The sequence below is a fragment of the Pteronotus mesoamericanus genome, unplaced genomic scaffold, assembly GCF_021234165.1.
Source record: "Pteronotus mesoamericanus isolate MK-2021 breed Mesoamerican mustached bat unplaced genomic scaffold, CSHL_Meso_final contig_24, whole genome shotgun sequence".
NCBI classification, from domain to species: Eukaryota; Metazoa; Chordata; class Mammalia; order Chiroptera; family Mormoopidae; genus Pteronotus; species Pteronotus mesoamericanus.
The window spans coordinates 210410-337611 of NW_026555100.1; the positions used below are offsets into that span (position 1 = coordinate 210410).

The 127202-nt window shown below is 49.0% G+C and overlaps 2 protein-coding genes across 2 annotated transcripts; one reads left to right on the forward strand and one right to left on the reverse strand.

Annotated features, from left to right (window-relative positions):
• Window positions 1-13017: 13017 nt before the first annotated feature.
• ZCCHC24 (zinc finger CCHC-type containing 24) lies at window positions 13018-71807 on the forward strand. Its single transcript, XM_054572483.1, has 4 exons — window positions 13018-13378; window positions 24852-25052; window positions 59724-59888; window positions 67660-71807. Exons 1-4 carry the CDS (start codon window positions 13133-13135, stop codon window positions 67771-67773), a joined length of 726 nt encoding a protein of 241 aa, XP_054428458.1. The 5' UTR covers window positions 13018-13132; the 3' UTR covers window positions 67774-71807.
• Window positions 71808-94020: 22213 nt separating this feature from the next.
• On the reverse strand, window positions 94021-101118 carry PPIF (peptidylprolyl isomerase F). Its single transcript, XM_054572485.1, has 6 exons — window positions 100848-101118; window positions 99482-99512; window positions 98853-98941; window positions 97065-97161; window positions 96470-96545; window positions 94021-95040 (listed from the first exon to the last, which is right to left on the reverse strand). Exons 1-6 carry the CDS (start codon window positions 101019-101021, stop codon window positions 94905-94907), a joined length of 603 nt encoding a protein of 200 aa, XP_054428460.1. The 5' UTR covers window positions 101022-101118; the 3' UTR covers window positions 94021-94904.
• Between the last annotated feature and the right edge of the window lie 26084 nt (window positions 101119-127202).

Here is a 127202-nt window from a genome sequence, read left to right on the forward strand (position 1 = left end):
ATGTGGCCAGGGGAAGTGTGAGGACTAGAGCACTAGTGGAAGGGATGATCCCTGGAACTTAGGCTGTCCAGGAACAGAGAGGGCAGGTGATGATGAACTATCCTATCATTTCTTGTCCACTCTGGAAGTGAAAGGAGACATCGTTAATTTATAATCTGCACAGGAATAACTGGCATAAGCCTAGACTGTCCTGAGCAAACTGAGACGTGTAGTCATCCTGATACTTAGCCACTCGGGCTGATGGCATGCAGGCCTCAGGATGGGAAAAAGACAGTGCCCTGGTATGATGTCATCAAAGACTGAAGGGGTGTGCAGGCAGTTGAGCACAGAGTGGGGAAAGATGGCATGGCCAAGAAGCTCACCAAGTGGGAGAAGCCCAGGTGGGGGTTATTAAGCTAGACAATGAGATCTGTGCAACCTCATACACAAGTCACACTTTTTTTGACTTTTCCAAACTTTTTTTTCATCCTCATAACTTTTCTGAGAGTTATCTACTATGCTTCCCATTTTCAGAAAGTGAAACCAACACAGAGTGTGATTTTGGCCACTGATCCAAGGCAAATTGAGGAAGCCCCTGAAGTAGGGTTGCCTCATAAGATACAGGCCACCCAGTTAAATATGAATTTTGGATTAAGAACAAATAGTATTTTAGTATCAATATGTCCTAAATATTGCATGAGACATACTAATATTAAAAAATATTCATTGTTTATCTGAAATTCAAGTTTATCTGGGCAACTTTGCTTTTGTTGGTTAGTTTTTGTTTTGTTTTTGCTGAATCTGGCAACCCAGAGGGAAGGGTAGTAGGCCAGAGTGGCATTGTGAAGCAGAGAGTCTTGTTAGTGGCCCAGGAGGCTAGGAGAACAGGGCCAGATCTGAATATGGCTGAGAGAAGAATGTCTGAGTCAGAGGAGGGTAGTTAATGTGGGAAAGGGACTCTAAACTGGCAGTCAGCTTGTGAACACGAGGGCCAATGAGGTGAATATGAATGGCTTTCTGCACACTCACTCATGATCAGGTAGAGCCCTGGGGCCCACAAAGGGTGCTCATGTCTGTTATTTTAATTGGATGCTCCAGTTCTGGGAAGTAGGCACAGCACAGATCTCTCTGCTTAATGTGCTGACCAGGACACTGAGGTTCAGGGGGATTTTGTTAAGGTTCCAGAGTTGGAAAGGAAGGGGTCTTGGGAAAGGGCACCAGCTAATGCAGAAACCATGGCAAACACTGAAACAGGCCTTGGGGAATATGGTCCCACTAAGGGGGCAGGTAGGGTGCAGGGGGAGGGGCTCAGCTTGAGAGCCAGCAAGAAGGGGGAGGGAGAGACTGGGAGAAGACAAATAACCAAAGCTCAGGATCCTCTGGTAAATCATTAGCCTTCACAGAACACAGAGACTGTGGGCTGTTATAAATGAATGAAATGAAATACAGAAAAAAAGGAAATACAATAAAACAAAATAAAATAGCAAAACTAAAAAGAATAAGGGCGTCAAGCCCTCTGATAAAGGTTCAGAAGAGCCTGAACTCCCTCAGGGCCTGAGGTGGGCTTGGGGACAAAGCCTTTGGCTACAGACTGCGAAGCCAAGGGGCAGCAAGAGACAGTAGTGTCAGGCAGCTGAAGCTCTCAGTAACGTTATGGCATCTTTAATCTCTTTGGCCCTCACTTTCCTCTGCCATAAAGTCCAGGGGTGAGCTGAACAGCAATTCACAGCGTGGGTTCTTCAGAGGAGCTCAAGAAACCTTCAAGCTAGTTTCCAATTATGAAAAGACAGTGAGTATTTCCCCAGGTGCTGAGGTCAGTACATTCATTCACCAGCATGAACCGATGCCCTACTGTGTGCCAGGCAGCTTGCCACGTGCTGGGCTAGGTCTCTGCCTTCATGGGAACTACATCCTGGGGTGTGTTTGCGGGGAGTGGGGAAGACAGGCAATAAATAAATGAACAAATAAACAAGCAGGAAGGCAACGTTTGAATTGAAGCCTGATTGATCTGCGCAGCCAGGCAAATATTTGGGCCTGAGTAATCCATGGCCAGTACAAAGATCTATAGGGCCAACCAAGCTGAGGGTGTTAGAAGAACAGAAAGAAGGACAGTGACTAGAAAGAAAGGGAATGAAGTGAGAGGGAGGGGCAGGTTCTGCAGGACCGTGCCCAAGCTAAGGATTCTGGGCTTTATTGAAAGTGTGGTGGAAGTTACTTGAGGGGTTTGAACTGCTGTCCAATAGCATCTGATAAATGTTTTAAAAGGTGGCTTAAGAAGTACATGTTGATCCCTGGCCAGTGTGGCTCAGTTGGTTCCATAAACCAAAAGGTCGCAGGTTCGATTCCCCGTCAAGGCACATGCCTGTTGCAGGTTTGATGCCCAGTTGAGGCATATGCAAGAGGCAACTGATTGATGTTTCTCTCTCACGTTGATGTTTCTCTCCTTTTTTCTCTCCCTCCCTTCCCCTCTCTCGAAAACCAACAAGCATGTCCTTATTGAGGACACTGTGCCAAACCAGACTCAGAAGTACAAATACTGCATGATACCACTTACATGAGAAATCCAACAAAGTTAAACTCTGAGAAGCAGACAGTGGAACCACGATTGCCAGAGCTGGGAGGAGGAAAAGATGGTCGAGGTATTAGTTGAAGGGTACAAATTTTCAGGTACACAAGATAACTGAAGAGCTATTATACAACAAAGTGCCTATAGTTAGCAATATTGTATTGTATACTTAAAAATACACTAAAAATGTGAATCTTAGGTTAAGTTGTTCTCTCTTTCTCCCTCCCTCCTATATACACACACACAAGGAAAAAAGAAAAAGAAAGAAATGTTATATCATGACCAGGAACACCAGGGATGTATACAAGTGAATGTTTTTTTAATAAATGAAACAAAAGTATCACAAAATAATATTTTGTGCAATGTATCCTGATAGTCTTAATTCTTCTATTTCAATAAAATACAAATCAAGTCACAACCCATTAAATTGATTTCACATCTCACTCATTGATTGTAACTTACATGTTGCACTGCTTTTAGAATGTCACTCTGGCCCTCAGGTATAAAATGTATTGTGGGAGAGTGCAGCGGGGCAAGAGGAGCAGTAGGAAAAAAAGCGAGGAGGATGGTACACAAATCTAGGCACGAGAGGGTAGAGGGCTGGACCTAGGCATTTGGAGATGAGGACAGAAGCAGGTGGGTAGACGTGGACTATACACTGCAGAAGCAGCAGGGATGGGACTTATTAGTGAGTTAGAAGCAAAGAGAGAGAGAATAGAAGGAATTAATAATGACTTCATTTTTGGCTTGGGTTTCTGGGGAACAGTAGTACGGATTACTGACATGGGTTATCCTGGGGAAGGAACAGATTGCAGGTAACCAAGAGCTCTGTTTGGACCATGTCAATTTCAGTGCATTTTTATTCCTCTTCATTCTGTTCTACACTTAGAGTCAGCTCCAGAGAAACTGCACAACATGTAGAAAGGAACCCCACAGTGAAATGTTAAGGCAAAACGAAAAACTTTGTTAATATCTACTCCAGGCTTACTCTGTGCTAGGCAGTGTTAATAGCATTACACATATCCATTCAAGTCTCAAGATAATGCTATGAATTATGTGCTATCATTATCTTCTTTTTACAGAAGAGACACAGAGAAGTTACTTTCCTTGTACTTAGTCACACAGCAAATACATGTCAGAGCTGAGGTTTGAACTAGGTCTGCCTGATTGCAAAATGAAAGATGTATTCAGTCTCTGGAGAAGGAGAAACTTTCACTCAGAAAGATAACCTCATTATACTGCAGAGTTGAAAAACAAAACCATGATTCAGATCATAAACAGTGCATGCAATTTTTGATCTGCTTTTACGGTAAAAATTATGTATGTATTTATGTGCAGATAAGAGACTACAATCATGCATATAACAAAGACAACACTGGTTATCACTAACCAGTGGGATTATAGGTGGTTTAAATTTTTGACAATGATAATATACAGCCATTGTAAAAAAAATTTCTTTTAAAAATAGGGGAAAAAAATTGAGACAGTGTTCTGTGATCTAGTGCATGGGATACAGACAGATACACGGACAAGTGAGGTACATCCTGTGTGGAGTCCTCAGAAAACCTGGACTCTCATCTCAGTACTACCTGTGATGCACTGTGTGGCCTTGGTCAAATCTCAAACCCTCTCTGGACCACAGATTCCTCAGAGGAGGATCTTAAGAAAAGTGCCCAGGAGTAGTGATGCCCTGGTTAATGTTTAGCAACCAGCTCTCAAAAAAAAGAAAAAGAAAATTCTTGATTTGTAGCATTTGCTGATTTCCAGGATACAAATACTCTCAGGTGTTTCACATTCGTACCTGTGACAAGCAGAGAGTGGGAAGGATCCTCGGCAGCACACCATTATCTAGCCTTTCTACCAGGAATATACAGTAGTGCATCAACCACCTCAACGGCATAGATAATAGCAAAACATAATCCAATAATTAGGATGTGATGAGTTGTATTTATTACTTTTGTTTTTAATATAATTTAATTGTAATCTTAGGTGTTCTAATTTTTAATAATGACTATGTTTAACAGTTGGCTGACAAAAATCCTTAAAAATTTAGCAGTCAGCTGTTATGTATCCAGCACACTACTGTCTAGGAGTCTTTTGGGTTCAGACAGGCTGAAGGCCCAAGATTAGAAGGAGTTATGAGCCCACTGAGGCCACTGAAGGTGGGAACTGAGCCCAGCCCCTGCTCCTTGGCCCCACAGGCGTCTTGGCCTGAAACACAGTCTTTGGAAGGAGAGAAAGGAAAGGGCACAGGAGAGAAGGACTACAAGCAGGAAGACAAGCTGCAGGAAGGGCTGGCAGCATCACTGTAATTGTGGGAGCTGTTTTGTTCTGTCTTATCAATGGCAGAGGCCGAGAAAACAATACTCCTGGCTTAATATCACTTCATGAGCCAAGAGGAAACCCCCAAGTGTGGGTTTGTGATGAGCTGGCCAATCTGGGTGGGCCTGGAGTCCTCTCCCAGGTCTGAGCTGTCACATTCTGCCCGCCTCTGCTTTCTGTCTCCCAGCATGTTGATTGCACAGCTCTGAGTCTCAGCTGCCCCTTCTCTGAGCTGGCCTAATGTGCCAGGTCCTGGAGGCATTTGAGGAAGTAGCTGTCTGTCCTTCACTGTGAAAACCATAGCAGAAGCAAGGCCAGCTTTCTGATTTTTTGGCTTCAGGTGTCCTGCATGGATGTCATCTGTTGTCCATGTCATCTTCAGTTCAGGAGCTGTGTAGGTGCTGAACATATCACCTTCCTTTAGGAGATTTGGAAACAAGTCCAGGGAGGTCAGGGAACCTGCCATATTGTTAACAGGAGTACCTGTGTGTGAATGAATTTCATTTGGCAAAATAAGAAGTCTGAAATCAAGTGCTGGGGAAGGAGTGGGCCCACAGGACCTCTTGTGCTAGAAATCATTTAGGTATATCTTGTAAAAGTGAACCATTACATATCCTACAATGCAGCAAATGCATACACTTAAAGGATATTCTGACAAATGCATGTCAGGAAGAGTCCTAGCTGCACTACTGCAGAGCCATCAAGACGAGAGTGGTTGAAATAAACTGTGCTAGAGTCACACAATGGAAGAGAATACAGCTATCTAAATGAATGAATTATAGTGCCATACCTTAATATGACTAAAATTTAGCAGTAATTCCTTGGCCAAGTGGCTCAATTGGTTGGAGTATTGTCTCATCTGCCAAAAGGTTGTGGTTTTAATCCCTGGTCAGGGTGCATACAGGAGGCAGCTGATGAATATTTTGCTCTCACATCAATGTTTCTCCCACCCCCCTCACTTCCTCTCTAAAAAAAAAAAAAAAATCAATATGCCCTGGCCAGTGTGACTCAGTTGGTTGGAGCATTGTCCTGGAACTGAAAAGTTGCAGGTTCAATTCCCACTCAAGGTGTTTATGGGAGGCAACCAATCAATGCTTCTCTCTTGTACCCATGTTTCTCTTTCTCCCTAACTCTCTCCTTAAAAGAAATGAAGAAATGTCCTTGGGTGAGGATAAAATAATAATAAAAATAAAATCAATAAACATATCCTCAGGTGAGGACTAAAATTTAGCAGTACTATATGAAGTGGAATAAGTGAGTCACAATGATGTTAAACATCATGATACTCTTAATAAAGTTAAACAACTCAAAGATGTATACCATATTTTGCCATGTATAATGCACAACCATATTTTCGGCCCAAACTTTCAGGAAAAACATCTTTTGTTTTAATTATTTAATTCAGTTTTTAAAATTTGTATTTAGATACTTTTTTATATTATAAAAGAATTTTAGCATTTATTTTTGAACATGTTATGCTACAAGAAATTTTATATAATAAATAATTACAAAACACAAGAACAAATGAAAGTATTTCAGGCACTACCCATGTATAATAGGCATCCTTATTTTTCCCTCAAAAATTTAGGCAAAAAAAGTGCTCATTATACATGGCAAAATACAGTACTTTTAGAATACATACATGTAAGACAAAACTATATAAATAGGAAAGAGAATGATTCTGCATGCTGATTATCTCTTGTGGGAGAAGCCTGGGGAATTGGCTAGTGGCAGACCTCATAGGTAGATATGCCATTGCCAAGGTCTGAGTTTTTATGTTGGTTGGTTTGTTCACAGGGACTTACATATTAATAAACAAACAATTAAATCAATAAATATAGTACCAAGCAGGGATTATGGCTAATGTTCTTCTCTGAGCCTGTGCTGAGGGAGAGGGAGAAGGTTGGCACTGGAAATCAGAAGACTTGACAGCTACCACCAAGTAGTTTTCAAAAGGACAACTCAAAATCACAGAACCAGAAGCCATGTAACTTTCCTCTTCTGAGAATCGGTTTTCAGACAGGTAAAATGATTTTTTGGGGCCAAATCATCTTTGGACCCCTCTACTATCAGAGCTAGAGCAGGCTCTGCTGCTGTAACAAATAAGCCCCAACCTCAGTGACTGACCACCAGAAAGTTTGTTTCTAGCTCACCCAGGAGAGGTCCTCCTGGCAGCCCTCCTATAATGCTGACTTAGGGTTCTGGCCTCTGTCTTCTTGAAGTCTTTCACTCCCTCCACTTCAGAGTGGGAGAGTGAAAATGTGGAGGACTCACAGCTGCTCTTGTTGTCTAACTAGAGATGCAGTGTTTCTACTACCATCCCCTGGTCAAGAATGAATCCCATGGTCCCAGCCCAGCTGCAAGGGAGGCAGGGAAACAGGGCAAATGCCACAGTCCCACAGTCGCTGCCACAGTCCCCCGCCACAGTCCCACAGTCGCTGCCACAGTCCCCCGCATTTCTATAACCCTCAGAGTCCCTGAGACCAGATTTAACAATTTTCTGTCCCTGAGACTACAAACCACAATGGTTTTCTGAGTTTAATTCATTTATTAAGTAAACAGAGGGCCTGCTCTGATCCAGCACTGGGTTAGGCACAGAAGCTCACAGTCCAGTGGTGGTGCTGGGATGGAAGGGTGTGAGAAGGGATGACTGACCATTTTATAAATATCATAGTACCATATGAACACCCTATAGGTGAAAATAAAAGAGAGACTATCTAGTGGGTGTGTATGAGAGTGGATGTCAGAGTTGTGATGACAAAAGTCTTCTTTGAGAAAATAATTTTTTTTTTTGCTGCGTCTAAAGTTTGAAGGGTGAGGGGAGACTGCCAGGAAAACTAAAAAACAAAACAAAACAAAACAAAAAAAAAACAATACAACTTCCTGGCAGGGAACAGCATGTGCAAAGGCATGGAGGCAAGGAAGGCCTTGCTTGAGTGGGGTTTCATTAGAGGGTAGGTTATCGAGGTGGTATTGGGGTTGAAGGGTAAGTTGTACCTGCAGTTAGTGCAGAAAGGTGGTCAGGAGTCAGAGGACAAAAGGGCATGAGTGTCATGTTTAGTAGGTGGTTGGACTTAATCCAATTGGCAGCCATAAAAAGATTCTATGTAGGCAAGGGAGACCAAGGAGGAACTTGAGGGAAGTTTCAACTCCTTCCAAAGTTTCCATTAACCAGCTTACCTTCCATTCTTTGGTGTGGGTAAGACTTTTCCCAACGTAGGGAGCTCTGCACACTTAACTTTAGGGTATCTTATCCTCATTTTCCAAACAGATGTTTCATAAACCTAAATACATACATATTTCAAAGCCACTCTTCCTTGTTCCCTGCAAGAGGACATGTTCACTTTTGACCACTGGTTCTGAGTGTGCAGGCATCTTTCCAGCCCTGAAGGTCTGGGGTTCCTCCACAGGTTGAGACTATTGATAAGATGTGTGTGTGTGTGTGTGTGTGTGTGTAGATATAAAATATATACTTGTGTGTATATATATACATATAAAAAATATATATTTTTAAGAAAAATGGGTATAAAATTGGAAGGAAAGGAGAACAGTCATTCTTGCTTATAGCTTCAATGCAAGAAAAGTCCCATCTGTGCTCCATCACTTTTCTGAGGGCTGTTCCTTGGGTAATGGGGGTCGGAGTGGGGCTGCCAGGCCTATTCCTGTGGCTCCTAGGAATCAGAGATCAAGGGGCTTCAGAGTATGCAGTACCCTCCTGTGTCCTGGGATTCAAGCAACAGTGGGAAAACTTTATACATGGGGAAACTGTCCAGCAGAGGATATTCAGCTTGCCAGTGTCACACAGCTAGGGAGGGGACAGTGATCAAAAGCCCAGCACTTTCCCCAACTCAGAACCATTATGGAGTGGCTGGCTGAGTTTAATGTTCATGGGTCTCTACACCTTTTGTAATTCTCTTATGATCAAGAGTCTAGGGGTGGGGCTGGAGTGGTCAGGCTGTCCCTAAGGTTTTGTCACCCGGGGTTCGTGGTACTGAAATCAAGCTAGCATCCACGAAGTTGTATGCTCGGCAATAAGGGGGTCACGTCCATGAGAGGAGGAGGTACCTTTTGTGTGTATGTACAAGGCAATGGGCATACAAAGGGGATTTCTATACAAGATTTGAGCCCACTGGCATTGAGGGGATCCTGTTTTCTAATCTGTACAAAATCATCATATAGGTTAGAAAGTGTCCTGGGAGGGTGGATATTAAGTCAGGGATCGTAAGTTGTTTTCATCTTCTGGGTCAACTCCACCCTTAGTGGCAATGCAGATGGCTGTGTTGAGAAGGAATCTGAACTCATGTCTCGGAAGGGGCTCTGTACTCAGCGCACTCAATTTCTGTCCTGGGTAAGGGATGGGCAGTGGCGCTTGCACAGAGATTATTTACCATTTTGCTATCACTGCTGTAAACTGACACCTTCTGTGTTAACACACAGCCTGAAGGAACTCAATGCCCAGTCCTGGCCCAGAGGAGAGGGGAGCCTCAGCTTTTGCTGTTTATTCCTGAGACATGGAGTATGGGCAAGTTCAAGGGGGTTAGGGATTCCTTTGTATCATAAATCACTATGAGGTGTGTTTTGGAGAAATAAGCAGCATCGATTTGCACAGGATTGTGAAGCCTCATCTTCTTCTGCTCATCTTTGCTTGCCTTTCAAGCCCAATTTGAAAGCTGATCTCTTTATGAAGACCTACTTGCTCTTCTTTCTAAAGATTTTCCTGCTTCTCTGAGCTCAAAGCTGTTGAAACTCCACCAAACACCTATCAGACCTGTTGCCTGGGCAACTTTAGGGGCAGACACTTCTCTACATATACCCTCCTCCTCCCAAGCACCACTCTAGATAAATTGAATATTACTCTTACTAAAACCATTAATGCCATGCATCCCTGCAACATGATTGCTTGTTCACAGCTACAAATCACCTTCCTGTTCATATCCTTATCTGACCCCATCAGTGACTAACTGAGAAAACTGAGGTTTACAGATAGGACAGAGACTTCTCTAAGGCCACTCAGCCAGATTTCTTTTCTCCAAATCCTATCTTCTCTCCATTGTCCCATTCTGGAGACCACTGGATAGACAGAGTCGCCACGAAGAGAAGGGGGCAGGAACCTAACTCCTACCTGGGAGTTCCCTTCTATCCGCAGTTCTGAGGACAGTGCTGCTATACCAGGAGACTGCCAGACCAGGACCAGTGAAGGGAGAGTTAGGATGGGGAGTGGATTAGGAGCAGGTGACTAAGACATCAGGCTTCCTGTGTGACCCTGGATGAGTCTCCTTCCTTCTCTGGCCATGGTGCCTCCTCTTCTATGAAGTAATGGCTTTGGCTAGAACCTCTGACATTTAAATGCTAGGGCTCTTAACGTGTATGTGATGGAATGGGGAGGCACAGAGTTTAGCTATGGCCCAGTCTTTTGGGCCTAGTACCCAGGCCTCTGACGCCCATCAGCTCACCCCTAGCAATCACCCTGCCCCCATCCTACAGGAGGTGCTGTCTCAGGGAATCCTGAGAGGTCAGCTGAGGAGTTGACCTGAGGTCAGTCAGCTGCTGTCTAGGCAAACTGCCTGTCAGTTGCTCAAATTTATTGATCACCCACTGGGTACAGAGCCCACGTGTTAAGCGGGCAAGGGGAGAGAGAAAAATACAAACCAAAGCACCATTCAGTCTTCAAAGGGGAGAATAATCTGGCCATCCCTTCCATCCTGCTATTTAACGATTGACTTAGCAAACAGTTTTGGATCATCTACAGCCTATGTATGCACCATGCCCTGTGTAAGGAGTGGAGGTGGTGGGTGTTGTGAAAGGAACAAAGGCCATCGATGTGGTCACCAGGTGTGACAAGCACCCTCACAGCATCAAGTCACTCTGCAGGACAGGGAACCCAAACTACATGTCAGACTCACGATCTTAGTTGGAGAACCATGACAGAAGGGTTTTTTGTGGCTAGCAGTTTAGTTCACGTGCTTCCTCACTGTGTATTTATTGCATTATACCTGGTGGTATCTGTCTGACCCATAAAGCAATTTGAATTTGCAACTCATACTAGGACTACCTTCAAACTAATAGGACTGCTCTTGCTCAGAAGACTGTGAAGCAGAGACAGAGAGTCCTAGCTGGAGGTGAGTGTTTCAGGGTCTTCTCTGGGCTCCCCAGCTGCCTGCTTGTGCAATTAGAAGATGTCGCCTCTCTGAACAGTGTTCTCTATAAAATCTAGGGAAAGTCTAGATCAGTGGTCCCAAATGCTACCCACTATCATGCACCCCCACCCCCGGAACCTCAAAGATAGTAGCAGAGTTCCAGAGATGACCCCAAATATTCTCAAGAGTAAAATGGTTATCACACATATTCCTAATGGTGTGTGTGTACCTTTTCTTTAAACGAATAGATTTAACACTGTTTTAAAATATAAAGGGTACTGTAGAGATGTTTCTCTGATAAATAAAATATTAAGATATGATTGGTAAATGAGCTATGGTTTGTATCAATAATTACAAATCATTTGATAGATAAAATCTTTAAAAACATGATCAAATGAGACAGAAAAAATTGAAGGGGTTCTTGCTTAGTGACATGATGGGAAAGAGCTTCACTGGTCTTCAATGAAGTCCTTTCAGGTCCAAGTACCCGCAGATGAGGGCAGATGAGGGCAGATGCAGATCAGGGGAGAAATCTTTGTGACGGGGAGGGGCAGAGAGCTGACCTTTATGGGATATCTTCTGATTATGAAGCTCAAACTGGTAAATTCACAAACAACCCAGAGATTGGATGGTGACCGTTCCCATTTTACATTTCACTCTCAGAGCTTAGGTGCCACATACAGGTGAAAGGTGGCAGAGCTGGCACTTGAACGTTGGTGGAATGGCACCAAAACCAGGTTTAATGTAAAAGGTGATTCTACATTACCTCTTGTCGCTAGAGGTAATGTAGACGCTAGGAGCCTTGACGCTAGGTTCCTGGTGCTGGTGCAGCGCAGGCAGCGGGCGACCATCTCAGAGTGAGAGGGCCCTCGGGCTTTGGGGTGAGTCAGGTGGGGGCGGGGGCCTACTCTAAGCCTACTTGGACTAGCTGGGTTGTCCTGGGAGGCGTGCGGGGGATGGCAGTCGTTTTCCAAGCTCCCTCGGACCCATCTGGTGGTGTCTTGGCGACTCTCAGGGCACCGCGGATCTGGGGGGAAGAAAAGGACGAGAAGCGAGGCTGGCCCAGAGCAGAAACAGGAGGGAGAGGGGGTGGGAGAAGGCGAGGGAAGGGGGCGGGGAGTCCTTCCTGGGGCAGGAACCCGGGCCCCCTTTGGCAGAGCCGGCTCGCAAAGCGATTCTGCAGATGGAAGGAATTAAGTGGGAGGGGGAGGGTCCTACAGTGATAGCGAGAGAAAGGAGGGAGAAGCGTGTGTGTGTGTGTGTGTGTGTGTGTGTGTGTGTGTGTATCTGGAGGGGCGGGGGAGACAGAAAGACAAATCAGACTAGACGGAAATGGAAAGGACGGAGAGACGCAGAGAAACAGAGCCACAGAAAAAGACGGGTAGAGAGACGAGGGAAACGGGAGATGTCAGTCTGAGAGACAAGACAGAGGGTGAGAAAGGCGGGGAAATACAAACGAAAACCGAGTGAAAAGGTAATTGGAGAGGATTTGGGAAGAAAGAGAGACAGAGGAGAGCCAAGCAGCACAAGACGAGTTTCATCAGTTTGCTGCGGTACTGAGTTCCCGGAGACTCTGGAGCGAGACTAGAAGCGCCGGGGAAGGGGTAGGGCCTGGAAAGGGGCCGCCCAGGGGCAACACAAAGTTGAGCTACATATTTAAATGAGCTCTAGTTCCCTGTTAGCCCCGCCCCACTACTTTATATTCAAGAAGACAGCCAATGGAGGGCTAGGACGGTGCTAGAAGGGGTGCGGCCCCCGTGGGCTCCACCCCGAGAGCTGTCGCCGAGGGGGTCAGCATTGAGGCAGATAGCGGACCGCCGCGCGGGGCGGGGCGGGCAGAACGAAGTGGGCGGGCCCAAAAGTTTCCTGCCCAACTTTCGCTGCCTCCTTCCTCCGCCCGCGCGCGCTGCAGCCGCAGTCCGGAGAGGCGGCGGCGGCGGCGGCGGCGGCGGCGGCGGCGGCGGCGGCGGCGGAGGGCAAGGCGCGGGGCTCAGGGCGCGGGGCGCGGGCGATCGCCGTCGGGGCGCGGGCGGCAGGCAGTGGGCGCAGGCTCCCCGGTGCCCGCCCCTCCGCTGGAGGTGGGGGCGCGAGCGGGCTGCCGGGGAGGGGCCGGCACCGCAGCCGCAAAATGAGCCTGCTGTCGGCCATCGACACGAGCGCCGCCTCGGTTTACCAGCCGGCCCAGCTGCTCAACTGGGTCTACCTGTCGCTGCAGGACACGCACCAGGCGAGCGCCTTCGATGCCTTCCGGCCCGAGCCGCCCCCGGGCGCTGCGCCTCCAGAGCTGGCTTTCGGCAAGGGCCGCCCAGAGCAGCTGGGCTCGCCCCTGCACTCCAGCTATCTCAACAGCTTCTTCCAGCTGCAGCGCGGAGAGGTGGGTGCCCCTGCGCGCCCCCGCTCTCCGTCGACGGCACGGGGCCTTTTCCTATCTGCCCTGCTCTTCCTGGCCTGGCCTGGCCTGGCTCCGTATTGCCCGGCCCTGCTTGGCTTGGCTTTTCTCAGCTCTGCCAAACTCGCTGCCCGAAGTCCTCGGGGCGCCGGGAGCGCGTCACCTCCCGGCTGAGCCCAGCCGGGAGCAGCTCAGGCGCGGGCGGGGCTCTCCCGCCCCCTCTCCTAGCCTGGGGCGCCCAGCTCGAAGGATTCAGGGGCGGGCCGGCTGGTTGGGGGGCTCCGGATTCTCTCTAGACAGCCGGGGCGCGGCCAGGGCGGGGAGCCCCTTCCAAGTGTCCTTCCCACACCCAACCCCATCCCCCTCTTGGCCACCGCTAGCTGGGACCGACAGAGCAGATTCTGCTCCGATCTCCTCTGGAGGGGCCTAAAATCTTTTCTCCTTCGACCTCGGTGGTTTCCGACCCGAGGTGCACCCTGGAGAGCAGTGACTTGCCCAGAGGGCTTTTCCTGCTGTTCGCACACTGGGACCCCCAGATACATCCTCCAGCTGCTCGCCCTCCCCCAGCCACATAGGAAGTGGTTTTTGAGGGCTTGACCCCACAGACTACGCTGTCCCCCGCCCTCCCAGCCTGGAAGGAAATGAAAGGGAAATCCTCTTGAGCTCTTGGGAGGGGGGCTAGTAGGGGGAAAGGTTCCAGCTGCCCAGTGCGTTCTCCAGAAACCTGGGCCGGCTGCTTGCAAAGTCTGCTGTTGGGTGGATTCAGTTACAAAGTCGAAGGGGCAGTGCATCTTCCCCAGCTAGATAAACACGCAGATTGCCAGGAACTCGCAGCCCCTTCCGAGGGTATTCAGTCTTCCAATGTACCACTCCTCTCTCTCTTCAGCTGGACTCCCCCTGCCCCCCCCCCCCGCCCCCACTCCCACTTACTCCTGCTTCATTTGTGAACTGCAGACACCCTTCTGTGGCTTTCACTCACTCCCCTTTCTGGCAGCTCTCTCTGTAGAAGTTCAGGGGGAAGGGGTGAGGGAGAGGACACACATGAGGGTCATTTTCCTTCTAGACGTGAGCACACTAGTTAGTTTTAGGAGAGTCAGAGGCCTGAACATTTGAAGGAGAAGACCTGTGTAGGCACCCGTATGCTGGGGACGAAGGGTGAGACAGAGGGTCACCCTTTCTGGCCCCATCATGTGTTCAACTTTGCCACTATTGACTAGGGGAGACGTGGACATATAAAATGCTGGCCTCGGGGCTAGAGGTGGTCCAACACCAGGCGAGCAGAGAGGACTGGTTGACCTGTGCTGGGCTGGCTGGGTACAGTTGAAGGAAAGGAGCATGGAGAGGCAGGCTTTGGTGCCAGGAGAAAGAATTTGTATGCCAAAGCTCTTTGTAAACTGTAAAGCACTCTCCACACGAGGAATTGTTCTTGGCTGGGAATCTTTCTTTCTTGTAAGAGACTTTGCTGCCTCTTCAGGGAACTGGCTTCAGGGATCAGTGACTTTGGAGGACAGTTTGTGTGGTGTTTCTTCAGCGAGTGGGTCTTTTCAGTTGTTTGTTCTGTTTATCAAAAACTTATTGAGCTCCAAGTGGGCCCCTGGGGATTTAGTCATGGGCTCGTGGGGCCCAGATTAGAAGACAGACAGGACGATACTGTGTGAATGGTTGGGTGATTTCATAGAGGTTCTATGGAAGCTCTAAGAGAGAAGGGTGACTGTGACCCACAGGCCAAGTAGGGGTCCCTAATCACCCCTACTAGCCTTCCTCTGCCCCCATCCTATGGTGGCCTTTTCCCCCACAGATGGGTCTCTGCTGAGAGGGCCTGGGAGTTTTTGGTCATCAGGAGTCCCCTGGGAGGAGGATGATGGGCCTCTTCTTGGAAATTTCTGGCATCCCGAATCCCAGCTAGGTCTGCCTCCTGATCTGCCTTACAGCTGCTTGCCTCAGTTTCCCCATGAATAGGCGCATTCCTTCGCTGGGTCCAGTGTAGAAGGAGCTAGCCAAGGTTATCTATGGCAGTGGTGGAAAAAAAGTCTCTCATGACCTGACTTTGGGGGAACCCCCCTGTCTCTGGGCCATAATTCACCTATCTGTTAAATGTAGTCTCTGCTGTTAAATGTAGCCTCAGGGTGATGTGTATGGGATTTGAGAGCTGTACAAATAGGAGGGGATGTGTCTACAGACAGGCTGTGTGAGGGGAAGTAACAAAGACTTCTCCTATGCTCCTAGGCCAGTGGCTTCCTTGGAGGGGCTGGAGGGCTGTGCTTGCTGACTTTTAGAAGGCTCTCCTGGCTTCAGTCTCACTCACTCTCACCTATCAGCCCCTTCACCTCCTAAACCCTCTTGGAGCCCCAGCTGTGCTCTTGGGGACAGGCTCCCCCTCCATCTAGGACTGAGTAACCTAATGTGGATCCAAAATAGCCACTGGCTGAGAAGGTAAGAGAAGTACCCCACACCTGAATGCTACCATGGGGCCAGTTGAAAAGGAAGCAGGTCGTGTGTGGACTGGAGGGGACTCTACAAAGGAACTCAGGGACACAGGACTGTCGCCATTCTGTGCGAGGCCTGGCAGGCCTGGTGGCAGTGCCTGCGAATGTGACTTGCATGCTGACTGCTGACCACAGCCTGTCTGCACCAGTGCCTGTGCCAAGAGCCCACCCCCTCCTGCACCACCCCCAGGCTGCTCCCACCACAATAGCAGAGCACCATGAATGCAGCTGGGATTTGGGCGGAGAGGGGGGTGCTGAGGACATGGGGGCACAGAAGCCCATTGTGCCCCTGGAACCTCAGCTCTGGAAGCTGAAGATAAGCCAAGGGTTCTGAGAGTAACACTGGCCCTGGAAGCAGAGAGAAAGATGGCAGAGTTCATGTGCAAGTGCAGGAGCAAGCATGAGGAGGTGACTTGGATGCTTGTGGTGAGGGCACACAGGTACTTTTTGCACTTTTTAAAAAAGGCATCTAAGTCTAGAAACTGGGCCCTGATCTTTCAACCAATGATCTGTGGTAACAACTATATGCCTGGAGAGAGACTTCTGAGGCCCTTGGCTAAACACTTTTTCCAGGTACTCAAGGAAGGCAGCTCTTAGAGGGAGGGGGGCTGGAGGGCATGGGGTCTTTCCTGCCAAGTTTTGTTTGGAATTTAAATTCACAGCTGTGTGTGTACTGTGGGACCCCACTTCCAGAAAAATAGAGTTACCACCTTGTATAGCTTTAGTTCTTGTGCCCCTCAGACAGATGCCCAGATATCCTCCTGGGTAGTCCCTGTACCCTCTCAAGGGGAGAGGTGGCTGTGCTGCCCTAGGTCAGATTAGGGAAGCCCCTTTCTTTCCCTCTTCCTCCAGGGACAGGTGTGTTTTGCAGATGTGGCCTTATGGTCAAGTAATGTTTTATGGGGTTTAGGGGAAGGGCTTTGAGGTCAAATGCTTTTGGAAAGCATAGCACAGTGTCCCTCCCTTAGAGACACACAATACCCTCTAGCACAGTACAGGCTCTGAGAAGACCTGCAGCCCAAAACCCATCAACCTTTGTTCCACCCAACATTTTCCATACCTATTTGACTGGAGCACATTTTTGGAACAGAACACCTATTAGTGTTCTTTGGAACATCTCAGACCCAGGGAACCCTCCACTGAGGCAGACCTCTCCCTTGTTGGATAGTTTCAACCCTTAGGAGGCTCCTCCTGGAGCTGTGAACCCAAGGGCCCTTCCCAGGCGCTAGCTCTGTCTTCTACAGCACTGAAGGACCCCACCCCCTCTGCCCTTTACCACTCTGGCCGGCCTTTAGGATATTTGATTAAAGCAGCAAAGGTGTCACAAGATTTAACAGATAGGGCTTCAGCAATTCTGCATAGACAGGGCTCTTAGAGCCCTAGGAGGAATGACTGTGGGGCCCTGCTTTAAAAGGGGCCCAGGTCTTGACAGTCTTCTGAAGGTTTTGATGTGTCATCTCTGCCCTCCACAGGGACAGATGAGACAAGGGGTCACATTACCAGTGTGGATGTGTAGAATAAAGCCACCTACCTGTGTGAGGATGGGAGTTTGCCTCACTGGGGCTGAGTGGGCTTTAGGAGCTGAATTTGTTCTCAGCAGCCTTTGTAGTCTGTGTGGAGCAGGGTGGGGGTACAGACCCAGGTCCTGGGAGGCATGATCACTGTAGCCCAGACAGGAGGTTAAGAGGATGCCAAGCTCCCTTCAGCCACCCCCAGGAAGCTGAGCTCTGACTCAAAAAAGGAGGACTATCATTCGAGGTCCTATTGGCTGAGGTGGCTTGACCCACCCTCCATCAAATGAAGTTAACTGGGTGGGCCTAGCCTCAGAGAGGAGACCACACCTCAGAGAACTTATGAGTCAGGTGGTAGTGAGGAAAGTAAGCAGCATTAGTAATTACTAATTAGCAGCAACAGAGAACCAGGCGTTGTCAGCACCAAGAAGAGGACCCAGAAGAGAAGATGGCCTTTGAGAAGCAGTCCCCTACTCTTCGGTGGTGCTTTAATCTTGGTCTCTCTTTCTTCATAGCCTCCATTTACAGAAGAGAAAACAGAGGTCTGGCTGGTCAGCCAGCAAGTCAGTGGCAGAGTCAGATCGAGAACCCTTCTGTAGTCCAATTGTGGTAGTCTCAGTGGCTCATCCTTCTGGTCTCCAGGTTGGCTCTTCCTGGGTCATCCTTATGGGTGCCAGTGCAGGGCAGGCTGTGACCAGGAGCATTCTGTCAAGCCTCAGTGCCTCTGACATTTTGTTCCTGATCCCAGACCTTTTGAGGAGTGGTAGCATTGGTCATGGGTACTGGGTTCCTGCTGTACCACTGCTCCAGCCACTCCCCAGAAACTCGGCACGGGGCTCCGTGGGATGTGAGTCAAAGGGTAGCCTGGCTTGGGAGAGGCAGAGGAGATGGACACTGAGCACTTCCTATACTTTTGTCTCATATCATAGCCTGTGTGTAGCATCCCCATCGTCTGGATGAGGAAACTAAGGTTCTTCAAGAGGAGGGTGAAACAGTCAGGAAATCAATGGTAGACCAGGGCTCCAGCCTAGGTCTCAGGATGATTGAACTGTCCTCTGTGTGTGTATGTGTGTTTGTAGTCCTAGCATCTGATGCTTAGCCAGTGGCCAGGACATACTAGGTGCTCAGTTAATGTTTACTAGGTGGATGGGTAGGAGGATGACTTGAATTGAACCTTCTCTTGTCCTCCCCCAGACTTGTGATTATGTGAATGCTCTCCTTAGTCTCTTAACCTCTTGTTTTACCTCACAGAAGGAATGTTTAATGAAATCTTAATTAATTGGAAAGGGAACTTGGGAGATGGTGACAACTTGCCTCTAGAGGAGTCCCATCAGAAACTTAGTTGTGCTAATCATTCTTGACCTTCTTTGAGAATCTGAAGATGACTAGAGCTTCTCTCTTTACCACAATGCACAGAGCACTGCACACATGCACATGCAGGTACACATGGTTGTACATGGTCTCAAGGGGATCAATATCACCCTCATGTCAACTGCGGAGTCCTAATCAAGGTCTTCTGCTATTGAGGCTGCAGGCCTCAGCGGTACCCCAGACTGACTAATATTAGTGTCCTGACTAGTCCTCAGATTCTGATTCATGCTTTCTGTTTTCATTCAACGAATGCATTCTAGAAGGAGAGGCAGTCTGATCCCCAGTGCCTGTGCTGTAGCTGGGCAGAGGGCATATCATTGTGAACCATGGGCAGCTGTGACGTGATTGGTGACTTGGGCAGGGGCAGAAGGAATCGAGTGGGAAGGAGGTTCTCCCCTGTGTCCTCTATGCCTTGTCCTGCTGCTGCTGCTCCTCCATCTCCTGGTCCTTTTCTCATTTCAGCCTCCCCTCTCCTCCCCTACCAAAAAGAACATGGACTGCTTATTTAAAGTAGAATGTTTCATTGAGCACTGGCTGTGTTTGGGAAATTGTGTTTTGCATGTCCTGGGTGAATGGGCCTCTAGGAGGCCATGGTGCCCTTCGTGGTCCCGGGCAAGAGATTGCCTGGGTGAAGGTGCTGGCTCTGCCAGCTTCCTGACCTACAGGTCAGCTTTGGACCGTGGAAACAAACAGGAGCAGAACTGGAGTCTGGCTGCAGCTGGGGAAACCTTCCCTTCAGGTGTGGCTTCATTTTCCCATTGGCCAACTCCTTGCCTCGGCAACCGGTTGTCTCTTCCTCTCTCTGAACCTAGCCTCTGCTTGTGTATGTAGGGTATGTGCCTACATGTGTGCACTTGACTCTGGGGCCAAAGCCCCAGATAGACCCTAGGGGTAGAAGTGCAGATCCCTTGGAGAAGGGGTGGAGTCATTTGTGAAGTGAGTGTTTTCTTGTCTTAAAGAGAGAAGTGTGGGTGTGTATGTATGTGCAAGTGCATGTATGTGTGCATGTACGTCTGTGTGTGGGGCTACAGGGGAGACTTTTGGGATGAGAAAGCAGTTGTGTTCAACTGATGAGAGAATCCCCACATAGCTGGGGACTAGGTTCAGGGAGTTTCCCCTCTGGGGTCACCTCAGGCCTGGGGGGTAGGGCTCATCATTTGCTTCATCCCGGCCTCCTCAGACGCTGCCCTTCTCATTGCCTCACCCAGTTCCATGTCCTTCCCTGTGGGTGCTGCTCTGTGTCTGCCTGCAGTCCCTGCCTCTCCACTCTGCACTGGTCTCTTCTCCCTCTAGGCTTGTCTCAGAAGCTTCTGTCCACCTGCCCTAATTCTGGCATGCCCCCCACCTACTGTGCCCGCTTACTGTCTTGGTGTTGGGGTGGGGGAGGGGGAGAAAAAGAACAGCTTTGCAGGCTGAGTCAGCCCTGGAAATCTCTGCCTCTGTACCCCAAATCCCTCAACAGAACCACCAACCCCAGGGCCCAGATCCCTCACATAGCCCAGAAAGGCCAGTGCCTCATCTTGCCAGTGCTGAGGGGCTTGGCAATATGATGTCACAAGGCCTCTCTGCCAAGAAGTGTGGTTCACACCTGGCGTTTCCCTCTGGCTCCCCATCCTGGAGGGGAAGCCAAACCTTGGAGGCCGTGTTGCGTGCTGGAATATAACAGGCCAGTAGATATGGGTGAGTGTGAATCTCCTCTCAGCCACACACTTGGGCAACTTACTCAGCCTCTCTGAGCCTCAGTTTCTAGTTCTATAAAATAGTGCCAAGGGCTAAGAAAGGGAAAGGACCTAGTCAAGTATTGACACAACTAGTATCAGGGTAAACTTGAATGTCTTCCCATCTAACTTTCCCCAGCTGCCAAGCCAGAACCTTGGAGAAGTTCCAGCAATGGACAGGAGTCTGACACTCTGTCCCCCAGATGTCTTGTAAGGATCCCACACTTCCTGCTAGTTGCTTGGGTCACTGACCTAGGGAGGAAGGACAGATGATTTTTTCCCCCCAGGCTGGTGATTTGGGCCTTGATGGCCCAGACACTTCTGTCCATTACACTAGTGGGCTGCTCTCAACCAGTCCCAGAGCAGCTTAATCTGGGGTGAGACCACCCTCTGATTTGGTCCATAGGAACTTGGAGACCTCGACTTAACTCCTTCAAGGTATTAAGTCATCTGTTCCTTCTTCTGCCAAGTGGGGCTCCCAGGCCCTTCCTTGCCTGGGGATTATCTGTGCCCAGGACCGCCACAAGTGTGAGGGGAGGCTCTGGAGTGACAAGGGTGGCAGAATCTTTGCCTTTAGGGATGTCCAGCCTTGTGGAGACAAGAGGAAGCATCACCTGGCAAAGAGATTAGAGAGAGACTTCAGAGTTCCTTCAGGCAAGGACAGAGGAGCTGTGGGGTGGGTCCCACTCCCACCTATAGCACTTAGGGGCAGGGCTATGGCAGGAAGGTCCAGGAGACCCCTGGAGGAAGCTGGGACCTATGCGGCTGGCAAGACCTCAGGAGCACCCAGATCGGTGAGGTTACACTGTCTTGTGGAGCCTGAGGCCTGAGTAAGAGGAAGGGGTGGTTTCGAGGCCCCACCACTAAAGTTAGAACTAGACCAGGAGCCAGGGCCTGGAGAAGGTTGGAAGGGACACAGAGAGGGTCTCTTGGAGGTGGACAGCAAGTGTAGGACTGGAGGCTGAAAAGCAGTTGTTCCATGGGACACAGAGAGGAACGGCTTGGCTGTTGCAGAGTTAGGGGCTGACTGATGAAGAGATCTTCTGCCCAATCTTGCCCTCGGCTACAGGTGGCAGGACCTGGAACAGATGGCGCCCTTGTGGATTAAGTGCAGTCTGCATGCTGGACTCTGGGGCTGTCTTTCCGTATCTGGGTGCTAGACTTTAAGAAAGTAGGGCTGCAGGAATCATCAAGTTTATGCACCTTCCCTATTCCGTTTTATATTTTGCACCTGGGAAACCCAAGTGGTCAGGCCTCTGCTCTGCAGCCAGAAGGGAAGAAGCTCTGTATGTCCCAGCTTCTGCCATGTCCAGTTGCTGCAGTCCACAGAAACATCTGAGAGGCCGACTCACCTTTCACCTCCATGGCCCAAGCTCCTCCTTGGACTTCTTCAGAGAGGAAACAGCTTGCTGCCCCACCCACCCTTGCAACACTGTCAGACAGGACTCCTGGCCCTTAGGCCTGGCTGTGTGCCTTGGTCTGTGCCCCCGGCCTTCTCTGGGTCTCAGTTTCTTCATTGGTGAGACTGCGGTTGCATCAGCTCACCACTCTCTGTCCTTTCAACTCTAAGGTGGCATCCTCTTGAATTGGGGCTGGAGCAGCCTGGGGGGCAGGCCAGAGGACTCTGGAGAGGGGAGCAGCAGTGAGGAGAGAAGCTCTGGCCTCACCTCTTTGACCAGGAGCTCCCTATGTGACAGGGACAAACCTGGGAGCCTTGCAAGGTGTTGAGCTGCCAGGGAGAGGGCAGCCTACTCAGGAGCCTCAGGCTGCCCAGGAATACCAGCAGGGCTGCCCGTGGGCAGGAAAGTGTGGCTGAAAGACGAGGGAAAGGCTTTTCAGGGTGTAATTAGTGCACTTTCTGGCACCCACCAAACTTCCCCTTCCTCTAGACAATTTGCTGCCAAAACAGTCCTGATTCCTGTGGACTTGCTTCTATCTCATCCAGAAAAGAAAAAGGAAAGGAAAGAAAGAAAAAGGGGGAAAAAGAGGGTTGTTATTTGCGAAATTGCATTTCCCAGCCATGAGGGTGAGTCACGCATTTGGAGCTTCAACTTTCGTGTTTGGATGAACTTTTCTCTGAGAGGCTGGGGCTATGCTGCCCTCCCTTAGGCCAGTGGGGTTATAAGAAGCCTAGAGTCCATCTGAGGAGAGACCTTGACAGTTGGAAAGTCCAGGGGCTCTGCCAGGTGGTTGTACCTGAACTGTCTGGGAGAGCTTTAAAAATGTGGATTTGAACTTGGGGTGCGGGCAGGGGGTTAGTGTTTAATGGGAACAGAGCTTCAGTTTGGGATGATGAAAAATTTCTGGAGTTGGAAGGTAGTGATGGCCACAGAACAATGTGAATGTGCTCAATGCCACTGAACTGTGCACTAAAAAATTGTTAAAATGGTAGATTTTATGCATGTGTAGTTTACCACAATAAAAAGTGCAGATTCCAGGTCCTCAGTCCCAGGTGGCTGCTTTGGTAGGTCTGAAGTGGGGTCCAGAAAACTATTTGTTGAAAGTTTTACAGGCCATTCAATGTATGTTGGAACATACTCGTTTCATCTGTCCAATGGGGACAATGACTCATAGGGTTATAAGCATCAATCATATCAATATGTGTAAAGGTTTCAGGGCTTAGTACATAGTAGGTGCTCAGTTATCACCTAATCTCATTTCCATCAGAACCCTCCCATACCCCTTAAGGTTGTTCAGTATTTGCTCCCACACATTCAGGGATGGGGACTCTCTGCCTCTCAGGCTGGACCACCCCATTTTGGGCCACCTGAGAGTTGGAGAGTTGCCCTCGGACTGAATGCAGCTTTGTGTAATGTCTTCCACTGGCCCTGGGCTTCACAGTAGCACTGGTCAGTGGTAGAGCAGAGATGGTCACTAGGAGCCTTTGAGTTTTGTGCCCAGTTGCTGGAGGCTGGCTGTGTGTTGGGCCTGGGCTGCCCTGGAGATGCTATCTGTGGCTTTATTTCCAGACCCTAGGCTCCGATCCAAATCAGCACGAGAGGGAACAGAGGCCCAGAGAGGGAAAGAGCTGGCCCAGGGTCTCATAGCAGGGTGTCCAGGGAGCCAAGGAGAGTGTTGGCACCCAGATGATGAGGACTGTGTTGTCTAGAAGGGGACTGCCAAATCCCCAGAGATGGAACAAGTAGGGAGGCTGAGGTATTCTTGTGAGAGGGGTGGGATCTATCATGGTCGTGGGGAGTGCCTGGTCACCTTCATCCCCTTCTCACACTGATGGAACACAGAAGGGACTGTCCCCACCTTGGGCCCCTGTCTGCCCCATCTTTGTAAAGGAGACTAAGGCAACTTTCTCTCAGGCTCTCCTCACACATCAGCCTGGGTCTTTTAAGAAAAAGGCAAGGCCTGTAGTTCACTCCTGGAGTTCTTGGGCACCTGAGCTGGGGTCAGGGAATGCCCAAGCCCATGCCCAGGTTTGTCATTGACCCTCCTGAGGAGGCTACCTCTTTCCTGCTTTGGCCCTGCCCCAGGAAAGGGGGCCATGGCCTCACCGCAGGCCCGCCTTCACTAAATTCCAGTGTGCCTGGCCGCGGAGCCTGTGACTCCTATAAATAGAGGGTGTATACACCAGGAGGGGGCCTGGGCTGCATCTGCTTTGAAGCCAGGCGAGACATCTGGTTCCTGTCAACTGGAGGTGGGAGAGGTGGGAGAGGTGGGAGAGGTGGGCGACTTCCTCGCTGGGTTCCCTGAGCACTGCTTGGATCGGCTGAAGGCTCCCCAAACGCAGTCTGCACAGGCCTTGTGCTGCAGGAGACCAGGCAAAGCACTGACTTGCAGTCTACTCTCTGGTACAGTGGAAACTGTGCTGCGTCTGACACTCCTCTTCCTTACAAGCTGAGGAAGCTGAGTCAGCTCAGAGATAGATGACTTGTCTACCTACAGTCACTCCACCAGTAAGCAGCAGAGCCCCAAACCTACCAGGTTTTTTTTCTGTTATACATGCTTATCTCCTGGCAGTGTGTAAAGAATTAATGATAATAATTGTCATTACCATCACTACTTACTGAGTGGTTCCTAAGTGCCAGGCAGGAGATAACTGCTATATGTTTGTGACTTCATGTCAGTCTTATTGAAACCCTAGGAGGGAGTTATCATTCCTGTTTTCCAGATGGGGGCTGCTGTGGCCTGGAGTGGTTAACTGGCTTGCCCATGGGCACACAACTGGAGTTGTATTAGAACTCAGGCTCGAGGAGGCTAGAGCCCATGGGCGGCTGCAGGGTCATTGTGAATTCACGTGTGTGTGTGTGTGTGTGCATGCGTGTGTGCATGAGCACGCCCATGGAAATTTCCCTGAGGTCATGGCTGCAAACGAGTGTGTCCAGACCTTCCAGAGCCCTCACAGCCTCTGTCCCCACAGGCACTGAGCAGCAGCATGTACAAGAGTGCCTCGCCCTACGGCTCCCTCAACAACATTGCCGATGGCCTCAGCTCCCTCACTGAGCACTTCTCTGACCTGACCCTCACCTCTGAGACCCGAAAGCCCAGCAAGAGGCCCCCACCCAACTACCTGTGCCACCTGTGCTTCAACAAAGGACACTACATCAAAGACTGCCCCCAGGTAAGGCAGCCTGGCCCAGGCAGGGCTCGTGGGTTCCCTACTGACCTGTGTAGCAGTTTCTGTGGGTAGATGTGAAGGACAGGTGGGGCTGCTCTCCACCTGTCCCCCTCCCCTTCCATGAGCAAGTGACTTTGTGGCTCTCTCTGGTCTCCATGTTTTTTTTTCCTTCTGGTATTTCTGAGGTAAGTGTGGCTGGTATGAATGGGACAGAGGCCCAGCTTGGACCTGTAGTGATTAGGCAGCAATCTGGGTCCCCAGAATGAGGTTCTGGGCCTTCAAATCCCTTCCAGTCTTCCTGCCAGGGTAGGTTCTATTACAGTGAAGCGGGATGGGGGCCAGCAGCCTCCTCACGTAGCTCTCTCCAGAGACCCCATCTCCTCACACTCACAGGGAAGGAATGCAGGCTCTGGGCCAGGAATCCAGATGTGCATCCCCTCCCCCAGACCCCACCGCTACCTCCTCTGCAGTAGGCTTCCTTCTCAACCTGCTGCCTGTGAAGATGGAGGGGAGCCTGCCCTGACTCTGTGCCCCTACGATGGGTCTGGGTGAAGGCACTGTGGGGCTGGGGAGGAAAGGGGACCAAGGGTGTGGGGATCAACCCCTCTCTCTCTCCCCAAATGCTCCGCCATTACTGGGCAGGGCTTCTGGGACAGACCCCACTCATGAGGTGACCCCTGGCTCTCTGACAGACATGGCTTTGGAATCCTGGGGAGAGAGGTTAACAGTTGTTTTAAATATGGTATGAGATTATCAGTGATTTTTCTCTACTATTTTTTCATACTTTCCTATGTTTTTATGATGTGGTACTACATTATTCTATATATGTAATGGAAACGGAATCCTGTAAACTCAGAAAATCCATGTTGTCTCACCCTCCAGATGTGGGAAGCCGAGGGCCCAGTTGGGTGGGGCTGGGTCTCACCAGGACCAGCAGGAGGCTGAGATGTGCTTCTTGCCCACCATTCCCCTCACAAATGGCCATGACATGTTTTTTGTCCTTGCTGCTGAAAGTACAGCCAGGCATAGCTGAATCCGTGTTGCCTGGGAGCTTGTCAGAAATACTGAATCTCAGGCCCACCCCAGAGCTGTACTTTAGTAAGACCTGCCCACCTGGTGACTCATGTATACCAGTGATCTTGGCCTCCCCCTACCCCAGGGCAAGAGAGGCCCTCTCTGGTTCCTGAGTAATGGAAGCTAACTCACTGGTGGCTGTTGTCCAGATGCACATTCCAGTGGGCCCTGACTGCACCTCAGAATGGAGTGAGCAGGGGCCCTGGGCACAACAGGATCTCAGCAGAAGGTGAGGCCCTACCCACAGGGGGTGTCTGAATAGGACAAGGGACAAACAAGCAACAAGGACCCAGTTGGTCTTCAGAGTTGTGTCCATGGCCCACCCAGTCAGCACCCCGCTGTGCCCTCCCCAGCTGAGCCCCCTGCAGAGGGACTCTGCTCTCAGCCATTCACAATAACACCTCAAAAACTTCCCTCCACCCCCGCCTGCCCACAGTCTGTGAGGTGGGCAGAGCAGGCTTTAGGCCCACTGAATGACACAGGCACTGTGGTAAGTGCTCTCAAAGCATTATTTCATTCATTACACAACTACCATAAGTGTAAAGTGCTCTTGTTAACCTCATGTCACACGATGCTTTGTGTGAGTCAAGAACTACACAGGATCATTGTGCTGGTCCATGGAGGAGCTGGGATTTTACACCCTCCCTGCCCTCCCCGCAGGCAGGTGACACTCAGACATCATCAGGGGCTCTCAGGGCTCCGAGGAGGTATGCTCACTCTGGACTCTCAGCCTGGGAAGGCTTTGAGAAGGAGGGCTTGAGTGGGGCTGGTGGGTTGAAGGGAGAAGGGTGGCTGTGCCTCCCACAGTGTGACCAGTATCCAAAGGCAACAAATGGTGAGCCAGAGATGGCTTGCCAGTGAAGGAGTGTGTGAGTGTGTGCGCACACACTGCCCTCTCACCAGACAGGGCCAGAGCTCTTCTAAATGTGGCACAGAGGGTCCTGCACCCTCAGTGCCTCCCACTTTCCAGCACAGGGCTAACCCTGGTTCTTTCTTCATGTGGACTATACAACATGTTCACTTACCTTGTAAAAGCCCTGAACATGCAGGGCTTTTAACTCTCTGGAGAAACAGGAGTCATAGCCCCATTTTACAGTTGAAGAAACAGAGTCTCAGGGAGGCGGAGTGCTGCGGAGAGGGCAGATGCACACGAGCACCCCGGCCGTGGGGCCTCCATGCGCTTTGCCTCCTGGAGCATCCGTGCCACTCCGAGTGAGGCACCCGTGGTCTGTGGAGCCTCAGTTTCTCCCTTGAGTCGGTAGAGGCCCTCTTCTGGTCCCATCACAAACCTGAGTCTATCTGGGACTCCTGCAGGCCCAAGCATCTCCCTACCATTCACAAGAGGTGGGAAGGCAAGAGCTCGAAATGTCAATTTCATCCTCACTGTCTGTCCCCCATGCCAGCTCAAGGAACCACACACAGCGTGTGCTCAGTGCAAGCCTTCCTGAATGAAGGAATGTGTGAACAAGGCTTTTGTAAGGCATAGAAAACTTTCCTTCAAATAAAATATTAGAAAGCGCTCAGAGTATATAATATTTAAAAGTGGAGCATTTATTTTGGTAATAGCTTTAATGAGATATAATTTACATAGCATATAATTTACCCATTTAAAATGTACAATTCAATGATTTTTAGTATATGCACAGAGTTGTGTAACTATCACTACAACAGTTATAGAACATTTTTATCACCTCAAAAGGAAAGCTCACATTCTTTAGTTGTCACCCCCTATTCCTCAGCCCCTAGGCAACCACTACTTTATTTTCTATCCCTGTAAATTTGCCTATTCTAGGCATTTCATGCAAATAGAATCATATAATACATGGTCTTTTGTGCCTAGATTCTATTGCTTAATATATTGTTTTCACATTTCATTCGTGTAACATCATTTATCAGTTCTATGGTTTGGGAAGTGTCCCGTCTGGTTCTATTTTCTGGAAGATTTTGTGAAGAATTAATATTATTTCTTTTTTAAATGTTTGCTAAAAATCATCTGCAAAACCATTTGAGCTTGAGCTTTTGTGCATAGATTTTTAAAATTACTGGTTTAATCTCTTGTTATAGATCTATTCAGATTTTCTACTTCCTTTGTGTTAGTTTGTGTAGTGGGGTCTTTCCAGGAAATTGTCCATTTCATCTGTTATCTAATTTGTTGGCATACAGTTGTTTATAATATTATATTGTAATTGTATTTATCTCTGTAAGCTTACTATAATGTTCCCCTCTTTCATTTCTGCTTCTTATAATTTGAGTCTTTTCTCTTTTTTCCCCTAGTTTACCAAAAGTTTTGTCAATTTTGTTGAACTTTTCAAAGAACCAACCTAGGATTTAGTTAATTTCCTCTATAATTTTACTGTTTTATATCTCATTACTTAACATTCTAATCTATTAATAAATTATGGCAAAATACATATAACATACAATTAAGCCTCTTAACCATTTTTAAGTGTATAGCTCAATAACATTAAGTACATTCACGTTGTTGTACCACCGTCACTGCCATCCATCCACAGAACTTTTTTTATCTTGCAAAATGGAAATTCTATTCCATTAAGCAATAACACCCTCTCTTTTTCTCCTCTAGACCCTAGCAACTACCATTGTACTTTCTGTCTCTATGAATTTCACTACTCTAGGAACCTCTTATAAATGGAATCATACAGTATTTGTCCTTTTATAACTGGCTTATTTCACTTAAAATGTCCCCAAGGTTCATTCAGGTTGTAGCATGTGACAGGATTTCCTTCCTTTTTTAAGGCTGAATAATATTCGTGTGTGTGTGTGTGTGATTATCACATTTTGTTTATGCATTTATTCATCAATGGACAACTGGACTGCTACCACCTTTTGGATATTGTGAATAATGCTTTAATGAACATGGGTGTACAAATATTTTTCTGAGTCTTTGCTTTCAATTCTTTACCCTAATCTTTATTATTTCCTTCCTTTAGCTTACTTTGAGTTTAGTTTTCTTTTTCTAGTTTCTTTTCATATATACAGCACATCATCGGTGAATGTCACTTCGTTATAACATTGATGAGATACCATTGGAAGTTAACTACTATTTATATCAATTATCCTATGGTAAAATTGGTTTTGTTATTTATTGTTTCACTTAAAGTCACAGAATCTATCAACAATGTTAAGTGAGGACTTACGGTAGATGTTTACAACTATACATTTTCCTCTGAGCTGCATCCCCTAAGTTTTGTTATGTTATTATCTTCATTTTAACTTATCACAGGGCATTTTGTGATATCCCTTTTTCTTATTTGACCCACTTGTTTTGTAGAAGTATGTTGTTTAGTACCTACGTATGTATGAGTTTCCCAGATATCTTTTTAAAATGACTTTTAATTTTATTCTATTGGGGTCACAGAACATACTTTATATTATTTCAATGCTTCTAATTTTATTGTGGATTGTTTTATATTCTAGCATGTGGGCTATCCTAGAGAATGGTTCATGTGCACTTGAGAAGAATAATCTGCTGATGTTGGGTGGTGTGTTCTAATGTCTCTTAGATCTATTTGGTTTATAGTGTTGTTTATGTCTTCTGAATCCTTGTTGATGTTCTCTGCCTAGTTCTTCTGTTCATTATAGTAAGTAGGGTTATTGAAATCTCTATAATTGTTTAATTGTCTATTTTTCTTCAGTTCTGTTAGTTTTTGCTGTATGCATTATGATGCTTTGTTATTAGGTACATCTATATTCATAATTATATTTCCCTGTTGCTTGATTGGTTTTTTTAAAGTGATTGCTGGAGAGAGAGAGAGAGTGAGAGAGAGAGCTGTTTACTCTTTCACCCACTCATGTATTTATTGTTTGCCTCTTGCATGTTTCCTGACTAGAGATTGAACCTGCAACCCTGGTGCATTGGAGCAATGCTCCAACCAACTGAACTTTCTGGCCAGGGCCATCCTTTTTATTACAATAAAAATGCCTTCTTTGATAACATTTTTTGTTTTAAAGTCTATTTTTTAGCATAGCCAGCTTTTTTTTTTTATGGATGCTGTTTACGTGATAGATCTTTCTCCTTTTTTTTTTTTTTTTTTTTTTACTTTCAATCTGTTCAAATCTTTGAACCTAAAGTGCATCTCCTGTAGATAACATACACTTGGATCTTGGTTTACTTTTTACTCAATCTGACAATCTCTGCCTTTTGTTTGGATTGTGTGATCCTTTCATATTATTGATAATGCTATTATTAATGCTATTTTGATATATGCTATTATTGATATGGTCTGCCATTTTACTTTTTGTTTTATAAATTACTCATGTTTTTTCTCCTAGTCTTCCTTTACTGTTTCCTTATGCATGAAATGATGATTTTTAATGTAACATTTTAATTTCTTTCATTTTTTTTTACTATTTTTAAAGTTATTTCCTTAGTTTTTGCTCCAGGGCTTATCTTATATATCTTAATTTATCAGAATCTGCTTCAGATTTATGTAACTTAACTCCAGTGACTGTTACTCTTACATAGTTCTAGTCTTTTTTCCTTGTTTTCATGGCATTTTTGTTGATACATTTTACATCTATATATGTTACAAATTCAACACTTGTTATAACTATTACTTTATATAATTTTAGGTGTTTTAAAGAAGCCAAGAAAAGAAAGGAAAGCAATTATATATCTATTGAGAGAGAGGGAGAACAAGTGAGGGCACTGGAACTTTCTTTCAGATTAGCCTTATTTCCCATTTCTGGCTCTCTTCATTTGTTGCTGTAGATTCAAGTTACTTACCACCTGGAGTCATTTTCTTAGCCCAAGACAGATTTGCACCTATCTGTCTCCTTTATGCTGTTATTGGTAAATACATTACATTTATATATGTTATAGGACAAATAGTATAATTTTATGCGTACTGTTTTATACAATTGCTTTTTACATCAGCTAAGAGAAGGAACAAAAAGAAATATTTATTTGTACTGTCTTTCACATTACATAATCCCCTTATCAGTGCTCCTTGTTTTTTTTTTTTCATGTGTATTTGCATTCCTGTTTGGGTCACTTGCTTTCAGCCTGTAGAACTTCCTTTAGTATTCTTGAAAGGTTGGGGTGCTAACAATGAAACCTCTGGTTTTATTTACCTGGTATCTCAGTTTCACTTTTTTAAAAGATAACTTTGCTTGGTATAGAATTCTTGGCAGACAGGTTTTATTTTTCTTTGAGTCCATTGAATATGTTATCCTATTTCCCTTGACCTCCATTGTTTCTGATGAGAAGTCAGTTGTTAATATTGGGACTTCATTGTAAATGATGTGTCATTTTTCTGTTGTTGCTTTCAAGATTTCCTCTTTGTTTTAGCTTTTAACAGTTTTACTATAATGTGTTAATTTGTGGGTCCCTTCATTTTTATTTTACTTGGAGTCTCTTGAGCTGCTTGGATGTATTGATTAAAGTTTTCTTTTATCAGATTTGGGAAGTTTTCAGTCATTATTTCTTTGAATATTTTTTCTGCTCCTTTCTCCTCTCCTGTGAAATGATTTTTAAATGGTCTAAATGCCTTTAAAATCTTAAAAATTGCCTAACTGGAAGTGGAATGTGCAGAACCCTAAGCTAGCCCTTCCAAGCTCTTGAGGTTATTCATGCAGCCCCAGGGCTCTGAGAAAGGCAGCAGTGAGTGCTGTTAAGCAGTCACTGCCAATGCCCCAGGTGGCATAACACAGAATCAGGGGATGGAAACCTGTGTTTTTCCATTCTTACGTTTGGGATAGAGGTATCCAGAGCTTAGCTCATCAGACCAATGAGGCTCCTCATAGATCCCTGGGGCAGTGTCAGGGGACTGGGTTCTGCAGGAAGATTGAGAGACCCAGAAGCAGAGATGGAAGGTGCTGGAGACCAGTTTCCAATTTTGCTGAAGGGCAACCCCACTAGTGGGGTGAGGCTGTGCCTGGTCTAGGGTCCATCTCCAGCCAATGTCAGGACTGGCTCAAGAAGTCTAGAGAGTCAAAAATGTCTACAATTCTATTCTTGAAAAGCCTGCTTCTATTGTTGTGCCAGGCCTCTAATTAAAGGGTAATAATAACATTAACAACAATAATAATAGTTGCTAAGCATTGAGTTTACCATTGAGTTTAGCATGTAATATGCATGAGCTCATTTAATTGTTTAAAAAGCTCTATCAATCAATTGCCAGATGATAAAACTGAGGCCCAGAGAAGTTAAGTGACTTGCCTAAGGTTACACAGCTAATGAACAGCAAAGCTGGAATTGGAACTTGGGTCTTCCTGATTCCAGAGCCTATGCTTTTCAAATTAGATTCTACTATCTGCCTTGGCATCCAAACTTTGATCGCAACTATAGTTCTCAGAAAGTCAGAGTTTTTAAAAAAGATGGGCTGCTGGAAATAAAGAGGGACAAGGACAATGTGGGCAGAAGATATACTAGGCTTGGTCTGGCCCACTGGATGTGTCCAGTAGATTCCACCAGTGGGCCAGCCCCAGGGTGTCTGCTATTCCAGTGCAGTCCAGGAGGCCAGGGGTGGGTTGGGGCCGCCCCCTGTAGTGGCTACAGAAATCCCAGGTGACTGTAGGAGAGTCACAGTTGCTATCTACCTGCCTGGGCATCTCATGTTGGCCTCTGCACACATTGTGGCAGGACCGCGAAGACCTGAGCAGCAGCTGTTCTGAGCCAGCTGTATTTGCCCGCATAGGTATGTGGGTTTGTGGTGGGGACCTGGTGTCACGTCAGTGCCCTGGACACACAGTCTGTCTAGGAGAGCCAGGCCCAGGACTCGCTATAGTCCCCCAACCCTTCCTGAGCTCCTACTGTGTGCCAGGCCTATGCTAGCTAAGGCCCTACCCCTGTCCTCTGTGGGACAGACAGAAACACTATTGGCCATTCAGGGCCTCATCTGAGGTTTGCAGTGAGAAACCAGCTCTGCTGGGCTTCACGGGAGGCCTCAGAGAGGAGTCCAGGCCTGGGCTAGGGAAGGCTTCCAAGCAATTGTGTATATAACGAGAGTTTGCTTTCCGAGAATTGCAGGCCCTTGGTGACAGCTGGCACTCTGGGTGCCTAAGGGGAGGAGCAGGAGGTGTGGCTGCAGCAGGTGGTGAAAGGCCTGTGTACCAGGCTGCACAAACTTGGACTTTATCTGGAGGGAAAGGAAAAGCCATGCAAGTGTTTTAGGTGACGTGCTCAGATTGGCATTTTGAAAGATCATGCTAGTGTCAGGTTAGAGGCTGGGCTGTAGGAGGCAAGACTGCAGGCAAAACCAGTCCAGGAACGTGCATAGAGGATAAAACCAGATATAGGGCAAAGGTGAGCAAAGGTTGGAAGGAGGGGACAAATTCTGGGCACCATGAGAATGTAGCATCTGTGGAGCATGGTGACCATGAGGGTGAGGGGAGGGGGGATAAGGTGTCAAGGCAGGCTACCATCTTTCTGAGGCCATCACTTGGGCAAGTGAGGTGCTACTAACTGGGATGCAAATTGACCTGCCTGAAAAGATAGGCTCTCCTTCCTTTATTCATTTGGCAAGTATTTATGGAACACCTATTATGGGCCAAGCATTTATGGATGCCACAATGAACAAACCAGAAAAAGGTTTCTGCTATCTTGGAATTTACCTTCTAGTTGGTGAAGTTAGACAGTAAGCATAAGTTAATAAGATAAGGAGATATCAAATAGCAAGAAATGTCCTGAAGAATCTGAGTGCTTTGACAGAGAACTCCAGGCTGACTTCTCCAGGACAAAGGGCAGGCCCATGATTCCTTAAGGGCCCACAAAAAATGTTTTAATGTTTATTTATTTTAAAGCCAGAAAAAAAAGAATAAATGTAATAGTAATGAATCCAGCCTTGGCCAGTGTGGCTCAGTTGGTTGGAGCGTTGTCCCCTAACTGAAAGGTTGCAGGTTTGATTCCCAGTCAGGGCACATACCGTGGTTGCAGGTTCAATCCCTTGCTCAGGCACATACAGCCCCCAGTCTGGGCACATACAGTAGGAGGCAGCCAATGGAAGCTTCTCTCTCACATTCTCTGTCCCCCTTTCTCTTCCTCTAAAAGCAGTGGGAAAAAAGTCCTGAGGTGAGGATAAAAATATGTATATATATAGAAAAATAATAATGATAATAAATCTAGCCTGCATAATATTTATCTTTATACCAATGCAGTCATAAAATAACATTCTTAAACAACTTTTTATGGAGGAACAGGCCCACAAAAGTCATGCTGTAGCCCGGAAGAAGATCCGCGGCTACTTTAGGTTGGGTGGCCACCGTGGGCCTCTCTGGTAACAGGATGGGGAAACTCCAGATATTACTTTCTATCTAAAGGTCAGATAGGGTTCAGGGTCCAAAAGCTGACAGAAGGACCCTGATCTTAGTGAAGGAATGTCTTGTTGAGGGCAAAGAACATAGCTTCAAATTTGTAACCCAAAGACCAGAGTTCAAGTTCCAGCTCTGCTATTTACCTCCTGTGCAACCTTGAACAACCCATTTAAACTCTCCTCGTTTCCAAAATGTATCTGTAACTTGGGGCCACCTTTCCTCATTTCCAAAATGTATTTGTAATTTGGGATCAGTGCAGGACTTCCTGCCCTGATAGTCCACCTCTGTAGGAATAAAGACTGGGGTGCAGATAAGGATAGTATATCCAGGACCTGGTGTCCTTTCTCTAAGCCCTCTGTCCACCCTTCATAGTGGTCAGGCCCAGCCGCACCCAGCCTGGCAACCATCCATTAGGCGCTGAGCTGAAAGCAGAAATCCTCTGAGTCCTCAGCCTCCACCACTCCCAACACATCCTTGGGGGGCAGGTTACTCCTTTGAGGGAGGCTTGAGAGGTGTTGTCACCTGTGCCTCCTGAGTCCAGCTGAGGATGGGGCACTGTGAGGGGTCTGGGGAGGGCCTGAGCCTAGGGGAGCGGCCATTCCTGAGTCAGCATGCCCAGGGCTGCTAACGAAATCCAGATGTCAGACAGAAAACAATCATCACCCCCACCCATCTGGCAGCTCGGGTTTCTTGGAGATTGCAAAAGAAGAAAAATAGAGCAGGGAAAGAATCGAATCCTAGAAGAGCTGAAACCCTAGAGGAGGGGTGTAAATAGTTTCAGGGTCCTGCTGGGGGGAGGGACAGGAGGCAAGAGGAAAGCAGGGACTGGTCCAGACCCCCTTTTCCCTGACCCTGGTCTTTGTAGCACTCGGGACCCCACTCCTTGCACCTCTCCCCAGGGCAGAGCAGGCTGGTCCCTACAGGGTGTCCTAGGGAGGCAGGGCGGGCCTAGGCCATCAGCCTGTGTCTGACGCCCCCCAGCCGCCCTGGCGCACCTCCCTCCCCACCAAGGTTTCCAATCCCCCATTCAGGTGCTGACCTCACTGCAGGGCTGGGTTTCATTGGGCTTGAGTGGCTGAATCCTGGGGCGGTAACAGGCAGAGGGACTGAGGCTGTGTGAGGTTTTCCCTGCAGAATCTGAGGCCCAAGCCTATTGATTAGCTCAGACCCATCAGTGTACCAGTTGGGGAAATAGGTTTTCTCACAGTACAGAGCAAGGACTACATGTTATGAAAGATCAATAGAGGGAGGAAGGGAACAAGTGGGGAAGGAAGGAAGGAAGGGGGCGAGGGAGGAAGGAACAGGGGAGAGAAGAAGGAAGAGAGAGAAGTCAAACAGCGTCATGACATGACTGCACTGAGGAAGACCTCGGCGCAGGGCCTGTGACCTGCCTGTGGACATGGCAGGCATCACTGCAAGGGCCTTCCTCAGGAACCGGGGCTGGCGCACTGGCTGAGGGGCCTGGGCTCTGATGTTCTGGCACTTGGCACAGAACCTGGAATATCGCGAGTGCTCAGAGTTAGCTGGAATGGTTGTTGCTGGGGATGGTGTAGCGACTGCTGACACTGGTGAAGTCCCTAAACCAAGGCCCTCTCCTTGCGATTTGGTGAGGTGAGCATAGCCCCAGAAGCCAGCCCACCTGGGTCCAATCCCCTTCTCTGCTTCGGACTAGCTGGGGGCCTTTGAGAAAATTAAATGTCTCTAGGTCTCAGTTTTCTCCTCTGTAAGATGAAGGTAATAAAAACCTTCCCTACAGGAGTTGTGAGGATAAGTGAGTTATTTTATACAAAATGCTTAACAGAGATCCTGACACCTCATATGCACCCTGGCACTGTCATATGCCTTGTGACTGTGTTAGTGACCGTCATTATTATTATGCCTCAGCTCAGCTGCTTGGAGACGCTCCAGAGGTGCTTCAGGGCTGTGGGGGTCATCAGAAGGGGCTCTGGTCCTTCATCCCACTCTCATCCCACAGAGGGGGCTACCATGGGGCTGGGCTGCAGGGAGGCCATGTGACAAGGCTGTGCTTTCTCAGGAGCCTTGGGATGGGGGCAGGGGCAGGCTCTGATGACTTTGGGTTACTCAGGTTGGCTGGAAGGGCAAATAGGCAGAGACTGGGTCCTGCCTGCTCTGCTTGGTGCAGCGTGGGTGCTCCAGGAGGAGGGGTGGTAGGGCATGGCTGGAAGGTGCCCAGTACCACCTGTGGGCTGTCAGCTCCCCTCTGGCCAGGCAGAGGAATGGACCTGCCAAGTGTTCACCCTGGCACAGACAAGTGAGGGCAGCTGCAGAGGGGATGGAGGGGCGGGGCACAGGGCATGGGGGCTCACAGGGTAGTCACTTGTACATCCTTCCTGCTGCCTCAGACTAGCAGGAAAGAGTCCCGAGGGCCAGTTTCACATCCTCATTGCTAGTTCTCCTTTTAAATGGACCGCAGCTGGTGCCTCGGGGCTCCTGTGTCCCCATACTTATTGGAGACCCCAGGAATCTTGCCGTATCAGTTGGCCTCACCTTCTTAATCCTCTGCCCCTGGACCCCGAGGGCAGTGGTGTTAGCAGAGCCTGGGAGCTAGAACCTGTCCTTGGTCCTTGAACCACCTGCAAGGCCTAGCAGATGGAGACCTGGAGGGGAGGACTTGCATCCTTGGGCTGAATAGCTGCCTGGTGTCACCGTCTCCTGGCAGCCTCCTCTGATTTCACCTGTCCTCAAGCTCAAAAGGATTGCCCTCTGAACACCAGAAGGACCCCATTCACTCACTCACTTATTAACAACCCCTGCCCATGGCCTTCTATAGGCCACACTCCTGACCTGAATCTCTCATGTGGCTTGTTTTTCTCTTGGAGTAGATTGGGGAGGTTCTGCAGGGACTGTGGAAGGTTCTGATGGAGTCATTTTCTGCTCCCCTCAACCTCGGTGAGGACATGAGGGTGCAGGGCAACTAAGTCTTCTTGAGGTGTCCTCAGGCTTCATATTTGCCCCGTCGCACCTATGTCCTGAGTACATTGCACAATTTCACCTAGGCATCTGTGAAATGGGCTCACTGCCTTGAAGGGTGTTTGTGTGAAATGCGTGGGCAAAGCAGCTGATTCAGTGCTTGTGGGCCAACAGCATTCAGTAAGTGGCAGCTCTCTTGTTAATATATCAGCACTTGTCAGGTTGCTGGGTCCTTGAGCCTTATCTGCCCTCTTTGTAAAGTGAGAATCTTGAGCTTGGCTTTGTGGGGTTGGTGTGAGGTAGATGAGAATCAGCCTGAGACACATGTCACCAAAGTCTCCCCTTTCCTTTTCCTTGCCCCATCCCAGCCAGGTAGCTTTCCCATGCACACAGATGCACACACCTGCATGCACACATGTGCACATACCTGCATGCACACATGCACACCTAGGGCCTTCCAGCCTCCGTGCCTTTGCTCATGCCATCCCCCCGGCCTGCAGTGCCTTTTCCTAATCTTTTCCCTCCTTACCCACCTTCAGAGCCCAGCTTGCACCCCACCCCACCCCCACCTTCAAGGTACCTTCCCCAGCCATCCCAGGCCCATGGACTCTCCTCTCTGAATCCCACTTTCATGACCAGCTCCTTGACCTAGGACCTGGTTCTAAGGTCTTTACTGGCTTCTCACCTCTCTTGCCTTCCCATCGAAAACCTGAAGGAAAGGAGTTCCCCACTTATTGCGTGATCTCTGCTCTGCACTGCCCTGGTGCTGGAGTGTGGCCCCAGCCTGGGCGCCACGAGCTGGTCCCAGCTGTTTGCCATTCTAGCTCTGCCGAGCGTTCTCGTACCCTACAACTTTGCTTGTGCTGTGCCCTCAGCCAGTAATTCAGACTCATTTTCTGCATCTCCTCCAAGCCCAGCCCAAATGCACCCTCTCCTGTGGAGTGTCCCCTATGCTCCTAAACTGTCTTGCTGAGCCCTGCCTCGCCCAGGACTGATCCTGGCACAACCTTTTCTCCTACTTCCTGTGGTCCCATCTCAGGTAGAGTCTGTGTCCACCTGACTGGCAGAGGGGGCGTGGGCTTTGGAGTTAGAAGACCCGAGATGTTGTCCAGGGTCTGCTCCTCAGTAGCTGATTAAGCTTGGCCAAGTAGACCTTGCCCTTGAGCCCCATGTCCCCTAGTGTGTGAGGTAGGGTCACCCATGAAGCCTATCTGTCAGGGCCTCTGTGATATCCAGAGGCGATCGGGCAAGCAAACATGCTTTGAAAACTATAGTTGTACTGTGTGCCTCACTGTCCAGTGAACAGCCAAGCTTAGGCCTGCATACGGCAGGTGCTCACAAAATGGTTGCTGAAATGACTAGAGGGGAGCAAGTGAAGGTTTATGGGCTTCTTGGGTGGGTGTGAGCCAGGGGCTGCCATGGTTCCTGCCCTTGTCTGCTGGGGGTCTCAGAAGCATACTTGTGATGGTGGTGGTTTAGAGAAACTACTCACAGTGCTGGGATGTCCCCCTTCCCGGGATGGGGCTGGAGCCTGCACTAAGCCCCTCTTGCGTCTTGTGGCGCTGTCTGGGGCAGGAGGTGGCCCGGCCTCTGGGTTTGAAAACTTAGCACCACCAACCTGCCCTGCCTTTAAGAGCTGGGGTTCCTTCTCCTATTCTAAGATTTAGGCTGCAGAGAAATCAGGCCACAGACACAGGGAAGGGGTTCCCTTGGTGCGGGGAGACCAGAGAATTGAAACCTCCCTCATGCATGGCCTGTGAAGCAGCTCCATCTCATGCCCACTTTCTATTCATCTCTCCCTCCCTTTCTTCTTTTTTTTATTGTGCAACAAAGTAGCACAGAGAGGTTAAGTATCTTGCCCATGATCCCACAGCTGGTAATATAAGGCCAAGTCTGACCCCACCCAGGGCCCAGGATTTCCCACCGCCCCTCTCTGCCCACAAGGGCAGGTCCATCCACCAGGACACGCTGCAACTGCTGTGCTCGGGCCCAGGCAGAAATCAGGCCTGGGAAGAAAGTGTGCCCCGACTTTCCTCCTGGCCTTGCATCCTGGTGCGTCCTTGGCTTTGGCTAGGGAGGGAGGGAAGCTTTGTGCAAGAACAGAGTGTCTCTCATTTCACGGGTTCGGGAAATGGTGAGGAGGGGGCTGTCCCCAAGGCAGTGAGCATGATGACAAGGGGTAAAAGCTGAGAGGAGGCCAAGCTCCTCCACTTCTTGCTTGGGAACATGAGGCTCAAACAGAGGTGCACATCCCCTCTTCCCACAGGCCTTCTGAGCTCTCCCCATCCATCAGTCTCTCTGTGTTCCCAAAAGAAACTCACACAACCAGCTTAGCATTTGGTATTTTTCTTTGACTATGATCTTGGGGCAGGGTCGGGGTAGGGCCAGGAAGTCCGCAAAATCACTAGCACGGTGCCTGGCGCATACTGAGTGCTCAGCAGATGTGAGCAATTGCTGCTGCTTCGATACTGTAGTCCCACTGTCTGCCATGGCACCTGCTGCAGAGCTGGGGCCATCATATGGGGAAGGTATTAACAACGCAGTAGCTAACCCTCTCAGGGAGCATTGGCCATATTCCAGGCACTGCTCTGAGCATTTTATACTTACTGACTCATCCAATCTTCACAACAGCCCCCTTTGCACTATTATCCCCGCTGCACAGAGGAGGAAACTGAGGCACAGAGAGGGTAAGTGACTTGCCCTGAGTCACACAGCTCAAATATAATTCCTGTCAGTCTTGCTTCAGAGGCCATGCTATCATAAATATTGAACATGTCAGACAGGAAGAAAAAAATGTGGGGAAGGAAAGGAAGACAGGGGCTGACATTGGCTGAGTGCCCTGTGTGCCAGGGACCATGCTGAGTCCTTGAACATCATTGATGTTCTCAGAGACATCAAGGAATTCCCCCCGAGTCACATAGGAGCCAAGAGCACAGCTGGGATTTAAGCCCAATGAGCCTGGCTGATTCTACCTACTCAGCCCACTGGGAGCCAGGGCAGTAGCCAGCACAGTTCAGCAAGGGTTCCCTGGAGAGCCCCGGGAGGCCTCAGGGCAGCAGAGCTGGCCGCTACCTCCAGGCCTGCGTAGTTCATTGGGAGGCAGGACAGGGAGTTGCTGGCTGAGGTAAGTCATTGCCAAGGTGTATGGCTCTAACCAGCCACAGGGGAGTAGTTCAGAGAAGGGAGCATAAGCCAGGAGGGTAACCTTGAACAAGCCCCTTGCCCTTGCTACACCTCTGTTTTCCTTTCTGTTCCGTGGACCCTGCAATGTGCATTTCATCTGACCCTCAGGGTTGCTGTGTGGATCTCATGATCTAATAGAGCTGGAAATGACTTGCAGGCCAAGCTGAACAAAAGTAAGTGTTCTTAGGGATAAGTAGATTGTTATTTATGAACATCTAAAGGCTTGCCTCAAAAGTGTGGTCCGTGGGCCAGCAGCTGCATTACCAGGAGCTTGTCAGAAATGCAGAGCCCCGGGCCCCACCCCAGACCTGCTGAATCAGAATCAGCACTTTCACAAGGTTGCAGGTGGACTCGTGGGCACATTAAAATTTGGGAAACACTGGTCTAAGGACTATCTGGGCTCCTACTTCTCCATTCCTGAGGCTACCTCTTGGGCCTTCTTTCAGCCCAAAGTTCTTGCCTGGGAATTCCCATCTCTCTGGAGGAAAACACTCCAGCCCAGCAGGACCACTGCCCTGGTTAGCTGCTTAGGAGCTGTGAGAACAGCAGATGAAAACTGGGATCAGGCATGGCTCTGACAGCCTCCATCACTGTGGTGGCCCCTGATGAGGTCCAGCCCCACTTGTTTGGAAGTGAAGCTCCTACTGGAGTCAGCAAGGCCAACCAGACCTGTAACGGGCAAGAGAGAGGGGCACCCTCCCTCAGCCAGGGTGCAGAAGCTGGGGATTTCCTCTGAGCAAGTGAAGGGCATCTGTGCCCGGATAGTTTCCATCTTTATGCAGGAAGGCCAAGGGCTGAAACTACAGCTGGAATGTTTCCAATTAGACTTAAGGAGGAACTTCCTAAGTGATCGGGAATAAGCCAGCAAAGGATGCTGAGGGCCCCCACTAACTTAAATGTGTGGCCCTGCTGTGTGAAGTCAAGAGACAGAGCCGGAAGGGATTCTCAGAGGCTCTCTGCCCAGCCTCCGCCTGAAGACCATCTAGACCTAGAGAGATTGAGTGATTTGTCTAAGGCTGCACAGAAAGCTAGCGACAGCTGGCTTATGACTCCCCAGACCTTGGCTCTGCCTTCATTACAGGCCTCACTAGAGGCGGGGGATTGACTCTGATGACATTCATAATGCCTCTTCAGCCCCCCTTTGAAACAACCTGAAGGGCTTTGAGCATGCGGGTGGGGAAAGGCGGGGCTGGCTTTGTGAGCCTAGGAGTCTCCAGGTGTCTCACTCTTTTCCTGGCCCACATGGTGCCGAAGGACCACGGGGAACACCCCTGGAGCAGGGGGTTTCAGAGGCAGATGCAGTGAGTTGGAGAATGGGCCCCTGGAGCCAAAGGAGTCCAAGCAGAGAAAACAAGGAGAGAAAGGTCTGAGGGCCTGACTTTGGCCCAGAAGCTGGGGACCACCGCTGCGTGTCCTTGGGCCAGACCATGCATTCTCTGTTTCTTCATCTGTATCATGGAAGAGAGGTTCATCAGATCAGTGATCCCCACCTGGGGCTTCACATTAGACTCACCCGGGGAATTATTTTTCCCTTAGCTTGGTGCTAGAAATTCTGATTCAGTAGATCCAAGGTAGGCCTAGCCATGAGCAATTTTTTTTTTTTAAGCTCTCTAGGTGATTCTCATACATCTTTGTCCATGTCTGAAGGGTGCGGAGCTCAGGCAGGTGTGGAGAGAGCCCCTGCCGGTGCGCAAACCATCGTCCTTCCGAGGGCCTGGGGATGCAAGATTACAGGTTCCATGAAACTCGAAAGTCAATGTTCCAGGGCATCCTGCTCCTGACACTAATCGATATTCAATCCAAGATTTCTTAGATCGTGTGATTACAATGTTTTATTTTTATGAGAAACTAGATTTCTCACACTGGACAGCTCTGACAGTTGGTTGTTCTGAGTTTTTTGAGTCTGAGGTTCTATAATCATTCCATATCTAAATTCTGTGATTCTGAATTCTCCCACATATTTCTATTTCAACATGATTTATTCTTTGAAGTGAAGATTCTCCACATCTATGATTCTAACATATTATTGTTATGGATTTTAGAGATTCTCTGAATCTAAGCTATTATGGTGCTAACATTTTAAAAAATTCTAAATACAGCAACTCTATGAACTGTCATTCCATCCGGGCAGTTGGCCGCCAAGGCCTGGAGCCCTGCCTTTGTCTCCCCGAGACAAGGTGGCAATTGTGTAAGCTTGGACGTGTGCCCCCTCCCCTGCTTGGCCTGGACAGCCTCTCCTGGGCGGCAGAGAGTGGATGGGGAGAGCAGAGACCCCACAGCGCTCTATCTGCTCCGGCTCCTGCTCCATCACTGCCGCTAGAGGAGTGGAAGGCAGAACGAGCGTGAGGGGTGCAGCAGGAAGGCCAGCAGCTCAGACATGGAGCAGCATCTCTTACGCACTCAGTTCATTCGCCCCGTCTCACAGCAGAGCTGCCAGTTCCCAGAGTGTCAGTTCTGGCTCAGACATTAGAGTCTATTGCATCCAAAGCATCTCCCCTAAACACACACACCCCAATTCCAGAGGGGAAAACAGGCCCAGAAGGAGAGAGCAATGTGCCTGATAGAGCTGGTGCCCAAACCCAGGACTCCTAAGTGTCCAGCTACGCCATGGTGTCTTCCAGATAGTCCTTCTCAGGCTTCACTTTTTGCACAGAACCATCCACCTTTTGTAGGACCTAGTTGATTTTTAGGTCTCCCTGGGGTGACAGGGATCAGCCCTGTGGCTCAGGATTACAGAAGCTTGTAACCTGGTGGATTTCACCAAGCCAAGGAGCAGCTCTCCCTGCCCCATGTGACCTCCACGGGCCGTTTCCTGCTTGCAACACCATAGTCTCACGTTTCACTCCCCCAGGACTGGTGCCCGCAGGCGCCAGGGCACATCAGGCTCAGAGACCTGGAGGCAGAGGGTGAGCTGGGAACAGTCTCAGGTGTGGGGCGAAGCCCCACCACTTACTGGGAGACCTTGACAAAGTCCCTTCTCCTTGCTGGGCCTTTTTCTTGTAGGGGCTGGTGGAGAGTAACTCCCAGCTACTGTGAGAGTTAACTGAGACCCTATATGGGAAAATCTGACAAGCTGGGAGGGGACTGAGGCCGGCCTCCTCGCCTGCCAGCTTCTCACACCAGCACAGAGCCCAGCTCTGACCAGCACCTCGTGTTTATTGAAGGAGACTCGGTGGGCTTGTTCATATTTGTTGAGAGGGTGAGATTTTGGATTCTAGAGACTTTCTTGGGTTTTCAGAAGGTTGACAAGATAGGGAAGAAAGAGTATAAAAAGAAAGGCCTCGGAAATCTGAGATCTTAGGCCAGTGTCCATATACTGACGATGAGGGTTGAGGTCTGCCGTTTACTGAGTGACAACCATGTGCCAGGCGCTTTGCATTTATAAGCTTATTAAATCTTCTCAATTCCCCACCCAAGAGATAATATTATCCCAACATAAGAGGTGGGAAACCGATGTTCAGAGAGGTTCAGGGACTACCCCTAAGCTCTTGCTGCTGGTAATGGCAGAGTCAGGAGTCGACCCCAGGTCCCAGAGCTGCACACCACAGCTCTCTTTCACTTTGCTCTCAGCTGGCTGAGAGGATGCAAGGTCATGAGACAGACAGCAGTCACTGCCACATCCAGCCAGGGGATAGAAAGACATTTTCCAGAAGAGATAAGTGTGATTGCATTTTTCTTCCCTTCAACGTGATTCTCCTAATTTTTCATTCAATTGTTTTTAATCATTTTGAAAATTCCAGAGCTGCCAACCCTGGACCTACCCCTAATCTACTGAAGCTTGTGGAGGTGGGTGTATTGCGGGCAGGCTCTGCACAGCTGTGCCCACAGCACCTGTACATGGAGCTCCAAGTGTGCGTGCTGGCGTGCACACCCCTCACCGATGTGTGGGTGCACACACGCAGAGCCCCAGCCGCTGCACAATACTGCCCAGCCCCAGGGAGCCACGAAGCTCAGCCAACACACCCCTGTTAGGGTCACGGAACAGGTTTAAGGAGGAGTCTCTGCTGCCTTCGTAACCACTTCTTTCCCTGTTGGTTGACTTAAAATAGAGCTGGCAGGTCATCTTAAAGTGTGTACCCATGAAAAATAGCTGTGCGTGTCATTCCTTGTGGGCCCCGCCAGACCAGTGTGTGTCTGCAGCCATGTGCCCACCCAGGCCCAGTTAAGAGTGCAGGCTCAATACCCCTTTGTGAGCAGAGAAGAGACTTTGCTCTGGGGCCTCCACAAGCCCAGGTCGCCCAAGTAGTTCCTTCTGCTCCTGCTGTTCTGGCCTTCTGGGCTGCTGGGAGCGAGGCAAGGATGGGAGAGATGGTCAGGGACCAGTAAGGAGCACGTGTGGATGGGTTCCAGGGCCCGGGAATGGTGGGCTTCCAGGCGGCTTGCCTTGGGTCCCTATACCAAGTGCTGCCCTGGCGTCACCCCTGGGGAGGTAGAGGTGCCCTCCTGATGACACGTGTCAGGTTGAATAGCCCTCTCCTGTGGCAAGGCATCCCTCTGGGGTTGAGAGACCCTCTCAGGGAGCATGGCAGGATCCCCGGGCTGAGGAGGTGGCTCCAGAAAGCACAGGGAGAGTTGTCTGGAAGTGGGCCACCCTTCCTTCCTTCCTCTCTGCATCTGCTTCAGACTGTCCCCAAGCATTGGACTTGGCTCCAGGAGGTCTGAGCTCTGTCCTGCCCTGCACAGGCTGTGTGATGCTGGAGGTCACCTCCTGGAGCCCCTGGTAATCAATTGCCTGCCGTGTGAACGTCGGGCTGAGGACGGGGTTGGGGCATGTAGATCCATGTTTGAATGTGTTACTTTCTTTATCTGCTCAATTTTTTAAAAGACTTTATTTATTTTATTTTTAGAGGGGGGAAGGAAGGGAGAAAGAAAAGGAGAGAAACATCAATGTGTGGTTGTCTCTTGAGGGTCTGCTACTGGGGACCTGGCCCACAACCCAGGCGTGTGTCCTGACTGGGAATCGAACTGGCAACCCTTTGGTTTGCAGGCCAGCACTCATTGCACTGAGCCACACCGGCCAGGGCTTTATCTGCTCATTTAGCATGTATTTATTGAGCACGTACTAAGTGCCAGGTACTGTTCTGGGCACTGGAGACATACCATAGTGAACATGAAAGAGGAGAATTCGGCTCACTTTCTGTTGGCTGACAGACAGCAAAGAAATAAAAATAGATATGCTGTGGTATTAGGTCACGTTCAGACAGAGTCGCCAGGCAAGCCTCTCTGAGGAAATGCAACTTGAACAGAGACACATGAAGTGGGAACAGGTGATGTGGAGATCTGGGGGAAAGACATTCCTGGCCGAGGGAACAGCAAGAGCAAGGGCCCTAAGGTGAGGCAGGGATGCGCTTCGCCTGCCCCAGGAAGAGCAAGAGGGCCAGAGTGACTCTCCTGACGGCTCCGGCTCAGAGGGAAAGCTGGTTGGGAGAGAGGGCTTGAGGCTCAGGGCTGAGCACGTCTTCAGCACTGCTGTCCCTTCTGCCTCATCGCCCAGCTGGGCAGCCCTCCTCTGGGGGACATAGATGGGTGCTTGTCTTGAGAGCCCCCCTCCCCTCCCCTGCCTCTCGGAACACTTGAACACTAGCAGTGGGGACAGGAAGTGTCGGCCCTTGCTTCCCAGCTGCCTGGGTGGGACGCCACCAAGCTGGACTGGCCTGCCCGAGGAGGGACAGAGGGCCTATTGAGCCTGCTCTCTGGACCAGCAGGGACAATAGCCACACTGAAGACCAGGAACATGGGCTGGCATGCTTGTCCAGGAAGTCACCAGGCTGCTGCCTGCACCCCTCCCCATGCCACCCCAACTCCATCTGACCTTCTCCCCTAGCTACTTATTTCATGCTGATAGTAATGTCCAAAATGGCCACTTTGTCATTCACCTCCTCCCCAGAGGCCCCCTGTTCTGTGCCAGACCCATTCTGGGTCTGGGGCTCACAGGGGAGTCCCGCATGGTCTCTGTTCCTGGAAAGTGGCCCAGGGAGGAGGCAAAACACACACAAACTGAGTGGGGCATCCTGAGTGCTTTCTGCAGAGACACACAAAGTGCAGGGAACCCACAGGGACTGGGGAATGTCAGTGGGAGGACTGGGAGGGAAGGCTTCCTGGAGGCAGTGTCAGGATTCTAAAGTGCTTCTGCAGTTAGGATCATGTTTTGAAGGCACAACAGCCATGTGACACAGGCATGGCAAGATTTAGCATCTGTGACAGGCCCAGAGGTGTTGGAAGCAATGGCCCCTCTCTCATGGCAAGCCAGGGCCCACTCCAGGACTTGAACTCTGCTTCTCCAGCCTATGTGCTGTCTTGTCTACTTCGGGGGCATTTGCACCAGATGGATCTTTAGGAATCAGCTAGGCAGGAATGTTAACATAGGTCATGGGTGCCTGTCACCCCTGCCCATGGCCATGAGGAGGCGGACATCATGAAAATCACACCATTTTGACCTATTGAGCTAGGATACAGCTACAGAAATCTTCTCAACACAGTGCTCTGATAGCAAGTAATTGGTGTGGACACACAAGATGAAGTATTTGCCTTTCCTGGTTCTATTCCCCATGTCTCTCATTGACACATGGGGAAACTGTGGTCCAGGCAGGGAAAGGACTTGTCCCAGGCCACGGTGTATTGCGGCTGGGAGTAGGGAGTGGCGGGGGGAAGTTCAGAAACACCCACCTTAAAGCAGTTTAAGTTGTGAAACTTCAGAGGTTGGGACAGAACCTTCAGTGTGGCTGCCCTCTATGAAGATAGGGTCCCCATTAATGTCTACTGCCCCACCCCGTTCCTTCATAGCCCTCATCACAACTTTATTTGAATAAAATACTTGTTTTTTCTTTCCCACCTGACTGTAAGTTCTTGGGGGCTGGGGTTCCATCCCTCTTGTTAATTACCGTGCTCCAGTGCCTTGTGGATGGTAGGCATTCAGTAATGTGTGTTGAGGGCCTGAATTGGGGACCTGGTGGCAGGCAGGGTAAGTGCACATGGTGACTATCCCTTAGTCCCTTTCTTGCTCCTTGGCTGGTTGTTTGTGCCGCCCCACCTCCTCCACTGGCCTTCAAAGGACAGTGGGACCCCTGGGGGCAACATGGGCCCAGGCAGCAAGCTGGTCAGATACATGCCAGTACATGGTCAGCAGCCAGCTCAGGCAGGGTGGCACCTGAGCTTCCTTTGGGGAAAGCAAGGCCCCGGGAGGCACAATAATCAGCCTAGAGTCTCGCAGGGTGAGCAGGAAGCTAAGCCGGCTGGGATCTTCTGACTTCTGGCCAGGCTTCTGGGCACCCAACCTGGCCACCAGCCCCCACTGTAGCTCAGGGGCTGACTTTTCCTGACAGTTGGCCCCTTGGGGCCTGTACACCTGCCCAGTGCCAAGGCAAACAGTGGTGGTGGAGAGAGGGGTATGAGATGCCTCAGGCCGCGGGTTCCTTTGCTCTCCCGAACAGACAAGGCGAGAGCCCCGAGCCCCAAGCAACCAGGCTCCCTGCTCCCTTCATTGTTCCCCATGATAGTTTCCAGATGCCGAGGAGTCACAGGTTTGGGGCTGGTCCAGGAGAGCCAGCCCAGCCCTCCCCCAGCACCCTGCCACCACCTCCGCCAGCCCTGCTTTTAAAGAAACGACCCTTCCTTCCACCACAGGCTGTTGCCCGACCCAAGCCTAGCAGCCTACCTGTCCTGCATCCAGCCCACTCCTGCAGTGAGGAGCCCTGGGCTCCATTTCCGTCTTTGACCCTAACTCTACAGCTTGGACTAGGCCCCTTGCCTTCTCTGTGCCTTTGTTTCCTGGGCTATAGAATGAGCGTTTGGGGAGTGGGCAGTGTAGAGAAGATAGTCTCTGACTGACACTCCTACTTGAACAGTATCATCTAGAGCAGTGGTTCCCGAAGTGGGGCCAGCAGAATCACCCAGGAACTTGTTAGAATGCAGCTTCTCAGGTCTACTCTAGACCTAGGGATTCAGACACTTGAGGTCAGGCCCCTGCAGCCTGTGTTATAAGGAGCCCCCAGATGGTTCGATGCCTGCTCCAGGGCGAGGAACAGCCTGGGCTGTAGAACTAAGAGCCTTGGCATCTGGAGTCAGAAAAATGGAATGCAGACTTTGCATCTGTGTGGCTTTGGAAATGAGCCTTAGTTTTCTGGTAAGGAAAATGGATTGGTATTGCTACCACTGTGTGTGGTAGGGTAACTGTGCTGAGTAAATGGACAGTTAGCACGAGCCCAGTCAGCCTGGCTCCCATGCCAGAGCTTTTCTGGGACAGACGCTCTGTGAGGGCAGGTCCCATGTCTGTCTGGCTCTGGCCACCATGTCAGCACTTTGAAGGGCCTGGCTCAGAACCCTGGCGGAAGCACTGTGTGCAAGGTTGCAGGGCACACACACACTACTTTCCCTCCGCAGGTGTGTAGGGTCCAGGTGCTGCCTGAGGGGCCTGTGACACAGAGAGTGACAAGATGAGCCCAGTGGGAAGCAGAGACCCAAGGGGTCCCTGAAGGCAGGAGCAGTCAAGGAAAACTTCCAGGGGAAAGCGTGGCTTTCACTTTGAGGGTCTAGCATCTGCCAGATAGTGGGGTTGGCATGGGCAGAGGTTGGTGTGAGAATGACCACCACCAGCCAGCCCCCTCTTCTGCCGTAGTCACACACTCCTTGTCCCCCCTTCTCAGGGCACCAGCAGAGTTATGGTCATGTGGGGCTGCCCACAGACAAGGGCAAGGGCACCTGAGAAGATTGGAGCTGCAGGCCACATGGAAGGCACGCGATCCTGGGAGAGTCAGCCAGGCCTGGATTTGGATCCCAGCTCTTCTACTTTCTGCCTGTGTGACCTCAGGCAAATCCACACCTCTCTGTGCCTCGGATTCCTCATCTGTAGGAGTTACATTGAGAATGGATGTAATGCCGCACATAGCAGCAGCTGTGAGGGTTTTACAGCTGGGAAACACGGGGCCCAGGGAAGGGAATGGAGCATCTGGGCACCCAACAAGGCTCCATCACCCTGCCTGCTGCAGAGCCACGCTGGGCACCCTTGGCCTTCGGAACAGTATGGAAAGAACAGTTCTGCAGGCTTTTTCAGTCCCTGGGTGAAGAAGCAAGGTCAGCTGCAGCCTGGGCTGTGGGGGTGGGAAGTGTCAGGTTTGCTTACTCCCTGCGACCCCCTGAAAAGTCACATCAGAACAGCTCTTACACTGCAGAACAACCTCCCACTCCACCCCCCGCCCCACCCCGCCACCCCCCGGCAAGAGGAAGAATATGGGGAGGTTCGGCTGCCTCTAAATCCCTGCTGTGACCATGAGAGGCATGCATGCGCGCGCACACGCACAAATACACCTGCATGCTCACGCACACACCCTCCTCCCTGTGACTCATTCTCTGATTTCCAGCACTGGTAACACTGTGGCAAAAGCTGGCAGATGCCTGGGCTGGTCCTGGAAACCTCTTAACCCCTGCCCCATTACAGTTGCCACAGATGACCTTGAAACCAATCCACAGCCTTCTGGACCTCACTCAGCAATGAAGGTATCAGAAAGCAGCCAGAAAGCCCAGGGTTCAAACCCTGACACTTACCTGCTTTGTGACCTTGGACAGGTGACTTAACCTCTCTGGGCCTCTGTTTTCTCATCTGGAAATGAAATCACAAGGAAGCTCCCTACAAATCAGGTGTGTGGCACACAGTGTCATGTCTGTGTCTCCAACACTCACCTGCTAAAAGTTCTCCGAAATAGACAGCTTGCTTCTCCTGCTCCCTTACTGGCCAGATGAGGAACTCGAGGCCCAAGAGAGGAGAGATTGATGTGAGAACAGAGCCCCAAGCTGGAATCAGGCCTGCAGCCTCCCCGCCCCAGCCCCTAGCTCCTGCCAGAGTGGCCCCAAACTGCTGACTTCAGTGTTTTACCGGCCAGGGCAGATCAGATTTCTTTTCTGGCACTCAGCCATTCTCCACACCCTTCCCCCATTGCTATTTTGAGCTGAGTTCCCCTGTCCCCTCTCCCTGGGGCTGTGGCCCTCACACCCAAGGCCTCACCCCAGGTTGAGGCCTTTCTTTCTCCTAACCCACTACCTCCTTGCCACCAGCCCTGCCCTCAGGATTTGGGCAGAGCCTCTCTCCAGCCAGGTAGGGTCGAGCTGGTCATGGCTGCATCTAGCCAGGTTGTGTCTGACCAGGTCTCTCCCGGGATGGCTTCAGGTGCCGAGCCAGGGACCAGCCTACCTGTGCAAATGGCACTCTGAAAATACTGGCCTGAGGTGGCCCTCCAGAGTGGTCAGCACAGCCTAGGAGGGATGTCATTATCACCTCCTGCGTGTATGTCCTTGGCCCTGGCCTGCGCACCTCACCCATCATGGGCACTGTCACATCTATGTCTCCTACGGCTACTGATGTGCTCTGAGGCCCACTTAGGGTGCTTCAAGGGAAGCAGGGGATATGGAGGGCCTCGTATGGCCACAGCACGCTTAGGCACTAATGGGAAACAGGACAGCAGAAACAGCAGTTTGTGGGAGTCTTTAAATTTGGGATGAAATCCCTGGCATGCAGAGGCAGGGTCAGAGCAGGACATGACCCGCAGCCAAGTGAGCGGTGCACACCACAAAGTCCCCTAGGAGTTTGGGGAGCCAGGGCTTTCTCTGGGGAGGCAGCAGGAGCAGAAGGGTTCACAGCTAGTGCATGAGGCTGGGACTCAGAAGGTGAGATGAGCGCCTAAAGAGGAGCAGTTAATCCTGACTGAGATGTGGGAGGCCAGAGGGGTGCCCTTTGAGCTTGGCCTTGAAGGCTGCATAGACATTCACTGGCTGGAAAAATGTTTGGGGGCATAGGGAATAGCAACAGCAAAAGGGGGAGGGTGGTGGGATGCATCTCTTCTAGGAATTAATTTTGTTGTTGCTTGAGTATAAGTTTTGTAGGAGGGAATAGCAGCAACTGTTAGAAGATCAGCTGGGCCAGCCGGGGAAGCGGCGCCAAAGCCTGGAGTGTTTGTCTCAGTCCTGTAGATGGTAGGGGCCCTGAAGCCCTTAGTGGCCACCAAAGTACTGGGGGAGACTCTCCTTGGCTGCATGGGGTCGTGGCTGTAGCAGGACAGGGACCACAGTCAGAAGAATGGGCTAACTGAACTAATGGGCCCCCTAACAGGGACCTGGAATCCCACTCAGGACAACAAATGGTATTTAGACTCCGGGTAGCATCCAGCTGTCTGCCCACCTCAGGATGGTTGCAAGTCTTACATCCATCCCCTAGGGCAGCAACAGCAGTCACAGGAGGAGAGGAAAACCCAGGCCTTTTGCAATCACTATGATTCGGATGTTTTCCACCCCTTTGGACTGGCCCCTCTTTCCCTCCCCGCCCCTAAGCTCTGATCTGTGCGGTTTGCTAATGGAGGAAAGCCAGAAGCAGGAAACAGATAACTTAGGGAGTGGCTGCTCATGTGATTAAAAAGCCTTTGCTTTCCAAAAAGTTTTGCCTGAGAGAACTTCAAATTGTTTGGCCTCGGGGCAGGGTTTGGAGAGGGGTTCCTTTTGACCTCTGGGCCAGGGTTCCTCAGGGCCATGGACAGCATGCTGTAAGGCATGTGGGGGTACTGAGGTCCCTACATCCCTCTGGGTCCTGGAAGGGCTTCCGTGGCCTCTGTGGTTTCACCCTGTGCTTGTTTCCTCTTCCCTTCGGTTCATTGCCCACCTTCTCTCTCACCTCCGTCGCCCTTGTGGTGTCCAGTCTCCCTGCACTGTCCTCAGTCTTGCTCACACCCTTGGCGCTCACCTCCCCTCCCCCCCTGCCCCTTATTCCTGATGTCCTCTGCCTCTCTATCCTGCCTCTCTGTCTCCCCTTGTTTTCTCCTCTCTAACTGGCCCTTTTCCTCCTCTTCACACCCCCACTCTGTGCCCCCTCCCCAGGGTTTTCCTGAGACCTTTTCCTGGCACTGTGAAAGCTTCCATTGTTCCCTGCACTTTGACAAACCCCAGTGTTGTGGAATCAGGATGGCATTTCTGTGGTGGCTTTGGCCTGGGAACCGGGTGGGAGGGGTGCCGAGGAGGCTGGGCCTTCTGGACCCATGCTGGGCTGCGGCAGGAACCCAGAAGAGGGGAGGGGGTCTGGGGCAGGCGACGAGGATGCCTGTGCTCAGACAAGGGGGCCCTTGAGGCTCCAGAGGAAGCCCAGGGTGGCCTCTTGCAGCGTCCTTCCTCCCTCCCAGCAGCCTGCAGGCCTCCAGGCCCAGCCCACCTGTCCTCTGATCGCCTGCTTCCTCTGGGACCTCCTTGGAGTCTGCAGCTGCCTGGGCCAGGCTACAGAGGCAGAGGCAGCCCTGCCGCCTGCCTTCCAAGGCCACGTCTGTGGACACTTGAGTGTGGGAGACTGTGGAGTGTCCCTAACTCAGTGTCACAGATGACACAAGAAGAAAAAGCGTGGGTTTTGGCACTGGACAGACTTGAGCTCAGAAACTGGCCTTGCTGCTTACTAGTTCCGTGAATTAAGACAAGTGATTGCCTCTATCCCAAGCCTCAATTTCCTCATCTGCCGTTAGCGTTAAGAATGCTCATTTCATGGGGCTGTTGCATGAATTAGAGATCATTATATGTGTCACACATTGGTCCCATGCCTCTCACCCAGGAGGACTGGGTGAAGAGTGGCCTCTGCCTAAGGAAGTGGATCCTAGTGTTTCTGCAGATGTGAGTCTGATGGGCTTGAGTCTGGAAGTGCATGTCCAATGGTGTTCATGACTGGCATGGGCCACGGCGGGTAAAAGGGTCAGAGGCTGGCCCCTTCGGAAGGTCCTGGACTCTGAGAGCATTCCTTGTTTGTCTTGTTTATTTCCACACTTCTGGAACGTTCCACAAAGTCTTGTGTAGAGTGGGTGCTCAATAGATGTTAGTCAAACGAAGGAATAATTGAGGTGGTGATCAGGGATCAGAGGTCAGCAGTGAGTCATGTTCTAGGGGCAGGCTGTTCTCTAATTTTCTCATAACTATTTCATGAAGAGGCCATGTGTGAGGTGGGAAGTATCACTTTGGAGTCAGCAGATAGGGTTCAATTCTGGGCCCCACAGCTGTGGGGCCCTGCATGGGACACCTGGGTTCTTGGGGCTTCAGTTCATTCTCCTATCAAATGCAGGGGCCATGGAGTAAGAGGATGGCACGTAGTAAGTGCTCACTAAAGGTCAGTGTTCCATCTCCTCCAGAGCAGTTCCCTCACTTGGCAGATGAAGAAACTGAGGCCCTGAAACAGCCATGGGACAACCAGGGCCCAAATCTGGGCCTCTGGCTGTAGCCTGCTTCCTCCCCACTGGCCCATCCCCGAGGAGACACAGTAGGGAGGGCAGAGGGGCACCCGTGGTCTGAGAAAGGGTGCTCAAAAAGATCGATTATCCCTGCAAAGAGAGCAGGGCACTACCTCTCCCAGGGGGGGCCCTAGCGTCCAGAAAGTTCCCCAAAGCCCTCTTGGACTGTCCAGGAAAGGCTAAGAAGGCTGCACAAAGAGTCCTGGGCCTGTGGGCCAGATACCCCTGCCTCTTAACCTTCATGTCTTCATCTGTGGAGAGGCCATTGCAAACTCCTGAGACCCAAGGCTCTTCCTGTCTTACCTCATGGCCAGGACCACCTCAGTGGCCCAGCTGCAGGAGAGCAGGCAGACTGGGCAGGACAGCAAGCCAGTGAGGAGCCCATCTGTTCCTTATTTCCTCCCCCAGCTCCTCTGGCTCCAGCCAGTGCCTCTCAGCTGGATGCACTGTGGGGCCTGCCTAGAGCTTTCCCATTTCTCATCATCCTGGCTGGGCAGGTTCCTCATCTCTGTGTGACCCGGACACATTACAGGACAATTGAGAGAGTGCGCTTGAGTCAGATGTCCTGGGTTCAAATCCACTTGCTGGATGGGGTAGCTTTGCACAAGTCATGTGCCTCAGTGTTCTCCTCTGAAACCTGGGACTAACCCTGTTTGGCTCATGAAGTGACTCAAAGGGTCTGGGCCTGATTAGACACTTAATTTGTACGGCTGTTAGTTTGTCCCAGAACTTGGCCAGGCATGGCCTGCTCTTCTGGGCAGGCGGAGGTGGTGCGGCTGGGGCTAGGATGAGGCCTGCCACGGGCCCACAGGTGGAACCCAGTGTCCTAAGAGCAGATTCTGTACATCTCGGGGTAGAACCGGCCTGGAGTCATGATGTGTAGGGCATAGCTGCAGGTCGTCAACAACCCCACTGTGCTACCACCTCCTGAGCCCAGGGTTCCTGGGATGCTCAGTCTCAAGCTACCAAAGGTGACCGTCATCACCCTGCAAAAGGGACTCACTCTAAAAGGGGCCAAGAGGAGAGCATGCTTCACCCTAAAAGCTGTCTCACTCCTGGAGGGACTTTGGGAAGCAGGTGCAGGGACATTAATGGGCAGAGTGACCAGCTAGGCTCTTGTGTCCTGTGACAGATATGTATATGTCTCTGGCTATCCTCAAAATCGAGGGAATAAATGGGATCCAGAAGGTGGGAAGCCTACTCCATGGCTGGGGGCAGGACAGCTCTTTGGACACGAACATGTTCCAACAGAACCAGCAGTCCCAGGTCACCGGTGCCCTGCACCCAGCCCTCCTCAGTTTCCACACCGGCAAGGTCAAAGGGTGAGGGATAGTGGGTTGGGGGGAAGGGAAGAGTATGGACAGAGCTGCCATCTCTGTTGGGAAAATGCAGGGCGTCCCCTCGTGGACAGGCAGAGGCTTGCAGGCCAGAGAGTCATACCTACTCATTAAAGAGAGCTCACTCATTAGATTAGAGCAGGCTGACTCCTGGAGGCAACCTCTGAAGGTTTCTGGCTCATGTCCTGCCAGCCCTTTTCTCGCACAGTTTTTCTTTCTTACAGTTTTACTCTGGAAGCAGCCTATTTTTGATCACTTAACCTGCTTTCTTTATAAGCATTTTCCCAAACCCTTAAAAAATCCTCATAAATATTTTAATGGCTCTGTTGTCATTCATCCAATGGGTGTAACATCATTTAGGGAACCAGAGCATCAGTGTTGAATGTTTAGCTTGTTCCAATTTTTCACTGTCATAAACAGTGCTATGATGAATATCCTTGAACAGCCCTTTGGTCCACATCTCTGATCATTTTTAGGATGGTTGCTCAGAAATAGATTTGCTGAGGAGAAGGAATGGACCTTTTTTTTTTTTTAAGTTTGAAGGCTGACTGCCAAGTTGCACTATAGGAATACAGCAGGCAATATACTTGTTCAGCTCTAACCTCCAGCAGCATTTGAGGGTGCTCCCTCCCCATATCTGCCCAATTGGCTTTCACCAGCAACAAGAGTTAGAAGAACTAAAGAGTTAGAAGTGCCCTCAGAGTTACCTGGTCCAACTGCCTGACCAGGGCATTAAGTCCCCTTGGCAACCTCTCTGGCAGTTGGTCACCCAGCTTCTGCTTACACTGCACCCCCCATCCCCCGGGGCAGGGAGCTCACTACCTTATGGCCAGTAACCAGAAGTCTTCTGAGCTGGTGGAAAGAAAACTCTGACGAAGTGATTAGATAGTGTCAGCATTACCTGCATCTCTTCCCAAGATGCTTACTTGCCCCGATGGCTCCTCCTGCTTCCCTATCCAGCTCTGCTTCCACTGCTCCTTGGCACAGGACCTCCTTCCTACTCCTGCACCAGCCACCACCTCCCACTTCCCAGGCTGCCTGCCCTCCATGGCACTTCTAGCCCTGCTCTGGAGGTCAGGGGACCCGGTCACTCCTCCCCGCTCAGTCCTCGATTTGCTATGTACCCTTCAGCAAGTCTCTTGGCTCTCTGGTCCCCTGGAGGCCTGTCTGTGCTCCTAGAGGTGGTTTATGAGCCTCAGTGAGCTTTGCCCAGGCCCTGGGCAGATCTGATTCCCCAGAGGGGTACGTGGCAGGGGCCTGGGTCAGGCGAGCCTGGTTGGGCCTGGCACCCTTCCCAGCTGAGGCGGGTGGCGGCCCCTGCAGAGCCTTCGGCAGTAACTGTCTGTTTCATGCTAAAGTTTATGAGAAGAGGCTGTGCCTTTCTGGGAGGAGACAGAGGGACAGTGTAGGGGGTAGAGAAGCCTTTGTTCTGTTAAAAATTCCTGCTCCCATTAGCCCTGCCCTTATCCGTAAGCATAAACAATGTTGGGACTGAGCCCTTCCAGGAAGCGGCTCCTCGCCTCCATCACCCCTGCCCGCCAGGCCACAACTCTCCTCTGACCTGCAGGAGGGCAAAGCCACTGGGCTGGGCTGGACTGAGCTGAAGGCCTTGGGGGCTGGGGGATTTCTCCTCCTGAGCACAGGCCTCAGCTTCATGATGGGGACATACTTGGGGGGTGACAGAAAAGGTGAGCCAAGTGTAACTTTGTAGAAAAGCCTGCTTGGCCTAGCCCCTTGCTCCTCACACATTGGAAACTCTTTGGCAAGTCCTGTCCCTTCCCCGGGTCTCAGCATTACCATCTGGGAAATGGGCTGATGATATTCCCTGACCCACAGGGTTATGAGAAGAGGTGAATGGGGACCTGACAGGACACGGAGCCCTGAGCACAAAGCGAACACAGAGACAAGTGTGCTTCATAAATGTCTCTCCTCTTCCCTCTTCCCTCTGTCCTCAGCCGTCGGAGCCTGCAGTTTCCATGGACTTTTTCTATCTCTGTCCCTGCCTGGAATTCCAGTAGATGAACATACCTAATGCTATTCCTTCTCGCTTGCCATGTGCCCTGCAACCCAAGGACAGCAAGCCTACCTCTACCTGGGCCTCCCTCTCTTCTTCGGAACTTTCTTCTTACAATTTACACCCATTGGTCTCAGCCCTAAGCTCCCCATCACCTGGAACACATCTGCTCCCTCTCCCTGTGTGATGCCCAGGGGAGAATCATACTGAAATCGCTGATGGTGACTGAGCACTTGCAGTGTTCCACCACCGAGCGGAGGCTTTCATGTGCATGAATGCACCCCATTCTTCAACTGCCCTGAGAGGCAGGCCCTTCGTCATCATCCTGGGTTTCCACATGAGGAAACCGAGGCACAGAGAGGTCGAGTGACTTGTATACTGTTTCAAGTGATTTGCATGTATTATCTCATTTAATCCTGACAGCAGTCTTATATGGAGTTCCTATTGTTATCCTTGTGAAGTAACTTGCTCAAGATCACAGAGCTAGGATTTGGATCCAGAGCCTTTGTTCTTAACCTTACTTCATAAGTGGACAATTACCCAGGCAGGCATTACTATGGAAACAGATCATCTCATAGCCCTGTGCTTCTTAAACTTAATGGCATGTGAATCCCCTGGGTCTCTCGTTAAAATGCAGATTCTGAGTCAGTAGACTAAGGTGGGGCCTGCAATTTTGCATTTCTAACGTTAGCTCCTAAGGAATACTGCTGAGGCCAGTCTAGGAGCCAGAGTTGAATAGTCACAGTAGAACTTGTGTTTAAGCCTGTGTCAAACTCAAAGCCTGCACATGCCACATAGCAACTATCAGCTGATAGACACCATAAGAATTCTGGACCAATGCGGTCCTATTCCTATGTGAAATCTCTCATTTTTAAAATATTGGGGCAACTAAAACAACTTTATAAAACACTATGCAGCTTGTACATGAATGTCCACATTAACATTACTCAAAATAGCCAAAAATTAAAAAGAACCCAAATTTCTATCATCTGATGAGTGAATTTACATAAAACATGGCATGTCCCTACAATGGAGCATCTTTCAGCAACAAAAATGAATGAAATACTGATACATGCTACAGTATGGCTGAACCTTAAAAACACTACACTGCATAAAAGAATTCAGACACAAAGCGACAATTTGTATTATCACACTTACATGAAATATTTAGGACAGAGAAATTTTGAGAGTTAGAGAATAAACTAGTGGTCGCCTAGGCATGAGTGGGATGGAGAGGTGGGGGTAGGACTGGACGTGACTGTTAATGGGCACAAGGTTTCTTTTGGGGGGGTGACAAATATATTCTAAATTTAGATTGTAGTACTTGTTGTATAACTCCATGAATATACTAAAAAACATTGAATTATACACCTTAAATGTGTTAAATGTAGAATCGTATCTCAACAAAACTATTTAAAACACCATGTAGGAGAAAGCTAGTTTCTTTAACATATAAAGTGCAGTTACAAATCACCAAGAAAAATTCCAAACCCCAGCAGGGAAAAAATTTTACAAAGGATTTGAACTAACAGTTCATAAAGGAAATGCAAATGGTCCTTAAATGCATGGGGAGCATCTCTCTTGCACATAATAGAAGACATACAAGTCAAAGCTACTCTGAGAGGACTTTTGGCCTCTTGGATTGGCGATGATGACAACTCTCTCGGTGGGGATGTGGGGTGTTAAGTTGGTGCGCCTGGGGGAGGGCAGTGACAATTTTGTCATTACCTTTAGAAATTAAAGATGTGCGTACCAATTTTATTTCTAGGAATTTGTCCCACAAATGTTCTCCCTCTCTCTCTCTAACGCACACACAGACACGCACACTCTCAGAGTTATTCCCTGGAGCGTAGTCCATAATAGTGGCAGAGTGGAAACCACCCAGATGTTCTATAACAGTGACTGGCCAACCCTGGGACTTGCAACTGTTAAACAGAAAACAAGAGCTCAGTTTCTACTGATGTGGGAAGAGGATATTTTATCATATACGTCTTACAATAGTATGTCCAAGATACATTATTAAGTAAAAAAAAGAAAGAAAGATGCAGGACCAGTATAAAGATTCTATATGAGTGAGGGAAAAGAAGGCATGTGTGTACATGTATTGCATGTGTTTATAAGTAGAGTGTGTCTTCTGGGTGGTGCACGTAAAGGAAATTACGATTACCTCCAGGTAGGGGGGAGGGTGGCTGGGGGAAGGGGTGAGGGGAGACCTACTGATACTGCATAGGCTGTACAGCGGCTGTGTTGCCTCCTCAATAACCGTTTAAACCACACCACTGTGCGGGCCAACAAGCACCCGTGTGCAGGTCCATGCAACCCCCTGCCACCTCTTCATGACACCTGAGTTAAAGAGGTAATTCCCAGCCACCATCAAGTACCTGGCTCCCTTAAATATGAAAGAGATGGGCAGCCCCCATCACCTCCTCTGTTCTCTGTCTCCCAGCCTTGAATTCCCGTGTGTGCTCTGCGTTGACCCTGGTGTTCTCTGGATTGGGGACAGAGTGCTTGCACACAGGGACACAGGACGTGAAAGCTGAAGAGGGACACTGTGGGGACCCTGTGGGGGCAGCGTTTTGGCCTGGTGGACCCCAAACCCCTGTGTTTGCTTCCTGTCCCCTAGGCACGCCCCAAAGGCGAGGGTCTGACCCCATACCAGGGCAAAAAGCGCTGCTTCGGCGAGTACAAGTGTCCCAAGTGCAAGAGAAAATGGATGAGCGGGAACTCCTGGGCCAACATGGGGCAGGAGTGCATCAAGTGCCACATCAACGTGTACCCACACAAGCAGGTGAGCTGGTGGGCGGGGCGGGCCGGCAGGGATGCAGTGTGGCGGTGGCTTTCTGGGGGGACAGGGAGGGTGACTTTGTCCCTTATCAGTTCTCCTTCTTATGACAAGGATGAGACCAGGTCCCTCCAAATTAGTCTTTCTTTTCTTGGCTCATCTGAAATGGAAGTGAGAGGGTGCCTGTTGCCCTGGGAAGGGGAGGAGGGTAAAGAGGCAACTGGACCAAGACCCTGAGACTGCAGACCCCAGGTGAAGTTTGAAAGTTATGAACTGGGTGCTATTGGGAGACAGAGAGGGGTGCGAGGGCAATGGGATGCTGTAGAAAGTGTGCATTTTGTTCATTTATTCATCCAGTTGACTCATGTCTATGGGGCAGCTGCTGTGCCAGGCACTGTGCACAGGGCCGGGGGCCAAAGCACCCGTGGGCCTGCCCCGGGGGGAAGGGGTTGAGGCAACCACCCCAGGGAGGACCTGCTCACTGCAGGCTGCAAGGAGGAACCTGAAGGAGGGGAGGAAGCTGGACCTCTCGCAGTAGGGGTGGCCACTCTAGGAAGAAGGCGGGTAGCAGGTGCAGGTGCCCTGAGGCCATAAGGACTTGGGGCGCTCCAGGCCCAAAGCTCAGTGAGGGGGTAGGAGAGTGAAGTGAGAGGAAAGGAGCAGGAGCTGAATGGCACTCCCAGAGCCTTGGGGGCCACAGGAGGAAGCATTTTGCTTTCATGCTTTCTGCTTCATTTTGAGACAGTTACTCTGGTTGTGTGTAGAGATGAATTTTTGGTGGGAAGGAGGATGCTGAGGGATTGAAAATGGAGAAACCAGTGGGAAAACCATGGTCAAGTCTCATGTGAGCTGGAAAGGGTCTGAATCGAGGAGGTGGCTCTGGATCTGGATTCAACACAAAGGGTCCCCAGAAGGTACAGGAGGGGCAGGAATCCAAAACAATCACGCTTTGGGCTTGAACACCTGAGAGGGAGGAGGTGGTCATTACTGAGGTGCGCAGCCAGGGCTGGGGTGGGGTGGAACATAGGTGTTCTAGATAAAAACAAGAGTTCTCTGATACACATGTCACATTTGAGATGCTGCTAAAAATCCAAGTTGAGATGTCAAGAAGGCCGTGGGATGTGTCGTTCTGAAGCTCAGATGAGAAGTCAGGGGTATCACTGACCTAAACATATTAAGGACTAGATGAGATTTCCTGCAGAATGTGGACAGAGCAGAGAAGGGTTTCCCCAGGCCACGTGTTGCGATCCCGTATTCGGGGTCAGATGGAGCTGAAGGACCCAGCAGAAGGAGAAACAGGGAACATAGAGTCCTGGGGGTCAGGTGGAACACTGTTCGCGGGGACAAGTGGTGGTTGGTGCTAAGATGTCAGGTATAATGACCATGAAGATGTGCCCTTGAGGTTTGACCATGAGGAGGTGATCCTCAAGCTTCATGGGGCATCCCTTTACACGAGAACTTGAACGACAGCCAAGGTTTGAGACCCATGAAAGCTGAGGCCCTGCAGGTCAGGTGCAGGCAGAGTGGTGATGACGGTTCACAATGAACCTACTGGCGGGGTCGTGTCCATGGGGCCATGAGGGAGGAGGCGTCTTGGGCCAGCCTGCAGAGGGAATGCCTTCTTGGTCCACTCTCTTGACAGGGTTTGACTGTGGAGAGAAGCAGACAAATGGGACAGTAGCTGGACTTGGGAAGGTGGCATTGGGGTGGCTGGTCTAGAGATGGAGAGCCTGGAGCTTATGAGATTGATCCAGAAGAGAGCCAAGGGCTGATGATGCAGGGGCAAGAGAGGATGGCTTATCTTTGGCCGGAACAGAGGGAGGGAGGGAGGGAGGGAGGGAGGTGGGGGTAATAAGGAAGACTGATGGTTTATGCGGAGTTAAGGAACTTTACTTCCAAGTCTTCTGATTTCTCAGAGAAATGGGACAGGAGGTTTTCAGCTGAGAATGAGGGTGAGGAGGAGTGTGGTGGGTTTGAGGAAGGACAAGCGATAGGGGAGCGGGCCTCCCAGAGAAACCTGCAGGACTGCCAAGCCGCATACTCCTAACTGTAACCAAAGCCACCAGCCCAGTTCTGTGACTCCCTCCACCTCCCTGGGCAGAGGGGACAGGAGATGGTGAATGGGGCTACAGGGCAGAGGTTTGCGGGGTGAGGGGGGAGCGTTCAGAGGGAAGAAGGTCAAAGAGTTGGGCCTATTTGGGCAAATATGATAATGCATGATCTTGGGGCATCAGCTTAGATGGCAGGAAGGGAAGCCAAAAGGGCCCTGAGGGAGAGGTGGGGCCAGGACTGGGTGGAGGTCAGGGAGCCAGCGAGCCGGACAGAGAGGGGTTTCTGAAGAGGACTCAGTCCAGGCGTTGGTAGGAGAGAAGGTCACTGCAGATGAGGTAGTCGGGGCACCGAGTCACAGGAAAAATGGCAGCAGCAGGGGCGAAGGAGGCCCAAGGGAAAGGGAAGCGAGGAGGGGAGGCAGCTCTGGGAGCACTTGGAGAAGGCCCTCCCGAGACCCCCTGCCGTCAGGCGGCCCTCTGATGGGGAGTGGAGGGTCGTGGAGTAAGAGGGCTGGTGGGAGTGGCAGAGAGGGGACACTGCTGGTGCGGGAACCGTATGCATAAAAGAGGGGACAGGGTCAGCACGAACATGGGAGGACCTGAGCGGCGAAGCAGAGCGTGCAGCACGGGGCTGCATGGGGCTGGTTGGAGGCCGCAGCGGAGAATTTGGTCTCTATCCTACTAGAAGGGTGAGGAGAGGATTCTTGTGGTTAGAACATTCTGTGATTTTATGACCCTTGTGCTAGCCTCCATTTTCTCTGTTTGCTGACTCCCTACTTCCCTACCCGCAAAGGTTTTCATGGTTCTCATTACCCACACTGTCACATGCAGGCAGACAGACGTGAAACCGGCCATGGTGGCCCAGGAGCAGGCCCACATCCTAGTGGCACTGAGGGAGAGGCAAGGCCCTAGAGTGCCAACACAGACCTGATGTCCTGGCTGGGGTGGGTAGGTGCGGGGCACATGACATGCACTAGTGTTTTGGGAGCATTGTGTCTGGGATGAGGTTGGGGTGGGCCATCTAAAGGAGACTGCGTCCTGGTTCCTGAAGTTTTTCTACTGATTCCTGAAGAGGTCTGGGACCTCAGTCCAAAAATACCAGCCCACCATGTCTGACGATCAGCATGCTCACACTTTGGGTTGAACTCTGCTCTCCCCAGCCCTTGGGCATGGCTGCTGCTGTTCAAAGGGTTCATTCTTCTCCTCACTGGAGCCTTCGCTGAGGGCTCTCTCCAGGTCTGTGCACGCACTGAAGGAACATGAGGGTCAGGGGACTGCTTGTGTTCCAGGAGCTTCCGCTCCAGCTGAACAGATTGAATCAGCCAGAGTTAGCAACTGGCATTCAGAGAAGTCCTGGCCCAAATCACAAGGGTGGCCAACCTCCAGGTGCCATTTGCCAAGCCCTGCCCAACCTTCATGTGTGCTGTGCCCTCCACGGGTGTTCGGTTCATCCCCATTTCACAGGGAGGGAGAGCGCAGTGCTGACGAGGCATGTGGCCTCCCCAGGACCCCCAGGTGGAACTGTCCCTCCGAGTTGAACTTGCCCCTGTTTGGAGACACTGTCAGGAGCCAGGCCCTGGGGCACACAGGCCCGGTTTGTATCCCAGCCTGGCCTCCCATGAACTGGACCCATGTGCTAGACCAAAGTCCCATGTTCCCAGTGCAGGAGAGAAGAGGAGGGATCTCAGGTGGATTTCAGTGACAGGAGAAGGCAGCAACGAAAATTTTGACAGCAGCGAGCAGTGGCTAGGCACTCCCCTGAGTACTTTATGCCATCATCCTCTCAGCCGCCCTGTGAGGTCAGCTCTATTACTTCCCCATTTTACAGGGGAGGGAACTGAGGCAAGGGGTGTGAGTAACTCACCCAAGGTTAGTAGAGGAGCTGGGAATCATGAACAGGGATAAAATTTGGGGCTGGAGGGGGCAGAGGAGTGGCCTGGGTGGGGATGAGGGGTCCAGAATGGGCCAATTCCTGCAGGGACTCAGGCGGACAGGTGCTTGGGTCTGTGCTGGGGGTTTGGGAGGCTCGGTCCTTGTGACTTTCACACCCTCTGCGACCTAAGCAGAGAGGCATGGCCCATGCACCCAAGGCTAGTAGGACCCAGCTTCCTGCAGTGGCTCCCGCCTGCTGGGCCCCTGGCCCTATATTGCCCTTGCACTCCTTCCTCAATGCCAGGCCCATTCCCGACCTGTTCTACCACCCCTCAGTCCGATCACAGCCTCCCTGACCACCCTTCCCTCGTCTCCATACTCAGGATCAGGGTCTCCCAGGCCCAAACTGGAAGGGTCTTCCAAGAGCACGTGGCCCTGTCTCCTGCTCCACAGCCCGCACCCCACAGTCATTCAGCCCTTTTTTGTTGAGCACTTACTGCGTGTAGCAGGGAGACTGGCCCAGACAGGACAAAGAACTTGAACAAGGTCACTCAGCCAGCCAGCATAAAGAGCGCCTAGGACCCAGGCCTCCCATCACCCAGCACCCCCCACCCCAGTCTCCTTTCACAGGGGTCTTCTCCCTCAGGGAAGCAGCAAACTGGGCAGTGGTGAGGGGGTGGTGTCAGGAGCTTTTGAAGAGCTGAGAGGAAGGGCTGCTTTATTTCTCCTGCCCCCTGAGCTCTGACCTCTGGGGCAGCCATCTCCTGAGAACCCTCCTCTTCCCCTCTCCTTCCTTCCCTGCCACATCTGTTTTCTGTCAGGCTCCAGCTGAGCATCCCCCCTCCCACCCGCCCAGCCGGCCCTGCCCCCCACAGACGAAAACACTGCAGGGCTTTGCCTCACTGCAGGGGTGGGGATGGCCCTGGGGTGATCAATCCCAGCTGCTGCTTGTTTTTCCTCCATGGAGGGGAGTCATCTTGACAGCCTCCCCCAGCTCCTTCACCCAGGGGCAGGCAGGGCTGCACAGGACCCATGGGAGGGGGGAAGGGGAGAGGCACTGATAGGGTCACAGCCAAAAGGGATGGAGCGGATATTGCAAGGGTGGTTCCACGGGGACTCAGCTGGTTCCCCTGTTCCCAGCCTGCCCCCAGCCCTACATAACACTCATAGTAATAATATGTGAAATTAATACTGGCCAACACTTTGCTCTTTATGTGCCAGGCACTGTCTTAACAACTTTACACATATTAGCTTATTTACTCTTCACAACAACCCTATCAAATAGGCACTCTTATTAGCCCAGTGTTACAGAGGAGAAAATTGAGGCATAGAGAGGTTAAGTGACTTGCTAAAGGCCACACAGCAATGATAAGTCTTGCAGAGCTCTTTATGGTTATAAAGTACTTTTTATGGTTATAACACAGTCATCTCATTTAATTCTCTCTCTGTCACATGTACAGCAAGTGTTATTAACCTTCCACCCAGGTTACAGAAGGGCACGTTGAGGTTCTAGAGGAGAAAGTTCTTGTCCACCAGCCCTTGGCAGATAAGTGATACTGCAGGCCGCTGGGTAAGACCCTTAATGTCTTGGAGCCTCAGTTTCCTCATCTGTAAGGCAGATAGTAATATATCCCTCGTAGGAAGGATGTGAGGTTAGGTGCTCTGATTAATGTGGCAACGCTTTGCAAAATATAAACCATGGGGAGCAATGGGGTGTCAGGCCTGCTTACTCTGGCCTCTGGCCCCATCTGGAAGACCCGTTCAGGGAAGGGCCCCTGGCCAGTGTGAAGAGGGGAGAGGGGCGTGGAAAGCAGGCTGGGTTTGGTCAGGGGAGGGGAGACTTCTGTGTGACCCCTGTGCAGCTGCAATTAGTAGGATGGGGGTACAGGCACCCAGATGTCAGTTCAAGATCGGGAAGCCCTTCTTACAGCTCATTGAGCTGAGCCACTGAGCTCAGCTGGCCTGCAGGGAGCTCCCTAGTCCTCGGGGCTTGTAAGCCATGCCCTTGGATGTTGTAGGTGTCCACTAAGATGTCTGGGTGAGCAGGGGATGTGACCTTCCTTAGGCCTTCCAGCTGGGAACCCTGGCTTCAACTTTTATTGACTCTGTACCAGCTGGTGTCTCCTCCCATTAATCATCATCATTATTATGATATCATCATCATCATCATCAATGTTAATACCTTTTATATGCTGTCTCTTTCTATTCCTGATCTTCATTAAGTTGGAACAGCAATCTCATGAGGAAAATGTTATCAACCTCCCCTTTTACAGATGGGGAAATGGAAGGTCAGAGGTCAGGTGGCTTGCTCAAGGTCACGCAACTTGTGGGCCACGAGCTGGTGTTCCAGCCCAGGTCTGACAGGGATCCAAACTCTGTCATCTCCTCTGGCCAGGAAAGCCAGTCATCTGCAAGCCCCCTGAGGCAAGGCCAAGACTCCTGTCCTTTTCCCAGTCCATCCCTTTGTGGCTTTAGGCCAGGAAGCACAGGCATGGCCTTTGTGCCCCCTGGGTCAAAACCCTGCCACCCACAGTCCCTGCTGCACTCATGTCCTAGAGCCCTCTGCCTGTGCATTCACAAACTGCTCCCTCTGAGTGGCGCCTTGGGGCCAGGTACTGTGTGATTGGGCAGAAAAGCCACTATTCTACTTTGGAGCAGCTTACAGTCTGGCCAGGGGGGTAGTGCTCCCCCTCGGTGTCTTTCCAGGGCCATCCTGGGTCATGATCACTGGCACTAAGGCTCCCTGCCCCACCACCAGCTTGTGGCTGCTGCCCCCTCCCCTTGGCATGTGGCTTCCTGCTGGCCTATACCAGCTTCCTCTGAGTCCCCCGAATCTGGTGCAGGAGACCCTCCTGCAGGCAGGGTTTCTGGGTTGGGGCTGTGCTGACTACCTCAGGATGTGTGCCTAATAGCATCCCTACATTTTCAAGGAGACAAGGCTTTGCTGGCTTTTGAGAGCCAGGGAGGGAAAAAAGAGGGAACAGGGAAACTCCCCTTATCACAGAAACATGCCTAACAGTGCTCAGTTTACAGTCCATCACCTAGACATCCGAATCCTCCCAGTGCTCTGCAAACAACGGCCTGCTTTACAGATGTGGAAACAAAGTCTCCCTGAGGTCACACAGTGAGTGAACAGCGTCATAGGTCTGGCAAGTCACCTCCCTGCTCTGGGCCTGTTTCCTGTTAGGTAACAGTGAGGTTTTGCTCATTTAGCCACTTACCAAACACAGCAGACGGTGTGCCTGGCCCTGACAAGCAGGGGATTCAGAGTACGAGCCGCTAACCCTCATGGAACTGAGGGCTCGCTTCCCCCAAGCCTGGAGGGATGTGACCCTCTCCAGGTTAAACTCCCCATGAGACCCGAGGCTGCGCCAATAGGCATGGGAGTGACAGTAGCCAGGAAGAAGTTCTGGGTCCTGGGAATCGGGAGGTGTGGTCTTGGGTCTTCTTGACTCTAGGCCTTGGTTTTCTTATCTGGACAACGTCTGTGCACCTATCTTTCTCTATCCGGGGCTTTTGTGAGCTTCGGGTGGTGGCTACCCAGAGAGAACTGGGGAATGGCAAAGAGGTCCCCCTCCCACAGCCCTGGCCCCACCCCAAGTTCTCAGCCCGTACCTCCAGGGACAGTGAGAGGCAGGAAGGGCCGTGGTGCTTTGGGAAACAACCTCTGTGACCACAGCACACTCTCTCTGGGCCCTCCCTGTGAATTGGTCTTGCCTCTGTCTCTCTCCCCCTCCACCCTCTCTCCTCTCTGCATGTGTATCTCACTCTCCCTGCTTCACTCTGTGTTTCTGTCTTTCTTGCTGCCCCCACCTCTCACCACCTTGAGCTCCCTTCCTCCTTCCTCTCTGCAGAGACCCCTGGAGAAGCCCGACGGCCTGGACGTGTCTGACCAGAGCAAGGAACACCCCCAGCACCTGTGCGAGAAATGCAAAGTGCTGGGTTACTACTGCCGCCGAGTGCAATGACCGGCCCGTCCTCCATGCCTGCGACCCTCCTGCCAGCCAGAGGAGGCACCACTTCCCCACGTTCATCTGTGTTGCTGCATGTCCCCATGTGCGTGGGGCTGTCCTCACAGGCATGCCGGTCTGCGCAGGGGGGTCTTAGGTTCTTGTCTTCATGTGTGTTGACAAACAGTGTTACTGACATAGCTGCCCCACCAAAGGCTGGGTCTCTAAGACGCTATAGAAGGGCCTGGCGTCTGTGTGGAGAGGACGCGGGTGGGCAGAGGTTGAGGCAGGGATCCCACAAAGCCTTTGGGGTCCCCTGAAAACTTTCCCTCTCTAAGACTCCCTTCGGGCTGAGCAGCCTTGTATTGGCCACAAGTGCACTAAATTGACTGTGAATCCCAAAGCCTGTAGGGGATTATCTCCCCAAGACCAGCCAGGCTGTGTTCTCCCAGAATCTTCTAATTTGCCCCATGTGCAAAGTCACTCCCAGAAAGCCCTGTTTTTCTGTCCTGTTTAAGTCAGTGATCATGGTGAGCTGACATCTGTTCTAGCAGCTGCCGGGAATGGGCATCTCTGCCCCTTGCCCACTCTGAGCCCCAAACCCGATCGCCTCTGACGTCGCTGGTATTGCACCTGGGGTTCTGCATCCCCCCATCCCTGTTGACCCAGAGGTCGGAGCAAGGAGGCAGTGAGTGTTGGACAGTGTCCCCAGGTGTGACCTGGGCACATCAGGCATCGCCTCCCCCCACCCACCCCCACATACTTTCCCCACTTGCGTGGATTTTGTCAGCCCCATTCCCATCCCTTCCCCTTCACCTCCCACCCACGCTCCATCACCGATCGAATTTTTGGGCCCATTTTGGGAGCCACTCTGGCAGGAAGGACACAGGCCTGGCGGTCCAGAGACCTAGGTTCAAACGCAGGCCCTGCCGCTAACAAACCAGGGAACTTGGGAAGGACTTGTCATCTCTGGGCCTCGGTTTCCCCACTAGTTAAGTGAGAGAGTGACACTCCAGAGCAGAGAGGCCCATTTCAAGCCTCGTCTGGAATTCAGCATCGCTGGGCACCTTCTCCGGGCACTCAGGGCTTAATTTGGAGAGTTTCACCAGGTCCTGTGCTCCACCCCATTACCCACCAGTGGGTCACCTAAGAAGTCAGGCCGAGGGAGCCAGTCTTCCCCTGTCCTCCCTGCAGTGCCAGCTCCGCCTGTCGTCTCCCACCCCTGCAAAAGTGAAGGAGAAGGGTCCCCTCCTCCACCTCACACAGGGAAACCCCAAGACAAGCTGCAGAATCTCTCGTTTATAAACCGGGGACTATGATTTCCTACCTCCCGAGGGAGAAGGGAGGCCTCTTGGCTCGTCACGTTGGTCAGGGAGACGCTGTCCTGGCAGGTGGGAGGGATCACATTCTCCTCTTTCCTCTTCCCAGTGAGAAGACTTAGTTTTATTGTCATACCATTCTTCCTTTCTCCCAGGAACAGGGAGAAAACTGGCTGTCAGGACTGAGTCACTTGATTTTGCCCCAATATTATGCCTCTGTGGAAAAAAAATCAGACCATGAAATGGGCCTGAAATTCAGTGTTTACCACGGCTCAAGGACACCCAACAGGTGTCCAGTTGCCTTTTGTTTTCAAAGGAAAATGTTTGTACAACTGAGGAGTTACAGTAAAGTGTTAACCAGGGGTCCAGGGAGCGAGTCAAAAAGACGGAGTGAGTGTTTTGGAAGCCAGGGAGCTGCAGAGTAGATTTCAGGGGCTCATGCCCTCTGAGCACTTGAAAAGAGGGTATTTGCTCCAACCTGAGCTCAAAAGCTGCCACCCTCTGCCCGCAGCAACAATGCCTGGCCACTGACCATGAGCACCTCTCCACCCACTGGGCATGCCTGAGGGGTCCTTGCCCAGCTGTCCCCTGCCTTCTCCACGGTGTCAAGGTGAGCGGGAGGGAGTTCCCCGGGCTAAAGGCACTCTGTCCCCGAGGAGAAGCTGTTACTGTCAGTCATCCTAGGGCACGGCTCAAGATAACGTTCACAGTGGTGGGCAGTGCACTTGTCTCAGCTGCCAGGACCAGGCCCCAACCCTTCCAGGGACCTGGCCCTACAGTGGGACAGTGGCCCCAGCATGCCCAGGGCCTGCCAAATATGCCGCAATGGGTGGGGGAAGCCTGTACCCTACAAAGAACCCAGACTCAGGCTGCTGGAGGCCAGGGCCAAAAGGAGAGGGGCTGTCACCCCGAAGTGACGTTTTCAGTGGGCTTGTCCAGCTGGCAGCCATCGCCCCTGCCATCTGTGCAGAGCTGGCCGCCGTGGGGGCTGGGTCCTCTGCCCGAGGCAGCCCCTCTGTACTCCCCACTCCTATACTGTTCTGCCTGAATTTTAGAGCACTCTGTGGTCCGCAAAAGCCACTGAGATCCAGGCTGGATGCTGTGAGAACAAAGTGCTCAGAGGGCCTGGGAGCCCAGTGGACAAGAAAGTGTGTGGTTTTAGTAATGTTCAAAAGGGACAATCGCTTGCAGTTAGTAGATCTAGTGATCTAGCTGGGAGATAACAGTGTTTACCCCATATGAAGTATTCAATAGTTCTACTTGTGAATTTGTATTTATTTTGAGTTATACTTGACACAGAATTCCTTTTTTTAAAGAAAAATACTATTTGTGTATTTTGGAAAAAAAAGTCATAGATGTTAAAATTTCTGCATGGTTGTCAATTACTCTCACAACACTGAATTTGTTGCCTTCTCCCGAAAAATCTTCACAGTGATTTTTGTCTGTATATATTTGAAGGCCTTTTATAAAAAAAAGAAAAGAAAAAGAAAAAAGAAAAATATAATTGTTTGATTTTTGAGATTAAAAAAACAAACAAAAAGAGGCATTTTCAAAACTTCAGAGCTTTCGGGAGGACAATAGAATATCAAATGAAAATTTCTGGAAGTATTTTGCAAACCTTGAGCTGCAAGAAAATATTTATGGTGAGAACTTTTCTTTCTTGGGGTTTTTTTTTTTTTTTTGGTTTGATTTTTTTTTTTTTTTACTATACTTTGGTCTGTAAAAAGTAAGCAACTGAACTACATTAAGAAGGAAATATTGTCTACATAGAATATTATATGAAGTTGGTACATAATTCTGATGAGGAAAAAAACCTTTGCAATTCTTTAAGCCATATTGTTATTCTGTGTTGTTTTCCTTGGATGAAAATATCAGTATTAAGTAGCCAGCATATTATTCAAGTGCTTAGACTTATTAATATGTTTCTGTCCTGTATTTATACATATGTGTATTTGGAAAGTATTGCCTTTTTAAGGGAAGCTATTACTAGATATGTAGTGAAAAAGGGAATGGTGACCCCTTTGAGCCTCTTCAGCTGAGGATAACAAACACAGCATTGTAATCCATTCTCTCGCACCTTCTTCTTATCTTGTTATTATGGTTATTAGTTTTGCAGGGGGCAAGGAGGTGGGCCAGGGGAAGAGGGGGTCTGTGACTAACCCCTCTGTGGCCAGCCAGGTCCAAGGATGGCCTCCTTGGCCTGGTGAAGGGGCCCCATCAGCAGGGCCCGAGGAGGGAAAGGAATCGGAGGTCATCACACCCCGCTGGATCTGCCATCTGAGCCATGCCTCGGGCTCCAGGCTCTTTGAACTTGGATCTTTCAACCAGAGTCCGCACCTGCCCTCCAACATCTATAGACTTGAATCTATCCTAAACGACTATTTAACCCAACATCACTACATTGTAGCCCAGTGCAACAACTAACCCTGAAGTGTGGGAGGTGTTCCTCGGGGGCTGGTGGCAGCAGGCTGTCTGCTGCCAACCTCAATGCTTGACCTCCACTCCCTTGGGGTGACCTATCTGTGTCTGTATCTGTTAATATGTGTGTGTCCAGCTAAAGAGACAAACAACCCGTGGGCCCAGCTTGGAGGGTGCACGGAAAGGCTCCTGACCTCTCCAAAGTGTCGCCCTCGGGATGGCATTCCGTTGTGTGCCTTATTCCTGGAGAATCTGTATACGGCTTGCCTATAGAAATATAGTCTTTTCGTGCTGTATTAAAAGGACTTTAAAAGCAAGAGAGGCTCGTGACTTTCCTTGTTTACACAGAGCATCAGTAGGGAGCTGGACGCTGCCACAGATTCGTGGGACTGAGCAGGAAGGGAGGGACTTAGGGTGCTGGTCTGCTCTCCTGGGCCTAGTTTAACCTGTCCTTGCCCTGCCTCCATGCCGTTAATTTGCCTCTTTGCAGCCCCTGTGCCTCAAGTGGGCACTCTCTCCAGGGTGACAGCCTTCCCCAAGTTGGGCCCCAGACTGGGCGAGATTGTCAGCACATTAGGTCACATGTTAGCTCAGCGATGGGACTCCCGGGTGACCATATATAGGAGTGAATCTTCCTCAGAGCCGGCAGCCCTGGGCCTTGCCGCCCCTGCTCATACTTGGCCCTCTGGCCAAGGCTGGGGTTTGTGCATCACACAGTCAACAAAGCGAAGTGTCCAGAGCTACCTGGGAAGTCTTCAGGCAAAGGAGTAGGTCCCTCTTCTGAGCAAGTCCAGAATGGGTCTGGGCTGTCACATGGTGGGGCTTGCTGGGGGCCGGACAGGAAGACACGGCTCACAGGGCTAGGGAGCTGCAGCAAAGTGACTTGCATGGGGAGCCCTTCAGCCCGGGATGGGTACTCTGCTCCTTCTCAACCTTGCTGCTCACCACAGTCACCTACGGGAGCCTCGGTCTCACCCTGGAGATGCTTGCAGTGTCAGCCTCAGTGTGCACTCAGGTTCTTAAAGCCCCCAGATTAGTCCAGTGTGCAAGGATGAGAAACACTGGACTTTGCAGTGGTCCCTTGTGGTCCTGTGGGGGTGAGAGTGACACTGGTGAGGAGGCCAGGGGCTGGGTGGGGCTCCAGCCCCACTGCAAGGGCATCACATTCTCGGCTCCAGCCAATTACTGTTAAGAACACACTGCCTGAGTGTGCGTGCGTGCGTGCATGTGTGTGTGGCCGGGGGGGGGGGGGGGGAAGGGGGGCTTGGAAATCCAGGTTCTTATGTGAAATTTTCCACTTTTTTAATTTTGGCAACTAGTTTACTAAATGTTTAAATAGCATACAAGACACACCATATGCCTGTGGGCCAGCTCCGCAGAGCAGCTTCTGAGAGCAGAAAAACCAGATGTGAGTCCTTGGGATCTGGGACCATGGATGGGGGAGGGGAGAGGGACAAGCAGGGACAGAGAACCCCAACTCCAGAAGCAGGACCTTTGTCTTATTTGGAGTACACAGCGAATCCCTGGAAGCCACCAAGCCCTTTCCTGATTATTGGCATAAAGGGAGAGTTCACCTCTGGTGCCTTCCCTCAGGTGTGAAAAGGCAGCAGGGCCAGAGTCAGTCTGAATGCAGGTGATGTCAGCTGGCCAAGCCAGTGAGTGGGGAGGGGACCCAACCCAAAGAGGGTGGAAGGAGGAGAGAAAATCACCTGTGAGTGCCTGCTCCGCAGCAGACACTCTGCCAACAGCCCAGGGAGGAGGCTGCCCTCCTTGGGACAGATCTGAGGGACACAGAGCTGGGGTCTGTCCCAGAGTGCCCCTGTCCCCCAGAGACCTGCCTCCCCCCGGCCATGTGAGGTTGAGCAGATCCTTGCCTCACTGAGCCCCAGCTCATTATCTAACCCTGTGGGGTTAATGTGCAGATAAGGTGGTCCAGTGGACACAAGGCCCAGTGCACGGCCTGGCACCCCAAGGACCCAAGGGTTGTGGATCTCTTGCTCCCACTGTTTGTGGCTCAGGCAGAAATGCCTTGCCAAAGATCCCACAAGAAGTCAGTGGGGGAGCCAGCCTCCAACCCGGGACGCCTCGCCCCCTCGCGCCCCCAGCAGGCATTCACTGAGCACCCACTGCGTGCTGGGGCTGAGGCTCTGGCTTCCTGCTCGGTTATCTGGCCTTGTGTGTCCGCGTGCATTCGCCTGTGTGTTTGTTTTGTTTTCCGTGGAAGGAAAACAAACCCAAGGTAAACAGTCTGACTTTCGACATCTCCCAGAGCCGTGGAAACCAGTAATTCCCCTGGACAGGAAGGGTTTCCGGTTGGACTTAATGTCCATGTCCAGAGGCTGCCAGCTGCTGAGGGCCAGGAGGGAGCAGAGACTGCTGCGGAAAGGGGTGTCAGGGGACCCAGAGAGGACAGCCCAGCTCTAGGCCCACCCCTGCCTTCCTTCTAAACTGACACCCACAGCCATATTCCTGTCTGGGCTGAAGTTGAGATCCCCAGTGAGGGAGGGCTCACTGAGATCACCCAGGGGGCAAGTGGCAGAGGCAGGATTTGAGCCCCAAGTTCTCACTCTCAGCACAGTGCTTCAGAGGCAGACCTGGGGCTAAGGCCCAGGCAGCACCTGTACCCAGAGTTGCAAAGATGAGGCAAGGAGTGGAAGCCCCAGCGGCTGAGGTGGTCTCAAGGGACAGGCAGCTCCAATCCACGAAGTCCTTGGTCTATGGAGCCCCATTGGCACTTGCTGCAGACACAGGGAAGGGAGACCACGCCAGTGTCCCAAGCACTGGGGGAGAGAGGGTGCAGTGCTCAACCACCCCTCCTCCCCACCAGAACAGCTGGAGCTCTTGTGACCCAGACAAGTCTGCTAGCACCACCCCTTCTCCGAACTTGTGACATGGAGGCGAGGCTCTGCATCCTTATCTGTAATCTGGGGCAATCAGGACACACCTGCCAGCTGCAGTGGATGCTAGACAGCTACTGCACCCTGCACATAGTCTGTGGTGGCTGTGTCCCTCCCACCCTCCCTGCTGCCTCACACCTGAGGCTGGGCCCAGATGGCCATCGGCCTTCAGTGCTGATTCCTACCCACAGACCCAAGTCTTTCCTGTGTCCTCCTAACTGTCCTCGCAGGAGCCAGGACAGGGAACAATATGCCAATATGAGAGGTGGAGAAATTAAGGCCCAGGAGGGTGCTGGTGCCCAAGACTGACCAATGGGGTCCTCGGCTGCACCCTCCAGCCTTCAAACTCTGTGTTGTACTGATCCTGACAAGACTCCAAGTGGATTACCAGGAGCCTGTGCAGGCCCTCAGCAAAGCCTTATGGCATTTCTTGGGGCCTTCCCAGTGCTCTGTATCAGGGCTGGGCCTCACGATGAGCTGGGGAGTCAGCCCCCTCTGTCACCAGATGCCCTGACCCCAGTTCCCCATGACCTGGGAGGGTGAGAAGGGACAGGAGTTGCTGAAACAAAGAGGGACACGGGCTGGGGGAGGGCTTACTGGCTTGAGAGTCAGGCCTCTCTCTCTGTTCCCCAGAGCTCTGGTTAGAGCCAGGAACAGCCTGTTCTCGGGACAAAGGCCCTTCTAAACAACCCCCTCCCCCATTTACCCAGACGCATTTGAGGCTCTGTGCTGCCCCTGCCACATACACTTAGACACACTCACACCCACTCACACACATAGTCACACACACTCATTACACAGTCACATTCACACACACACACACACACTTGCAGACACAGGCACACTCATCACACACAGTCACGCACACTCATACACTCACACACACAGTCACAGTCACACTCATCATACTCACACACTTGCACACACAGATACACTCATCACACACATACACACAATCACACTCATGCTTATCACACATATACACACGGTCACACTCATGGCTTATCACACAGTCACACTCATCACACATGCATTCACACACAGCCTCACACACACACTTAGACACACTCATACACACAGGCTCGCTCATACACACTTAGTCACACACTCATTACACATTTGTACACTTGCACACACAGACACATTCCTCACATACTTATACACTCACATAGTCACACTGATCACACTTACTCATCAATCACACACACACTCATCACAGTTATACACACTCATACACTTGCACATACACACCACACAGTCACACTCACACACAGTCACACTCATTACACAGTCACACAAATACACTCACACACTCATATACTCATAGTCACACTCACCACACACTCATAAGCACAGTCACAATCACATATGCAAGTTCAGACATCCATCACAGTCACGCTCATTGCGCATACAGCCACACAGTCTCACTTAGACACACTCATGCACACAGACACACACAGACACACTCATGCATAGTCACACACTCATTACACACTCATGCACTCACACACTGATATACTCGCATACTCACACTCCCACACACACACATACTCATACCCACAAATACCTGTGGGGTGGGGAGCCTTGGGGTGTCCTCACCAGCTAGGACAGCACAGTGTCCATAAGCTCATGCACACTGGGTACCCACTCTCTCTTACCTCTTTTAGCTAAGTAAGGGTCACTGTTAGGGAAGAGGAAACTCCAGCCCTCTAGAGGATGTGGACTTTTTGCAAACCTGCCCACCTCCTTCCCACAGGCCATGAGTCTTACCACTAGATGGGGCCCACCCCTTGTGTGGGTGGGAGAAGCCAGCTCACCTCTTGGCTCACACAGTGAGCAAAGTCTGTTCTCGTGTCTTAGACCATGGAGAGAATCCATGCTTTGTCAGGCGTGATCAGAGCACTGGGGTCATGTGAAGTTGTCCTCTATGATCAGACACCTGCATATTAATGAGAGAAGTGAAAATGCCTGTGCTTTGTTTCCAAGTAATCCAGAATGTGGGTCAGGGGTGGGGGGCAGTGTTGAAACAAGACTAGCAAAACGATGGCAATGGCTGAAGGGGAGTCAGGACTTCTGCCTGTGTTCCACTCCTGGGCAGGAGATGGGCTTACAGGGGAGCCAGTCCAAGGAGATGCACCAGGCAAAGTGGGGGTCCCCAGGTGTGTCCTCCTACATACCCAGGGCCCCCACATTCCTCTAGGGGGCTACTTGGCCTTTGCCTATGTATGTCCAGTGCTGCTGTGGTCTGGCATTTGGTAAGGTCCAATGCGGAATAAACGAATAGATGACATCTGGCCGAACATCCATCGAGCCCTCTGTGTGCCAGCCATTGTGCACGTGATTCACATGCATGGCCATTTTTGATCCTGCAACATCCCTGTAAGCTGGGGGCTACAGTGAGTACCATTTTACAGATGGGAAGCTGAGGTTCAAACAGGTGGAGTGACTGTTCAAGATCATATAACGAGGAAGGGCAGAGTCCCTCCTTGGACAACCCCCCAGAGCCACTTCCCACCCCTCACCCCTAAAGAAAGGCAGGTCCCAGGCTTAATTCTTGCCACCTGCCACTGTGCCTGCCCTTAGCCCCTGCACACTGCCTGGGCCCTTCACACCTGCCCAGGCAGTAGCTCAGAGCCAATGACCAACTAGTACAGGCTCCATGGTGGTAATTGCAGGCCTGTGTGGAAGCTGGGACTCATCCCTAGCCCCCAGCACGGCCCCTAACCCTGCCCCCACATCTGTCCTTGGAAACTTCCCAAAGATGCTCCTTTCCCTGTTGCAGGGGGTACCCTGCTCCTGCCTCCACTGCCTTCAGGGTGAACAAGCCTGGCACCTGGGCTTCTCTCCTGGGCACGCACTCATCCTTGCCCTCTTTGCCTGGCCCACAGCCTCCAGGAGCCCCGGACTCAGGTCAGTCACCCTTCCCTGCCCTCCATCTGGGTCCAGGAAGTGAAGGGGGTCTTTCTCCGCACTTTGAGCACTCCATGCTGAGAGGTGAGCGGCATTCTCCTCTACCACCTTCTCAACACCCCCACACTCCCACCTGAGGCCACTGCTTGAGGTTGGGGTGGCCCTGCAGCCTATGGGGCATTTTGGGGTCTAAGTCCTGCCTCATATGTCCGGAATCATGGCACCTGCCATGACCTCATCCTCACCCTGGCAAGGACTGTGGGGTGAGATAGACTGGACACTGAACTACACTTCACTGCTCACCAGCTGTCATCCTAAGCCAGTCATGCCGCCCCCCCGCCCCCAGCCTCGAGTCCTTCCCTTGTGAAATGGGAACGATAATGCCCGCTTATCTACCCGAGGGTCCTTGTCAGGACTAAACAAGATGAGGCAGAGCTCTTGGCACCTGGGACATGCTCAAGAGCTTGTTACAGAGGTGGTGACAGCTACCTGGGCCTGTGCTTTCTCTGAAATTGGCCTCCATGATTTCCCCCTGCTTCTGCCTCTTAGCTGTCAGCCCCATGAGCTCTGTATTCTGAAACCTTTGCCCTGACCAGGTGGCAGGAGATGAGGAGTCTATCTCCTCAGACTTGAATCTGTTTGGTGCTTGGCCTGTAGGCCATTCCCCTTCCTTCCCCAGGTACTCACGCTCTGTTAGTTCAGATCTGTCTGGCTTCTGCTTCAGTTTCCCTCTTGTGCTTAAGCAAAGATCCTTGCCTAGCATGTAACTGGGCCTTCTGTCCCTGGGAACCTGACTCCAACCCTGCCACCAGAGTGGAGACTGCTTCAAAGAGTGCGGCTCCTCTCTTTCCACACATAAGCTCAGAAATTCTCCACGTTCAGGGATCAGCTGATCCCCTGCTGTCCCCTGGTGGCTAAAGCTGAGAATTGCAACTTTCCTGAGGGCAGCAAGCCTGTAGGATGGACAAAGAGTTTTTTTTTCCTCCCAAATCACAGGTGAGTCCAGACCTTCGCAGCACAGGTATTCATGCTCCTATCTTGGGTAAAAGTCAGGTTGTAATATCTGGGTCCTCTCAGTCAATTATTTAAAAATAAATACAAATATGAAGTGGAAACAACACAGAAAATTAAGGATATGAAAATTCCTAGTAGGCCAACTCCCCTCAGAGGTCACTACTGTCCAGAGTTTGGCAATATCCTTCCATAGTCATTTTGGTTGTATAAACATATGTATGTGTGCCTGCTGTGGAGATCAGACCCACCCAACTTACGGGCCCACCCAAGCTGCTTTTCCATAGGAAAGGCTGGTCTGGGCTAATGCCCCACAACTTCCTAATCCTTGAAAAGAATTAGCAGCCAGCATCAGTGAGCCCCCAGTAACCCTACCTCTTGCTAAGTGGTCCCAGGCCTGGCCTAGGGCACTAGCAGCAGCCAGCCTCCATTCACAGCTTGGTTTCTCCTGGGAATCTCCAAGCCCAGAACAAGTAGCAGCCATCTCAGATTGCATTATAACTCAAGCAGGGTGGCCCTAGGCAAAACAGAGGTGAGGGCTGAGATTGGCCTGCACCACTTGGGAAGCCCCAAGGCTGCACACCTGGTGGACAGCCACAGACCACATTAAAGCACCACCAACCTGCCCCTGCCCAGCTGATCCTCCACAGAGGGCAGATTTTGGTGGTCAGTCATCACAGACAGTCCTTGCAGCTGACTGGCCTGGGTAAATCTCTCCCATTGACCTGCCAGCAGCAATCAAGGCTCAACTACAAGAGGAGGATGTACTCAGCCCACACAAAGGGCACACCTCAAATACCCAGCTTGGGTAATAGGGGAGGCTGTGCCACTGGGCCCTACAGGACACCTACCACCTTAGGACACACTACCAAGACAGGGAGTAATAACAGCTCCACCTAATATATAGAACAAACACAGGGAGGCTGACAAAATGAGAAGACAAAGAAACATGGCCTGAATGAAAGAACAGAACAGAACTCCAGAAAAAAAACTAAGCAAAATGGAGATAAGCAATCTATCAGATGCAGAGTTCAAAACACTGGCTATAAGGATACTCAAGGTACTTAGTAAGGACCTCAGCAGCCTAAAAAAGATCCAGTTAGAAATGAAGAATACACTAATTGAAATAAAGAACAATTTATAGGGAAACAACAATAGAGTGAATGAAGTTGAGAATCAAATCAGTGATTTGGGAAATAAGGAAGCAAAAAACACTTAATCAGAACAACAAGAAGAAAAAAAAGAATACAAAAAAATTGAGGATAGTGTAAGTAGCCTCAGGGACAACTTCAGGAGTCCAACATTTGCATCATATGGGTGCCAGAAGAAGAGAAAGAACAAGAAATTGGAAATTTATTTGAAAAAATAATGAAAGAAAACTTCCTTAATTTGAAGAAGGAAATAGACATGCAAGTCCAGGAAGCATAAAGATTCCCAAACCAGATGGGTGCAAAGAGGCCCACTCCAAGACACATCATAATTAAAATGCCAAAGGTTAAAGAGAAAGAATCTTAAAAGCAACAAGGGAAAAAAAGTCAGTTACCTACAGAGTAGTTCATGTAAGGCTATCAGTTGAAAAGAAAGTTTGTAGGCTAGAAGGGACTGTCAAGAGATATTCAAAGTCATGAAAAGTAGGCACTTACAGCCAAGAATGCACTACCCAGCAAAGCTCCAATTTAGAATTGAAGGGCAGATAAAAAGCTTCCTAGACAAGAAAAAACTAAAGTAGTTCATCATCACCAAACTACCATTATATGAAATGTTAAAGGAACTTATTTAAGAAAAAGAAGATCAAAACTATGAACAATAAAATGGCAAATAAATACATATCTATCAACAATTCAATCTAAAAAACAAACTAAGCAAACAAGAACAGAGACAGAATCATGGATACAGAGAGCATTTTGATGGGTGCCAGATGGGAGTGGGGTGTGGGGAAATGGGTGAAGAGGTGAGGAGATTAAGAAGTATAAATAGGTAGTTACGGAATAGCCACAGGGATATAAAGTAATTGGAAATCTATTTGAAAAAATAATGAAATAAAACTTCCCTAACAGTACATAGGAAATGGAGTAGCCAAAGAACCTATATACATGACCCATGGACATGAGCAATGGTGTGGGGATTCCCTTAGGGAGTCAGGAGTACTTAGTGGATTGGGGCAAATGTGGAAGATTGGGACAACCTGATAGCATAATCAATAAAATATAATTAAAAAATGTGTGTGTGATGTACACACACACACACACACACACACACGAAGTCTGTCCAGAAGGTATCCAGCCATGAAATATGAAAAATAAAGACATTTACTGAAGAAGATACAAAAAAACACTGTATACAGGACAATGATGTCTCAGTCCTCTTCAAAGTAGGCACCTTGGGACCTCATAAAGTTCTCCCAATTGCCATCAGCTGCCCCATCGTATTTTCCTGAATCTCATTGAGAGTCTGAAACATCTTTCCTTTCAAAGGTGATTTTAGTTTTGGCAAAAGCCTGAAGTCACAGGTGCCTAATCTGGGCTGTCGGGGGGCTGAGTCACCTGGGTGATGTGATGTTTCACCAAAAAACTCTGCAGGAGACTTGATGTGTGAGTGGGTGCATTGTCACGATGAAGCTGCCAGTCACCAGTTGCCCATTGCTGAAGCCTTCTGAATAATCTGAATAGTTTCTGCCAAGGAATGTTCATGCTTAATGCAAAATCTGATGCAGATATGTTGCTCTATTGGCTTGGTCATTTTGAATGTGATCTCCACACAGTACACACGCTCACTCAATGGTGCCCATTGCCCCAATGACTAGTACAGTGAGGTTGCCATTGTTCATGCATGCACATTCCAGTCCACTCCCCTTGGCTGCCAGGTTACATCGATGTCGCACAAATTCTTCTCATTATATTAACAATGGCTGGACTTTTTCCAGACAGGCCTTGTATATATTAATAGGATTACACTTGACATGCTGCTTGGTGACCTGCTTTCTTCACCATCTTTCCCTGTTAGCACAGAGATCTGCCTCATTTGTCTAACAGCTAATTATACTCCTTTGTTGAGTAATGTATTTGTCAACTCTCTATTGAAGCATTGTTGTTTTTAAAAGTCAATCTTTTTTAAAAATTACCTTTTTGTTTGGTGCAGTAGGAAGATCTGGAGTCAGGAAAGCCAGGGTCTATCCTGACAGGTCTCAGGCCACTGTCTTTGATCACATCCTTGTGCCCCCCAGACCTCAATTTCCCTATCCACACACTAAGGCATTGAGGTCCACCTAGAATCATTACCCTGGAAATTCCTCTGATCTGTGGTTCCTTTGGGTTGGCAGAACCTACAGGCTGCCCTGGGGTCACCCATACAGTTTAGGGGCTGGTGCAGGGAGGGGGTTTGTGAGCCTGAAGACTTGTTTGAGGCCTGGAGCCCAGTGAGCACTTTCACAATTGTGGAGAGAAACAGTTTGTGCTGCTTCCTGTTCAGACCCAAGAAGTCCTGCTGGCCCTTAAGAGTGAGGCTGACTCTGAGGGGAAGACTGAGGTCTGACCCACCTTCCTTTTCTGGTGCTCCCTGAGACTCCTGGGCTGGCTGCTTTCTCTTGGAGGGGAAAGTGAGCATCTATATCTGGCTCCCCCAACTCCGTGAAGACATTATATGTCAATAAGAGAATGTATTCTTCTTGTAAACACTTCCAACAACACAGAAGATGATTTCTGCTTCTGGCTAAGATGGAGTAAAAGAGACGGGATTTACCCTATTGTTTTAAACAGCTAAATTGATGGACAAAATATATGATACAATGGTTTTTAGACACTGAGCATGGCAGCATAGAGCAGGAATTCTTGAGAAAAGGAAGACAAATGAGGTGAGACCTACAGTGGCAGACGTACTGCCTGGAGAGAGTTTCCAGGTCAATGTGCAGGAAAGGGAAAGACACAGAGCCCAACACTGCAGAGACAGAGTTGGGAATTTAGGAAGGCAAAGGTCAAGTAGACTTTTCAGATCAAGTACTGGAAAGAAGAGAGCTGAACCAAGAATAGGGAATGGCCTAAAGAGGAGGAATATCCAGGGAGAGAGGGCCCCAGACATGTGTTCATGGTTCCCTCAATTCCTCAGCTGGAAACTGATGAGCACATGTGTGTGAGGAAATTACCTAAGGCTGGTGAAAAGACCTCAAAAAGGAACAAGCAGAACTAAATCCCCAGAGCTCACAGGGGCCAGAAACAATTTGAGTTTCCACCAACCAGAATGCAAAACCCAGTAATAAAAGGGGGAGAGAACTTAGAATGATCTGACCTTGGCATTGGGACAACATTAGTCCTTGACTAAAGTGTTCTGGTCTCTTCTAACAAAGCTCAAAAGCAAGCCACGAAAGAATAAAACTGTTTCAAAGAACTTATCTGCATTCCAGAGCAAAGCTTAATAATATTTATAGGAATACAAAAAATAGTCAATACTTCAGTTAAAATGTCTGGCATCCAATAAGAGTCAGGTATCTGGAGAAACAGAAATATAAGACCCATAATGAGGAGGAAAAGATTATTAAAAACAGACAAGGATATTAAAACAGTCATTATAACTGTATCCCATATGTTCAAGAAGGTAGAGGAAAGCATGAACATGTTAAAAAGAAACATGGAAATTATTTTTTTAAAGACCTAAATCAAACATTTAGTTGTGAAAAAAAGTTTTTCTGATATGAAAAATATATTGGATGGGATTAACGGAAGATGAAAAGAAGAAAAGATTAATGAACTTGAATAACTAGCTCTAGAAACTATTTGAAATGAAACACACAAATATAAAAAGACTGAAAAGAACCCTCCAAAAGAACAGAGCATCAATGAGCTGTGAGACAACTCCTATCAAATTAGTATAAATAATAGGAGCCCTCAAAGAAGAGGAAACAGAGTAAAATGCAAGAGAAAAATATTCAAAGAAATAATTGATAAAAGTTGATGAAAACTATAAACCTAGAAACTCAATGAACCCAAATACAAGAAATAAAGAAAGCTACATCATGTAACATCATAATCAAAGTGCTTAAAATCAGTGACTAAAGAAGATTGGGGAGAAAAGGATACATTACATACAGAAGAACAAAGATTAAAATGGAAGCATTCTGGTCAACAGAAAAAAAGAAATTCAAGCCAGAAGACAGTGGGGCAACATCTTTAAATTACTGAAAGGAGATTCTAGAATTCTAACTTAGCAAAAATACTTTTTTCAGAAACGAAAGAAAATTAAAGACTTTTTGGATATTCGAAAACAAAATAATTCACTAGCAGCAGACATGTATTATAAGAAATATAAAGGAAAGTCTTTTGGTTAGAAAAAAATTTATATCATAGTAATCTGTATCTACAAAAAAGAATGAAGATATTGGAAAAATGGTTACAATGTGAATAAGTACAAAACACTTTTTTAAATTATTATTTAAAGATATTTAAAAGATAAGTGACTGTTCAAAATCACAATATATGATATTATAACATGTCAACAGTATGACAACAGGAGCACAAAGGCAATGAAAGGAAGAAATAAAAGTATATTCTGGTGAGATCCCTAAACTATATGTAAAGTGGTACAATGTCATTTGAAGGCACACTATGTTAAGTTTAAGATATATACTATAAACTTAATGCAACACAACAAAGAAGTATAGCTAATGATCCAACAGAGGAGGTAAAATGGAATAATAAAAAACTCAATCCAAGAGGAGGTAAAAGAAGAGGAAAAAGAAATGCATAATGTGAGGTGGAAACAGCACAGAAAAATAAATAGGATATGAAAATTCCTAGTAGCCCAACTTCCCCCAGAGGTCCCTACTGTCCAGAGTTTGGCAACATCCTTCTATAGTCTTTTTGGCTCTATAAATACATGTGTGGGTGCCCTGCCCTGGAGATCCCCAAAGACTCTGCCCGACCCAAGTTATGGGCCCACCCAAGCCGCTTTTCCATATGAATGGCTGGCCCAGGCTCATGCTTCACAACTTCCTAAATCTTCACAAAGAAACAGCAGGCTGAGGAAAAAGAAAACAAAGAACTATGGGATGAATAGAAAACAAATATCAAGATGGTAAATACATAACCATATCAATAATTACATTAAATATAAGTTGTCTAAACATCCCTTATAAAAGGCAAAGACTAAAATAAAAAAATTCAAGACCCAATTATATACTGCCTACAAGTCACCAGCTTAAAAAAAAATAACTTAAAAGTGAAAAGGGTGACATTCCATTTGAGAGAGGCAGTGCAAAGAGCTCCATCTACCTACTTCCCTGTGAAATAAGCAAAGTTGATAAAAACTATTTTTCAAAGCCAAACCATTTAAAGTTTCTGGAACTTGTCTTGAGAGCACAGAACAAATGAAACAAGAGTTATTCAGAAAAATTCACTAAACTAACTCAGTAAGAACAACAAGAATCTGTAGCATTTAGCATATGACTACTTCTTTCTCTTCCACTTGCAACTCAGCTTGGCGGAGGCTTCTCCGCAGGTGGGGGTGGCTGAGGAGCTTTTTCTCCCTCCAACTCTCATATCTGAGTAGGAGAGGCAAGTCAAAGAATTTCTAATGTCTTCCACCTTCAAGCTGAGGAGGCTAAATTCTGCAGGAGAATAGCTGAGAGGATGGTGACTCTTTTCTGTACCCAGCCCACACCCATAAGACAGAGGCTCTACCCCAGGTGGAGCAGGTCAGGAATACTGGGCCCTAATATCCCATGCTCCAGCTCACTCTAAGGCACAGGTTCCATGCCAGGAGAAGTCAGCCCAGAGCACCAGAGGCTACCACCCTGCCCAGCTTCCAGAGTAGTGGCTAAGAGATTTTACACAGGAAGGAAAACAGTTGATAAAAGAAGAGTGCTCCAAAGCTTGCCACAAAGAAACTGATTTTATTTTTTGAAACAGAGTGTGGGGATATTCAAGTCTATGATCATTTTGAAAACAATAGATAAATTCAACTACATCAAAATACAAGTTTCATGCTTCAAAGGACAAATGACTGAGAAAGTGAAAAGTTAATGCACACAATGGGAAAAATATTTGCAGATCATGTGATAATAAGGGACTTGTATCTAGAATATAAAAAGAGCTCTTACAATTCAACGCTAAAGACAACCCAATTTTAAAATTGGCAAAAGATCTGAATAGACAGTCTTCAAAGAAGACATACAAATGGCCAATAAGCACAAGAGAAGATGCTCAACATCATTAGTCACTAGGGGAATGCAAATCAAAACTGCAATGAGATAGCACTTCACACCTGCTACAGTGACTAAGCGCAAAAAGATAGATAACAAGTGTTGGTGGTTGTGGAGAAATTGAAACTCTCATAGATCACTGATGGGAATGTAAGCATTTGTAACTACTTTGGAAAATAATGAAATTTCCTCAAAGCATTATGTAATTACCCACTAATTCCTACATTCCATGTAAAGTGGACTAGCATTATTTGCAGGTGATCTATTGTAAATTAAACTATGTATTGTAAACCCCAGAGAAACCACTAAAAATATAAAATGAAGAATTAAATTTAATAAGTCAATGATAAAGGTAAAATGGAATCATTTAGGAAGAAAACTCATTCCAAAAGAGTGCAAAAATAGAATAAAAAGCAGATGAGACAAAATAAATAGCAAAGTGACCAATTTAAACCTAACTATATTGATAATTAAATTAAATACACATGGTCTAAATATTTAATTGAATGGCAGAGATCATCAGATTGGATAAGAAATTAATGCTCAAAGCACCCTAATGAGTTCATTTCTCTTAGCTCTAAATCCTCCTCCATTGCCCTGTTTGTGCTAACATAATTGCCACCCAACATTATATTAAGCTTTAACAGTAGAGAGCACCAGAGAGGCACTTTGGCCTTCAGAGTTCTCTTTTTCCTGTGTAGGTAAACCCATGTTATGGTTAATAACTTTTTAGCCCTGGCCAGGTGGTTCAGTTGGTTGAAGCATTGTCCCATACACCAGAAACACTGTGAGTTTGGTTTCTGGTCAGGGCACATACCTAGGTTGTGGGCTCGATCCCCAGTCAAGGCATGTACAGGAGGCAGCCAACCAATCTCTCTCTCTCTCTCTCTCTCTCTCTTCCTTTCTCTTTAAGATCAATGAACATATCCTCAGGTGAGGATCTAAAAATAATAATACTATTACTATTTTAATATTAAGCTTCCCTTGTTGGAATTACTTTGTTCTTTTTTAAATCCTGTTTGGACCCATCCAATATAGAATCAACACTGGGAAAGATCCTGGGAGATAACCCACAAAGGTGGGATTTAGAGATTTGTTTGGCTCTTGTACTTGAAGGCAGGACTGAACTACCTGCCAGTGGGAAGTGGAATTCTGATAATGTATGGCATACACTGACATCACAATTTATCATGCTATCACCTGTGTTTACGTGATGAGAGAAGCATGTGCCTTAGGAGGCCAAGTGGCTGCAGCACTGGGCTGTTAATGGCAGTAATGATGACCATAAGGGCTGTGATGTGGAATGAATTACTGTGCGCATGCTTGATTGTTTACCAAAATGAAATAACAAATGCTGTCCTTTAATTCTCAGTTTAAATTGTGGTCTGACTGTAAAGCTACCACTACAGCTCTAAAAGATTTTCTCATTTCTTGTGGTCACTGAACCAATATTGCTTAAAATAAAACAGAAATTTAATTGTGTAGGTTGACGAATTACAATATAAAATTGAATTCAGAGTCTCAATAAATTTGTCGTGTCGCAGAGCATTGATGGGGAAGAACAGGATCCTGGAATTTGTAATAGGGACATCTCATCGGATCCAAATGAAATAAACACCTTGAACCCTCCAGTCACTCTGTTCCTCCCTTGCCAGAAGTAGCCTGCCCTTCTGTCTCTGAGAAAAATAGTCTTCTTTGCTTGAAAACACTATCATAACTTTGCCTGGGATAGATCCTTTCAAAGGTGATGGATGCCCAAGACCTGGCACAACCACTTCCATAATGAGGTCAAATCACAGCATTTTCCAGAGGAACAGGAGGGGACTCCAAACAGCTTACATGCACACACACACACACACACAAGTGAGATTACTGATACAGATTTATAAATACAGTTCACACGTCATATGACTCACCCATTTGAAGCGTAAAATTCAATGATTTTTAGTATATTTACAGATATCTACAGCCATCTCAACAGTCCATTTTAGGACATTTTCATCCTCCCATTAAGGAAGCCTCAACCATACACTTTAGCTGTTACCCACTTATCCCCTCCCACCACAACCCCTTCAGCCCTAGGCAACCACTAATCTACTTTCTGTCTCTATAGATTTTCCTGTTCTGGATATTTCATATGAATGGAATCATATACTATATAGTCTTTTGTGCCTGGTTTTATTAACTTAGCATAATGTTTTTGAGGTTCATCCATGCTGTAGCATGGATCAGTGCTTCATTCCTTTTTAGGGTCAAATATCTCACTGGATGGTTAGGCCCCATTTTGTTGATATATTTTCTCACTGATGAACATTTGAGTTGTTTCCATTTTATCACCATTATCAATAATGCTACAATAAACATTAGTGTACAAGTTTCTGTGTGGACACATTTTTCACTTCTCTTGGGTATATGCCAGGGAGTGGAATTGCTGGGGCACGTATTAACTTTATATTTAATCATCTGGGGATCTGCCAGACTGTTTTCCAAAGCAGTTGGACCATCTTATATCCAACTAACAGAAATTTTCTTCCTTTGTGTGGATTTTCACTTTCTTTTTTTAAAAAAAGATTTTATTTATTTGTTTTTAGAGAGGGGAAAGGAGGGAGGGAGAGAAACATCAAAATGTGATTGTCTCTCATGCACTACTGGGGGGACCTGGCCCACAACCCAGGCACGTGCCCTGACTGGGAATTGAACCAGCAACAGTTTGGTTTGCAGGCCAGTGCTCAGTCCACTGAGCCACACCAGCCAGGGCTGTTTTTCACTTTCTTTATGGTGACCTCTGAAGCACATTTTAAATTTTAACTTCCATGAAGTCTAATTTATCTAATTTTTCCTCTGTTGATTGTTCTTTGGTGTTACATCTATAATCCTCTGTCAAATCATTAACATATCCCTCACCTGTGCTGAGTTTATTGTTGAGCTCATCAAAAGAATTCTTCATTTTTGGTATCCTGTCTTTTTTGGAGTATCTCTGTTAGACTCTTTCTTATCATTTCCCTCTGCTAAAATTATTCCCCATCTGTTCATGTATGTTTCCCACCTTTCCCTCTAGATCCTTTAACATATTAATCACAGTTGGCAGGGTTATATCTGCGTCTGATTTAGTTAATTGCCTTATTTATTAGTGTTTTTTTCTTTCTCTTTTGTGCCTTTTAATTTTTTCATTCAATACTGAAGATTGTTGTAGAATAGAAGAGAGAGCAGCATAGTATGCACACTGGAAAATGGGTGTGCTGCTTCTTGCTCCAGCTCTTTATTGTGGGGAATTGAGTTGATCATCAGGAGTTGAGTTGGGTTTGGGTTTGGGTGTTGGTGTCCTTACCTTCAGAGCCACACAGGTGCAAATTCCTGTAGTACTGGGCAACTGCTGCCTGATGCTTGGGTGAAGCTGGGGTGCTGAAGGGTTTCTCTCATTATTTGGACTCGACTTACAGCTTTCTGCAGCATAGAAGTTATCTCTCCCTATGCCTTTCCTTCTCCCCCAGCAGTAGACTAGGCTTGGGGTGAGGCAGGAGGGCTTGCTGCTGTCCGGGTCCAGCCTCAGTCCTAGGCATGTCTTAAGTGTGTATTTTCCCCTTTCTCCAGTGGTAGCTGATTTCTGGTTGGTATCAGTATAGGATCTTGGGCCCTGCATATGTTCTTGTCCCTCCTGAGGGTTATGATTTTGTCTTCTACCTTGCCCCCAGCCACAGGGTACTTCTAATTCTTTAGGGGCCAAGGGAGTATTGCCTTCCCCCAGTGGATTAAGAATTTTGCTTCACAGGAGAGAAGAATCTGGGAAAGTGAGCATGGCTTCCTGTTTTTCTCCAGGAGCTGAAGAGCTCCAGAGGCTTGCACACAAAGGTAGGCTCCTCGGGTCCTCTACCATGCCCCAGTCTTTCTCCTGAGCATCAGTAAAGGCCTGGGGGAGAGACCTGGCAAATGAGTATGAACCTGCTTTGCGTGGGGAGCCCCCAGCTATTTCAGACAGACACATCAGCCTTTAAAGATTCATTAACATTTCACCCGATTTCCTCTTACTCACGTGTTCTGTGGCCATGCCTTCCTGCAGAGCTCTGCCACATCGCATGTCCCATCTCTCCTTGCAAAAAAACAGAGGGTTTTGTTCCTCTTTGGAGCTTTCGTCACCTGGTTGCCTTTCTGATGGACTCAAGGGAAGTTATTGTGTCATTTATTCAGCTTTTTATTATTGTTGGGTAGAAATGATAGCTATTACAGCTTTCTACATCCTAAGCAAATACAGAGACCTATATCAATGATTAACATGATAGGGTTCTAGATAATATTAATTTTTATATTACATATTTATGTAACATTTAAGTTTATACAAGTGTACTTGGTTTTATAAGTAGAAAAAAATTAAGATATGTGTAGTAGCCAGGGTTTTTCAGAAATGGAACCAAAAGCTTCACGAAGCTGAGTGTGGACAGCCCCACCCACCATCCAAGTCATGACTCAAGTGAGAGCATCCAGCAAAAAATGTGTCCAGAAGTAAACAATGACTTGAGCAGTGAGCCATGCCCACCCTTTTAAATCTTGCCTACTCTGGCCTACACTCAAATATTCACAACTTTAGTAAAATTACTATTTTACATCCTACATCCCATCTGCAGAGATGGGTATTCAGTAGGTGTCAGGGGTGGCCCAGGAATATGCATGCTTTACCAGCATGCCAAGATCCTCAGGAAAGCACTGCTTAGGCCTTACCAGACTGAGAAACATTTATCGACATTCCTTTTCATGGCCCAGCATTCCAGAGCCCAGAAGATATGAAACTCTCCATGCTCTCTCACACATACGACACTAAAGAAGCTGGACACAAAGTAAACCTTGTATGATTCCATTGATAAAAATAAAAGCCCTAGAACAGGCAAAACTAATCTATAGTGAGAGGATTCAGTAGCTGCCTGGGAAGGGGCAGAAAGGTAACTTTCTGGAGAGATGGAAATGTTAATTTGGTGGTGGTTACTCAGTGTATGAATTTGTCAAATGTCATCCACACATATAATTAAAATGTGTGAATTTTACTGAATGAAGTCATTGCAAAAAACAATCACATGTTGTCTGAGAAAAATGTTATTTCATATCATATTTAAACATGTATTTACATGACATCATGTGACTACATTTCTGAGAGCATGTGTATGACTCACTGCCTAATGCATGCATAAGTTACCTCCTGTCATCAATAAGTCAGTATCTTATTTGTATATTAGTTAGGCTCCTGCTTTATATAAGAAATAAGAGCAGGCTCAGGATCTTGCGCAGAGCGCTGGAAAGAGAATGGCAGTAAATGACCACATTTTCTGAAACTGTTTTTAGGAAATTCCTGCACACTGGCTCTGTCCCCATACATCAGGTTCCACTTGATGGATACACCCACACACACACACACACACACACACACACACACACACTCTCTCTCTCTCTCTCTCTCTCTCTCTCTCTCTCTCTCTCCCCCCACCCCCCCATCCTTCTCTACTACCTCCCCCCATTGAAAAGGGAATGACCTGTTTGCATAAGCCCCACAGGCTCTATGACCCTGAGACCCCTCAGAAATCACCACAAGGCCAGCGGGTCACACCTCAAGAGACTGTTGCTCAAATTTGTCAATAGCACCTCTGCCTCCTAGAGTCACCAGATTCAAGAGAAAACTATGCAGGGACTGAAGATGTGACCTCTGAACATGTAGGATTGGAGGGTAGAGGCCTGTGCTTTCTGGAAGGCCTCCAACATGAACTGGCCTCTTGGATGTTGGGGTTGGAGTTCCAGCCCCTGCTTTGCCAGGTGACTCATAGGCTCATCTTAGGCAATCATGACCCCTCCTTAGATCCTCAGTTTACCCATCTGGAAAATGTTGGACTGGATGAGCAATTACCAATTATTATTACTTGGCTCAAGATTCCATTCTCCAAATGGAATTCCTTGTACAGCTCCAGTAACAAAAAATGGAGGATACCTAATTGAGAATGGGGCTCAGGGGCCCCTGCCTGTCTCCCCCTTGTTCTACTTTGAGGACCCCTAAGGTTCTTGTTTAACAACTGCTAGGCTGGCTGAGTTCCCAGTCCTTGCAGCTGAACTGACTTCATGGAAATTCTCCATGATTCCAGATGACCCAATCAAGCCATGACCTCAATAACTACATCAACCTGTGAACTCACAAAACCTGACTCACAACCCTGTACTCCAAATGACCCAAATTTAGTTACTGACCTCAGCATGACTAGGACATGTGACTACAAATAATCACTCAGGGAATGTGAAATAATTCTATTCCCATTGTGAACAGAATGTGATTATTCCATTGTTTGGACTGTGCCATATCTGGATGTTTAAGGAAGCTCTGTCTTCCTCTTACCTCTCAATCTGCCTTCCCTGTGGATTCAGAAAAACCTAGAAGTTAATTCCAAATTTAAATGGCACATCTAGGATAGTGAAGTCCATGCCTAACCTTGAACGATCATGGATCCTTCTCTAAAAGTCTAATATATGGGCCCTGGCCAGGGGGCTCAGTTGGTTAAAATGTCATCCTGTATCCCAAAAAGTTGAGGGTTTTATCCCCAGTGGGGGTGTATATGGGAGGCAACCAATGTTTCTCACATTGATGTTTCTCTCTCTGCCTCTCTCTAGTAACCCATAAACATATTCGAGGAAAGGAGGGAGAGAGGGAGGCAGGAAGGAAACCCTGACACATGAAATGTCATCATCCCTGTCACTCGAGTGCTTAGTGAGATGTGCCAGTCACCATGCTATGTTTTTTTTTTCCTCCCTAAGTGTAGCATATTATTATTACAGTTGTCTCAGTTTTCTCCCCTTTGTCCCCCTCCGCCCCATGCTCCCCTTCCCTCCAGCAATCCCTCCTCTTAGTTCATGTCCATGAGTCGTGCATTTAAGTTCTTTGGCTTCTCCATATACTATTCTTAACATCTCCCTATTTTGTACATACCAATTATGCTTTCTAATCCCTGCACCTTTCCCCCCATTTTTCACCTTCCTCCTCCCAGCTGATCACTCCCCAAATGATCTCCATACCTATGATTCTGTTCCTATTCTCCTCTGCCTGTTTTAGTTTTTTTTCTTTTTAAGATTCAGTTGTTGATAGTTGTGAATTTGTTGCCTTTTTAATGTTCATACTTTTTATCTTCTTTTTCTTAAGTAAGTCCCTTTAACATTTCATGTAATAATGGCTTTGTGATGATGAACTCCTTTAGCTTAACCTTGTCTGGGAAGCACTTTAACTGCCCTTCCATTCTAAATGATAGCTTTGCTGGACAGAATAATCTAGGTTATGGGTCCTTGCTTTTCAACACTTTGAATACTTCTTGCTTGCAAAGTTTCTTTTGAGAAATCAGCTGACAGTCTTACGGGAACTCCTTTGCAGATAACTCTCTGCTTTTGAAATTCTCTGTCTTGAACCTTTGGCATTTTAATTATGATGTGTCTTGGTGTGGCTCTTTGGGTCCAATTTGTTTGGGACTCTCTGTGCTTCCTGGATTTGTATGTCTATTTCTTTCCCCAAATTAGGGAAGTTTTCATTACTTTTTCAAATGTTTTCAATTTCTTGCTTTTTCTCTTTTCCTTCTGGCATTCCTATGATTCTGATGTTGGCACGTTTGGAGATCTGTCAGAGCCTCCTAATACTGGCCTCATTCTTTCGAATTCTTATTCCTTCTTTCTGTTCTGGTTGACACTTAATTTCTTCCTTATGTTCCAAACCACTGATTTGAATCCTGGCTTCCTCTCCTTCACTGCTGCTTCCTTGTAGATTTTTTATTTCACTTAGTGTAACCTTCATTTCTTCCTTTTTGTTGTTGCCATATTCAGTGAGTTTTTTGAGCATTCTGATCACCAATGTTTTGAACTCTGCATCTGATAGGGTGGCTGTCATTTCATTTAGCTTTTTCTGCGGTTTTGTTCTGTGTTCATTTGGGCTACATTTCTTTGTCCCCTCAATATGGCAGTCTCCCTGTGTTTGTTTCTGTGTATTAGGTAGAGATATTTTGACTCCCTGTAAAAGGCACCCATCTGGATCAATGTGGCTTCTTTAAATCCTTGGTAGTCAGACTTCAATACAGTTCAATTTTCTGACAGTTCTGGGTGTTGTTTTCAGATTTGGTTGTAATTCTTTTTGTGGTTGCATGAGGGGGCCAAGCATCTACCTACACCTCTATCTAGACTGGAAGTCCCCACCGTGCTATGCTCTACATGCACATGCATCACATCTGACCCTCACCACCCTGTCACTCCATTAATGGAGTGGTACAGCTGAGGAAAACTGAGGCTCAGGGTCACCAACAAGAGATCTGGGATGCAGGGTGAAACCAGTCCTCGTGGGAAAGCTCTGGTCACTGATAGAGTTTGTCTGAGCCCATTTCCACAACTGTAAAACAGGGTGGCTCAGGTGATTAAGTGACAGTCCATGGAACACCCTCAGCATAGCATCAGACACAGGGTAATTCCATAAAGGCTGGGTTAAGAGTCTGCTTCCTAAAACCACCAGACACCAGAAAGAGGGTCTTTATAGAAAATAGGATTTATTTTCACATTTAAGGTGAACACAAACAAAATGTCCCTGAAGTATATTACATACATAATCAGTAGATTTAAATTATTAAATACAGAAAAATCAAAGCCCACCAGGAATCCATATTTGCTTTCTCCCAGAAACCATGGCACTCACAGGCCATTTCCATTTCCCATGCAGAGATTCACATTAAGTAGGCACAGCTCACAATGGCTTTGTTCCAGGTATATCTGCTTCTACCCTACTGATTCTCCTCAGAAATGATAGCAACAAACTGACAGGATTCACAGTGGCTGGGATAAACAGGTCTCAGTCATGAGACCCTTCACAAAAGCCCTGATTGTGTTCCAGAGGCCAACCTCCGGAGTTCTGTGGCCTGTGATAACCCAGGTCATATTACAGCATGGAAGAGTTGGTGTCACAGCTTTATCTCCAGACAGCCTTGTTAATTAAATTATTCCAATTAGAAAGACATCATTAAACAGACACAAAACAGCCCTTTTTGCAGCAACTGCTTTCTCCCTTGGTCAAGGAAAAGGCAGAAACCTGAACTTGAAGCTAATCCATCACCACCCCCAATATCCAAGGCACATGGGCTGGACAAGCACAGCCAATGCCCGATGAGGAATAGTGACAGGATGTGCACAGCAGGGGTTCAGAAACAGGGTCATGAGGCAGGGTGAGCACTGAAGAAGCAGTCTGGTGGGTCCTGGGGAGGTTTGACATTCCTTAGATGCCTTCTTGAGCACAGGACGATAATGGAGCAAACATAGGCAACTTTATGGGGCACATTCACTGGGAGGCCGAGGCAGCCACCTGGGTGACTTAACACCCAGGTGCAGCTGCTGTGGGCCTAGCACCCTAGCTGCAGGGGTTTAGCTCAGCTGGCCACAGTCTGTGATAACAATCTTCTTGGTCGTCTTCCCACTCCTGGATCCAAAGGATTCTATTTTCTTCACAACATCCATGCCGTCTTTGACATGGCCAAACACAACATGTTTGCCATCCAACCTGTGAGGACAGGTGAGCCAGGTGAACAGAAACAGGAGTAATGCAATGTCAGTCAACATTATGGTCACTTGCTCATGGAACTATCTACCAAAAACAGCATTCTGAAAGGAATGCACACCGAAAAGCTGGATCCATTGAGTGGTGGCCTGCAAACCAGTTGCCAGTTCGATTCCCAGTTAGGGCACATACCGGGGTTGTGGGCCAGGTCCCCAGTAGGGGGCGCATGAGAGGCAACCACACATTGATGTTTCTCTCCCTCTCTCTCCCCGTCTCTAAAAGTAAATAAAATATTTTATAAAATATATATATATATATATATATATATAAAAAAAGAAAAGCTGGAATTACTTCCCAAACCTCCCAGTATCAAGCCTTGCTGAGCTCCCCAAAATATATGGAAGGAGGCCTCCTCCGAGGGCATGTTCTGCCTCACCCATACTGCGTGACCTTGCCTGGTAATCTCATCTATGATAAGTGAGCTCTTATTGCTCTGCTCAGGGAGATTATAGAGTGTTGACTACTCTAAAGAAAAAAAAAGGTTTGTGTAAATGGAACTATTTTAACAGTCATGAATCATGAGGTGAGAGCCAAAGTAACAAGTGTGAGGATACTGTAAGACCTGAGTAGTTTTCAGCTTGAAAGAGTTCCAAGAATCTAAAAGGCAGCTTAATCTAGTGCCAGCAAGGCAAGACTGGTTACAGCCAAGGGTAGAACTGAAGGATCCATTAAAGTTTGGTTCCATGGAAAGAGCACAGAACAGGCAGAGCCAGCAATAACCTGCCCAGCCCTGACATCCACGTCCCTTCTGGTAGATCTCCCTCAAGTCCTCAGAAATGGGTTTTATTAAGTCTTAGCTCCTAGTCCCCCAACCCCAGATGCCTCAGGGCTTGGACACAGGGAACTCTAGGCAGAGAAACTTATCCATTAGTGGAAAGTTTACCAGGGAAGACATCCCTAAAATCCATGAGCATTTGGGAAAGAGCACTCTAAGGGGCTGGTGGCTACCTACAGACTTTTGCTAAGGCCTGATGAAAACTCTGGTGTGACATCCAAATGTCTAACACAGTGTTTCCCAAGGTGCACCCCATGGTGAAGATAAGCCTGGCAAATAACAGGTTAAACCAGGCAAACGGGTTTCTACGACAGGTCATCTTAAGACCTGTACTCTGTCTGTGTATGCAAAGGACACTGAAAAAATTCTAGCTGACAGTGACAACTGGAAGCCTAATTAAAACAGAGCTGCCAGGATAGGCCCCACTTTCCCTCAGTCCTCTCAGGAACTTTCCCTCTCTCTTTCGTACAGACACCCAGCCCTGGTGAGGGCTACCGTCCCAGAGCAGACCTTCCCCCAAGAACACACGAACCCTCCTACTGTTCCACAGCTTCCCCTTGTTCTTAGAGGGACTGGAGCCAGGAGCAGGGAACTCACCAGTCAGTCTTTATGGTGCAAATGAAGAACTGGGAGCCATTGGTGTTGGGGCCTGCATTTGCCATGGACAGGACACCTGCAAAAACAGGCAGGGGTGAGCCACGCTGTCCCACGAGGCATCTCATCTGGGAAGTCACTCAAAAGAGCAGATGGCTCAAGCCACATCAAGAACATTTGAGTCTGAGTGCCTGGAGCTCAGAAGAGGAAGCCAGGGCCCAAAGGATGGCCAGCTCCACAGGAAGGAAAGTTGCTTGCAGAAGCTCTCATGGTAAGCCAAAGCAGAACTCCCATTCCTGACTCAAGACCTCAATATTGCACCTTGGGTCTCAAAGGTGACACAATACGGGGATTTGGCTTAAAGGCTCCCCTCCTTGTCAAGTTCCCAAATGATAGTTAGTTTTTAAACCGAGAGCTCAGAATGAAAAACCTCTTGCAAAATCCAACAAACCAACCTGAGTGCTGAAGGAAGGAAGGCGCACAACCAGATACTGAGCAATCAGTGATCAGATTGCAGCCTCTCAGGCCCGTGAGGCAGGGCAGGGGCTGGATCAAAGCTTGGGGCACTCTGCCCAGGGAATGGTGACCCCCAACTCACCTGGCCCCACATGCTTCAGTGTGAAGTTCTCATCAGGAAAGCGGCTTCCATAGATAGACTTCCCCCCTGTGCCGTTGTGGTTGGTAAAGTCTCCAGCCTGTGAGTAAAGAGCATCCTCTGAGTAGCTGTCACCCAGAGCTGGACAGGGGCACTGCTGCAGCATGGGGAGCCTCTAACCCTCCTAAGGCCCACCCTACCAGAAGCTCTTCAGGCAAAGGAGTCAAAAAACATCTCATTATATAAGGACTGATAAAATATTAAGGAAAATAAGCAAAATAAATATTTTCTAACATAACTCTCCTGGTTTCCAAATGATTCACTTTTTGTCTGAGCAAGTTTTTAAATGATCCTCAAACAATCTGATGACCAACATGATTCTTAGTGACCTAGAATTTTCTACTCACAACTCTTGGAGAATAAACAGGGAGGCATCCAGGGGCCCCCAAATGCACAACTGGTCTGTGGGAAGCAGCAGAAGCTGGCAGAGAGCCTAAGCTCAGTTCCGTTCCTGTCTAGCGTCTTCCCCTGACCATGCCCAGTAGTGTCCCTCTGCCTTACAGACTCAGTAGAGTCCACCCAGGGCTGACACCCTTCCTCAGATCTGATATCCTTCCTCAGGCCTTGTCTGAGGCTTCCATAACCAGAAGAGCCCAATGGCTGCCACCCCAGCCCTAGGCCATGTTACCATTTTCCTAAGATGGGACCCTCTCAGGTCACAGGGGTGACCTGACCAGCCAGCTGAGGCATTCAAAAATGCCAATAAGGTGCCTCCAAACAGGGACAATTGAAAACCCTGGCCCGGCCCCTGATGCTACCAGCTCATGCCTCAGCAAGTCCCACAGCTTTGGAGGTCACTGCCCTTGCCTGTCACTATGCAGAGGAAGACAAGAACCCGGCTCAGGACACCCACTTCGGCTCCTGGGGGCCTCTGAAGCAGAAAGCTACAGGGCTTGGCAAAGCCTGCCCCATGCCACAGCTTTCCTGCCCCTCCTATGGCATTTGACACATCAGCAAGCCCAGCCCCAATCCACTGACACCATCATATGATTACAGCCACCAAGGTAGGGTGGGAGGAATGGGGAGAGAATTCCAGGCTGAAAGGACTTCAAAAAGGTCACGATATCCATTCCCTCACCTCAGGACACAAACTCATGACCTAGTAGGGTGTGACCTAACAGAGGATAATCCCCAAGGAAGCATGGGTCCTAAGCTGCCAAAAGCTACCCTAAAATTTGACACAGCAATACCAATGCCTCTGACAAACGGACAGGATGCATGACTAAAGAATACATTCATTCAACCGAGAGATGTTTTCCTCTGGGAAGAAACTCCCAAGTCCAGACCTGTTTGTTGTGGTTCGTGCCCTTCCGCTCTCCTTCCTCTTCCTCTTCTCCCATGTCATGTGCTCAGTGTGATACACAGGGCCAGAGACTATCTGAAGACACCAGTCCTCTAAAGCCTTAAGATCTACCTCCCATGCTCATCCATACCCAATGTCAGCACCCCCACCGCAGGCTCAGCTTTCCCAACTCAGCTGGGCAGGGCCATCCTCTTACTCGCCCTGTTGCTTAACTTCAGGGGCAGGGCAGGGCAATAGCAGCACAGACAAGTTCCAGCCTCTCAGGGTGAGAGGACAAGCCAAGAGAGTCATTGCAGTTGCCCTCCATTCAGTACTTTGCAAGCACCAGGCACATGCTGACTCATTAGTCCTCATAACACTCCTGTGAAGGGGCCCCATTCATATCCCCACATACAGACGAAGAACCTGAGCAGAGAGGGCCACAGTACCTGGCACATGAAGGACGGAATCACTCTGTGAAACGTAGAGCCTTTGTAGCCAAAGCCCTTCTCCCCAGTACACAAGGCTCGAAAGTTCTCTGAGGGAGGAAGGGAGAGGCAGGTTAAGAGGGCCAGGCCTCAACTCAGCTCTGGGGGTGACACCTTGTGCCAGCCAGCATCCCCTCTAATCCCCCAGGTGAGCAGGGCATGGAAGACTCTAGGCCCACCCCAAGTCTGCTCTGGCTGTGTGACCCCTGACAAGTCAGTGAGCTCAGTGGCAGAGCACACAATCCTAGCTGTTCCAGCACCAGGTCAGCTGGGCAAGCAGTCCAAGGGTTGTGACCCACCACCCTGCCACACTGGGCACCAGGAGGGAGGAAGCTGTTCCAGGGAAATTTACATGTGCCTTCTATCGATACTGAGGCTCATACCAGACAGGTGAGCAAGGCCAACACTGAAGCCCAGAGAGGAACAGAAGGCTGCCCCGGTGTACACAGTGGCTGAGCCACACATGGTACTCCCATCTGGTCCTGGATCCCCTTGCCAGGACTCCTCTTCCCAGTGCATCCACCTCACCTTGCCCCTCTCTCTTCCTTCTACCTAGACCAAACTCAGGAGGGTCCCAGGCACTGTCTTACCTGCTGTCTTTGGGACAACATCTGCCTTCAGCTGTTGGGAGAGAAGAAGGACAAGAGAAGATGGTCAGTCAAGAAGTAGGTGAAGGAAGGAACCTCCACAGCGGCCAAGGAGACTGAGAAAGCACCATGTGCCTTTCGATTCCTCTTACTCCCAGCTCTACATAGGAGGCAGCCTAAGCAGCTATCATTTTTGCAAGCAGCTTCCTGAATCCAAGTCTGGGAGAAAGCAGGCTTGGCTTCCTAATGCGTCAGGAGAGAGCAGAATACCATCCTGACCTGCTTCCCTTGGGAAGAACTGGCAGAGCTACTACAGCTGGGCCCTAGCATCAGACTCAGGGCCTGGAGAGGGCGTCCAAGGAGGAGCCAGTCTAAGCTCCTATTGAGCAGATGGGAAACTGAGGCTGAGAGAGAGACAAGTAGGGTGAGGGTACAGGGAGGTTGGAGCTCCATCCAAGTTGGCCTCTTGCCTCTCAGCTTCAAAAGCGACCCTCTGCTCCAAACCACTGAAATAAATGGGAGCAGGACTGGTGCTCTCTATGTTCCAGAAGAGGAAACTGAGGTTTAAGTGAAACCTCCTTGTTAAAAATAGGGCCAAGCTTGAAGGCTACACCGAGTTTCTATTACCTTCCCGCTGTGTTACCTTAAGGACTCTTTGCATTTTTTTTGTTTTGTTTTGTTTTGTTTTGTTTTAAAAAAAAGGACCTAAGAGTCAGGGGCAAGAGTCAGCCGCAAGGGTGGCTGGGGTTAGAATTGGGCTCCAGGCACACTGCCCAGACTCCCCGTCCTGGGGTCCACCTGGTAGCTGGAGCCCGCTGCTGCCCAGCCTGCACTGCCCGCACTGCGCGAGAGGTGGTGGACTCCAGCCACCCTCACTCCTTTCCAGGGCCTGGCGGGTGAGCCAGATGGCGGGGGCTGCGTGTGGCGCGAGGCGCGTTGAGAAGGGGAGATGGCGAGCAACGCTCGCTCTGCGAAAAGACCGCCACGTGAACGCCCAGCCAGGCCGCCGCCGGGGCCCGGACGCCCGACACCCACTTCGGAGCTGGGGTCTAGGTTCCGACTCGTGAAGCCTTGGAACGCCTCCCTCACTCCAGGCGGGCTAGCGGGGCCAGGCCCTTACAGTCTACGATTTGACCTTCCGCCTTCCTGTCCACAAGTACCCTCCCCGGCCCCGCCCCCTGCCTCCATTCCTCCAAAGTTCCGAGGGGAAACCGGAGGAGGCCAATCCGATGTCTCTTTTCACAGATGAGGAAACTGAGGCCCAGAGCCCGGGAGTGAGAAGAAAGGTCACCCAGAGAGCCAGGCACAGCGCTGGACCGGGATCCCGGGCTCTCCCGATCACGTCCCTCAGGCTCAGGTGTGGTCTCACCTCCAGCACCACGCGGCCGAGAGGCTGCCCGTCGGCGCCCACGTCCAGATACACCAGCGGGTTCCCGGCGGAAGAGGACGGGTCGCGGGCGCCGCCGCTACAAGTACGGGCTGCGGGGCGCAGCGGCAAGGAGCGCAAGCCAAGTAAACGCGGGCCGCAGCGCACCGCAAGCATGGCGAGCGGGTCGGTCCGGTCGGGACGGAGATCGGCTGTGCGTACGGGAGAAACCGCAGCGAAGGTCACACGCACCTACAAAGTCTAGTCAGCCGCCACCGCGCTGGCGCCTTTATTGGCCCGGCAGGCCTCGCGGCCCCGCCCCGCCCCGCCTCGTCCCGCCCCCTCCAGGGCTGTCCGTGGGCGACCCCTGCGGGCCTCGGTGAGCGACGCAGCTAGACTGGTGGGGCGGCAGGGCATGAATTCCTTTGAACTTCGCCAGGGCCAGAGACCTGAGGGACAGACACCACCTCACAAAAGGAGACCATTTCCATTTTGTGAGGGCCCTGCAGACAGACAGAGACCAGGAGAAATGGTGGCACCGAGAATCAGTTAAAGAAAGGTGGAGAGGAGAGGCCGGATTGGAGGGAGGGGTGGCAGGCAGAGACAGGCAGAGACACCTCCCATGGTGACCACAGGCTTGTCCTGTTCACAGACCCTTCTGGAGATCAGATCTCCCACAAGATTGGAAACTGCCTGGGCCTGTCTCATGCTCCCACAGGCCCCCTGGCCTCCACCGGGGCTGGGTCTGACGCCCCTCCTCCACCGCACTGACTGACAGCCCTGGTGCAACCAGGGCTACTGTCTCCTTTCCCACCTCCACTCACCCCGAAACAGACTTCCCATGGACTGCACAGAATCTGTAGGTGACATAGCGCAGGGGCCAGTGCATAGGGAGTGCTGGGAAAAGTGAAAAAGCAAGATGGAAAGAGAAAGGGACCTGAGTGGGAGGGACTACGGGGACAGGACTTACCCCACATGCCAAGGTGGACTTCACAGAGGCCTGGGAGGCCCACAATAAGTGATTAATGGATGGACAACCTAAGAGAGCATATGGGCCAACACCTGTATCCCCCAGAGGGGAAACTGAGGCCCAGAGAGAGGAAGGCACTGTCCAGGGCTAGGAGAACCCTGGAGTCCCTGCCACCAGCCTGCGCCAGTCCTTCCAGACCTCTGTGGGACTCAGTTTCTCCTCTGGAGAATAAGGGAGTGATCATAATACTTACTCTGCCCCCCACCCCCCACCCTAGGTCTGTTCCAAGGATAAAATGAATAAGAAAGAGAAGAATTTGTCAACTGTTAAGTACTATGCCATGAGCTTCAGTGATGGACAGAGTCTAAACGGTCTATGCTCAGAGTTTGGGGCTCACACTGCAATGGGTCTCAGTTGCAGGGGCTCAGAGGTCTCAGGGGCCAGAGAAGAGGGTGGTAGCTGAGCCTTGGAGTCAGACGGACTTGAGCGGGGACCAAACTGAATAATCTCGTGGGAAGAGGCTGGCAGCAAAATGCTGACCTAAGCAAATTCATGACCTCAGAGTAGAGTGTCCTAGCCTCATGAGAATGCTAGTGTGGCCCTTTTGGGAAAGTTTAGAGCTCCCTTTTCTGTATTTCTGGTCTAGAGGGGCCTGGTCACTCAATGAAGCACCAACAGCTTCCCAGTTGCTCTCTAGGTTCAGCTCAGGATGGGGCCTCACTCTCCTGAGAAATGCCTCCTCCTTTCTCATAATTGTGATCTGAAGAAGAATGGGCCTAAGTGGGGAACCCAGTTACTCCCTGCCCCATCTGGACCCTCAACCCATCTCCCAGATTACCTCATATCTGTGCATACTGTAAATTTGAGAGGAAGAGAGGAACCACCCCATGCCCTCAGCTCACACAGCCTTTAGCCATGCCAAGTGGATTAGTGGTATCCTAATGTTCCTCAGGCCTGCTCCTGGAGGGCCTCAGTTTATCGTCCACCCTGCTGAAGCATGAACAGTTCTATTTGGGAAGAGCTGCCTTCATTCACTTGGAGTCTGTCTGACTCCAAGCTCAGAGTATGTCAAGGATATATCCAGCCCATCTCACTGTCATCAAGTAGGTGGTTGTTGGGACAGGGTGGGAAGGGCAAGAGAGACAAACCTTGAATAGACTACACAGCCAGATAGAAACTGAAGTTAGCCAGGGGGGTTGTCTGCTTGGGGATCACATTTAAGTGACAGAGACACAAAAACGTAGAGAAGAGATTCCAGCAGGGGAATGAACCAAACCCAGCCCAGAGCTGGGAGCTATCAGGGCACACCTTCAAGGCAAAGCTGCAATTCTGACAATGAGCTGGAAGGCTTTGTGTGTGGGGTGGGGGGCGGGGGGCAGCAATCACTGAAGGCCCTGAAGGTCTAATGTTGCTGGATAGAACTGGTGATTCATCGATGGTACAAGGGTCCCATCCCCAGGACCCTGGACTCAGAACCAGTTTCCTTCACTCATGTTACTCCTTCCACCCTCTTTGGAAAATCAAACATCATCACTACCTTCCTGCCGAAGAGAAAAGTTCCACCTCCCCCAAAGGCTCAGCTGTGTGCTCATCTCTACTTGTGCTATCTTCAGTGGCATCAGGAAGAGGGATATTTCTGGGCTGAGCTATGAACGGAAAAGTGCCCAGCCCTTGATGACTTTTGGCCCAGGTGAGATAGGCAGGTAAGTGTGCTCACCTGCCTCTGAGGTTATTTATAGACTCTGTGTGATCCTCAGAAACAGGAGTTTCTCCATTACTCAACCCAAGTGGCTTCTTATCTATGGTGGTAATGATTTTAATCACCCGTGGATCCTGTAACACCAATCTTTACACCTGACAGAGCCAAAGAACAGTCAGGTCGTGTGGACTCAGAGTTGAATATTCAGGGGTTGCAAACTCAGAAACCTATGGAGGACAGGTGTGAATGAAGCATGCTGGATAAGGCTCCAGAGAGTGAGGGGAGGTGGCATTATGTCCAAATACCTCAATTAAAGGGGCAGCTTCTGCCAAGGGCAGCCAATTATTGTATGTGAGGCTATGAGTCCAGTGTAACCAAGTCTTCTAATTTTTCAGTAAAAGATGAAAACTTTAGGTTTTATGGAAATCTTCTAATTTTTAAATGTTGAAAACTAATTTTAAAATAAAATTGAACACTGACTGAGCCAGAACATACTTACAGCCTACACGGGGCCTCTGGGCCAGTAGCTTGCAAGTGCTGATCACTGTACACATGAGAGGACGAAAAGCACAGGGACTTTCTCATGGCCACATAGCCAGGAAGTACTGGGACTATGGTCAAATTCCTCTCCACTCTTGCCAGGGCCCTTCCTGCCAGATGTACTCAGCAGACATGATTTTAGAGTACCTACCACGTGCCAGGCCTGAGCTTCATCCTGAGGATACAGAAGGACAAAGGTGCAGTTACAAAGGGAAGGACAGTTACAGTGCAGTGTGATTATAAGCGCTGTTGAGCGGGCCTTTCCCAGGTGGCCCATGTGCATGGCAGGAGTGAATGTTGTGGTTGTCATGAAGTTCTAGGTGTCCTAGAGAGCCTTCTAGGAGGGGCCGGAGTAGGCACAGGATGAGGTTTTCATGAATGATCATTGCCAGTGTCAGTCACTGGGACAATGTGCCTTAGGTAGAAGAAGGCCTTGGACTTCAACTCTCTTGGTTCCATTTGAGGGATCTGGGGGTCTGGGAGAGCACCTGTCACGGGCAGCTGACAGGGATTCTGGAGGAAAGGTTGTTGAGTGAAAGCACAGAAATCCAGCCAGAGGCTGCTAATAGGCCACCGTGATCGTTGCACTCTCTGGGGTGTTCCCTGTGGCACCCCAGCCTTCATGAAGTCAGTATGAATGCATTAGGTTTGCTCTGCTGGCTTCCAGGACCCATGGTGGGTCTGGACCAGCGCATGCTCTGAATTGAGCACAGTGGGAGGAGGGAGATGCAGGCAGCAGCGATTTCCCTCAAGACCTAGGGTGGCGGTGGGCACTGTGACCAGACCCCCCAAGGAGAAGGTCTGGGGAAACTCCCAGTGTCCAGCTGGGCTTGAACAGTCACTGTGTGGGCCCCAGGGTGAGGCAGCCTGCAGGACAAGGCAGGGCTTCCCCCCTCCAGCGCCTGGCTCTGGTATAGACCCCCCTCGCCGCAAAGTGGAGTGGAAGAAGCTAGCCTTCTGGGTATATCTGCTATCCACTGTGATCCAGGTAGCCCTGGGGACTGAGGAAGGCTTCCTAAGAAGCCGCCACCAAAGGCAAGTGTTTGGAAGGACTTTGGAGGTAGGCCCTGAGGGAAGGGGTGATCGTCAGCCAATACCAGGTCCTGAAAGTGTGGGTTTTGAAGTCAGGCAGAATGCAGCTGGAGACCTGTCTTCCTATTTCATTTTTTCATTCATTTATTCATTCACTCCACAGCCATTATCTGCACGAAGGCACTGGAAATAACGGTAGTCAGACCAAAAAAAGGAGACTTATATTCTCATGAAAAAGAGAACAACAATAAAAAAAATAAACTAAGGAAAGAAGAAAGAAAGAAAATGATTTCAGACAGTGGTGTGTGCTCCACACAAGTGAAGCCAGGCCATGTGCTGTAGAATGACTGGGACGGGGTCACTCTCCATGGGTGGGGTGCATGTAGCCTAACCAAGGAGGAAACACCTGTACCAAATCACATGTAGCTGTGTGAACTCAGGTATGGGCATCTTTGAGCCTCACCTGTAAAGAGGGGTTAGTAATGCTTATGTCACAGAATTGTTCATATTAAGGAGAATGACATAGTGACGGGCATTGAACATACTAGGGCTTTGGTGAATGAATGAACAAATGAATGAATGCACGCCACCTAGCCCTGGCTAGCTGAGGAGTCAAAGTCGGGGTAGGAAGGGTGATTTTGAGTGAATGATAATGTGTCCCATTGGGAATTTTCTTGGTGATTTTTGTCTGTTTACTGAAGACTTCCCTTAATATAATAACCATGCCACACTGACACCGACTGGTGTGTAATGTTTAGAGGCTTCCTTAAGTATAGTCACAGCCACCCACCTTTTGATACACTAGCAGCCTGTGAAGTCGGTTGGGCTGGGCTATTATCTCATTTGGTAGAAGAGGAGGCCGGGGATCTAACCAGGTAGGTGACCAATAGTCCCAGGCCACACAGAACAATCAGCATTTGAGCTAGGGACATTGGGTTTGGGCTCTTTCTACAGACGAAGTTATGATGGCACCTTTTCCCCACTCCCACCCCCCTGAGGCAGGCGGCCTCTAAGATGGGCCTGGTGCCGCCCCAGTGGTCATGGCCTGGTGCAGTCCCTGTGGTGCAATACCAAGTCCTGCCAGCAACATGGTGAGGGATTTGGACGTGGATCCTCTGCAGCCTGCCCACAGCATGTGGGTGAGCTTGCAAGTGGCTCCTGCAGGTCCAGAGGAGCCTGAGAGCCACTGCTGCCCCCACTCCAGAGCTTGACTGCAGCTGCTTGAGAGTCCTGGAGCCAGAGGCACTAGCTAAAACACACCCAGCACCTGACCCATGAAACTGTGAGATAGTAGATATTTGTTGTTTTAAAGCCCCTCAGGGTTGGGGTCATTTGCTCTGCAGCACTAGATAATTAATACATGTGCATCCTGCCAGGGTCCTATAAAGGCCAACCCTGATCCCATTGCTGCCCTCTCAGCTGATCCACCTTCTCAGCTGGCTGTCACCAGCCACTCTTGGCAAAGACCTCATAGGCACAGTCAGGGAAAACTGGCCCTGTGAGACAGGGCTGGCCTGTCTTGGTGACGAGGTGGAATGTGCTATTTTTGTCTCATTCCTCTGAAGGTGAATGCATGGAACCTGAGAGAGGGAAGGAGCTGGGAGGCAGTGCTCAGGAAGAGGGCCTGGGAGGGAACGGCACTCACATGATGACTCCATGAAGAGCTCTGCACTAAGCGCTCTGTTGACATGGCTCTGATCCTCAGGGGTACCCTGCCAAGTGGACACTGTTATTCCTGTCTCACAATGAAGGGAGGGAGGCCCAGAGAGGGTAAGTGATTTGCTCAGGGTCACTCTAGTGCAAAGTGGAGACTGGATTCTTCCAATTTCTCCTTGGCTCTATGTTTTCCTTCAGGAGCTGATAGGCTCCAAGCTGTGTCTCTTTCGATGGATTAGGCCAGATATCATCCCCTCCAGCTCACCTGACACCATGCTTGATGACTTAGATCTGCAGTCCCTTCTAGTCACATGATAACTCTGCAAGGAAGAGGCTGTGGATCCCATGTGACGGACCACAGCTCTGAAGGTGAGAGGGAAACTGACTTGCTCAAGGCCACAGAGATACCAGATGGCTCAGCTGGATTTGAACCTAGGCCTGCTGACTTCAAAGTCTGCACTGTCCCCCACAGCTGGGCCTTCTTGCCCTGGAGAATGTACCATTGGCTCCCATCCCAGCAGAGATGGCATTCACTAGCATGGGTAAGCAACATATAAACACTGAATTTATTTACACAGTTCCTGCCCAGAGTCAATAGGAAAGGAATCTGGAGGGCAGGTCCCAAGGGGTCAAGCATAGCCCTGATTAGTCTTTGCACATGTCCCTTCTCCACCTCTGTTACCAGGACGGATGGGTATCATTATCCTAAGGAGAAGCCCCCACTGCCAGGTTCCGTAGGAGTGGGGCTTGAGCCTTTGCCAAGACTAAAATGCTGCTTAGGTAGATGCTTAGAGATGCTAAGGCAGACCTGGCCTTAGCTCTGGGCTCTCTGTCCTGTGATTGCAAAGAGGGAAACAGCCTAGTATTCTTCAATCTCCTTTCCCTTTTTTGATCTGTTTCTTCTGTTGACCTGTGTAATTTTCTTGAAACTATTGGCTTGACCCTCTTAATCTCTACTTACCAACATTGATACTTCTCCCTTCTCCGTTAGAATAACTCCCTCTCTAATCCACTGATCAACATTGCCTACCTTATAATCAATATTGCCTTTCATTGAAGGCAAGTATTTGTCTTTTGTTCCGATTAAAATAAATGCTACAGTCAGATGTTTGATAACACTAAGAAAAATGGCTGTCATTCATTACACACTTAATAAATTGCACGTGGTAAGAATTTACAACCTTATTTCTTAATTCTCATATGGCCTTTAAGAACAGGCACTAATGTTAACTGCTCTTTATAAATGAAGCCTCCAAAACTGACAGAAGTAAGCTGTCCAAGGTTATACAGGCCTTCCAGTGTGTTAAGTGGCCAAGCAGCCTGTATTTAGCCCAGCTCTGCCTAATTCCAGAACTTGGCTCCTTTGTCACTACTGTTGCTGAATTTTAGTACAAAATGCCAGGAGGTACAGGTCAGGTTGGGAGAGGCCTCAATCTATGTAACAAAAATCTCAAATTTTCTGTGAGCAGATGCTGAAAAATTTGATTGACTCATGGCTGAATTCCAAAGACAGCATGTCCACATCACAAGTCCTGGTGCTGGACTAGTCCAAGTGCATCAGGAGATCATGGCACAGCCTCGCCTGCCATGGACAGGCCCAGGAAATTCAGTAGAAGCTGCAGCTGGGATGGGGAGCAGGGGACTCTGTGATTCAAGTGTGTGCAAAGTAGTTCTAACAAGTCTGTCCACTAGAGAAGGGGAGAGTGGGTGGACAGGATGTTAGGCAGAGAACATAGGCCTGAAGCAGGGCCAGCAAGGAACCAGATTTGGGATTATTTAGATGAGAAAGCTTTTTATCAATCAGTGATCTTACAGGACAATGCTTCAAAGTAGTGAGCAGCCTATGGCTGGAGGTGTGTGAGAAAGCCCAAGCAGAGATGCCATAGAGAGGCTTCCTACTGGCATAGGTCATGAGACCTAGTGACTCATGAGACTCCTTCCTATTCTGAGACTGATTTAGTCCCCTTAGATCCAGGCTGCTTGGCGGAGCAGAAGGAGCAGAGTACAACCTCAGAGTCATTTATTGGTATATTGATGAGTGAAATGCAACACTGAACCATAATAGGTAGAAAAGAATACTGGTGTTGGTTACTAGTTTCAAAATGGCCAAAAGTATTTGAAGCATAGAAGAAAATGAAAGGAACTTTGAAGAAAAACATGGAACTATGTGATGGGGTGCGTATTTTAAACATCTGCACTTCAAAAGGCACCATGGACACAACTGGTTTAAAATAACCTGTATTTCTTCCCCAGATATTTCTTGCTGCTCTTTCCCTCCATGAATTGGGACAGGTGAGTTTCAGAAATAATAATAATGCTTATTTTTGACATTTCCAGAAAACTCTAAGGACACAGCCATTTGGCTTAGAAGATATACATCCTTTCTCAACCAGTCTTCCCACCCAACCTCTACCTTTATCCAAACCAACTGACATGGGACTCTCCAGGTTGGAGGAAGAAGGTTGCAGAGGGGAAGCAAGTAAGTTAGACCCAGAGAGGGACATGAGAACCTGTGGATGAGTTGAGGAATCTGAAAGCGGTGACTTCCTAAGCTGTGTTTCTGAATAGAGCCCAAGAAAGGAGTGAGAACCCAGGACTTTCCCTTCCCTTGGGAATTCAATCTAAGCAAGTGGACTCCCAGCACCCGCCCCCACCCCCGCAGCCATGGTGTGGCATAGGAAGCAATGGACAGATTTCCTGGGCGGGGGGGCGGTCCATGAGGGCCCAGAGTGACCCAGTAAGCCTGAAGTCCTGGAGGCTTTGTGGATGGACAAGATCATGGTAGGGCATGGTCAGGGCCAGATGGAAATGAGGACCTTGGTAGACACCAGGGATCAACAAGGACAGCTTTGACAGATGCACCAGCTCCGCTATCTGGACCCTCCTTAACCCCCAGGAACTTGGAGGCAATGCTGAGAGAAAGGTTGAGAGAAGGGTCTCCCCACAAATCCTCAAATTGTTTCGACCATTTGGACAAAATGGGAGCTTGACAAAGAAATTAAGTTCAGTTATAGAAAAGCAAATTTAGTTGTGCTTCTTGCCTACTTATATTTGTAGACCAGAATTCATATCCATGACATGATTAAAGAGCTTTTTACCCATCAGGGAAAATGCCTGTTATATCCATGTAACTTTAGTATTAAAATTGTTGGTGAAAATCAACAAGAATGATATTAAAACCTCAGTAGAAAACATATAGAGAAAATAATCAGGCAGTTCATAAAATGCAAACTGCAAATGGCCAGTAAGCCTAAGAAAAAGAATGTTCAAACTCACTGGAAGTGATGGAAGAAACATACCTAAAGGGTGTGACATATTATTATAGCACCATCAGCTTTATTCATTGTTCCATATTTTAATGCTTAATGCTTCATGTTTTTTGTAGTTCTCCACTGTGGGCCAAGTCTCCCTTCCTGACTGCCCCAGTATGGCAGCCCTGGGAGAGCATCTCTGAGATCTCTGCCTGCAAAGCGTGGAGTTGGCCCAGGCTGTTGCTCTCTGAAATCCAACCTCCCATTTGCCCCTGAGCCATGCTCCCAGCCAATGACTGAATGTGACAGGTGTGCTAAGGCAGCCCCCCCACCCCCACCCCCCCACTCCAGAGAGGCAGACACCTCTGATGGCCGATCTTGGCTGGAGGCCCCCAAAGGGCTGTGTGAAAGACTTCCATCCAACCAACTCTCTTTTCTCCCTCACTCCTTCTTTCCCTCTCTTCTTCAGTCAAGGTCAAACTTGCCAGACAGTCTGACAGCTTTTCCAGCCTCCCCCTTCTTCCACCTATTTCCTTTCACAAGTATTTCCCTTAATACATTTCTTTTACATCTAATTCTTTCAGCACTTGCTTCCTGAAGATGCCCAACTAACACTTGACCATGGCTCCTCCACACAGTTGGGGCTCTTACCTCATGGGTCAACTGCTGCCAGATGTAACCTCTTCCCTCCCTCCTCCAATGTTGTCACTGTGCTTTTACAGTAGAATGGTTACCCAGACCTCACCAGGGTGGCCATACATAGAAGATTATACTATTCATAATATCTCAGATTCTACCTGCAGACAGGCACTGAGACCCACTGCAACTGCACTCCCTGCACGCTCTCCTGCCCCAACCCTCCAGGCGAGGTTTCACATGTACCCCAAGCCAGTCTGCTCCTGGTGAGGGGTGGCCCTGCTCCAACAGGTGGTCTCATTAATGGGTCAGAAAGACCTCCCTTTCACTCATTTGGAGTCTTGCACTTGTTTGCTAGAGCTGCCATAACTGCCATTAGAAAGTACCACAAGCTGAGAGACTTCGACAAGAGAAATTCATCTCACAGTTCTGGAGGCCCCAAGAATCAAGATGCCAGCAGGGTTGGTTCTTTCTGAGGGCTGCGAGGGAAGGATCTGATCCAGGCCTTTCCCCTCAGCTTGTAGATGGCTGTCTTCTCCCTGTGTCTCTCCATGTTGTCTTCCCTCTGTGCCTGTCTCTCTGTCCAAATTTCAGTGTTATAAGGACACCAGTTATATTGGATTAAGGTCCACCCCAAAGACCTCATTTTAACTAATTACAACAGCAACGATGGTATTTCAAAATCAAGTCACCTTCTGAGGTACTGGGGGTTGACTTCAACATATGAATTCTGAGGGAACACAATTCAACCCATAACAGGGACTTATGACAGGGTAACTTGGGCTTCGATCTCTTACAAAGGTTTGAGTGAAATAGCTGTTTCCTCCATTTCTTTTGTACTTGCAGCCTCCCAAGGCTCAGTCATGAGCCTGACAACTGGGGGATGAGTCCTGTTTACAGATGCCAGAATGAGTCCAGAACTGTCCTCTCTGCTGACAGGTTTCATACTGGGCCAAAGTGGTCCCAGTCCCCAACCAAGAGATTCCTCTGCCTCCTATGAGGAGGCCTTCAGTAGGCCAGGGCTACCAATTCACTAGACAGCTTCAGAAGTTGTCAAATTACATGTAGATTCCAGCTGGCAACCCAATTCCTAGATTTGTCTTATACACGTAGACCTAAATATAACATGCACGTGGACCTCTGCTTTCCACCTCAGGAGCTGTTAAGAGATGATGTTTGAAGGTACTTTGCCTGTTGCACTAAACACTCAATGCATAGTACCTTCTAACCAATGACTCACTTCTAACCAATAGAATGTGGCAGAAGTGAGATGTTGCGTCTTCCTGTGCTGTGTATGAAGGCAAGATGGCCTCCCCTGACTTGCTCTCGATACACAGCTGCCATGCAATAAAGAAACCCAGTCCACAAAAAGAGGCCACAGGAAGGTGCTTTAGCTGATAGCCCCTGCTGAGGTCCCAACTGCCCATCTGTGTGTGAGGAAGCCTCTGAGAGGACCCCACTGCAGCCCCACCTGCACTCACCTCAGAGCCTTGAGTAAGAGCTGTCCAGCTGAGCCCAGAGAGCCCTAAGAACCATGAAAGATGATAATAATAATAGTTGCTATTGTTTTACACCACTAGTTTTGGGGTAGTTAGCTGCAGCTAGAATTCAACAGAATGCCTGGTGGGAGGATGTGATGGACACCAGAGGGGGTGAAAGAAGTCCCAGTTGGCTACCCCACTGGTGGGTCTACAGGATTTTCAGACACCATTACCCCTCTTGCCCCTCCCCTCCTCCTGCCAGATGTCAGATAACAGCACCATGATCCACCCAGGCACCCCAGCTACATGCTGGGCGTCACCTTTGATTCTGCCCTCTCCCTGACCTGTCTTATTTAATTTGCTCCCATTCCTTAACAAACCATTATGGAGCACCCATTCTGTGTCAAGCTTTGTGCTGGCTTTGTGCTAGATATGCTGGAGAGGAAGATCAAACCGGTCTCTGTCTCCAGAAGCTTTCAGTACAACAAATTAATCGTCAGAAGTAAAACAAATGCTCAAATCTTAATACCTGTGCGCACTCATTAAGCACAGTGCTGAGTGCTTCACATCCATCCAATCATTGAATCCCCATAATAACCCAAAGAGAAAGAAATTATTAGCTCCCAAGGTAATTAGTGCCATTTTTCAGGTGAGGAAACAAGGGCACTCACACACAGGCTGACTGGGGTTCCTGAAGTTATGTGTAGGTCAGCAGAAGCACTGAGATGCAGTTTCTTTCCTATCCACCCCCACGCCCTCCCTTCTACCACTGTTGAGGTCCCACGGGTCCCACAGGAAGCAGAGGCTGAGAGAGGGGTTTCCTGGAGATGTGCCTGTGAGAGACAGAGAAGGACTTCCATGAAGACCTGTCCCCAACCTGGGCCCACTCAGTGCGAGCTCCCGACCACAGGTGGCTGTTAGAACAGCCCCACTGTGCTCAAATGACCAGGTCGTCTATCCCCACTGTGTGCAGTTTCTGGGGCTGTCCAGAGGAGGTGGCCTCCAGGCTCACTCTGCTCCTTGTCGCTAAACGCAGATTTTTTTTTTCCTGAAGGGAGAGACCAGGGCAGCCCCCATGGATGTCACCTGGATTATCAAGACTACTCCTTTCTGGTCCCTCTGCCCAAACTGTGCCTGGAATTCTAAAACACACATCTTGCCCTGGCTGGTGTGGCCCAGTTGGTTGGTGGCTGTCCCACAAGGCGAGGTGGCGTCTGGGTTGTGGGTTCTGTCCCTAGTTGGGGCATGTGTGAGAGGCAATTGATCAATGTTTCTCTCCCTCTCTTTCTCCCTCTCTGCCGTTTTCTCTAAACATAAGTAAATAAAATCTTTAAAAATAAATAAAACACATCTCTTCCCTGTGAAATCCACTGATAATTCCCATGTCGTACAGGATAAGGAACAGATTCCTGAGTTGATCTTCCAGGCCTCCACCCTTCCCCCTGATGCCCTCCACCGCTGCACTGGCCACTACAGGACACAGGCCCTGGAATCAGACAGCTGGGCTCACACCTGGGCCCTGCCGACGACCTGGACAGACTGGAGGGGTCACTTTACGTTGATCTTATCTGTATCTCCTCCAAAGGTTATTGTGGAGACCAATGAGATGCTGCAGGTAAAGTACTTAGCACTGTGTACGACCCAGAAAGGATGGAAATGATCTGTTCAGCCCAGACCTGCCTCTCAGCAAAGCCATGGGGCCCCCGAGGGGCTGACTTCAGGTCATCCCTAGGCTCAGGGAGAAGAGTGAGCAGAGGGGCTGCTCACAGGCTGTCTCTGTCTGTTGAGGGACCAAAGAGGCAGAAGCAGAGTGGTCCCTTGTTCCAGATCTGGCAGGGTTGCCTTGTGAGGGGTAAAACTTGGGCAGAGAGGTGAGGAGAGAGAGAGAGAGAGGGCACTATGGTGGGACTGCTGCTCAATGCTTGGCCCTGCCCCCACCCTGTAGGCCTCTGTGTAGGAGGCCTTGTTTGTAGAGGCCCCAGGTCCCACCTGGCGCCAGCCTGGCCTGCTCAGCAGAGCCTCTCCTTAGGGCTGTCTCCACAAGCCGTCTCTTCCAACAAAGGGCCAGTGTCCTTGGGAGGGCAGGTGCTGTGTAGGCAGGATGGCTGCCAGGTCTGCCAAGGGTTCTGGGTGGTCAGATCACAGAGAGGTGACTAGGGCTTAGCTGATTGGGGCCAAAGACTGCAGCTTCTCAATTATTTTTTTGTTGGTTTTGAGCCACTGTCCCTAAGAAGAGATCAGGGGAGGGAGGCAGGAAGAGGCTCAGCCTGGGAGCTCAGGTATATTTGCCAAGCCAGTGGCTAAAGGCTAGATGAGGGCCCCCCAGAAGGGGCGCAGGCCCTCTACCCTCCCCACTGTTAGCCCCAGGCCTCACCTCAAGCCGCAGGCCCCAGGTTGACCCAAGACCTAGCAACAGAGAGTTGGAGTCCACTCCTTTTAGCCTGGAAAGAGGCCATCACTCCACAGGGCAGTGATGTTTTGACCTCTACCCCCACCTGAAACTTCATTTCTCTCTTGGCCAGTGCCACCACACTGTTGAAACTCCTTCTCAGGCTCACTGCCTGTCTCTCCACAGATTGGGCCACCTGCTGGTCCCATAGGCCTAGCCTTCGGACATCCACTGATGGCCAGTGAGCCCTGGGTGGTGCCCTGTCCTCCTCCCGACCCCCACTTGGGGAATACTTCTCTGAGTACAGGCTGATTACAAGCAGAATTTAAGCCAATGTTGGGCCAGGGCTGCTGACAATCTCAGGCTATATCAGCAAAGGCCTAGTATCGAAAATGAGGGAGGTGAGAATCACCTTCGCTATTTGCAACATGGACTTGTGGCAGTAAAACTATATTGAAGGAGTGTCACAAAAAAAGGACAAATGAATGGAAGTTTCATAGAGGAATAAATGAAGGCTACAGGTTTCAGGACAGCATGAGGACAGGTAGAAATCTCTCAAGGGTTTTGTGTATGTTGTGTTTTTCCCACCAATCAAAGCACTTGGGGTTCTTGTCCACTTCAGGAATTCTGCCACCATCTGTTTCTTACTCTCTGTTCTCAGTCATCCTATGGCGATGGCAATAAATACTGGAGAGGTCAATGGGTAGATGGATGGATGAGTGTGGTGGCAGAGGATGAATGGGACATGAGTGGGTGGGTGGACGGATAGGTGGGAGAGCAAACTGATAAACAGCTGATCTCACAGGTAAGTAAATAACTGGCTGAATTCTGCACTGGAAGCAAGCCAGAATGGAAGCCAGCATTGCCCTTGCCAACTCAAAGCCTAGCTTCTCAAAGATTTCTTACAGATGATACATAAGACACTAAACATAAAAGAAAAGATGGGTAACAGACTTCGCTAACACTGATAACTTCTTTTCATCAAATGACATAATGAAGAAAGTGAAATAAAGAAATGAAGACACAAACTGGGAGAAGATATTCATAGCACATACATCTGACAAAGCTTCGTATCCAGTACACATAAAGAACTCCTTTAAATAACAAAAAAGGGCAAACAGCCCAGTAAACTGTGGCCAAAAGACTTGAACAGGCATTTCACAAAAAGGGGGCAGGATGTCCAAAAGACCTATAGCATATGAAAATAAACTCAAGGTCATTGTCATCTGGAGAAAGCCAAGTAAAGCCCCAGTGAGATACCACTCATCATAGAGCCAATAGAATGGCCAGAAATAAAAAGAGTTGTTGAGGATGTGGTGTAGCTGCAACTTTCGTATGTTGTAAGTAAGAGTGTAAATTGGTACAGACATTTAAGAAAACTGTCAGTTATCTAGTAAAACTAAAATAATGCTTACCTATGACTGAGAAATTTCTCTCCTACCATGTATCCAAGAGAAATGAGTATGTATGCCTGCCTAAATACTTTCTATGGATGTCTGGAGAACCCCAAATTAGAAACAATCCAATGTGCATTAGATTGATATACACACACTGTGGTACATCCATATAATGGACCACCACTCAGCCAGAAAAAATAACAAACATAAGTGAATTTCACAGACATTATATTAAGCAAAAAAAAAAAAAAGACTGTATACTGTATGGTTCCATTTGAGGAAGTGCAAGAGGAGATAAAGCTTGTCTTTTATAAGAGAAGTCAGACTAGTGATTACGTCTGGCATTGGGTTGGTGAGAAAGGGAGCACAAGGAGCCTTCTGGAATTCTAGAAATTCTCTATATTTTGATCTGAGTGGTGGATGTGGGTGAAGAGTCCATTAGACTCTACATTGATGATGGGTGCAGTCATTATATTTTTATGGTATACCTCAATAAAATATTTTTAAAAATACATCCAACCTTGGTTTATTCTGGAAGAATTCAACACTCTGTCATGGAAGTGAGGTACAGGGAAAAGCCCAAAGGAAGTACTACCATGGCCCTTGATGGAGAGCAGAGTTTGTCTCCCCAAAGCCCTTTGGGATATCGATTATTTCAGGCTGGGTCATTTTAAAAAACAGCATATATGGGAGAAGTTCTGAAAGCAAGTAGAAGTTCCCCTTTGTAAAGAACATGTATGTTTGTGAGAGACATTCCACTTGTAAGGGTGTTTCCCTCACTGTACCTGGGCCTGCTGTCCATCAGTGGGGAAGTCCTCATAACACTCTTAGCCCTGTGACCTCCTGTAACTGCTCTTCACCCCACAATGTCTTTTGTCTTTAGCTGAAGGTGGTATTTATGGTAATGGCTTCTGCCATTTTGGCTAGTTACTCAGTTTTCCTGGGTTTTTCTCATGTATACAGAAGGTATACCTCTTATTAAACTTGAATTGTTTTTTTCTACTGCTAATCTGTCCCACGTCAATTAGATTATTAGACCAGCCAGAAGAACCTTAAAGGGTAGGGGAATATTTTTCTCCTCCACACCCTCAAAGAGGCACAGTTCTTGAGACTTGAGATAAAACACCTCAGAGGAATGTTTGAGAAGAGACTGGGTCCTGGCTGAGGCAAGGGGCTGGAGCAGAGGAGAGGATACTCCTAAGGGAAGTCCACAGGGCAGGATACATGTCAACAGGATGACACACAACTGGGGCTTTCTGGCCAGCTCTGCCCCAGGCCACTGCACACCTCACCCGCTGAGGCACACAGTAAGAGCTGGCTTCTTCTGTGACTTCTTGCCCTACTGAGCTGTTTTCTGAGGGGCAAAGAAACTTCACACATGCTTTCTGCCCACAGGTATCCAGGAGGGAAAGGTCTGTTTTGGCCGCTAAACCAGCAGCTGCCTACCCAGCTAAAATCAGAGGTGCGTGGGAGGAGGCAGGAGAAAGGAGGGCCTTGAGCTCATCTCCTGCCCCATCAGGCCTCAGTCCTTTACCTCTGTTACATGGGGGTTAGAACCTCCCATTTGGTTCTAACTGGAGGTTCTGATGGTTCTCTGGATGCCCCCAATCACCCAAGGGCTGAGGTGGCTTGCTAGGCCTACATCCTCCTTCCCATAGTGCAGCAAGCACACCTGGAAAGCCTGAGGGCTATGTTCTGCTTACCTCATAGAGCTGAAGTCATCTGTGTTTCTTCTCCCATGAATCAGGAAACATCACATGATGCTGACACAGACAACAGCCGGTGAAGTCTCCAGTCAAGGCAGGGTGCTCCGCCACAACCAGAAGTGCAGCAGCCCCGGCAGGAAGACCACGGGATAGAGAGGGAACATTCTGGGAGCTAAGCCCATGACAGGTGCTGAGAAAGGAACCCACAAGTCACAGGTGCCTCTTTCTTCTCCCCACTGTTCCAACTCCTGCCCATCAGGAGTACCCTCTACATACTGCCCTCTCCACCTCCTTAGCATCCCTCTTATCCACACTCCCTCCCCATTCTGTGGCCCCTTCCCTAGGTCCAGGCCACAGCCCTTCACCTTAACGTTGCAGGAGGGCCCTCTATGTGTTCTAGCCTGAGTCCCCCAGTCCAACTTCCTCAGTGCTTCCGGGAGCCATTCCTCCACCAACTTTCAAATAATATTTGCATGTAATAAAATGTACAGGTCTTAAAAGTAGAGTTTAAAGAGTTTTGACAAATATATATTCCTGTGCCACCAACACCCCCATCAAGGTGCAAAACATTCTCATTACCCAGGAAAGTTCCCTGTGCTCCAATCACCCTCCCTGGACAAAAATAACTTCTGTTCTGTCTTCTGTCCCCACAGGTGAGTTACGTAGCTTCTTGAATTTCACATAAAATGGAATTTTGCAGTAATTATACTTTATGTCTGGCTTCTTTCACCAACATGTTTTCCACCCTTATCCATCTTTTGTGACTTATTGAATAAGATTCCAGTTTATGAACTTAACTCGACTTGCTTATCTTCCTGTTAATGGACAGGTAGGGAGTTTCCAGTTTTTACTATTACCAAAAAATGCTACAAATGTTTGTGTGGACATATATTTTTATTTCTCTTGGGGAAATACTGAGAGTTGAATTGCTAAGGTATGTAGTAGTTATGTATTTATCTTTATAAGAAATTGCCAGACTTTCCCAAAGTGGTTGTACCATTACAAATTCCCACCAGTAATATATGAGAGTTCTGGTTGCTCCACATCCAAACCAACATTTGATATTGTCAGTCTTGTTCATTTTAGCCATAAGAGGATCTTTTTTAAAAAGCACATTTAAACAAATACTATCCACCAACTGATGAATGGATGAACAAAATGCAGTAAATCCATACAATGGGATATTATTCGTCATGAAAAAAATAAGTACCAAGACATCGTACAACACAGATGAGACTTAAAAACATGCTAAGTGAAAGAAGCCAGTAACAAATGACCACATATTTTATAATTCCATTTATAGAAAATATCCAGCGTAGGCAAATTTATAGAGACAGAAAGTATGTTAGTGCTTAGGTAGTGCTGATGGGAAGGGAGGGTAAAGGGCATAGCAAATGAGCATTGGATTTCTTTTTGGGATAATGAACATGTTCTAAGATTGATCGTGGTGATTCACAACTCTGTGAATATACTAAAATCCATTGAATTGTACACTTCAAATGGGCGAATTACATGGCCTGTGAATTGCATCTCCATAAAGCTGTTTTAAAAACCCCACTGTGTTTAATTAACCGGTGACCCCTTATAGCTCCCCTGAGTCTTCAGGTTTAAAGACCCAGGTTCTCAGGCCCAGATTCATCCACATTATCTTTCTCTTCTCCAGACACAGAGGAAATTCTGTTTTTTCCAGGTGTGCTATGTGCTGGCATGCCTTTGAGTATGTGTACATACTGTTTCTTCTTCCTGATTGTTCTACCTCATTCTGACTCATTCTTTGTGGTCCCGTTTACCTGATAGCCTCCTCTTACCCCTCTTCCCTTCCTTCCTTCAACAAGTCATTATTAGGCAGCTGCTAGATGCCAGACTCTATTCTAGGAACTGGGGATACAGCAACCAAAACAAAACAAAACATGGCATTGCCCTCGTGGAGCTTATTAGACTATCTGAGTGAACAAATGCTAACTGAGCACTTAGTAAATGTGAAGCCTGTGTCCCTGTCCCTGTCCTGATGGGCTCCTCTATGATCAGTTTCAACACTAATCTCTATGGACTTTCACAAGTAAATAGTGGGTATGCATTCCCCCCAATAAAGTTAGGGGCTCTATGCAGTGGAGACCTAGGACTAGCTTTCCTGGGCATGAGATCAAGGCCTATCCCATGTTCATGTCCCTCCACAGCTTGTAGAACCCTCTTACAGCCCTTCTAACCTCCCCTTCAGCAAGAGAGGAGTTGTGAGTGAAGAGGACATGAGAAGGAAGGATGCCTGCTGCCCAGACAGAGTAACTGAGGCCCTGAGAGGTGTGAGGTCACACAGTTGTCTGTAGAGCTTTGACAGGAAGCTGGCTTCTTCCTCTCTGCCCTGGGCAGGTTCCTTGGGGCCTGGCCAGCTCTGGAGGCCGAGGAATGTTGTCCCTACACCGTGAAGTGATTCCAGACCCAGGAAGGACCATGGCCCAGGGGCTGGTGCTGTGGGTCATTAGCGGGCATATCCATCACTCAGCCTAGGTCAGCACCTGGCAGGATTGCTGGGGAGCAGAAGCGTGTCTCCTGAGCCTCCTTCCCGCCCTCAGCCTGGCTCAGGTGAGCTGGGCTTCCTGTCCCCGGGAGATATGCACTTTACAAGGGAAGCCACAGGAGAGGAACCTGCAGGCAGCTTCCTTAATGGTATGATTAATGCACAGGTGGTGATAGTTGTTCAAAGCACCATTCACAGTGACATCTCCAGGGCCTCACATACATTTGACTCCTCTTTGTACATGTTCCTTCTGGTATTTTCTGGCAGCAGCAGGGGCGGGACTGGGTCTTCAGGAGGCAGTGTGGGGTAGCTGACGCCTCCCTGTAATCTGCATTCTCAGGCTTCTCCAGCCCATTTCTCTTTGGTTGCCTGGGGTCAAGCCCCTGAGGGCTGGTGGGATTGCTTGCCTGGGGTCTTGTCAGTGTCCCCATTCCTCATGCTGTGGCAGTAGGTTAGGGAACTCCCATGATACCAACTGCCCCAGTAGTTCCTGGGGCTCTTCCCTCCTCCAGCGGGCACCAAGCTCTGGCCCCTCCGGATTGAAGATGCCGCCTCTCTGGACCACGGAGGTACTTCTCCTGGGCGGAGAGTTGCAGCCCCTCACTGAACTTTCCCCTGAGTGTGAGGGCCTCTGTGAAAGTGCTAAAGGGGGTTGGGTGATCATTTCAAAGTCTCAGAGACCTTGAGAGCAGGACTAGGAATCAGGCACTGTGTCCATCTCAGCACCAAAGTGGTGTCTTCACAGACAAGACGGGGGCTCCTCCTCAGGTCTCTGAAAAGCTGCCCACAGACACCTCCTGACACTTTCTCCATCTCGTTCCTCCATCCTCTCTGTATCCCCTTCTCCTGGGATATCCCATCCTTTCCCAAAGCCACAATAAATCCTGGGTCCTTCCCCACCTCCGAATCCCCACCCAAGGACATGCTTATTGATTTTAGAAAGAGGGAAAAGGAGGGAGAAAGGGAGGGAAAGAAACATTGATGTGAGAGAAAAACATTGATTGGTTGCCTCTCGTACATGCCCAGACCGGGGACTGAACTCGCCACTTAGGCATGCCTTCACTGAGAATTGAACCATGACCTTTGGTTTGCTGAAGGACATCCAACCAACTGGGCCTCAGGGGCCAGGAAAACCCGGGTCCTTCTTGAGTCCCTTTGCTATTGTGGGCCCCAGAGGCCCTATATGTACCGGTCTTGGAGGTGATGTGCAGGGAAGATGGCAAGTGTTTACTCCCATCCCTCCATTCCCAGAGCCTGTGCTCTTCTCAGATAATGACAAATGTAGCATGTCCTGCAATGGCAAAAATGAATTTCCTTCATTCTGATGGTTTGGTGACCTGTGGCTGCATGGCAAACCAGCCCAGAACAGCAGTTTCAATCAATAACAATTGTCGATTCTCTCCTGGACCTGGGGGTTAACTGGACCCAGCTATGCAGTTCTTCCTTGGTGTATCCTCACCTCAGTCAGATGGTAGCTGGGCTGGGGTCATCCTGAAGGCTTCCTTACTCCCATGACTAGTACTTAGGCTGGAAAGAGTCAGACAGATGGGGCTGGAGCAGCTGGGGCTCTGCAGGCATCTCTCACTTCTTCTGTAGTCTCCCCATATAGTCTTTGCCTATGCTGTGGTCTCCATGTGGTGGATTCAGATAGATAGACTTAGTACATGGTAGCTGAAGGCTTGCAGATCTATAAGAAACATCCATGTTTGTGCATCTTACATAAACTTGACCTTTTCCTTGGCAACATTTAAAAAAGATTATATCTTTATGATATTACAGTTGTCCAAATTTTTCCCCTTTGCCCCCTCCACCAAGCACCACCTATTCCCTCAGACAATCCCCAACTTTTGTCCATGTCCATGGGTCATGTGTATAGGTTCTTTGGCTGCTCCATTTCCTATACTGTACTTTACATCCGCATAGTTATTCTGTAACTACCTATTTGTATTTCTTAATCCCCTCACCTCTTCACACATTCCCCCATATTCCCCTCCCATCTGGCAACCATCAAAATGCTCTCCCTATCCATGTTTCTGTCTTTGTTCTTCTTGTTTGCTTAGTTTTTTAGAAGCAATTGTTGATAGATATGTATTTATTGCTATTTTATTGTTCATCGTTTTGATCTTCTTTTTCTTAAATAAGTCCCTTTAACATTTTATATAATAATGGTTTGGTGATGATGAACTTCTTTAGTTTTTTCTTGTCTGGGAAGCTCTTTATCTGCCTTTCGATTGTAAATGATATCTTTGCTGGGTAGAACAATCTTGGCTGTAGGTCCCTGCTTTTCATGATTTTAAATATTTCTTGACAATCCCTTCTAGTCTGCAAAGTTTCTTTTGAGAAATCAGCTGACAGTCTCATGGGAACTCTCTGTAGGTACTAACTGCCTTTCTCTTACGGCTTTTAAAATTCTCTCTTTCTTTTTAACCTTTGGCATGTTAATTAGGATGTGTCTTGGAGTGGGCCTCTTTGCACCCATCTGGTTTGGGAATCTCTGTGCTTCCTGGACTTGCACATCTGTTTCCTTCACCAAATTAGGAGTATTTTCTTCCATTATTTTTTTTCAAATAAATTTCCAATATCTTGCTCTTTCTCTTCTCCTTCTGGCACCCCTATGAAGCAAATGTTGGACTTTTGAAGTTGTCCCAGAGGCTACTTACACTATCCTCAAGCTTTTTGTATTCTCTTTTCTAATTGTTCTGATTGGTTGTTTTTTGCTTCCTTATTTTCCAAATCACTGATTTGATTCTCAGCTTCATTCACTCTATTGTTGTTTCCCTGTAAATTGTTCTTTATTTCAATTAGTGTGTTCTTCATTTCTGACTGGGTCTTTTTTATGCTCTTGCGGTCCTCACTAAGTTCCTTGAAAATCCGTATAGCTAGTGTTTTGAACTCTTCATGTAATAGATTGCTTATCTCCGCTTTGTTTAGTTCTTTTTCTGGAAGTTCTGTTCTGTTCTTTCATTTGGGCCATCTTTCTTTGTCTTCTAATTTTGCCAGCCTCCCTGTGTTTGTTTCTATGTATTAGGTAGAGTTATTATCACTCTCTATCTTGGTAGTGTGGCCTAATGCAGTAGGTGTCTTATAGGGTCCGGTGGCACAGCCTTCCCTATCACCTAAGCTGTGTACTCGAGGTGCACTCTTCGTGTGGGCTGAGTACACCCTCCTCTTGTAGTTGAGCCTTGATGCTCCTGGCAGGCCAATAGAAGGGATTTACCCAGGCAAGTCAGCTGCAAAGACTAGCTGTGGCCACTGACCACCAACCTCTGCCCTCTGTGGAGGATCAGCTGTGCAAAGGCATCGTGGTGGTGGTCCACCATGGTCTGTAGCTGTCCACCAGGTGTGCAGGCTCTGGGGTTTCCTGTATGGTGCAGGCCAATGTCAGCCTTCACATGTGCTCTGCCCAGAGCCACCCTACATAAACTATAAAGCAATCTGCAGATGGCCGCTACTTGTCCCAGGCTTGGATATTCCAAGGTGAAGCCAAGTGGTGAAACTAGCCTGGCTGCTGCTAGTGGTGGGCCTGGGGCCACTTATCAAGAGGTATGGAGGCTGGGGGCTCACTGAGGTGGGATGTTGCTTATTTGAGAGGATTTAGAAAATTGTGAAGCATGAGCCAAAACCAGCATTCATATGGAAAAGCCACTGTTAACAGCTTGGGTGGGCCTGTAAGTTGGGTGGGATGGAGCCTCAGAGGACCTCCAAGGCAAGGTGGAGATTGTTGGCTGTGTTGATGGAGTCTCAGATATGTCCTCAGCTTGCCTGTTCTACGGCTCTGTGGGGGGAGGTTTCAGAATAGAAACAATGGCTTCTGCCTGCCTTTCTGTCCGGGCGAAAGCTCTCCCCCAGCTCTCACCTTGATGCCAGACATTTCAGTTTCTCCCCGTATGCCACTGGTGCCTTTCAAGCTGCTGCCCCAATGCTAGAGCTCAGAGGGAGTGCGTCTAGGTAAGTCCGTGTGTGGGTACTTTAAGAGGAATTGCTTGGGACTGCAGACGTTTCTTCCACCGACTCAGTCCCTGCTGGTTTTTGCAGCCAGAAATTATGGGGACTTATCTTTCTGGCTGGTGGGTGTGGCGTGGGGTTGGGACTCCTCGTTCCCAAGATGTCCCTCCCTAATTTTTATCCACCACATATGGGTGTGGGATCAGCCCATTCCGTGTCTCTGCCCCTCTTATCAATCTGGAAGGATGTGATTTCTTTAATTCCATAGTTGTCAGACTTCCATTCAACTTGATTTCTGACAGTTCTGAGTGATGGCTGTTCTATAGTTTAGTTGTAATTTTGATTGTGGTTGTGCAAGGAGGGGAGTCGTGTTTACCTATGTCTCCACCTATACTGGAAGTCCCCATTAAGATCCTGACAATAGCCTTTTGATGTTACTTGATGTTTAGAGAGCTCCCATTCCTCCTAGCACTGAATTGCATTATGACACATCTCTTCTGTTAACAATGACAATGAAGGGTATCCTGTCCAAATAATTTCTCTAATTCATGGGTTTCTTCCTGTCCACAGAACTGGAAGAACTGGTGGGGAGGCGTTTCAGTTTGAAGACACACACACACACACACACACACACCCCCTAGATCTTTCTCATGCCTGGCCTCTCACAAGATTTCCTTTTCCTAACAACACTCTGGGGACTTCCTTTGCAAGAAATCTTTCTCCCTCTACTTCTATCTCTCTGGATCAATGTATCCTCATGCCTGAGCTCTACTACGTAAGCCAGGAATCTGTAAACTTTTTCTTAAAGGGCTGGAAAATAAATACTTCAGGTTTTGTGGGACAAGAGGCAAAATTGAGGCCATGATGTAGGTACTTATATAATTTAAAATGTCATCACTTAAAAATTTGAAGACTATTCTCAGGCTATAAGCCCTAAAAAAAGGAGCCTGGTTGGATTTGGCCCTGGACTGGTCATTTGCAAGCCCTGGTGTAAACAAACCAAAGGGGTCCCTAAGGCACCTTCCACTAGACTCTTCCTCAGAGGTCTGTGTGGGGGTGGGGTGAGGTGGAGGACAATTTTGTCTGTGATCTCAGCTTGACCAGTCAGATGCTCTCTAGTAGGATGTGATAGAAAAAAACTGGGAATTCATTCATTTTTTTCCTGCAGCTGTGCTTGATAAAGCTACTGTTTCTACTCCCAAGCCAGCCTGGAGCAGTGCTCCTGTGTGTTATATGCTCATTTCCCTTTACTTTCTCTCAGCCTCTCAACTCACCCACGCCCTACCAACAAACACCTTTTCCCCTCCCTTACAGCAATCAGAGATGGTTTTTGTTTCTGGCATGGCACCCAGAGCTCCCTGGCTGACACACACGCTAGTAGTGTCACTTTGTGCAGCCACGATGGAATTTTCTGAGCATGCACTCTGGGTGCAGGGACTCAAAAAACCCCAGGATGCTGAGTCCCATGATCCTTGGCCCTGGGATGGTTGTTGTGGTACCAGGCTCACAGACTCTATCAAATTAGACCCTGGAATCTACAAGACCACATATTCCCTCTCCTGTGCACCCCAGGAAACTCACCTTTCTTCTTGGGGGAGGATGGTACAGCTGAGGGAGGGGATGGCTGACACCAACTCTGCCCCAGTCCATATCTCTCTCATGGCTCTTTCATGAATTTATCCCACCCCCATCAGTGTAGCAATTGTTGGCTTAAGCCAACCCAAAAGTAAGGGGCTGCCTTTGCCAGATTGTTTCTCTAGTGGCTAAAGCAGTGCCTGGCAGAGAGACAGCTAATTCAAATGAGCTTAGAGAAAAGACTCACTGGCTCATATTACTGAGGAAGACATGAGTGTGACTGGGAAATACTAGGACCCGGGTCTCCATGCTACCTGCCTCTTTCTCTCTGTTACTCTCCTATGATACCCTTTACATGGCAATTTCATGGTTTCTAACTGGAGGCCTTCTTCTCCATGTGGTATGAGACATGACAACCAGCTGTTGCCAAGCTCACATCCTCACAGCTTCATGGCCAGAGGAAAACAGTTTCTCCATCTTAGCACTAGAATGAAAAGTCCTAGGGAAAGATTCTGATTGATCCTGCTGGGATCTGGGATTGTGCTCAAGCAGGCATTATTGACTAGAAAGTAGGGTTGTGTCAGCTTCCATAGAACCATGTGGCAGAAGCTAGCTGTGGTAGACTGCAATTGTCTACCCTGCAATTTCCTTCCTCTGTATCTCTGCAGTGCGATGTTCACTGCAGCTCTCCTCATCAAGAGGTGAAGTCTATTTCTGCATGTCTTGAATCTGGGCTGGGCTTGCTCTAACAAATGGAATGAGGTAGAAGTGATATTGTATCAATTCTGAGCTTTAAGAAGGCTTGTACATTTCTTTTTTATCTCTCAGAACCTGCCACTACCATTTGAAGAAGTCCAGACTAGTCTGATGGGTGAGGAAACACACACGGCTCTGTTACCCAGCTACCAAACACATGAGTGAGGCAATCCTAAACCAAACTGCCCACTGCAGACAAATGGCAAGCCAACTGAGATTACATGAGACTGATCCAGGTCAGCAGAACAACTCAGTCAACCCACAGACCAATGGGCAAAAAATAAATAGTTGTTTTAAGCCATTAATGATAAATAGCTGTTTGTTGTGCAGCAAGAGCTAACTGGCTAAGGAGTCAGCCAATCCATGTGAAGTCACACAACCTTCCCTTCCAGTCCACAATGACTAGTCTAGGAATCAGGTTGAGAACACAGCTGGACAAATCAGAATCTTCCCTAGGAGTCTCTCTTCTAGACTACATTTCCTTCCTCTCTGAACTCCTTCCCTGTTACCTTTGCACTTAGGTGTAGCCATTAGGTGATTGAGCTTCAGTCAATAGAATGTGGGCCTGGCTTATGAACATAATCCCTGTGGGGCATCCTTTGTCTTTTTCCATCTACTAGCCAAATACAGAGAACTCTGGAACTTAGAGGAGGGCAGAGCTACAAGATAAGAAGGACCTGAGTTCGTAAGTGACCACACAAACTGTGTCCAACCGGGAACACCCACATTGAGCTGTGACATGAGCTTTGAATTAAGCCACAGATAGTTCAGTGTTTATCTATTAAAGGAGCATATATCCCAGTTTTTATA

Bases quoted from the DNA above. Each gene is read 5' to 3' on its own strand.
- ZCCHC24 (XM_054572483.1), top strand. From the start codon at position 13,133: ATGAGCCTGCTGTCGGCCATCGACACGAGCGCCGCCTCGGTTTACCAG. The intron at 25,053-59,723 runs GTAAGGCAGCCT...CCTGTCCCCTAG, and splicing joins ACATCAAAGACTGCCCCCAG to GCACGCCCCAAAGGCGAGGG. The intron at 59,889-67,659 runs GTGAGCTGGTGG...TCCTCTCTGCAG, and splicing joins ACGTGTACCCACACAAGCAG to AGACCCCTGGAGAAGCCCGA.
- PPIF (XM_054572485.1), bottom strand. From the start codon at position 101,021: ATGCTTGCGGTGCGCTGCGGCCCGCGTTTACTTGGCTTGCGCTCCTTG. The intron at 99,513-100,847 runs GTGAGACCACAC...CTCTCCCAACAG, and splicing joins TCGGCCGCGTGGTGCTGGAG to CTGAAGGCAGATGTTGTCCC. The intron at 95,041-96,469 runs GTGAGTTCCCTG...CTGTCCTCACAG, and splicing joins TGCACCATAAAGACTGACTG to GTTGGATGGCAAACATGTTG.